The sequence below is a fragment of the Tympanuchus pallidicinctus genome, unplaced genomic scaffold, assembly GCF_026119805.1.
Source record: "Tympanuchus pallidicinctus isolate F22 unplaced genomic scaffold, pur_lepc_1.0 scaffold1, whole genome shotgun sequence".
In the NCBI taxonomy this organism is placed as follows: Eukaryota; Metazoa; Chordata; class Aves; order Galliformes; family Phasianidae; genus Tympanuchus; species Tympanuchus pallidicinctus.
Window position 1 is genome coordinate 18,887,037 of NW_026294618.1, and position 144,179 is coordinate 19,031,215.

General features: G+C 38.5%; 3 protein-coding genes across 4 annotated transcripts; 2 read left to right on the top strand and 1 right to left on the bottom strand.

Moving 5' to 3' along the window:
* The first annotated feature begins 14,567 nt into the window (after positions 1-14,567).
* Positions 14,568-27,463, top strand: ALKAL2 (ALK and LTK ligand 2). Its single transcript, XM_052697949.1, has 7 exons — positions 14,568-14,585; positions 14,791-14,944; positions 15,249-15,567; positions 17,911-17,964; positions 18,076-18,156; positions 20,195-20,260; positions 26,793-27,463. Exons 3-6 carry the CDS (start codon positions 15,309-15,311, stop codon positions 20,257-20,259), a joined length of 459 nt encoding a protein of 152 aa, XP_052553909.1. The 5' UTR covers positions 14,568-14,585; positions 14,791-14,944; positions 15,249-15,308; the 3' UTR covers position 20,260; positions 26,793-27,463.
* A 2,500-nt stretch (positions 27,464-29,963) lies between these two features.
* On the bottom strand, positions 29,964-51,402 carry ACP1 (acid phosphatase 1). Of its 2 annotated transcripts, none has more exons than XM_052697934.1 (6): positions 51,265-51,402; positions 38,507-38,580; positions 38,113-38,226; positions 34,083-34,144; positions 31,729-31,834; positions 29,964-30,876 (listed from the first exon to the last, which is right to left on the bottom strand). In XM_052697934.1, the coding sequence occupies exons 1-6, from the start codon at positions 51,305-51,307 to the stop codon at positions 30,799-30,801; spliced, it is 477 nt and encodes a 158-aa protein (XP_052553894.1). In that variant the 5' UTR covers positions 51,308-51,402; the 3' UTR covers positions 29,964-30,798. The 2 variants fall into 2 exon arrangements, with proteins under 2 accessions (XP_052553894.1, XP_052553889.1); XM_052697929.1 differs by lacking the exon at positions 38,113-38,226 and adding an exon at positions 38,282-38,395.
* Positions 51,403-51,515: 113 nt separating this feature from the next.
* SH3YL1 (SH3 and SYLF domain containing 1) lies at positions 51,516-94,018 on the top strand. The gene is made up of 10 exons (XM_052697690.1): positions 51,516-51,648; positions 61,434-61,544; positions 62,495-62,608; positions 63,051-63,115; positions 66,155-66,267; positions 68,976-69,104; positions 70,054-70,198; positions 70,967-71,036; positions 71,708-71,764; positions 93,469-94,018. Coding segments are annotated over exons 1-10 (1,005 nt in total). The 5' UTR covers positions 51,516-51,647; the 3' UTR covers positions 93,669-94,018.
* Positions 94,019-144,179: the final 50,161 nt, after the last annotated feature.

Consider the following 144,179-nt stretch of genomic DNA (forward strand, 5'->3'; position numbering starts at 1 on the left):
GGGGCCTGGTCTAGTATTAAATGGGGAGGTTGGTGGCCCTGCATGTGGCAGGGGGGTTGGAACTTCATGATCCCTGAGGTCCCTTCCAACCCTGGCCATTCTGTGATTCTGTGATTCTGCGCAGGATACAACCAAGTACACAGCCAGCCACAGGCAAACCTACATTCAGGTAAGTGCTGGAGGAAAGTGCCTGAACTGAAACTCAGCTCCTGAGCTAGATGAGGCCTCCAAACAAGCTTCTCATGGAGCTTTCACAGAGCTCTTTTCACAGCAGTTATTCCAAGTCATGCAGCTGCACTGCATCAGATATGGCCTTCACCACAGGTGGTCGAACACCTTTGAGAGAGAAAGACTGCATAGCCTGTTGGTGAGCTCAGGGCCCTGACAGCAAGGTGAGGAACACATATCCAATATTTTCACAATAAACTGCTACCACAAGAGCTGACTGATTGTATGGTAACAGGAAAGAGACACCTAAGTAAACAGATCAGCCTCTCTGTTCATTCCCAGTGGGAATTAGTTACCTTTGCAATATCATTTCCCTGTTAACACTGTCATAGCCCACACAAAATACAAACCTCAGGTTAGCCTTCTGGTACTTCAATAAAGACAAAATACATTAAAATTCTTCAATATTCACAAAATATAATTATTACATCAGTTATAACACAGCACATAGTTGGATCTCTATCACACTTTGTAATCAATGCCCTTGAGCTATATTATGGACTATGTAACTCATCAGTGCTGTTAATGTCAATCTTCTGGTATTCTTTTCCTGTATGCTGTAAGATTTCTCTGCTCAGAAGCTGTGCAACCATCTGTATAGAAGTGCTCAAATAAATCCATGTCCTTAACACCAAAACAAACATCTCAAAGTTTTCCAAACAGCTACATATACTCCTCTGATATCCTGAGGACAGTATCTATAGATCTGTTACCATGTCTGAGCCCTGCAAGTAAGGAGTCATTTGAAATTATCAGGATCTTGCAAAATATAATAGATCCAGGCACTGTATATTACAGCCAATCCTCACAACATGTCACAGAATCCCACAAACACCCTTCAACAAATTCACTCATAACTTGCCTTCTCTTAATGAAAAAAAAAGTGGTTTAGGGAGAATTCTTTTCAAATCATCTTCAGCAATACCTAGCAATACCCAGTAACAATATCCATCCTGTTAGTTTTACTGCATGTTAGACCACATTTGGACTTCTGAACTTTTTTTCAATAAACATCCTACAACAGGTCAGGATGTTCTACTCTGTCTTCTACAAACTGGATGGTTTGTCAACTGAATGGTGTCTGGATCTCAGTCAGCCACTTGAAAACTCTAGCAACACTTCTGAGTTGCATTGTCAGGCTGATGATTTGGGGAATCAAGGCTTCTCAGTGAATTTTGAAAGCATTATTCTTGCCCAATATATTAATTTTTCTTTCTAACAAGGTTTATTGAACACATTAACAGTTTTCAGTTGGATTCTTTTGCATTTAATCTTCTTGTAGCTGCAGCTCTTATTGTGCCACTCTTGCACCTGTTCTCAACTTGCTCTTGAAGCTTCCTCTAGGACTGCTGCCTCCGTCTTTTTAGCTGTGCCTATAGGTGCATTTTCTGCAATTGTTGCTGATGGCTTGCAGCTAACCTTATGTTGTTTTTTGGGTTTTTGTTTTTTGTTTTTTGTTTTTTGTTTTTTTTTTCTGAGGAATTCTGAATCTGTATTTTCTTTTGTCATCATCCTTGTAGTACATTCTCCATCACAGGTGAACTGACTTTGCCTACAGCCATCACAGGACTTCTGGTTTCAGTCCACTAGCCAACTCTTGATCAGTTTCAAAATAAAGTTAATGCAGCAGTTCCACCCAGGACAACAACTACAAAACCTTCTTCTTCAGGTAAAGAAGTTTTTTCAGTTATTGTAAAAGAATCAGAACATATACAATGACAGCCCTAAATTTTCAAAATCCACACATACTTGAAAAATTTATATGCAAGCTTTTGTGCTCCTTCCAGTCTGGACCTTAATTCACTGAGGTAGGAATTAGCCTCCTGGGCTTATTGCAAGCATGTATCATTTTATTACAGAGCAAAATCAGTCGATTTGCTAGATTCAAAAAATACACATGAACCATATTTGAAGGAGCTAACAAAATTAGTTCTTGTGAGTCATCTCTGCAATGCTGGTAAAGTGAAATTATTCGGAACAGGAAGAATAGATATTTTAGTTTTAAACTTGAAGCCTGCAAAGCTGACATGGCTAGGATAAAACAAGTAACCAGAAGGAACATAACGACTTTTTAAAATTATTTTCTGGCAAGTTTTGACAGCTAGTTTATAAAGGTAACAGAGTTAAGGATCATAGCATACTAGTCCATAGGTTTATAATGAAGGTCAGAGATAACAACAGTTAGAGCTCTTTGGCCTACATTAGAATTAATTCTCCAAACAAGTCTTCTGCACATAAACTGATGAGAAAAAAAAAAAAAAAATGTATTTTTACTTTTCTTCAGATTTTGTAGGATCTTCAGGAATGGTTGGAGGTCTGGAATCGTCACACTGACATTGATAGCAGAAGCAGGCAGGATCACATCATATAAGAATATAGTTGGCTTTTAGCAAATGGGGTTATAAAGTATGTGATGGCAACCATTAAACAAATTGTTTGGTCTGGAGATGGGCTATCGCTCAGGACATGCAAAGAACAAGGAAAGGCACAATTCTAGCGAGAGTCCTTTGAAAGATAAACATTAGAATACTAGTCAGTGGAGAAAGAGCAGTCACTGAGGGTAGAGAAAAGGAAACAACAAAAAAAAAAAAGATGAAAAGAACTTATGTGTATACATGTTACATATATGTATATATGTAAACATTTGTTTATTTATTTGTTTATTTATTTAGTGGTGAACACTTTGAACTCAAAGGACCTGAATTTGCATGGACCTCCAAAAGATCTCTTCTTCATTTACCAGGGAGTGTCCTCAAACATCCGGCACATCAATCACAAACACATCTTGTCAATGAAGGCTAATGATCACTGCCAGTATTTCTGCAGCAAATACCTGCTGGAGAACAAATTATGTAACATCCATTGCTGACCAGTCAGCTGCCCTCTATTCACATCAATCACTTTCACAGATCTTTTCCTTCGTAGGCTTGTAACTAAGATTTACATGAGAGGTAGAATTATGATGACAGTTTAGGGCAGTGCTAGTGAGAAACTAAACCCCAACATCCAGGAAGTTTGTTGGTGCTGGTAGGTGCAAAATTATTTTGACTGCAGGTTCCCCTGCTATCACTGAAATGAGGGCTGCACAGGTATTCCAGGTAATGTCAGGGCACTCAAAGACATGCTGGTTTAAAGAGAGGACTGGGTGAAGGGAAACAGTAGGGAAAAGCTGGTTCACTCAATTTTATGAGATTTAACACTGGTGATATTACAATTAAACATGACTAGGTTTTAGATAACATTTCAGTTGGGAAAAATAAGAACTGAAGATGTTTATTCATTGCTGTTTTATGGTATCCTCAGGGCTAGGAGAAAAGTTAGAGCCAGTGAAGAAGTTTGTAGTTGATTTTGAGGTAACTGAAGGTAAGCAGGCTCTAGACAGGCTTAAAATATAGCAGCAATCTACTGTCAAAAATGCAAAACGCAATTTGGACTGCAGATCTGGACTGCAATGTATTTTACATTTTCTGTTTCAAATTAAATTCTATTGCTTTAAGTTTCTTATTACCATATGCTGTATTACTTGCTCTCCCCCATAGCATTCCTTAAGAATGATCATACCTGTTGAAAGCAACATTGCATCTACACCAATATGAAGAGTCTGACAGAAGACTCATAGGAAAAGCCTCATCGTTTCATAGACCTCTATTGTGTACAGATACACCCCTTTTGTCATATAATTTTCATGTTCAGGATTCATTATCTACTTAGCTGTTCCCCGCAAAGAAGCTATTTCAAGGTACATGGTCACCTCTTCACAACTTTTCTGAACCTTCTTCAGTTCATTTTTGCAATGAAGAGGGAGGATGCAACACAGCTGCAGGCAGATCAACATCTCCATGGACAGGGAAGGAATAGTTTCCATTTTGTTGTTTGCTCTTTTTATCAAATATTTCTTAATATTTTGACTTGGAGCACTGGGATGACATTTTTGACAGAACTATTACAATTCCAAGATGTCATTCCATAAGAATGGTGATCAGCTCAGAGATCAATCTACTTTCTGTAAAATTTAGATCCATTTCCCCACATTTTTTACTTAACTCTGGATGTACCCATACTGAGATTAATCTGCATTCCAGTGACCACAGATTTGATCTCATAGAGTTTCTCTTCCTGATTTTTCACAGTCAGGTTTTCCTAAATACCTTAATGTCAGTAAACACTGTCACATTTTCCAAAGAACATCTCATTAATGAATACCCTGAAAACAATCACTCATAGCTCAGTTCCTTAAAAGTCTCTACTGGTAAACTTCTTGCATCGCAAAAAATGACCTCCATTTGAAACTTGATTTTATTTTTTGTATTCTAGACACTTATTAACCTATGCAAAGACTTAGGTTCTTATTCCACGGACATTTTAACTATGTAGGAGCACTCTGAAAGACTCTTTTGACAGTATCCATCAGATTTCCCTAAAACATGTTGATTCCTCCATAAAAAGCACAATAGATTTTAAAGGCATGACTTCTCATTAAGAAACTTATGCTAATAATATTGAAACAAAATGGTAGGCAGCTAAAACCACCTGAGCTATAGGAAAGCTGATAACAGTGGAAAAAAATCTATTTGTGGCGCAGATAAAATAAGGAATTCTAATGCACTGTAAAAGAGATTGAATCATAGCAATGAAACGAGCCTTTTAACTAGACATGAATTGTTAAATTATTAATAGTGCAGAAAAGGAACATTTATTCAATTAATACTTCTGTCTTTAGAAGGAAGCTGGAGAAGATACAGGGATCACATAGAAATAAAAGGAAAGATTCTTACTTCACTAGTAACTGAAAAAGATGTTAGACAACCTCAAAAACTGATAAACATCCAACAGGCTCATAAGATGTTTCCAGTAACACTTAATTGTTGCTGAGGAAATATCTGGTCTCCTGATTTAATTTTATTTATTTGTTACTGTGGCAATGAAACTGTAGGAGATTGAAAATACCTCTTTTTTTTTACCCCTTTTTTTTTTTTTGGTCACCATTCAGGATGAGGAAATGGAGTGATATGGATGATAATTGATTAGCTTGATTCCAGTCAGAGGTAAATTAATAGAAAACGATTTAAAAGTCAATATTTAAAGAATTAAAAGATGGAATTCTGCTTCATCACAGTCAGTGTGGGTTTTATAAGAAAACAGATTTTATCAAAGAAGATGAGATGGATTTTTTTCAGACAATAGATTTTGTTGACAAAAAGCCACACAGATATCATATTGTTTAATGTGCTAAATATGTGTTACTATGAGAACCTGTAGCAAAACGATAAGAATGAATTGGCACTTCAGTATATGAGAAAGACATAAAGATGCACTGTAAGTCCATGCACAGTATCAGTGTGACTGTTGGCGACATGCTATGAACTCTTCAGATTTTTCCTATTCCAAAAGAATTTGGAAAAAATAAAGTGGAAGAACCACAGAAAAGAATATAAAAATAATTTAAGGGCTGTATAAATTGTCAAAGGAAATAACTGAATACAAACTGAAACAAGACTGGTAGTCAGATGTTCTTGCCTTGAATAATATGAAAATATATTAAAATGGGCAAGTAAAAACAATAATTTATCTGCTTTATCTTCCATTAAGCTATGATTGATCCACTGCTATCTGAGTAGTTAATTGGGGCTGGCTTCAGTAAGACCCTTCTATAACGAACATAGATATTTCATCAACTGAGAGAAGTAGAACCTTCAAGGTTAATGTGGTTCCACTGAGTTAAAAATCATCTAAATTTGATCTTCTGTATGCATTTCCTTGGGATAACAACAGAAAGAAATGTGCCGTTTCCCTTTCATGACACGACAAATATACTTGTTTTCCCTGTCACCTAGAGTAACTAATCAGACTGTCCATTTGTACTGGATGCATACATGATCAATACTGGAATAACGTTTCTTTTCCAAAGTATGCTATAGAAATCTACCATTTGCTTTTCACCTGGGAAAAGGATCCTGCTGGCAGATAACTATTCTGCTATCACCATCTTACCTTTAATACAGACTAAAAAGGATAAAATGAAAATGCTTCTTTTTGCCACAAGCACACAAATGTTCCACAATGAGCCCCAATGGCTGTTAAGCAAATGCTCACGTATGCTAGCACTAACTTGTAAAACATAGCGTGTTTTACCTTCTCTATCAAGAAAACAAAGCAAAACAAACAGTAAAAAAGTAGTAACATTTTGTGCTTTTCTACTATGAAGTACCCTAGATAGACTGCACTCGTTTAATTTCTACTCCTTCATCCAATTTCTGACTGAGAACTTCCTGATACATGAAGAAAACTAGTGAGACATTTTCAAACATGGCAATATTTCATTAGCATACCCTTCCTTTGTTAAAAACAAAGTTCTGCTGAAATATTTTACTTTCTGTCAACTTCTGACAAATTGCAAACACAGCTTCCTAGTAGGTCACACCAAACAGATTGCCTCAGTCAGGCAACTGGGGATTTAACAGCCAATCTCAGGATCAAGTTTCTTGGCACAGTCAGGAGTTGTAGAACATCATGAAGCCAAGAACATAGTAGTAGCCTTGGGAAATCTAGTTAGACCCCAGCTTTAAAGACCCTGGAAGGCCTTTCAAGATTTGATTCATTAAACATCCTGTTCTACGTGTTCCTTGTGCTAGTCATCATTCCGGGGAACTCCCAAGACTGCTCCCACTTCTTAATTAGCAGGGTGCCTCAATTAACTTTAGAATAAATCATAGGATATGCTGTGATTTCCTGAAATTCTTTTAATAATTACTTTCTACCGTCAATATTTTTGAAGGCTTTTGTTTATGAGACGGTCTTCAAATAAAAAGAAATATAATTTGAAATGTTGAACTTTTCCAGACAATGAAAATTCTAGGTTTCATCTAGCTTCTAATTACAAATACTACCATCAAAAGCCTTTTTGTTTAGGTACTATCCTCTTGCTCCTGTAACATACAGAGCAAGAAACCAACAAAGAAAAGGAGACAAATATCTCCATCTGATTTTTGGTTTTGTTTTTCACTTCAGATCATGTGTTTCCAAAAAGAATAATTGCAAAGATCACAGCTGCATTGGTAAAAGCCGACCAAGGAGCACTCTCATTCTTTAACAGCCCCCAATAGTATGACAGCCCTAATAGAAACATCTGGCTACAATTTCTGACTTAACCGAAAATACCAAAGTGGTATTTCCACTGAATTTGCACGGCAAAACAAGTAAGAAGAAAGTGTAAACATTTATATATGCAATACCTGATGGCACTGATAGAAGTCTATCTGCATTTCTTTCATTACAAAGCCAAATTCTTTGGTATACCAGAAAAAAATACAAAATTCACATACAAGAGAAATAATCTCTGCATTCAATGTTTTAATTGGAAATTAACATTTTAAGACAAATGCCTTTCCCTTGAGCTATCGTTTTTCCTCTTATTCATTATAAAAATGCATAAAGACTTCCCCAGATAAGAGTGCCAACTGGAAAATGTGAAAACGGTTGCTTTTACTATCTAGGCTGAGCCCCATGTAAAACCTGAATGAATAATGTAAACACTGGATCATCAATTAGATTTTTATTTTTGATGACAGCAAACTAACTAACTAAGTACTAATTCAGCAATGAAAAGTCTTTTCACAGTTACATGGCTGTTTTGTGGTGTATTTTTTTTTTCCTTCATCTAGCTGTGCTTCCAGAATAGTGATAATTTAAAAAATTAGACTCAAGATGGTAGAAAAGATCTTTATGACATGATTTTTGGAACAAAGAAATTTAACACCAGCAAAAACAAACAAACAAACAAACAAAAAAGAAACAAACAAAAAAACAGAGAAGATTTTCTCCACTTTGTAATGAATGTTAAATACAGACAAATTTCAGTTTTGGAACCACTTAGCATGGTTCTAAGTTTCTGGAGGGAAATGAGATGAAAGAGGCTGAAGAGAGCAGTTGTGTTAGTGAAGAATTCAGTAAGTACAGTATAGATTGTTAAAAATAATGTAATGCGAGGCAAAGTCATTTTCTGTCTTAGTAGAATGACCATCTTGCCAAGATCTTACAATATTGCTTTTTAAATGCTTCTTTTCCCTCAGGCTAAAACTAAAAATATTGGCAGTTTTATTTCATTGCAATATAGGATCTACTCAAAAGAAAATGTACACGAGAGAAAAAAAAGATATTTTTAGGCCCTTTTTATTCCAATTTGCTGCTAATATGATTTCAGTGTGAATCTTCCTGATTTACATAGAGCCTTTGCTGCCTCCAGTGGAGGCTTTGTACAGCTGCCTGACAGTAAAGACACAATTATTTTCGAAGCTGCTTATGAATTCTCAGATTTTGGTGTTTGTTTTACTCCAGTTTAGGCCATGATGCAAAAAAGGCCCTGTAAGTTCTTCCAACTGGTAACAGTCCTCAAACGATGTTGGTAATCACTGAAGTACAGGCAGAACTTACAGGCTGCGCCTCCACGAGAACACAAAACTGAATGCTGCTAGGGAGGGTTCCTGGCACTGGAATCCAGCCATGTGCACTGTTAAATTGCAATAGCAAACCCTGACACGTGGTTGTGACAACTCTCCCCATTGATTCTGTGGTACTGTTGGGAAGTTAGGAAGCACAGGAAGTAATTAGTAGTTCGCGTAAGGATGTCCTCTCACAGGGAATAAGAAAGATGGACAGAATGGATGAGACCCATCCTGTGCCAGCTGGCTTAAGTAACACAGTCTTTAGCAATGGTCTTGAGCACATTACATTTACTCCTAGAAACGTAGCCTGTGTGTGCCAGGTCCTGGATTTCCCGCAGTTTGGCTGACTCAAGATGTTTTCTCTCCTCTAAAGAATGGCAGTCTTCCATACAAGAAGAGACAATAATCACAAGCCTGGATTAGTGGAAAACTTCCAGTGGACTTGAAGTGATTCTGCACAAGAAAGGCTAGAAGTCAATGTCTTCAATCTCTAGGCTGCTCCTTATGGTCTTGAACTACTGCTGAATAAACTTCATGCCTTCTTGTAGAAAGCAGCTTTTCTTACTACGAAGCTGGTCATGAAGAGGCTGCAGTGTACAGTCAGGACTGCAATGCTGCTTTCTGGAAGGACAGAACCAGTGATTATTTTGCAGGCCTGTGGTCTTTCAAAAAGTAAGCTTGTCTACAAGCAGTTTCTGGATGATGATCTTGCTGTTAGGTGTGCTCTAGACCTGAAGTGTAAAAAGTCAGCCAGTTGCCACCCAACAGTCACAGAGCCTGCTCAATAGATGAGCAGTATGTCTGCCTACGGATCCACATAAGGAAAACATTTCACTGCTTTTCAAGTTTTAGATGTTTGTGCTTATCATTCAGATGCTGTTAACAAGGCATATGTGAGATATCCTTATGTTGCCTGAGATGACTTTTGTTTTTTAGCATAAATCTTTAAAGAAATGGTGCAAACACACAGTGAGTTTAGGCTGTACAATCAAAATACGTCATTTGTCAGCAATGGCTCTACAAAACACATGTGATTCGCTTGTCTCCTCAAGTTAAGAACCATTGCTGGGAAGGAAAGAGGAAGCTACCCTGCTTCTACTAAGTTCTTAGGTACGCTGAAGCAATCCTCTTTCCCTTTGGACAGATATCAGAGCAAGCGAGCAAACATAATGCATTCTATCAGCTAATGAGATATCAGCTTCTACTCATTTACTTTGATATGGCAAGGCAGTCTCTTGCAACTGCAGCTATATGACTATAAGTGAACAAATAAGAATCAACAGTGAAAACACATATAGTAGGCTTACTGCTATACAGTAGCTGTAGAACTTCCTATGGCCTGTAAGTTTCTTAAAGTGGAATCAACCTCCTCAGCTGCTTAAAAGTTAAGGTTTATGTTAGCATCTTCCTGAGGTCAACTGTCAATAGAGGTTTGACTTAGTTCTCTGAGGCATATATCCTTACTCTGAAAAACCATATAGAGAATAGCTCAAAGTGGTGGTCTCTGGACCTTGAGATTTCAGGGAATACTTTGAACACAACGCAAGGTAGCTAAAAAAAGGTGAGACAACTCTCAGAACATTTACATTTCCTTTTACTGCTTGTTCAGGACAACTTCCACAGCAGCTTTGCATGGATACAGCACTGTAAAACTGATAGGGGATAATTTTGAAACTGCTCAATGACTGATTGTTGGTCAGTACAGAGCTGCCTTTAAATTTACAAGTACAGAAAAGCTGTAGCCAGAAATCTGTTCTGTGGTATTTTTTAAACTTTCTACCAAACATCATGCTGGCCCTGATCTTAATACCAATAAAATATTTAGGAACTATATCAAAGTTCTTCACTTTTGGTTGCAGTGATGATTGATGGAATTTTAATCTTGTGGCATTTGCATCAGGTAGGAAGTCGGGGAAAGCCCTTAAAATGCTCAATTGGCTTTAATAACCCTAACATCTGTTGAAGTTTTTGTTCAAGTTGTATATATTCTCTGGCTGATTTCAGTGCTACAGGAATTCTTAATGCCTCATCATTACTCTCCCCAGCAGCTGTCATTGGGCATTGCCTCTGAGAGCTGGAGGCTCACAGAGCTGACTGAGCCAGGTGCATAAATATTATTTTATAGCGATGTACAATGCATTATACTGAAAACATGTTACTCATTTTCATAACTTGGAGGAGAGATTTTGGAAAGCATTGTCTGTTGGATGCAATATGTATCTTTTCTGTACAGATTTTTAAAAATAGCTATTATACTTTTAATTCCAAAGTAATGCTTACTTACATGTTATATTGACTGAACAGTACTACAAGTACACTGGCCAGAAAAAGAAACCAGCTTACCACCTGCCTGTGCAATTATTCTTTAAACATCAGGTGGGATAAAAGCTCCTCAATAGAAATTCCTAACTTCTATTGGGATAAGAAGCTTAAATTATAAAAGTATCCATGGCTATCAAATCCTTATTTTTATAACAGACTTCAAATATTTTGGAAGTCCAGCTACCATGTTAACAAGCCAATACCCACTCAATTCAGAATTACCAGACCCAACTTATTCCATCAGATTTATCAAGAGAAATGAAAAGTTTGTTTTAACCAAATGATGTAGCTTCTGTTTTTAACATTACTGTAAGCAGTTGTGATGTTTAAGGGAAAAAAAATGCATTTTGAAATATTATTTTGAGGTTCAGAGGTCAATAAAGAGCAACACAAGGAGCATTTTTACTGTCAAGTCATAAGAACATTCATCAGAATTTTCTCCTAAGCATACACTGTATTGGTTATGAGACTGGTTTAGTCAATCAGCTCTGCTCTGCAATCACTGAAGAAAATGTTGCACTTACTTCTATTAAATATAGATAGGAACCTTTATGTCTGTTATAATCAGCCGAAACAAGAGAATGCTTGAAACCGTAGGGCTCTTAGCATGAAAATTTCACCACTCTTAGACGACAGAACCAAAGAGTACATACTTTCTTGTTTTCATGTACACCACGTAAGTAAAAAAAGTCCAGACATCTTTCCTTTTACTATCTTAACAAGGCGTAATAGAGTGGAACTGGTAAAAACAGTGAGTAATGTGTGTTATTTAACAAAGCTAAGATTCTGCTTGGCTTTTGCTTCACGTTCCAAATGTAGTGCCCCTGTTTCGTAACACACCAAGGGAACGTGGGAAAAGTACAGTGGTTAAATCTATCCACCACATACAGCATGTGGTCCTTTAATGCAAACGTGCTCACTCATTTCAAGGATTACAATGAGTATTTTAATGATAAGTCATTCAGTAACATTGTAGGTTGATCTATTCATAGATTTTGATTGCAGGGGAGCTCACTCACTTTACATCCTGTAAAAATAAGCCAATGGATTCAAACCAGGTATTTTAAAATGAAATCTACCACTGCAGGACAAGCCAAAATGTCCTGCAGTGACACTTGAATAGTGATCTGGTCTTCCTGGTTCAGGTTGCACTTTCAGATTTGGATTTCCTATCTCCTCAACCTTCTTTCATGGAAAACAAGCTGTTTTTTGTTCTGGCTGTGAAGCTGTGTTCATCTTTCATTTCTACCTGAAGAGATTAAAGCTCACATGTTGTAAATCCTGGAAGAATGCTTTCTGCAGCAGCCTGGCTGCTTGGTGTTGACATGAGTCAGGTGCTTCCTAGTATCCAAGGAAGAAATCCAAGATCTTTAATGGCAAACAGTGCATCTACTCACTTCAGAAGCCTCAGGAGTCAGACTGAGGGTGGGTGGAAGTCCTGGGGGTCAGTTTTGGTGGTGTATAGGCTGGAGAACAGTTGGCAGCATTTAAGTAGCTAGCATTTAGGTAGCTGGCTTAGATTAAACCCTAAGAAAATGTAACCTGGTGGAACATTTTCATTCCAAATCAATCAATGTAAATTTCACTTAACTGCACCAAAGCCATGGGAGCTCTACACAATTTGTGTAATTTAGCATAAACAAATCAGAACAGACCCTTGCCTCAATTTCTGTGTGCATAAAAAGACAGTAGAGTTACTTACCTGCTTGATATCCCAGTTAGTATTTCCATAGTACTTTGAATTTATACAAATAAATTAAAAAGGAGTATTCCTGAGCACTGAAATTATCTATGATGTTAATTTGTCCTAGGCATGTTTTTGGATCATGCCAGATACCTTTCTATGAAGTTACCTCATGGAAGGAATTAATGCACAGTTTTTGATATGTTGTGTCTTAACCAGAGGAAGAAAGCAATACAGGTCATTCCACGGCAGCTGGTCTCCATGCCAGACTTGCTTTGGTACATATGGATTGCTAACTTGTGGCTAACTTGTGAGCTGAATGGTGTAGTGCTGCCTGGTGTACACTTAGCACAGGCTGCTTAGGGCATGGGGACCAAGTCTTTCAATATCTTTTCAGTAAGAAAGAAGGGGACAGGTTCTTCAGTGTAGTCTGTTGGGATAGGACAAGGGGAAATGGTTTCAAACTAGAAGAAAGAAAATTTAGAGTGGATATAAGGAAGAAGTTTTTTACAGTAAAGGTGGTGAGCCACTGGAGCAAGTTGCCCAGAGAGCTGGTGGATGCCCTGTCTCTGGAGACACCCACAGTCAGGCTGGATGTGGCCGTGAGCACCTGATCCGGCTGTAGGTGTCCCTGTTCATTGCAGGGGCGTTGGACTGGATGGCTTTTAAGGGTCCCCTCCAACTCAAACGATTCTGTGATCCTATGAACATCAGGCTGTACCTACTTGGTTCTCCATCTTGCCCATGTCTATTAGTTGACCCCAGCACATAGCCAGAGTGTCAATATTTGGCGTGTCTAACATGTAAATACACCATATCAAGTTATGTCATGCCGAGTGCCATGCTTTGTCGCTGCTGAGCTACTCTTCCAATTAATTCCTTCCCCTGAGCCTCGGGGTGGCAGGTAAGGCCAAAGAGAAGGTGGGATTCAGGACTTCAGACAAAGCCCTTCAGGCTCAGTCACGTCCCCGAAAGTCTCTCCCAGCCACGGTACCCGCGAGGTCGCGCCCGCTCCGCTCCTACGGGCGGCGGGCAGACCCGGCACTCCTTACAGCGCCGCGCGCTCCGCCGTTCCCGCCGCCTGGAGGGGCCGCCTTGCGGCGCAGCGGCCGCTGCGGGTCACTGTTGGCCGCCGCCTCACCTGCCCCGCGGCCGCTGTGAGGTCGGTTCCCCCCCTCCCCGGTCTACTTTGGAAAAAGCTCCCGCCACGCGGTCCAACTTTGTATTTGCCAGTTGTTTTTTTTTTTTTTTTTCGTCTGCCAAGGGAGAGGTTTATACACACAATCAAAGTAAATAGAAAAGTTCAGCCGGATCGGGTTTCATCCGCGTTTCCCTCCAGCTCCACACGTTCCGAGGGGCTCAACCGTGCGCAGCCCCGCCGAGGCTCGCGGTGACACCGCCCGGCGGAGCGGCAGAGCGCACACGGGACGCTGCGCTGCCCGCAGCCCGTGCCGAGCCTTCGTCCAGTCTCCATCCCCGTCCCCGAGCTTCCAGGCAGCGCCGACCCAGGAAGCCGCCCCGCCGCCCGGCGCTGCCCGCGCCAAGAATACAGCCAAACCCCGCTCCGCCACCTCTGCGCGGGTTTCCCGGCCGGCTGGAGCAGAAATGTTTCCTTTTCCCCGGCGGCGCCCCGCCACCTCCCCTTCCCCGAGCCCGAAGTTCCTGGTAAACACGCGGCTTCCCCGCCCGCCCCCGCCGCGCGGCCCCCGGCGGGTGACGGCGGGCAGCGGCCTCGCGGTCGGGGAGCGCCGGGCGGGAGCCGCGCCAGGGCCATGAATATTGCAGAGGCCGCTCCGCGCGTTTCTAATTAAAGTCCGGGGCGAGGCGCTCCCCCCCCTCCTCACCTCCCCGCCGCCGCCCCCTCGCACCGCACACGCCCGCTGGGGACCGTCTCCTTACGTCGGAGAGCGGTGACTGAGCCCTGCCCGAGCGCCGAGGCGGGGGAGGGACGGGGGGACCGGGCGGGAGCGGCGAGGGCAGGGCTGAAGGGGGGTTGGGGGGGGTGGGGGGGGGAATAGAGCGGCGGCGACGTTCCCGAGGTTGCCAAGTGGACTTTTATTGTTTTCCACCCACTTCCAAGTCGATACTATCTGCCGTCTCATGGCCATCCTATAGCCTATATAAGCGGTGCGCCGGGGCTGGCGGCGATGGAGTAAGGTGTTGGATGCGGAGGGAGCAGAGGGTCGAGAAGGGGGCGGCGAGCAGCCGGCAACCAGGACTCCCCGCCGCTGCCCGGGGGCACGCAGCTCGCCTAGGAGCGGACACGCAGGTAACGCGGCGCGGGGCGGCCGCCCACCTTTCCCCATCCCGCTCCTGCCGCTGCTGGCTGACAGCCGCCACGGAGCCGCCCGACGGGCAGCGCACACGCGGCCGGAGCGAACGCCGGCGGCGCGGGGCAGCAGCCACGGGCGGGCTGCGGGCAGGTGCTGCCGGGCCCCGCGCGGCTCAGCCGGCTGCCCACTTGTGAAAGTTGGGCTTCCCCCCGTTATGCGACCTGCGGAGCGGTCTCCCCGCTCCCCCCGATATTCCCCGTTTCCCGCCTCCGACCCGCTCCCGCTGTTGTTCTCTCGCAGTGAAACAGGAAAGCTCCCGTTCCGTTCCGCCGGCGCGCTCAGCCCGCAGGACAGCCGGCGATGAGCGGACTGAGGTCTCCTGGGCTGCTGGGGCTGATGCTCTTGGTGCTCTCGGCGGGATACTGCAAAGAGAAAACCGACGCCGGGGATTTGAAGGACAGGCAAAGTCTCTTAAATCTCATCATGGAGATCATTCAGGAATTGAAGAGGTACCGCCTGGAGAAGGACAGTGGGGTGCAGTACTTCTCCAAGCACGACTACGGCTTGGATCGCAGGGAAGTGGCTGACTACGGAGGATACCAGGATGAGCAGAGAGTTGGTAAGTCCCAACCCGTGGCTTAGGTCTCTGTTGTTTCGCAGGGCACAGGGGAATCAGACATCAGGTTACCAATTTTAGACCGAGGATTCACCACCCAGAATACCTGTAGCCTCACTTTGGTATCAGGAAGTGATGCAGGAGGCACACTTGGAATAGAAAAACTCCATTCACATCTGAGTCTCATACCCTCTGGACAATGTACTCATCTGAGTCTGACTTCCTGTGTGTGGGCTTTGAACAAAACCTGCTAACGAGGGAAAAGACTGAAATGTGTGAGATCAAAGAAGCTACGAAAATGTTCTTTCTCTTGTTAGTTTACATTTTTTAAAACATGCCCAGTTTAAGTGGAAACCACTCTAGTAGTGATTCCCCTGCAGGATTCTATGCCCATGCAGTGATAGATACCAGAAACTCTGTCATTTCATTTAACTTTTTGCCCAGCTTTAATCAGTCCCATTTGTACTCTGGAAGTAACACATTTGATAGGTGGTAGGGAACTGCAGCAGAGTACTCCTCTGTCACCATGCAAGCTCTGAACGCTTTGAGTCACTCCTTCAGTCAGTTCTGCTCAGCTGAGTGGCTCCTCTGTGACCTGCATGAGGTTCCATTTGTCCATAAGCCCATCCAGGGCTGGATGTCCGCAGCAGCCCGGAAGCAGTGATACCAAACCCAAAGGGGTGGGTGGAAGTCCACAGCTCGGTTTCATGGTGTGCTTCTGTGCATCCAGCTGCAAGCTGATGTAGCTTCTGCTGCCAAGTCTCATTTATTGCTCACTTCCAAACCCCTGGAGCATTGCTGCTTATCTTACCCCTCCTATTGAAAGTGACTTTCTGAATACTTACCAGCAGATGTCTACTCACCTTTTTCCAATCTGTCTTTTATTTTGCTAGTATGTTACTTTGCCTTTATTGATCTCATAGAGCTCTATTTCCTTTACTCACTCATATTCAAATATCCTCATGATTTGCATTTGTTGGCGATTGTCATGAAAATGTTATTTCCAATTTTGTTCCACTTAAGAACAGAGCAGTGAGAACATGTTGTTTTATAAATGTTGAAAAGTTACACCAGGCTGAGCAGTGAACCCTAATGTGTGCAACTCAACTACTCAACCACATCAGCATATCAGTGCAAAACATTTGGCTTGTACCGATCAGTTATCTGTGTAGATGGAAAACCAAAACAGAACAGAAGCATTGGTACCAGTGTCACTGACTCCTCAGGAGAAGCTTTCATCCTGTCATAACAGAGTTATTCCCAGCAACCTGGAACTACTGCTTAAGAGTTCTTCATTTCAGTTTTGGCATCACTTTCCCAGTGAGTCTGTCCCCCGGGAAATTTCTGAGCAAAGCACGTGTGGTTTTTATGCTTTTCATGACATAATTAGGTCAAATACGATAAGGTCAATTTTACTTACACTGACTAAAGTTAGAAGTAAATGAAGAATGACTTTCGAGAAGTGTCTAACCTCAGAAACGAATCAGATCTAGATGGAAATGTTCTCTGCTTTATATCTGATAAGAGGTGGCAGGGGAATGAAAAAGGCTGCTCAAGCATTTATGGTCAGATAAATAAAGCACCACGTAGGGTATCATACACAAGCAGCACTCTGCTCTCAGCACTGAGTTTGTAACGGAAAGCAATCAAAGATAGCTGTAAATCAGGAAGACACAGGGAAGGGTTAGGGCTAAAATGGATTTCAGTAAACCAGTTTCATTTTGCCATCTGCTGAACACAATATGCAAGGTGGTAAACCACAAATACAGAGAGCCAGAAGAGAGCGATTTGCTTAGAATCATTTCCTGTGAATTTTATTTACAGCTTGAGGGAGGAAAAAAAAAAAAAATTCCTGTAAGTAGATCAATCCAGTTTCATGATTACAGCAGGACAGTGCTCATACAAACACACCTCCAACAAAAGAATAGATGTTGTTTGCGTAACAAAATTGGAAGACGAGGCATGGAACCAAACCTGAATTTACCTTTGGATCCTTACCAGTATTAGAATAATCCATTTCTCAGTCACTGTGAATCAAAATTTTGTAGAGGTTTTTAAGTAGGTAAATGGGAAAATGCAATTTATGGAGAGCTAAACTCTGATTGTTAGTTATCTGTCAACACCACTGATGACTGCACACCTAATAGACATCACCTGTTTCATATCGCAGTGTTTCACAGTGGCTTTGAAGGTAAAACAAGTGTTTGGCATTTGGCCTACTGTGTGCAAATGAGTTTGACTTTTGTGCATCTGTCAAGAGGTGCTGGTCAGAATTCATTCCTTTTTCCCATACTTGCCAAGAACTGTCCCTACAGCAGTGACTATTTTTTTTTTTCTTTCCATCAGAAATAGTTCCCAGAGATCTGAGGATGAAAGACAAGTTTTTAAAGCACTTAACAGGTATGTTTTAATTTTGCATTGCTATCCATTTTTTTGCATACGTATCATAAGCTGTGCTGTTTCTCCTGCAAGCTATGGTGATTCTTAAGTTAGTTTTCCCTTCTCTTTCAGGTCCACTCTACTTCAGCCCAAAATGCAGTAAACACTTTCATCGGCTTTACCACAATACAAGGGACTGCACCATCCCAGCCTGTAAGTGCTAAAAACAAAGGCTAATTTTCATAAAACAACAGAGAACTCTAAAGTGGAGTAACTCCATGGAATACCAGTTGTAACACAGTGTGAGAGTACTGGTCTAGTATTAAATGGGGAGGTTGGTGGCCCCGCATGTGGCAGGGGGCTTGGAGATTCATGATTCTTGAGGTCCCTTCCAACCCTGACCATTCTGTGATTCTGTGAAAGTGTATTTCTTGCAGTGCTCTTCAGCATTAATATTACAGTGAGGGGAAATGGCAAGACAACTTTTTAGCTGTGAATAGACTGTGCAGAATGACTGCAAACCCTGCTTCCTCAGCTATTTATGCATACCTTTTTTGTTCAAAATCAAAGGCGTGTTTTTCATAGAACACACGATTTGTCTCCTAAACCTGTCCCATTTAACTTCTAGTGCTGCAAATTCAAAATAGCAACAGCAGAATTAATAATTCATTAATTATCTATGTAGAACACATAATGGCAGTGCCACAGGTTGCCCAGAGGGTGCAGGATCTCCTCCATGGAGACCTTCAAAAGCCACTGGGATGTGGTGCTGGGTACCCTGCTCTGAGTGTCTCTGCTTGAGCAGGGGTGGGGCCAGATGAACCCAGAGAGCCCTGCCAACCTCAGCTGCTATGTGATTCTATAACATGCTTTAAAGGCATCACATATTTTCTAAGTTCAGTCACCAGTCTATCAGTCATGTTGACTTTGCAACCTTTCTCTTCAGTAAATTACAAAAATAAAACTTTGTAAGGCTTAATGAAAAAAAGTTTAAAAAAATCAGCTGATGGGTACAAAGAAGCAAATTCACATTATGATATTTCATCAGTGTTGGCAGCACAGAGAATTTAAAATAAATCAGAAACCAACATTTATCACTTTGTAGGCATGACTCCAGATTCATACCAAGATGGACCTATCGAATAAGACGCTGTTTTAGCACAGCCTTTTCAGAATGGAAGCACACTTTATTTTACTTGTCTGAGGTCAACCAGTTGGGTCAGTTGCAGAGCTGGGAATAGAAATAGGAGTTCCTGATTCCAAGTTTCAAGTATTAATAAATATTTCAGCTAAATATATTTTAAAGACATATTGGTTAAGACCTGCAAGCTTTCTCCCTATTCATAAGGCCTCATATTAAGATTTCCTTGGAAACAGAGAGATTTACAGTTAATGTAATGGTTTACATTGATGGAGATGGAGTTGTTCATAACTAATGTGCTTTAAATAAGGAAATGGTCATATTACCTTTTTCATAAGGATAACATTGCAAATATCATTTGACTCTGTATTAACAAATACTTCAAGCTGTGAAGCTAGAAACTAGTAGGCTTTTATGTCTGAATTAGCCTTTTCCTTCTGACAGGTGATACACCTGCCAACATAGCGTCTGGATAACGGCGGATAATTTGTACAAATTGGATAGTGTATCTATGCTGTGAGATAAAAAACTGTTAACATAGCATCTCTAGGATTGTAGGATGCAATTAGCAGTTAATGAAAATAATGCTGAATGGAAATTAACATCACTCACTGGACTGGACTGACCAGCATCTTCTTAAAGTAACTGTCTTCTACAGACCTGAAATAAACAACTTTAGTGCTTCACACGCAGTGTGACATTACTTTCTGATAATATCTGATAATATTCTGATTTCAGGTTAAGCTTACTGTTCACTCTATGTTATTATTTTGCATTTGAAAGACAAATTAAAAGCATCTATGATGCTGCAACAAGGTGGGAGCCAGCACTAAACTATTTTGTTGTCATAACTTTTAGTATTTTGGGTAACTTAGTAGCATTAACAACTAAGAGATACTTTATTCTGCTGTTGTGATCAACTTTCAGTTACAAAGTTTTTACACACTAGCTTTTGAAGTCCAAGGAACAGATTCCTATACTGTTTCAAACTAAGTTGTTCATTAAACTTAATTACAGCAGTAATCTGCACACCTTTATTGACTTTGATTTTTAAAAGCAAAATCGGTTACTTTAGTAATGTCTGTATTTATGCTCTTTTTTTCATGACAGACTACAAAAGATGTGCCAGGCTTCTTACTCGGTTGGCAGTAAGCCCAATGTGCATGGAGGGATAAGGTAAGCTTCTCTAAGAGCAGTAATGACATTCTACTGAACAGCATAGCTGTGGATTTTGTTTCATACATGAAAAGTCATAATACCTTTCTTTGGATAAGATATTCCTCTTTCAGAATATCTGGAGTAACTAGCTTAATCTGGCAAACGGTGGCAGTAAATAAAGGCTACCCCCTACTGGAAGTCATTATATAATAAGTCCACGTGCATCAGCTGTGAATTATTTATAGCATTATACAGTTAGCAAATAGTGAATTTGTTGTTATAGAACAGAAGACAGCTGTAACATTTTTCAAGAGTTAATTCAGCATACAATCATTCATATTGGCAGCAGCAACCCTTTTATGAGTGCAGCTGTAGATCTACGGGGTACATTTTAGCATAAGCTAATATATAAGTAGCTACACACAAGACAGCTTTATAAATGCAGATAGGCTGCAGGTGCTTTTACGGTACTTAAAATGTATTAGTAGCATTGATAAACTAACATTAAGCTGCCCAGATTTCTTGGGATTTTCATGCCTATGGTTATTCTCTCCCTTTTTGCTTAGCTGTACCACTAATTCCTAGAAGTACTTTGAGGGATCTCAGCATGCTCCAAAAAACAGTTCTTCCAAATGATCTGTACTTCTAGAAGACTGACACGAAACTGATACAAAAGGACAAATTTAAATTCCGCCCTCAGTCTTTGCTTGAGACAGAAATATGACCTTTGACAAAGGGATAAGTAATATATGGATTTGGCAGTAACAAATGTTATCAGATACATTATGAGAAGATACATATCTTACAGAGTCACTGAAAAAAGCAATAATGCTTAAGGATTTTAATTTCTTTTTTTGAAACACAGAAACTGTTTGGCATGGCATTCTCAGAAGCCAGTGAGGAAGATGTTATTTAAAAAAAAAAAGGAAAAATGGTTGGAAAACCATTCACATTATTAGTGCTGCAGTGTCAAACTGGAAGACTGTACTGAACAGGGTCACACAGCTACACTGTAGATATGTCATTGATCAGCATTTTCATTATTTTTTTTGTAGGAGAAGTTAGTATACTTATTGATGACAGCAGAGTAACAGACACAACCAGCAAAGAATACTGAAATTGAAAATAATCTTGAAAAATTAGCTGAATAGTTTAGAACAAGGATAAAATACGAGGGAAAACAGAATTAAGAAGTCAAGGAGCAGAAGTCAACTGCAGAAATATACGGCAAGTTATGAATTACTAGACAGATAGTTCTGTAGAAAGTGTAGGGATTATGGTGGGTCATAAACTAAGCACGAGTCAACTGTGTCACACATGAAAACAAGGCAAAGGACAAGATGAAATTTATAAATGGAGACGTTTATCAAACACCTGAAATAATCACTGTGAATACTGCATCTAATTGAGGACCCAACATTTGAAGGCATACAGGTGCCTCTTGGTCAGAGTCTGAAAAAGAGCAACATGCATGATCAAAGAAAACAGAATTTACAAGAACAGCTAAAAGGAATTGGGAAGAAAAGAGGAGTATGAGGAAACATAATTGAGCTATTCAGTTTCATAAAAGGCTTCATAAGCCATTCTCTTCACCCAGTGTGGTTAAATAAGATGTAATTTGCTTAAATTTTCAAGAGAGGGTTCCAAGTAGATTTTAAAACATACTCCTCTAATGGCAAGAGCAGAGATAATATATTAAATAATTAGACGTAATTCAGCATTTTGACTTCAGGCTAACCTTAACATTCCTGTTAGTATTTTCTGCCTGACTTCCTAAAGCAGCCCAGCTTCAAAGTAGAAGGTTTCTAAACCCTAATGACTGTTAGGTGACTTGATGTCACTGAAACACGCAGCCATAGAAAAGAAACTTTTCACCCTCACACCGTGTGTTCAGGAATGGAATTGTAGAAACAACTGCATATAGCAGTAAGACAAATAAAAGCTAGCAGATCAATAAATCTCTTGACCTAACTAGAATTTATTCGAGGGATTCAACCTTTCATTTCAAGGAAAGCAAGGAACAAATTGGCTATTATATAATAATATTCATTGTGAATATTATTATATAATATAGGCAGGGTGAAAGGCAGGTGACTAGTATTATTACCAAGACTAGCAAGCAGATACATTGGAGCAGAGATTTTTTTTCTTCCCTTCTTTTGGAAGTTCCATCTGTATCATTACATCCTACTCTGAAAGCACAAACTAGTAACTAAAACTGTTCTCACTTAACATGAAAATCTTTTAGAAAAAACTGCATCCATCTTATTTTGCCAAGCAACTCCTCTGCTCAGCTGACTTACACGTTTGAAAGTCTCAACAAGGCTTCTCTCCTGTATTCCTCCACAAAGATACACAAACAATAGTACCCTTACACAGCATTTATTAGTGGAGAGAAATGCTATTCTTTATCACACGTGCCTAGTGATCCACACTGGTGTCCCCATAAAATGAAGCATCTTTTCTACACAAATATTTTCCACTGAATCAGTTCATTTTTGTGTGGGTAACACATCCACTTTCACAGGCAAGTGCAAAGCAGGCTTTGTTTTAATCATTTCATGGACTGAGATGTAGAAAAAGGTAGGGGTTGGGTTTGGTTTGTATTTGTCCAAATAACAATCAATCATTTATCTCCACAGAGGGTTTTCAAGTAGTTTTGAAGTTTTGAACATAGCAAGACAAGACTTCAAAACTATTCTTGCTTAAGATGGCTCTCTAGTTTAAGAGGGTTTTTTAATAGTCTGGAAATGTACATTTTTTGTTTCTGCCATAAAGCTACTGGTTAGTATCAATTCTAAATCTCATACTAATTCCTAAGTAGTAGAGAACACGTTCTTCATCTCATTTATCCCACATATATGTAGCTAAGCTTCCTTTCCTGTCTACTTTTTAGACTATGCTTTCAAAGTTCGCTTGTCCCATATATCTGAGCAATGCACAGTCCCAATAGATCTCTTTTACTTGTTCAGAGAGCATCACTCAATCCAGAGCAGCATGTCTACACTAACACATCACTCAGTAATCCCTTTTCTGATAAGTAACCCAGACCGTACTCCTTGTTTGTCACTAGTTTCACCTCTAACTTTTATTTATTTTTATTTTTTAGTTTTATTTTACTACATTTGTTTGAAAACTACAAGGTGCTTGTGGTTGGCACTCTCCCATTTCCATGGCCAGGTGTTTTCTAGGACCAATGGTGATCTCATGATACATTCTTAACACCTCCTGGTCCCATAAGGACTAAGGACTGCAACTGAATGTATGATTACATATTTCTGTTCTAAGTGCTTGCACATAAGTGCTTATGTATTAGCTTTTTTTTTCCCTTAAGTTTCTTCAGTTGCTAATAATGAATAAGATAAAACTCGCTATACAGCTTTAAGTTACTAAATACAAGACCAAAGGGTGACAAAGGGAACTATAATACAAAAAGTACACGAGAAATCTACCGGTTATTTATTCCCCATAAAAGCAGATACAACTAGCAATATTTTAAATAAAAGCAATAAAGACAATATTGCTTGCTTAATAATGCACATTACAGAGCAAGAATAAATTTATACATAAGAAGGTCGAAGACTCTTTATAAAAATCCTAGTAAGATAAAGCATACCGATAACTAAAAATTTCTTTGGAAATTAAAAAACTGTGAACTTCTTAAGATGCATTAACCATACTCATAATGTATGCTAAGGAAATTGAAAGTACGAGAGAAATTCGGAAACTTTAAATACATAAAGAGAAAACAAATACCATACTGGACATCCCAATCCTGAACATCATATTGTATAAGCATTACTTCAAATGATCTTTAAGCAAAAATACTGGGTTGTTACTTAAGTTTTGCTTCAAGTGTTTTCTAACAGTAGAACAGCAGTCTTTAATTGCTTTCTTACAGTTTCTTATTCAGACTAAGACCAAGTGCACTGAAGAAACATCACAGATACTTTCATTTCTTAAAGAAAGTGAAGTTGGATTTCAGATGTGAGTTCTGCATATCATACAGTAAAAACAACCCCTTTTTTTTTTTTCTAGAAAGCATATGTTGATCTGTCACATACAATTTCTCATGACATATTAAATCACTTCTGCTTGGTGACAGGAAATCATTCCCAAGGAAACTAATTTAAGACTTTATCAGAACCACTGCTTTGAACTAAGTAGGTAGCTCGCATACTTGGTTACCACTGTGGTATTGTTCAACTTTGTTAATAAGCAATTTTGAATTTTCATTAGTAGGGGATATCTGTGGCTAGCACCAGATGTAACACTAACAGCTTGATCTTTGCTGTATGGATTTCTGTGACCTGATGCTCCCACTAGAGCCACCTTCCACCTGGCGCTGATTGATGGAAAGGAAAAGGAATTTTAGATATTAGCAAATGGAAATTTTGCCACAGAGCCCTACTGATGCAATGTTTTACTATTTATATTGATATTTAAAACATTAACTTCCTCTCTTGTATTGTTCTTTCTCAGAATTAACATCATGCACAGATAATGAATAGGACCAAATGAGAAAAGCAGTAATATGCCTTTACAGCATGTTTATTATTATTTGCATTAGCAAAGGAAAACGAAAAATAAGAGTCAAAGAAAACGGAGTTGTATGCCTATCGCAGTCAAGTACCATTCAGGATCTCCACTAACAATACTACTTGACTATACTAAATTCCATTCTAATTTTTCTAGACTGATGCATGCAACACAGATTATAAGAAACTTTTGAAAGTACAGCAACAGATTGATTAAGGCTAAAACTCCGATTTAGAAAACTAAAACTACAGATTTAGAAGTGTACTGAAATAAGCATCTAACACCCACAGATTTTGATCAGGTATCTGTACAAGAGCAGGTATAGTTCAGGTAAGTTCAGTCAGTTCCTAGTTTTTCCAGCCTTGGTAAGCTGCATATTCTCATTAGTAATGAACAAACTATTTATTAAAATCTGTGTTTAACTTGTCAGTCATATCACACTCTAATCAGACCAAAAACACATTAATTTGTTTTCAGACAACCCTTTTCGCTTTATATAGAGCACAGTATGGACACACATATGGAAAACAGATCAAAATGCAAGATAAAATTTACATCATTTTCCCCTCTAAGGCAGGACATAAAATAAATATTTGTTCTATCTACACAGCCAGAAGAAAGCTAAATTATACTAAGCTTGTCAGTTACATTATTACATTTCCTAATAGTTTCAAAAACATTGCAGAATTAAATATACGCTTAAATAATACTAACAAGTATTTCTGTATGCATCAATAGCTTGCTTTTCAATGGGTTACATCAAGTCTGACTTTGCATTCAAATGATACCATTACAAATTACACTTAAGCAGTAGAAAATGTAGAGAAACTCAAAATATCAGAGTTCACAATGATTGTGACAGAGATAAGTACGTTCAGATACAAAATATGAAAATTACAACTATGAAAAGTGGCATCAGCAGAACTCTAGTATTAGAGGATCCACTCCTGTGTTGTTCTTATTTTCCACATCTGATATCCATATCTTTTTTCTCTAGTTAGGGCATTTTCCTTCAATAATGGCATTAACAAGTGGTCTTAGAAACACATGAAGTTGGGTAGACACTACTTGCAGCATTTTATGGTCACATCACTAGAAAATACAGTTGTGGAAAATGTCAACATAGAAGTTACTGAGATAGATTTCTGGATACGTACATGCAATGACGGTCATACTACATTTTCTCAGCTGGCTTAAAGGACTGGAGAGAGAGTCTATGGTAGGCTTCACTGCACAACTTTTAAATCAATATTTCTACACTAGACAGTACACGTGCATACACAATGTAGAAATCTATAATTTTGTAACAGTGATTTTTAATACTAATGCCAGAGAAATGGCTGTAATTTCATTCCAAGAATCTGTTCTGGGAAAAGTTATTAGAACTGGCAGCAATTGACCTGTTGCAGCTTCTACTCTGCGTTGCCTCACTGTTTGCAGATTCCAGGAGCAATAGCTATATGACTGAATCTCAAGAAATTACTTGTTTCTTATAAATAAGTCCAAATTTCTTCACTAACAGACCCAATGAAGCACCAAATCCTTCCTAAATACTTGAAACCTCACCTTGATGATTTATATTACTAAACATCGTACCAAAAGCTTCCCAATAGCAAGGCATTAACAAATAAATTTGCAGTCTATTAAATGCTATCCTTGTTTATTCACTTTCTGACCTCACCGCTGCAGATGTAGGTACAGGCTAAACTTACCTATAAGCATACTGTCAACTGTTAGAAACGTAGTATTCCAGTCTCTTCTATCTACCTGAAATGAACCAGCACAAAGACAAGAATGATTTCCAGAACTCAGCCTTGAGTAACAAAACAAAACACTTAATTTAGCAGAGCAACACACACTATTAGATCATTGTGAAGATTTATTATTGAATTCTCTGGTATTATTTACTTACTATTCTAGCTATGCTAACAACATTCTCAAACAGTTTTATCTAAATATAAAAATGATGACAGGCAGTTTTTTTCTTCTTTTTTTTTTTTTTATCCACCAGGTACTGTTACCATTACAAGAAACATCAAGAATCAAGAGAAGTGCCTTGGAAACCAACAGGGAAATAGAACTTATTACCTTTATAACATATTCCATTGTGAACAAGAGATTTATTTTTGCAAATTGACTACTTCCCATAATTCTTTTAACACGTATTTTGTATGTTGTCAAGTTTGCAGATTGACATTCTCTTTACAGTAGCATAACTGCCAGTAATACATAATGTTCCATACTTAAAAACACACCACAAATGATGTGTAATGCTGCCAAAAATTACATAAACACAAATATTTCACCAAGAAAATTGATGTTCTATTGCTTAATTCTACAGTTTTAAGGAATGTTTGTTAGTACACTTAGAACTACTAAAGATCTTCTCCACAGTAGTTGTGGTCACTTGATATCCTTCATGCTTATGCAAATTTTTTAAAGTTTGGTTAAAACAAACTTGCATTGGGGTCACATTGTACCCTGGGAGTACTAATTGCATGACAACCAGAAATGTAATTCCAAGTAGAAATATTTTTGGGGACAGTGGAGCATGGATTTTGTACACAAACACAAGCTGCCATTAATTTACTTTATATAATAAAAGTATAAAACATTCCAGCTAATGTGCAATATGTAAATAATGTAAATAACATGCATAAGTAATAAAGTGTTTGGTATTAAGTTGTCCTCCATTTGCTTTCTGTTCACTGAATCTGATAATGGGATGCTATTTTCAGGTAGCTACTATCATTTATCCACACGTAAGTCTCTTTCCAATGATAATTTGCTTCATTAAGAAAGAAAGGAACACCCACCTTGGAGAAGTTCAGTACTTTGGACTGTGGATTTCTGAGAACTGCCAGATCTTTGCATTAAAATCTCACGAAATGCTCAGACCACAAGGCTGCTCCAACTTCATACAGAATTCTGAATTTCTTTTTCATGACAAATGGTTGTTTCAAACAAAATCCCTGCACAGCGCTTCATCGACAGCCGGGTGCTGTAGGACTGTCTATTCACACAATACCCATAACAGGGATTTTAAATTAGTATGATTATTTTGGTTTGCAGTAGGACTGAAATCTGGTTAAATCAGAATTTTCTAGAAAAAAAGCACCATAAAAGGAAAATGGTAATCTATTTAGTGGCTTCATAAATTAAATTCAGTGGAAGTTTTTTTTTCTAGCTTTAGCAGAAATCATTGGCTGTAACAAGATAAAAACCATAGATAGCAGATTTTGTTTATTTAGTCCTGGGTGCAGGTTTATTATGTAAGCTGAAACAGTCCACGGGTTGGAGGAGGAGTCAGTTCTACATTTTTTCACTCAGTATTAAAATATAACATAAAAAAATGTAAATATGTACAATGTTTAATACACAAACTGTGTATCATATGTTCACTGTTTCTCTTGGAAGCTTAATTACGGTACTGTGAGGATGTCCTTCCAGAAGGCAATTCCCATTCTACGTTCTCATGTTCCACAAATGCCTTCACCATAATATGTTGCTCTCCTCCTGTTCCTCCAAAAGAAACCAATGAAGGACTAAATAAATGAATGAACGAGCTTTTATCTCCTAGCATAACTGATGAATTATGTAGCTAAGTGTATGGGCTGAAAACATACCTTGGGTCAAACCTCAAACTTTTATCGAGCTAAATTTGACACAAACAGTTTTGACTTCTTACCATGTTAAAGAAAAGTTCCTAAGCCTAGCAAAGATAAACAACCATATCTTCCTATCTCCTTTCTGTTACCCCAGCAGACCAAAGATACAGAGTTAAGACTTCTAAATCTGAACTTCAATATGTAGAAACTATAGGTTCTATTTCTACTCAGCCACAAATGGGAAAGCAGAACCCATCGGGCTCTTAATTGTCTGAAGTCTATTACAGTCACTGGCATATTTTAAAAGGTCTTTTTGGCAGAAAATAACAATGGTTGTGCCTAAATACTTCCACTTCTGAGGCTGCTGCATAAAAAATTCATTTAGATGTTTTGTCCCCAACTGCCCATCATTTTCCCATATTCAAGTGCTCATAAAATAAATGGAAAATCATATTTTTCAGAGTCCATATTTGACCTATTCTGAAATATTGTTTATATTGTTATTTGTCCCTGAAGCAAAACAGCTATTAATATGCAAAGTCCTAGCAAGTTCATCAAAAAATCAAAATCATTGGTAATCCAGTAATACACACAGATCCTGGTTTCTGTACCCAAGTGTTCCATCTACCACTTCCCTTACTGTGAACTGGTTCTTAAGTTTTATATCCAACTGAAATTTTCACAAAAATCAGAGATCTCATTAACACATATTCTAGCTGCTTTACAGCAAAAAAATCCCAGAAAAGTCCCCAAGCAGATAGACAGTGACAGAACAAGGGGCAACAGCTTTAATTCAGAAGTGGGGAGATGTAGACTGGATGTCAGGAGGAAATTTTTTACTTAAGGTGGTGAGACACTGGCACAGGCTGCCCAGAGAAGCTGTGGATGCCCCATCCCTAGAAGTGCTCATGGCGAGGCTGAACAGGGCCCTGGGCAGCCTGACCAGTGGGTGGCAACCCTGCCACGGCAGGAAGGTTGAACTAGATGATCTTTGAGGTCTTTTCCAAAGTAAGTCATTCTATGATTCTATAGAACATAATCCCAATTGTAAAGGCTGCAGTTAGATGCATGGTGACATTAAGATTCCTTTCAACCCTAAACGCAACAGGCTTCTGTATCCAAATGCATCCCTTTCCCAGAAGGAAAGTAGATGACAATACAGAGCTGTTCTATTGATTTGGAAGGCAAATAGAAGAATAAATGCAAACAGATAAATAAGAAAGCAAATTTTACAGATTATGTAGTAATTCTTGTTCATATCATATCAGCATTACTCAAAATAAGAAAAGATGGCATCAGTCACATTACTAATCTAATTACATTTCACAGTCATGTTTCTGCCTAGGCAAAAATTGAGGATGATGTACAGACAAATAAGAATAGATTTGCATAATGCATTCCATTTTCTTGTGTGTGCAAGAGCACAACTTCTTAGTTACTGACCTTCATATAGCTTCAAATTATATTACACGCAGACTGTCTTCCAGTTGAACTATATTCTTAAAGAACATTTTTGACATGCTATCCATTCTCCTGAGTAAATATAAAAATATCATCTGCCACTCATATAGGAATACGGAATATTTGAATATTTTACTTCTGATATAAAATATACAGTTCACATTTAGACTTTTAAACTGAACTGTTCTATTGTGAAAGCAAGTGCTGTATTACTTTATGTACAGCAGTGTGCTACAAATTGGCCCCAAGACCAAAGGATAATGAAGTCTTAGTACCATCATCAGTGACCATCTCCGAACTGATTTCATTTTAATGAGCATAAAAATCTATCAGCACAAAATGATTTTTTCTTTGATAAATGGAGATTTAAACCTAAATAACAAACCATTTTCACAGGATCCTGATAACAAGTTCTGCTTGCTTGAACTTTGAAATAGTGCTAAGAACAACGCCTGTTTTGGGAAGGTAGTTTCCTTAGTTCACCAGACTCAATATAACAAGCTTCTTTCTGAAAACTGTCTAATGATATTGGGATGACAAGCCTACATTAACATACATGAACTATTATTTCACATACACCTGCAGAAAGTTGGCTTCAACTAACTCACTAATGGCACAATGAGATAACATCTTGTTGACTGTACAGCACATAAAGAAGCAAGACTTTTTTTTTTCAGTGCTTCTGAGAAAGCACTGTAAGAGTTTACAGATTAAATTTATTATTAACAAGTACTTTATTATTACATTGATATGTGAGAAAATGGTTCATCTACAATATCTGTTTTTCCAATGAGATGACAAAATCTACAATAAAAAATTAAACTGAAAAAGTTGTGAATTGTTCTTATAAGGAAGCACAGTTTTACAATTTAAATACATCAATCAAGAAAAGCTTACATATTTCAGGAGAAGCTAATTATTTTCTTTTAGAAATAGAATGATTAAACATTAATGAGGCTTCTCCAAAAATGCTTTACAGCATCTAACACACTGCTCGTAAACAGTTTCAAAGTCCTTTTCATTCCCCTAGAAAAAAAAGAAAAAGAAGAAAAAGAAGGTAAGAATAGTAATATTGGCTCATTTTGCAAATGTTTTTTCTACTGTCAATAATGGCAAATAAAACAACAAAAACAGTACAAAGATACGGTGACAAATTTAATGTATTTCCTCCCTAATTTTAACTAACAGATTTTGTACCCAGCAGTCCTGGATGAACTTTGATTCACCATCGGTTTTCTTATTTGGTGTTGGTTTTTTCATTCAATTTACAAGCCTTTTGGGGGTGTTTCTTTTCCTTTTTTTTTTTTTTTTTTAAACATTCACATTATCCTGTCATGTTATTTCACTATTTAAGAAAGCACTGTGTGGAAACAAACATTCTGTTTTGAATCTACCTCCTATAATCTATTTGACGTTCTCCATTTCTGATATAACGTATAGCAATTCCTGATATTTCCCTGTGATACTAATGTTTTATAGAACCTCACCATATCCTCATCCACTTCTCTTTCCTAAACTGAAGAATGCTAATTTAAGTGATTGCTCTTAGCTGACAGTACTCAAATCCTTTGACCGTTTCCTTGTCTTTGTCTCTATTTTTGTGACTACATTCTTTTTGCATGGAAAATGACACAGAGGATTTCACTGAATATTCAAAATACAGGTGTATTATGAACTTAAATTACTTAAGTAATAATAAATAGAATGAATAAAGACACGTTTTCATTTCCTACTCCGATAATTTATATTGTATATTATCAGATAGATATACACTATACGTATGTACCTCTCACATGTTACATAAGAACTGTGGAATCTGGCAAGATTATGTACTGTATATATACAGGTTTTCATTAAGCGACCAAAATAATTTCTTACGTAGTATGGATCTTCAATAATAAGTTGTTTCTGTGGATCGTATGACCCAAGCAGTTCAATTTTGGCCTTGCAGTCTTTAACCTGGTTGCTTTTCCTTTTCAGATCTCTTGGGGAAGAAAAAAAATACACATTACATATTACAAAAAAAAAAATATATTACAGACAACAAAACAAAACAAACTCCCATCAATTTCTTCAGAATTTTTCAGCATCAGTATTAGATGCTCATGATAGTTTCTAGAGAACACAGACAAACAATAAGTTTCTGGACTCACTCAATTCTGTGAGCTCTGGTGCTCCTTTTCTCATGTGTTGTTACCTGTTTTGTTTTTTAACTGACTGTCAATGGCACACGTAAACTTATTCCAGACTATTAAAAAAGCCAGAACAAAGAGTTTTGGCAGAACTTTGAGACAGCAAATTTACCTTCGTCCTCAGATCATTCACTAAGTATTTTCAATGTCCATCTTTAACTTGAATTAAACAGAAATAATGATGACTATCTACTTTTTTTTTTCTTTTTTTTTCCAGATTTATGAGCTCATGGGCTACAAAACAGCATTTAAATGGGCATGTTGCGGCATCTCTCAGTTATGCCTCTAGCTCATGTGAAGTTCTTCCACATTCAGTTTGCAGAGAATAGTAGATTCTTTAGATCTGTCTTGACTTTGACATATTGCAATATTTTAGCAATTGCCCTATCTTCTACAATGCCTCCCTCTGGTGAGGCATACTGGTTTGGAAACAATATTTTCTTTGTCAACTTGCAAATAGCCATCCAGTATCCCAAATGCAGTTAAAATGTACCTTTAAACACCCTTAGATTAAAAGCTGAGTATTACTGGAATATGTTCAGTATTTTATAATATTAGACCTTTCCATACCAAACCAGAATTCAACTTGTCCAATGCTTACAAAGCTTATAGTGGTTTGCGACTGGTTGTAAGTAGCAGTTTTAAGAAACTAATTTCTAATGAATTATAATTAATGAAGGAGTTAATTTCACATAGTCAAGAAAGACAAAATAGCAGTGAGAACACAATATCATTTCAAGCAAAGAGAGAAGCGTTGACTTTTTTATCAACTAAGAAATTTGTGCCTTAGAGATTTAGAAAAAAAATCTTTTTTAAAACTAACAAAAAGTAGCCCTATGAATGCTGGAAATATTTCAGAGAACTATGTTTGTTTGAAGACTGTCATCCTAAGCGTCCATATGATTATGATGAAGTCCAACCACTTGCTTCAAGGCTTCTAGCATACCAGCTAATGAACAGGAAGGGGCCATCTGGTTCCAATACTACAGAAAAGTGACTTCCCAAATTCTTTTCTGATATGACAGACTGATATGACATTAGTACTTGGAACCAGCTGCAAACAAGCATTCCTAAGACAGCAGTTGAACTGAGTGCACATTCAAGACGCAACTTACAAGTGTGGCCATAGCAAAGCCCTTAATTCTGCTATAGCTGTGATGTTTCTACTACTCTGCAGTTAATAAACAAACGAAAACTTACTTTGGTACTAACAGTTTAAGAATTTGCATGAAACTGTAGATAAGCTAGTCATCTCTTTACCTGACATAAGTGTTATGTATGAATAAAAGTTGTAACAGCAGTCACCTAAAACACTCTAGAAAATTCAACAAATGATACTTCAGATAAGAGATGCTGGTCCTAAAAGTCTTCATATGTTAATAATAATAACAATAGTAAATAAAACCCTGTTATGCTACATGTTACTGTCTTTAAAAACACTGTAAGACCTCCAAGTTATTAAAGCTCACCCTTAATCATATCTACGTAATAAGCAGAAATTTTTCTAATCATATCCAACCTATTATACTAAGCAATTATTTCACTAAGTCTTTCTTAAGCTCAAACCATCTCATAGATACACAATTAAAAACATGGAAAGCAGAAGCGAGGAAGATTTCCCCAGCTAATGACTAGTATTATTTCCATTTTAAAAAAGGACATGTGTGGGAAGCGACACATTTAATTCTTTCCAAGTTTTCAAAAGATCTTTCAGATCCTACACAATCAGAAAACCAGATCACTTCGGTCTAAAAACAGTATTTCCTCATTTGTAGCTGTACAGGCATCAGCCGCACTTGTGTAACACATACTGAGTTTCCTTTTCCTTAATTTAGAGTAGCACATACCACACAAATAAAACATGGAACTCTAACTCATTAAACATGAAAGAAGTGGAGAATCCTTCTATCATTTACACATGTACACACAAACAAAAATGCTGAGACGAGCAATGAAATGCAACTTCTGTCTTCAAAGCGACCCACAAGCTAGCACTAGAGCAATCCATATGAATTTGTTCTAAATTTCTTCATACGTTACCTTAGATTGCTTTCATCCATACAAAGTATATAATCAAAGGTCTGGAAATCATCTTTAGTAACCTAGAATTAAAAACATGTACTTTAGCCCACAATCATTGCTTGATTACCAAAAAAAAACAAAAAAAAAAAAAAGAAAGGGAGAAGGAAAGGGAGAAGGAAAGGGAGAAGGAAAGGGAGAAGGAAAGGGAGAAGGAAAGGGACAAGGAAAGGGACAAGGAAAGGGACAGGGAAAGGGACAAGGAAAGGGACAAGGAAAGGGACAAGGAAAGGGACAAGGAAAGGGACAAGGAAAGGGACAAGGAAAGGGACAAGGAAAGGGACAAGGAAAGGGACAAGGAAAGGGACAAGGAAAGGGACAAGGAAAGGGACAAGGAAAGGGACAAGGAAAGGGACAAGGAAAGGGACAAGGAAAGGGACAAGGAAAGGGACAAGGAAAGGGACAAGGAAAGGGACAAGGAAAGGGACAAGGAAAGGGACAAGGAAAGGGACAAGGAAAGGGACAAGGAAAGGGACAAGGAAAGGGAGGGGACTGTTTTCATGTTTTCTAGTTCTAGTTTCTTAAAAAAAAAAAAAAAAAAAAGGTGGAAAGAAAAACCTGCTCATCTTCTGATTCTTTGATAATCAGAATAAATCAAATAAAACCTATAGTGAGTTCATATTAAATATAAAAGATGAAATTGGTGGCTGGCAACCCTGCCCACAGTAGGGGGGCTGGAACTAGATAATCTTTGAGGTCCCTTCCAACTTAAACCATCCTGCGATTAAATTTGAAAGGCTTCTTCTGCTCTGTCTAACAGGTGTCTTTGGGAATGATGCCCTAGAAAAAAGAGTAAGTAAGAGAAGAGGTGGAAACCAGAGTTCTAACCTCCAAAAATGTACAGCAGAAAAAACACTTTCATAACAGAAAGTAACAAAAAACTTATAGGAATTATCACTAGATTAAGACCATAAAGGAACCATTTCACATAGTGTGAGGGGGATGTAAGAGGGGAAAACTTTTGATAATAAAGAGTTAATGATGAAAACTAATGCAGACTTGTTTATTTTCACTGTAAAAATATTTGCTGTATTCATGCAGTGCCTTTGACCTACAAAAATATTTTTACAGTGGAAATAGCTCTGTTTTCCTGGCAACTCTACCAGAACCTCTATAAGCTTCTCCTGCTTGCTCCTAAGAACTAAACACTGCAAAAATAAGTAGGCATAGATTTCTTTGTTGTGCAGACAGAGAAAACTTAAAAAAACAAAGTGGAAACAAAAAAATGCACCTGCCACATTTCCCACAACCTCTCTGTACGTTGACAATATGACAGTTATTACCTTATGAACCAGCATTAACACAAATCTAAATGCACCCCTAAACACAGGATTACTGGTTAGGCTGTATTCGAGTAGATATCAGATATTACGAAAACTACCATTTCAGGGGAAGAATCTAAAGGACATAAAAATGAATGTGCATTCTGAGGAATAATAAAGAGTTCAAGCAGTCAGCTACACAGAAAAGAGGAATTTTACATTAAAAAAAAGTATATAACCATTATTAAAGACCATCAACAGGGAAACACATAATCATTCCAATTTCTGTTAAGCATTTGCCTTAATTTACAGCAGGGTAGTAATCTCCTTTACTCTATCTAAACCAAGGAGATGCAGCAGTCCTCAAATTTATCCCATTCTGAAGCAATGTTTAATGCAACTTTCCTCTAATCTCAATTTCACATTTAAGGCAAATGCTCGATATGAGTCATACTGAAATCAATTTTGGCCTCAGCACGAACAGAAGTTAAACTGATTAATGCATTTCTGTTCTGTGCATGAAGGCTTAGAGACTTTCAATGCGTGCATAAACATACAGCAAGCTACCAAAAACTAAGACATTAACAAACATTTTTATCTTGACATATATTTTTTTAATGTATTTTATACATATATTTACTCTTCCATTTAAAATTCGCTTGAACAGTCACTGTATATGATTGCAGGATGCAACCAAGTTAACATTCTATCTTCTGAATATTGATTCTTGTAGCACATATGTGAGTTCAGTATAGAAGATGATAATCATAATGATTATCATAATTATGCACAGGAATTGCTTTCCACTGGGTAACAGAAATGAAGAAGATAGCTCCATCAGGTCATCATCTTATGACAGTATTTATAAGACAATGGAAGAAAAATCCCTCCTTTCTATTTCTGCAGCTCCTGGATTAAACCATTCTCAATCTGCTCTGAAGCTACAAAATCATACAGAATCTCTATCCTCGAGTTTGTCCCTACTAGAGAACAAATACACTTCTGCTTCTACTAGCCTGATCATTCTGCAAAGTCATACTGCTCAGTCCCACTCTGGAGGTACTATGAGACCATGTTAGGTCCACCTGTTTTTGCAGCACCTGATACTGTGTTTCAGTATCAGTAGAGACCATTTGACAAAAGTTTGAAAAAATACTGGAATTAGATAGTTAACATCAGTACAACGTGAACAGCTACGTGCAGTTCAAGAACTTCTTTCACTTAAAATAAAATCAAGCTGCTTGTGCTGGGATGATTTTATGTTTTCATCCTATTATTCTTTCAATTTATTGTCTCATTCTTTTTAATTCCCTCTCCCTATGCATTTTAACATTTTAGACTCTTCTCCTTCTACTGAAATCTTTTCATTAGCCAAATGTACGTATTATCAATTATTTTCACTAAGGTGCTTTCATTCTCTCTCAGCTGTTTCAAGGAAAATGACCAGATGCTTTTGGACACTCTGCTTTAGCTTAACTATCCAATTCTCAAGTTTCCAAGGCTCATCTTTAAAAAAAAAACAAACAAGTTATGCGACAGTGACTGAAATAGTCAGTAATTAGCCTGAGTACCATTTAGCTTGCATAATGACAAATAATGCTGTTTGTAAGCACTGATAAACAGCAAATGCAGAACCACCAGAGGATCACAACAACAGACTTTTCCTAGTAATTTTTTTTAATAGTAAAGCCTTAAATATCTGGAGCTGTACTGTGCTCAGTCCTGTTTGCATTGTTATGTAATAGAGATTAGCATCAGGAAAGGTCAGCAGAAAGCAATGGACTAATTGAGGGATTTTTAAAAAAAAAAAAAAGTTAAAACAACATGCAGTTTTTGAAAGTGAAGAAAGTAAATATGACCTTACATAGTCTGGTAAAATTCTGCAGGGATCAGAAACAAAAGACAATGACAAAACTACTTTATCTTTTCATCAGAAGAATCAGTGGCATAATCTCAAGCTAACTAAAGGTCAAGCCCATGAGGAATACCCCACATTCAGAGAGTAGTTAACTGAAGTAAGTTATGTGCATTTATTTTAGTGTCTGAATGATTTACATAGATGCAGACATTTATTTCTGATCCCTCCAGAATCATAGTGGAAATAAACTCTTTTTTTTTTGTTAGGTTTTTTTTTGTTGAAAACTGAGATGAACTTTTATCAAAGTTAAGGATTTCACTAAGAAACCTGTCTCTGACTTAAGAATGTTTCAAGGGTATGTTTAGGTATGTTTATCTCTGCAGATATCACCAACAATATTATTTATTAATCTTGGGTCTGAGTGCCTTAGTCCTGATTCGGGACTCTATGGTTTTTAATTCAAGAACAGAATCTTTTTGTGATGGGAAACAGGTACGCTACATCTTTTTGGGCTTGCTAAACAAAAATGTAACTCCTTGCAGAAAAAAAGCATCACAGATTACTAGATTAAGTCCATTTTAAAAGAGTATTCAACAAATGTTTTGAAAAATGTCCCAAATACTAAACACCTGTAGGTAGGAATTTCAACAGAGGAAGCGTTCCAATGCTTCCCAGTTATACTTCCAATCAAACTTAATAACATGAAATTAATTGGAAGATTTAGGTACCTTTAGAGTTCTTTGAAAAACTGCATACAGCATTTATTATTTGATGCTTATCTATGCACTGGTCAAATTACTTCTGTGAATATAATGGTTAGGGCTAAACACAGCATGGGTATGAACAAGAAAGAAAATATACTCTCTTCTACCTGTCGTGCTTTATGTGCTGTCTCAATGCCATGATTTCTTAGACAGCTTAAAGCCCTTGTATCTGGGGAGCGCCCCACGTTCCAGTCTGAAACAGCAGCACTGTCTGTCATCCACTGCAAGAACAAAACAAATACATACACACATTTAAAGAAAATTAAAGTACAGTACCTGCCTGGCAATATGATTCATGGTAATGCCATGCTTCTTCATGCAAGTCTGTCCTCGATAGTCAGGAGGGTTTCCTATTTCATAGGTAGATGTCGCTGCACTGTCTATCCTCCACTACAGAAAAACAAATTTATGTTTTTATGTTTCCTTTCTCACTTCTTACATTTGTACTAACTGGATAGAATACAGTTGTTTCATGGACAGGAACAGAAATAAACAGCTTACCTTATTTTCAACTTTCTCATCAGTTACAAGTTTTCTAAAAACTGCTTCAGCTATTGGAGAGCGGCATATGTTTCCTACAGAAATAGGAGATCAAAGTTAAAAACAATTTCAGTAATTGTGTGGACTTGCCAGCACAGCTCAGATGAAAGATTTTTGTTTATTCGGATAGAATGTGGATTGCTTATTACAACCCAGAAGATTCTGCAAAAGTGGAAACACAATATCCACCTGTGTCCTGAAATGCATATTATTCACTGAGAATGTACACTTTGCTAAAATAAGTAGGAAGGCAACTCCTCCCATACAAAGGCTCTCTGATCAGAAAAGATCACGAAAAATTACAAATGTTAAATGGGAGCAAATATTCTTCCCACATGCTAGTAAATTTCAGCTAATGCTTTACTCTATAAATATTTGCCTCAAGTATTTACATTATTACCTACCTATTAACAGAAAACTTTTGGACAATTCCAAAACACAAATGCCACTACTATGGAACTAACATAGAGAAAAGGCTGAACAATGTTCATGCATCCTGATCACTGAAGGGAAGTAAGTGCATGCCAAAATGAACCCTTACCAAGAATAGCTTCCAAATACTAACAGCACACCAACTCGCCAACTTCAAAAGAGAACTCAATTACACAGAAGTGAATCACAGAACTGTAGGGGTTGGAAGAGACCTCCAAAAATCATCGAGTTCAACTCCTCTGCCAAAGCAGGCCCCTACAGCAGGCTGCACAGGTTGGTGCCCAGGGAGGTCTTGAACGTCTCCAGAGAGGGGGACTCCACAACCCCCCTGGGCAGCGTATTCCTGTGCTCCGTCACCCTCACAGTGAAGAAGTTCTTTTGCCGTATTGGTGCAGAATTTCCTATGCTTCAGTTTATGGCCATTTCCCCTTGTCCTGTTCCCACAGACCACTGAAAAAAGGTTTGCCATGTCCCTTTGCCTCTCACACTTAAGATATTTACAAATATTAATAAGATCCCTATGTTTATGAACATTCAGGAAAAGTATTCCAGATGTTTGTGGGTTTTGGGGTCCAAAATATGAAAGATTAGTAATGAAAAGTAACTGACAGCAAAGCTGAAGTACCATCAATCAGCCAACAGTCAAGGCTGTTTACTGTATAAATGTAATGAGTCTTGCCTTCAAACAGCCTCAGACTACACTAGCCACTTGATCTGACCTTATTTTCAGCAAGATCTATTTCAACAGAGAAATAGTACCCAATTAAAAACTAGAAATAATAGGTCTGTAGTATTTCTCCTTCACTGCTAAGCCTGTATATAACATGCACTTAAATCTTCTGGACCTGAATGCAAAAATACATTCTCTTTGGGGAAAAAACAAATACCTCAACAGCAAATAAATAAATCTACTGAACTGTCACTCAAACTGTCAGCATCTTTTCATCCCACATCTATTCTCCTTTCACATGAGAAACGAGACATTTATAGGTGACACATTATCCACATGCATAATAAGCCATACAAACCTCCACTTTCCACCAAACAGAATGTATGACTTAATTCACCTCTGATTTTTGAGAAGTATAAGATACCACAAATGGTAGAAGTCAATTCTACATCTTTAAAAAGAAAAATAAATCACCAAGATCACCATTCTGCTACAAATGAAATTCTTTCCAGATTTCAAACAGTAATGAAATGCCCACAAACAGAACTACAGTGCTGGCAGCACGACATTCACAGATCAAGTACTTAGTAAAATATCAAACTGGAGATTTCACTACTGAAGAGGAAGAAGCTGCTATGGTCTGAGCATTTAATAAGTTGCTGTCAATCATGCCAACCACTAAAAAAAAACAAGTGGGAAACGAGCCACTTAGGTATGAGTTTCAGAGAACATCAAATCACTAATTGGGCAAGAGCAACTGGCTAATCAATGGGAAAACAGCTGTGCTGAAACATAAAATGAATTTTGATAGCAGCAGATCTTTTTCCAGGGGAAAACATACAATTTCTTTTACTTGAAACTAGTTTACCCAAAGAAACTAAAAAATAGGTCTTGAAAGAATAAATAAAAGAGAAAAAATATTTTTATTCATGAGACAAGATAATATTTATTATAAAAGATGTTAAAGAACGTAGTAAGTTAAAAATTACTTTTTTAATTCAATGAATTAAATAGTATCATTTTAATAGGAAACAGAATGTGTAACATACATCATAAGTAAGAAAAGAACCTTCAAAGCCAGTGAGTCCAGTCCTCTGATATCACAGGCATTTACAGCATCATTTCTCTTATTAAATCATCAGGCTCTCTTTCAAAAGCATTTCCTATCTTCGAGGATACTCCAGAAACTCATTTTTTGTGAGTAACCAGAAACATTCAAATTCCCACTTAGTATTTATCCATGGAAGTCAATGCTTATCTGATCTTGGTTAACATCATCCTGTAACTTAAAAATCTTCCCTTCCTTCAACAGATACAGAACACTTGTCAAGCACAGTTACGCTAAACTAAACAAACAAAGCTTCTGGTTTCCTCAAGAAATGAATTTAGCCTTACCTAATGACTAGAGTTAAGCCAATTTATTTAAATTCAATAAATTTGAATTTTGAATTCCTGAATACTCACAAATAAAACCAACGAATATATTCCAGGAAAAATTTTACAAAAAAAAGTTCCAAAATTTTTACATAGCTCTTTTGAAAATAACCTAAGATGACTTCCTATCACCATTTATGGCTCCTTCATGAGTATCAAATTTATGATCACAATCTCATACTTCCAACTTGCCCCTCTTTTTTCTCTTTCTTCAAACTACCTTTAAGTCTTGTTTCTGAACTTAAATTCTGTTTCCATTACACCAGCTGTTAAGGCTGTTTACCTCTTGTATTATTCTCTGTGTGAATGACACTACACAACTCTGAATGAACATTGAACTTCATTACTACGCTTAATACTTTATTAATAATAATTAACATAACATTACTAGTCCTAATTAATTAACTAGCTAACTAACTTCAATTGCACAATCACTAGTGGAACCTTTTGTTGAACACCTTCATAGTCACGCTTTCTCACTCATTTTCTAGAAATAAGAGATCTACTTATGGTTATCAAAACCAGTGTTGGGTATGAGTTCTTATTCCAGATCACGCATTAATCTTTGATTTACTCTCCAACAGAAATATAAGTGTCATTTATCTCAACATGAAAGACAACTTGATTGCCTTTCAGCTCATCTCTACATACTGCTGATCTTGTCATCCACTCAGTCTTCCAATCTGTTTTGTATTTTCATTGTTCCTTATTCAGTTCTCTAACTCTTTCACACTCTTTGTCTTCCCAAATGACAACAGATGCTCCTCTCTTCTGTTAGAAACAGCAGAGGGAATAACAAAAGAGAAAGTTTTACTAGCTTTTATTCTCTCACATCTAAGAATGTGCTTTCAACTCCCTGCATGGTCAGTTCACCTAAGTCACTATCATACTGCTTCCTACTGTAATTTGCATCATTCAGTAACTTACCACCTGTCCCCCTCATCAGCAAGCATCTAAAATTTAACTACTCTCTGCCACTACGTACTCAAATTTCTGTCTGAATTTCATGGTTCCCTGTGCCTTATTTGTGCTCACATCTACCTGAAGACACTTTGCGTTCAATTGGATATGTAAATATACAGCTACCCTGTCACATTCCATATGTGGGGAGAGGAGAGTTACTAAGACTGGCAAAAACTCCTCAGTATGGATTAAGGTGAAATAACAGTCAAGAACCATAAGTAAACTTTCATGGGAGATTTCTATGGAACAGTTACTCGGCAGTGGCCTGCTCACAATTACATCTGACTAAGCTGTGCAGTTTTCTGGGCCTGCCATTAGAAACAAAAATCCACACGCCGTATTATAAGATTGGTATTTATGAGCCATCTTCCTCTCCCCATGAGTCCAAAAGATTTCAGCAGCAACGCCATATGCAACCTGGGGCTGGGTCCGCCAAATCAGTCTTTTGCCTGCATTACCTGGAAAAGCTCAAAACCAGTCTGTTCAGTGATTTCCTTCGTTTTCTGATGGGCCTCAGCTATGGTAGAGGTGGCATTGTGAATGGTGATACAACATTCCCTGTCTGTTAAATTCAACACTCCACATACACCATGCTCCTGTAATAGCATGTCTAAGGCTAACTGGTTTTGCAAAGTCACCTTTGATACTTGTCGAACCTGTAAATTAAGCTCTCCAGATGCGCGTTCAGTCCAATTCCTCAGTATGTGAGCCTGCCAAGTTAAATTTTCTGGAACATCTGGTGCCGTTCAATAACTTCACTTGGTGCAAAGGATGCCTCTAGCTGCACTGACCTTTTGTACCCATGCATAATAATCAGGAACACAGACCCCTATAATACATTCCTGAGCATGTGTAGGACTGTTTAGGCTACTTGGTATGATTGATGGGGTGTGTGGTGCCTGGCCTGCTAACAATTTGTATACACCAGTTTGCATCCCAGTATAAATTATATTAGTGTTCAAAATATCCACCCTCATGAGGAGAACCCCACCATGGCACAATGGTGCAAGGAACAGAAGTGGTATTTTCCTGTATTATGGTCAAGTTAACTATCAGTGATGGATAACGCGTTTGATTCTACAAATGATTCCAAGTACAATTGCTTGGGATTTGATACAAGGCTCTTTCACGCTTTACTCAGGTCTTGTTTATCACCCACAGCTGCCCTTCCTTCTGATCAAGAAAAGGGGACTTAACCACTCCCCATGTAGTGTTTCCCTACGTTAAGATTATCCAGTTCTTTTGTTAATATCCCCCCAAAATCTACCCAATTCAGAGTGAATTTAATACCTTCAAACATGGAATCAGAGAGAGCAACACATATCCCTTGATTTGTGTAATTCCAGATACGCATAAATCCTTGTATCAATTCCAAAGCTAGGCTGGGAGGTTCCCCCTCCTATAGCAATCCTATTATTCCAATGCTAACTGAGAAAAAGCAAATTTTCCAATCCATTTTTCCCTAGTAAACTACAAAAAAAAGCCAAATAAAATTAAGCTAACGATAACGATCCATTCCATGACAGAAAATGTAAGTCCTACGACAGGTTTCTAATAACCTGAAAGATATGTAATATATTAAAAGCAAATGGTTTAAAAGATTGAACATGCCTTCAGGTAAGGACCCAATGGTCCTTCTCATGTCCACCAGTGGCCACTCAAGCATAAAGATTATGGGGAGCTCTTACGGTCAGAGGTACTTGTCCTACCGTTGACATATCCATTAGGATGGGCTGTCCTGGGTAGTGTGGAATGACTTCACAATATAATGTTTTCCTTTCCCAGGATGCAGGGATGGGGTTTTAGGGCGGAATGCAATGAGGCACAGGCAGCCATTAATTCCACAATGGCTGTAACCTTTGTTACTGTGTTGGTCACCTGCTGCACCCACATAGGCTCAAGGGATCTTAAAACCAGTTTCAAGAAGCCACTGATACATTCAATAATACCACTGTGTATGCCTGGAGATAGCATGGAGTACAGAAAATTCACTGGATCCCTTCATCCTGTGCCCACTCTCGAACCACTACAGCAGTGAGGATCCTTCTGTTATCCAACTGAATGGACTTAGGTTTAGGCAAATAGCTAAATCACAATTTCAAAATACTAGTAAGCCTTGAGCATTCAGTAACTCTTTCTTATTTTTCATCATGTTCAAAGGGAACACATTGTTCCTTCCCTCCATCAGATACCCAAAAACTTTACTTCTGAAGATAGAAGTAGTACTTTCTGTTGGAATTTGAAGTACTACTTCAGTTTGGGCACCTGAGCAATATATCATCCATACTCGTATACTCAGATTCCCTCTTTTGTGAGTAATTTGTGCAAGTTTTTGCGATAATGCATTGTGAGCCGTGCTTGGCAAATGGCAATAGCCCTGAAGGAAGACATGTAAAAGTAAACTGCATCTTCCCAGGTGAAGGCAAGATGGTCTCTATCTACTTCCCATACGTGGAACAAAAAACGCACACATTTCACACCAATGGTTGCTAGAAGCTGATGAGCTTGCTCCTGTATGGTTACAACCAGTTCGGCTATGCTAAGTACCATGGCAGTTAAGGGGCCTGCATTAGCATTCAGCCTGCATTAATCAATGGCCAGTCTCTATTTCCCATTACATTTAAGGACCAGCCATACCAGGGAACTGTAAGCAGCGTGCACTGAGACAATTACTTCCTTTTCCTTTAATTCTGGTATCATTGGGATGACTTCCTTATGCTTTCAGAGGAAGGGGGTATGGTTGTACATTCACTATCTTAGAGGAGAGCAATTTGGGTGCATTTTGGAGCAGTTGCACAGATGCTGTGGAGAGATCAAATATCCACTGCTTTCCTTCCATTCTAACCACACACACCCCAGGATGTTTGTCAGCAAAGCTCCTAATATCATAATAGTATCAGTTGCGGTTTCATCTCCAGGCAACCAGCACTTAACCTGAGCAGTCAACTGAGGTTCAGAATTCACAAATACATCTGTTTTTTAAGAGCAACTACGCCATTGCAGTTAGCGACATCAATCCTAAATGCTAATACTTGATAATCCCTGCCCACTAGAAACGTTAACTGGGGTTTTAAGGGGACCAAGGGGGAAAGTAATCAGCAAGTCTCCCTCATCACTTTCCATGAGGCTCTATAAGCGAATTGTGAATTCAACAGCTGATCCCCAGCTCACTCACTGGGGACAGCAGACATAGTTTCCCATCCTAAGATAAGTCCTTTTCACATGCAGTAGGTGTCTCAAAGCCAGTTACTGTTACATCATTTAGTCAGGGCTCCTTCCACTTCCCACAAGGGGTTCTGCTCACTGCTAGGGTCCACTGTTGTTTACCTTGCAATACTCAGATAAGACTTTCTAATGCTGCTGTATATGGACATCCATGAAATCTTGAGGGACTCCTTTCTCCATTCTTTCAGCCCATAATATACTACTCCTTGCACCCAGAGGTGCAGGGAAGGGAACAATTTTCCTGCTGTTCTACTCTTCTGACGGCAAGTTTAGACCTAGTAACTCCACCCCTAAGACCCACTCTCCCACCATAATTTATTAACTCTTAGGGTATTTCTTCACATGTCATAGGTTCTCCTCGTTGGGCCCCACCTCCCTCCTCACTGAGCAAACGCATCCCACAAATGGTCTTGTAACTATATTGCATATAATTTCAAATAATCAGGTAGACCTCAATTCAGGGGAGTCATTCCATTGGGATTAACAACTGATAACGTCTGGGAAGGCTGCTGACACACTGAACATCCATCATGCATTAACTGAACACAAGCTGCCTTCTGCAAACTTCTGGTCAAAGTTCATAGTTATAGTTGATCAATACACGCTGGATCCCTCTTTCTAAGCGGTCCAGGCCTCCTGCCCAATAGGCAACTCATTGAGTTGATGACCACAGCTCTGCTGGGTCACCAGTAGTTAAGGAAATTCCAGGTCCCAAGCCTCATCCTCTGCTAGTAAAACTCAATCACTACTGGTCAGTGACACCCTCCACGTCAGTTTCAAGCTAGTGAATTTTTTCCCAGGTTTTCAAAATTCCAGTCACTGTGAATGGCGCCATTCAGGTAATAACTTCCAGGGGTCTCCAACTCTGGCCATTATCAGTAGTCTCCATTTTAATTAATGGCCTCATCACTGCTTCTGCATTCTCAGGATAAAATATCTCCCAACTCATTTTAAACTACTTAATTGGCATACAGGTTTTGAATCCAGCCTCCGTTTGTCAGCTGATTTATCAACGCTTGAAAATTTTTGTTCACTATCTGGAACAGAATCAAGGTCTGTCCTACCTGGAGCTCCTTGTCATCTCCCTTCCTCTAATTTGGACTGAAAAATTTAATCAGTCCAATGTGTATGACAGAGCCACAGGGAGTTGCTGAGTGGTATTAAGTGGTATTACATTCAGCGATTAGTTTGCTCTGCTGGGTTTTTATTTGTTCTTGCAAGGATTTAACATTTTATCAGGTATGTCCCCTTCCAGGCCTTCACTGATGCTGCTCCCAGCGCAGCATACACTATGGCTTTTCCTTTTCCTGGTCTCACTCTTCATTCTTTCACATGTGCTGTAATCCTATGTGCCACAGCATTTGGATCATGTCTAATAATATCACAGAATCATATCATAAAGCCATAGAATGGCCTGGGTTGAAAAGGACCACAATGATCATCTAGTTTGAATCCCTCTGCTACATGCAGAGTCACCAACCACCAGACCAGGCTGCCCACAGCCACATCCAGCCTGACCTTGAATATAAATATGAGCCCATGCTATTCCTACGGAGGTGAGGCAAACGTTATATTACTTAAATTTTTCAAAAACAGGGAGCAGTTAAGCACCACCATTTCCTGGTCAGTCACAGCTTGCCACTGCCTGTACCTTTCCCAGCTTATAGCTGAGAGGCCAATTCCCAGCTCTCTTCACTCACACCTACTGGGCAGAGTGTTTGTGCTAAGTGATACCTTTCAACACTGAGGGGATCCTGTCCGCGACACCAATTAATATATCACGTCCCACCTGTGGGGAGGGAAGACTGACTAAGATTTGTAAATCTGCCCAGGATGGATTAAGGTGAAATAGCACTCAAGGTCCATGCATAAACATCAAGTAGAATGGGAGGTTTCTACAGAACAGTTATCTTGCAGACACTGGCCTTCTCACAGCTACATCTGCCTAAGCTCTGTGGTTGTACGGGAAAACAAAGTAAGCCTTGTCTCAATTAACAACTTCAAAAGAAAAGAGAGAAAGAGAGAGAGATATCACCAGTCTTGGATCCAGGATCGGATCAGTCAAAGGGGTTGTTTGGGGATGAGAGAGTTCATCCCATGAGCCCCTCCTTGCTCCAGTTCCAGGACTGGTTAAGACACCAGGCAAATCAAAGTGACACCAGGCCCCTCCCTATGACTTGAGCATTTCTGGACTCTTCAGCTTCAGAAGTGGTTGAGATACCACTTACGTTAAGTGACTAATATTAGTTTCTTCCCTGTGGCTCAACTGTCTCTTGGGACAGTCACTTAGGACTCATCCCTTACATGCCTGAATGACTTGACTGCCACACATTCCCCTTACTACCAAAACACAGTAGGATTTCTGTCAGAAGTTGAATACCAGCATACAATTGAACAAGTCTAAGTAGAACTCAATTTTAGCTTAGGATACCTGAAAGATGTTTATAGGAGTGCTAGGTCTCAAAGTCCCTAGACAAAAATGGTTTAGCCAGTTTAATCAAGGTCAATAATAATATCACTTGCCAGGATTCATGGTAATCAGGCCATCAGCTAACTAACTGAATGTTCACACTTTAAACATCTTTCCTTGTAGGAAGATTAATTATTCTCAGTTATCACCTACAGGGTCATTATACCTTTCTCAGCAAACTTAAAGCTTCCCATTCTCTTTTTCTCCAAAAATATCTTTAGTTCTTGTTGTCAGATTGCCCCTGTTGTTGTCAGAACCCTTGTTCTGGCAGCTGTTTATGATGAATATGTGACAGAATCACACAATCACCAAGGTTGGAAAAGACCTACAAGATCATCCAGTCCAACCATCCACCTATCACCAACAGTTCTCACTAAACCATGTCCCTCAACAGAATGTCCGAACATTCCTTGAACACCTCCAGGGTCAGAGACTCCACCACCTCCCTGGGCAGCCCATTCCAGTGCCTGACCACTCTTTCAGAGAAGTAGTATTTCCTAACTTCCAGCCTAAATCTCCCCTGGTGCAGCTTGAAGCCATTCCCTCTAGTCCTATCACCAGTTACACAAGAGAAGAGGGCAACCCTCAGCTCACTACAGCTTCCCTTCAGGAAGTTATAGAGAGCAATGAGGTCTCCCCTGAGCCTCCTCTTCTCCAGAACGAACATTCCTAGCTCCCTCAGCCGCTCCTCATAAGCCCTGTGCTCCAGACCCCTCACCAGCTTTGTTGCCCTTCTTTGAACCCATTCCAGGGCCTCAAAGTCTTTCTTGCAGCGAGGGGCCCAAACCTGGACACAGCACTCGAGGTGCAGCTTCACCAGAACTGAGCACAGGGGGACAATCACTGCCCTGCTCCTGCTGGCAACACTGTTTCTGATGCAAGTCAGGATGCCACTGGCCTTCTTGGCCACCCGGGCACACTGCTGGCTCATGTTCAGCTGAGCATCAATCAATACCTAAGGGCCATTTCCTCTACACAGTCTTACAGCCACTCTGACCCCAAGCCTGTGCAAGAGGCTGTCGTAGCCAAAGTGGCATTTGGTCTTGTTAAACCTCATCCCATTGGCTTCAGCCCAGCTATCCAGCCTGTCCAGATCCCTCTATAGGGCCTCGCTACCCCCAGGCAGATCAACACTTCCAGCCAACTTGGTGTCACTTCAATGTTTTACCAAAGCTATTGCTTTCCTATTGGCCACATTTAAAAGCAAATACTGTGGGTTGTGAAAACTGAACCAGAAAGCTCAACTCACTCTAACTATAGCATAGTTTTCTCATAGCCAATACATTCACTGTCATTTTATAATAGATTTTATGCAATCTCTGATGGCAATATTCACACTCTGTAACTCTCAACAAACATAACTTCTCGAGAATGCTACCAAAATCACTTTGTTTAACCGTTTATACAGCAACTGTTCTTCCACACACAGAGATCAGTAAGCCAGCTCCTGGTCTAAGATGTCCATACAGCCTTTTACGTTACAGTGGACAAGACAGGAAAGAGGCTTACTTACATAACATAGCATCATTCTAAATTCATTTCTAGAGCTCAGGCATTAATTAGGTACGTTGCATAAGTGTAAAAACAGTAAAGTGATTTCTGGTTCAACTCCAATTTAAATCATTTCTTTGCCTTAAATGAATGAAAAAATATTTCCTGGTGCCTTTTCATATACTGTAATTAAATATGCTCTTGGATGCTCAGTTTATTTCTTAGTGATAAGGAACTCCTATGATTAATGTAATTATCTACATTAACTAGATTATATTTTATTGTGTAATGAATAGCTGCTTATCTCATTACAAAAAAAAGTCCCAACACAGTAAACAGATACCTCAGTAACAGGCTTCTTTCAAAATAATGCAAAAAGAAAGTGCGTTTCTTCATGAAGGCACGATCTTTTGGGGATCAGTTCTCCCTGAATGTGGGAGAATATCTGAACTAATATGCTTCATTAAAAAGCAAAGAACACTACAAGTAAATGCAGTTCCAGATACCTATTTAGTAGTGCTTTTTTCAGTACCAACAATAGTTATTCTAATCAAAAGTCAGAGGAAAAAAAATCTATTAAGATGTGAGTATCAGTTTCCAAGAATAATTAAAAAATATGAAACAAACTTACAGTGGAAGAAGGTACGGATTTCTTTCAAATCTTAACATACACTTGACCAGAAAAAAGAAGTGCTTTTCATGTTTAGTAGCTCTTGCATCACATGCCATGTACAATTAGGCTTTTTTTTGTTTGTTTTTTAATAACCTGGGAGCATAGAAGAGGAAATTCAAAGATATTTACATTTATTTTAAAAAAATAGTGTCAGAAGCATCAGTCCTTTGTGATTTGTTCATCCTTCCCTCAAATTCAATATCATAGTTCAATCCACATCTAAACTACCTTTCATTAAAAACAGTTTCTCAGCTAGATTAGGAACCTGATACAGTGCAAATCACCATCATGGATGTAAAGACCCATACGTGCATATAAATTGTTTTGTGATGGATACCATTGCCTCCACAGCATACCATTTGGAGAGAAGAATGCACATTAGATGTTTTTACACAGAGATGTTTGTCCAGACCACACACTCCCAAACATACAGCAACTGATCATTTCTTATCTAAAGAACTTCTTCCCCAGGTTATTATTATGGTTGGTTTTACTATAAGGGAAATACTAGAACATATTTCACAAAACTATACTCTTCTTTTGCTATTCGACTCATCTCATGTTCTCTTATTAAAACAGATAAACAGTTTAAAAATATTTAATCAACCAGTGGTTTTGTAACAAAACTGTCAAAACATCAAGGACTAATAGGGATCACCTCTCTCCACGTTAGACTAAAACAACCAGGAAACAGACAACGTTAAAACCGCATGAGTGAGGCACACAGCTTGCCATCCCATCAGAGAGTAGAAGCTTTGAGAATACACCCAACAGAGCACGGCCATGCAGTCAGGTCAGCTATCAGCTGGTTGCGGGGGAGCTTTGGGAAAGCAACCAAACCCTTTCTGATCCCTTCACACTTGTGTTTTCCTATCTTCTCAAGAGGCTCATGTATGATGTATGATTCTCATGTATTCATTTATTTAGTTTAAAAGCCTTTTGCCTTCACTGCTTCACGTGGGCCGCTCCCCAGATGACGGCCAGGACCGCACCGCACAACGTGCCTTCCGCCCTCCCCCGGGCTGCTGCTCTTAGCCGTGCTGCCCACAGCACCACGGACGCTTACACTCCGCTGACTCAGCGCACTCTCAGTCCCCACATCAACTTCACGCTTACCAACACCGCGTTTCACCCGTTATTCCCTACCGACGGCCCCGATCTACACAGCGGCAGCGTTGTGCCGCGGCAAGAAGCGGACGGCACCCGCTCCCTCCGCCCGGCTCCCAGCCCGCTTCAGCGACCGCTGCAGAGCCAGGCCGGGTGAGACACGCGGCTCAGGCCCGGAGCACCCCGCACTCCACCGGCTCCCCGGGCCGCCTCGCCGCACTGCTGCTGCACCCGCGGCCCGGCCCGGCGCTCACCCAGGCACACGAAGAGCACAGACTTCGCTTCCCCCGCCGCCATCTTCGCTCGGGCACGACCGCGCGACGCGGGCCTGGCGCGCAGCCGCACCGCCTGGCTTTACGGCCGTAGGCGGCCGCGGGTTTTGCCTGTTTTGAGAAAAGACAGTCGAGGCGGAAAAAATATATATGAAATAAATCATTTTTATTTTTTTTAAGGAAACCCTGAAAAAAACTACACGGCACGAATACGCGCGCTGGGAGGCGGGCGGGCGAGCGGGCGATCGCTGCGGGCAGGCGGTGGAGGGCCGTCTCAGCCCCGCCCGCCTCACCTGCCGCAGGTGTGCCGCTCGGCGGGGCCGCCCCAGCGCTGAGCAGAGCGGGGCGAGGCCGGGGCCGGCAGCAGTGAGTATCCGCGGGATGGGCGCTGCACCGAACCCTCGTGCCGGGCAGCGAGCCCCCGGGCCGGTTGGAGGGTCGGGGAGTGCCGGGCGGCACCAAGGGCTGCGGCCGTTCGTTGGGTGCTGAGAAGTTTGGGGTTTTTTGCGATTAGAGTGGTGAGGGACTGGAGCGGGCTGCCCTGAGCGGTGCTGCGTGCCCCGGCCCTGCAGACACCCAGGTCAGGCTGGGTGGGACTGTGAGCACCTGATCTGGCTGTAGGTGTCCCTGTTCTTTGCAGGGGCGTTGGACTGGATGGCCTTGAAGGGCCCTTCCAACTCAAACGATTCTGTGATCCCAGATCAGTTATTGCGTTTCCCACGCACCCAGCACCATGTAGGTGTGAAGAATGCTCAGCGTTGGAGCCAGACGGGGCTGTGACACCGCCTGATTATGGGCGCAGCCTCCTGAGACTGCAGGGCGAGTCTAGCTCTGTGTCCTGCTCACATGTGGTTCTGCCATGTAGCATACGCCAAGCAGCACCTTCTGCCTTTATTTCTGCGTTCTTAAAGTGTCCTGAAGTCTCGAATCAGAAATAGTTTTCTGCCTCCTACCTGTGTACTTGTATTGGTTGGGGGAAAGCTGGGATTGTGCATGGAAGTGAGCACTTTGGAGCTGATGGTCTTTGCAGATCCCCTCTGTCTGAACTGTTCCAAAAGGTTTGAGCTATTAGAGAAGTCTCTGGGGAGTCAGAACCACAGCCTTTCAATATATAAAGGGGGGCTGTAAGAAAGAAGGGGACAGGCTCTTTGGCAGATTCTGTTGGGATAGGACAAGAAAAATTGGTTTCAAACTGAAAAAGAGAGATTTATACTGGGTATAAGGAAAAAGTTTTTTACAGTAGGTGTGGTGAGGCACTGGAGGAGTTTGCCCAGTGAGGTGGTGGATGCCCTGTCTCTGGAGACACCCATAGTCAGGCTGGATGGGACTCTGAACAACCTGATGTGGGTGTTGGTGTCCCTGTTCACTGCAGGGGAGTTGGACTAGATGACCTTTATTGGGTCCCTTCCAATGTGAACTATGATTCTATGCTTATAGGGAACAAAGATATATGCAGGAAGGAGAAATGAGAGACAGGATGATCATACGATCATGGAATGGCCTGGGTTGAAAAGGACACAATAATCATATAGTTTCAACCTCCCTGCTATGTGCTAGACCAGGCTGCCCAGAGCCACAACTGTATGATGTCCAGTTTGACTGATAAAAGTGCTTTCTGTAGGAAATATCTGGAATATATATTTTGTTAAGGTACCCAAATATATATTTTTTTTTCTCCTGGGTTACTACAGTAGCATATGAGGCAGCTGTGCAGTGCACAAGGTGAGGGGAGGTGGGGGGCAGCTGTAGGCTACCAGGTGCTTGTTCCCTCTGTTCTGCTGTCCCTGGTGAGATGGTAAATAGGACGGCATTTGGAATTTTGTTCTTAAAAGCTTTCTTAAAACTTTGTCTGAGTTAAACCTTTGTTGTGTAAAGGTTAATGTACTTTCTTAGAACCTTAGATTGCCTTGAAGTTTATTCTTAGTTAATTAAAATAGAGTTAGCAAAACAAAACTGCTATTCAGTTTGGGCTTTTCCTCTCTAGCATAGCATGCTAAGCCTTGTATTTAACGTGAAGGGAGACAGGCAGAACTGAATTCTTAGCTCTGCTTTAGCTTTGGTTATGCTACTTATCTCGCTTGGTGGGCAGCGCCCAACCCCTCTGGTACTGACTGTTGACACATCAAACGTATTACAATAAGTGTGTTTGAAAAACTTGCAAACAGGGCTTCAGTTAGGTGGTTTACTAAGGCTTGGCTGGCATGGTGAATAGGTGCAGTGATGTTTTGCGCAAAAGCCTGCCATTCTTGTTGCACAAATTCTTAGAAGAGTTCACTTTTTAGTCTTGGAGAACCCTCAAGGTAGCTACCTTTGGTGCTTGTTGTAGAGTATTCCACTGTCTCAATATTCTTGAAAATACAGATTTTTTACTGTCTTGGTATAAACTATTGTTTCTTTACCATCTGAAAGTGAGTCTGTTCTTGTCTTTGGCTGTTTTAACTTCATTTGAGGATAGTAGAATTGTTCCATATGTGTGTGACTGACATTTAACACTTTAGATGGAACATAATTCTTTTTCTGGCTTTTTCCAATGCCTGATCCTTCCGGATATCCTAAACTGAAAAGCTTGGTGTTGACTTGGTGTTGTAGTGCTCATACAATGTCTCCAACTTTAGTGGCTAAAATCGATGATAGTTAATGATGCTAAGTTTGAGTGAGTATAATGTGTTCAGTGACACTAAAAAGGATGGGTTTTCTACTGTTGATGGATACTTTATTAGCCTAACATCAATCCTAAACTATTATACTGAGACATACCACTATGGACAGAGGTGATTTATAGAAGATGATAATTTATACAAACTCTGTACTATATACATACTGTGCATTTTCTTTCTATTCCAATTGTATGTATGTCTGGATAGCATTGTCTCATATTTCACATCTAAGCATTTACTCTGCTAAAACCATGTCGTGGAACATAAACTCTCCTAGCAGCATAGCTTTCTCCTGCTCCTGAGATGAGAAATAGGTCTCATTCTTTGTTGTTTTTAAATATCCTGACAAACCTAATTAGCAGCTGTCACGCTGATTTTTGTTTTGTTTTGTTTTTCCTTTCATTTTCCCCCTTGTATTTTCTGTTTGCCTTGAAACATTAAATCTATTTTGTTTTTAAAATGCTGGGTCAAGATCATCACACATATCCAAACTACAAAATTGAAGTAGCATACTGTAATTGGTTATCTTTGTTCCAATTTCCCATTTTTAGGAACACACTGAATACCACTTAGCAACTTAGAGAGCTTTTGTATTGATTATGTTTACTAGAAATAACCTTTTCAAATGTAGTGAGACCTGTATTACTTGCGAGAGAATAGTATGTTGAGTTTATTGGTAGGTGTGTTGATTTCTTCCCCCTGCCCTTTGCATTTATGTTTTCTCCTAGTGCCAAGATTACAACTCAGCTGAAGTTAGGATTTTAGCATCTTTGCCATTTCTAGGGGGGATTTTTGAAGGCTTTAGCTACAGCTGTTCCTTTGCTATGCCTCCCATGCAGGTGACCAACAGAAGAAGTCATCTGACTCACCTGTGCCTCTGGCAGTTAATGACTGTATCCACATACCTCAGTTCCTTAAAGGAACCTTAATCTAATTAAAACATCTTACATATACAGAATAAACACATCTTTCTTTAAAGCGCCTTATTCAGCTATGTCACTATCATCATATTAATCACGTAAATCCCAACTCGCAGCAGGAAGTTCATCCCTTTAGGAGTTGAAAGGAATTAGGAATACTCCGAAGTGACTTCAGTAAAAAACAAACAAAAACAAACAAACAAACAAAAAAACTGCTGGGGACCAAACTCTTCAAATGCTTTTGATAAATACAACTTGCTACACATCTTTTTTTTTTTTTTCCCCCTAAGTTGTTTAACCTCATAGATTTTCCTTTCTCAAGGAAATAATTAATTCAGAGTGAGGTTGAGGGCTGAGAACCCATAAAATTACCAACTGTTACACTTCCTATTTGGATCAGTTAAGTCCTTTTCGCTTTGAGAGTGGTAATCAAAAATATGCACATGGTGAAAGTGAATGTTTTATTTATGTGTATGCGTTTTTCTAGCATTAACAAAGTGAAGATTCCATATGAAAAAGCATTGATCTCCTGTGCTGTTGGAGTACGTACATAATTGATAGCAAAGTCTGAAAAGACTTGTCAATGCTAGCAGGGATTTCTAACTGAAAACCTTGTATTTTGGGCTCCCTATATGACACTACTCACACTGACGTAATTAACACGTATAAATACTTCTACCTATCCAGCATGGGGAGGGGAGAAAGATTATTTACATTAAATTTGATTGTACAAAACCTCTCACAGCTGTGAAGGTGCACATTAGAGTCTTTCAGTCTTAGTCCCATTCAGCTGCTGCTCTGCAAGGCCGCCTGGTTCCTGCTGGCATACTGGTACTCTGCCAGAGCACAAAGCATTTGTACCAAGCTTGGTGAGGTTTCATACAGCGCTGTATGAATCCAAATGGTAAAGAATGGGATGCAAGTGCATGGGATCAATAGAAAGGCTTCATTGTACGTAGAGCCAGTTTTCTCCTCTTCAGCTTTGTTTTCATTGCCTTACATGATGTGTTTTCTGTCATATGTTATCTCCTTTACTGTTCTGTCAGAGGCATCTGGAAAATTCTGCAACATACTCAGTTGGTAAGATCTTCAGTGTCACTGATTGCTACTTTCTCCCTGGGACTGCTTCCTTAGAATCCTTCTGCCATACCAGCAGTGCTTTGCAGTAGGATATGTAAGTTCTCTGGCATTTCTCTCTCATGCACTTTGAAGTCTCATGGAAGCAGTAACTGCCTGTCCTTCTTGGCTCCAAAATAAGAAGCATGGAGCTCAGGTGCTGACAGCTGGAGCACAGTGGGTCCCAGCTGAGGGTGGTAATTATTACCTTTATTGTATTCCATCCTTTTCCTACAGGTTCTTTTTCAGTTTCTACCAACACTTCCTCGAACTTCACAGATTTTTTTTTTGACATCTATCTAATCTTTACTGTCAATTGTTGGCTTTCAGTGCTGGAAGTATTAAATAGAGGAAGACTGGACAGAGATGCACTTTATAATCTGCTGATTAATACTTGCTAATTGGCTGCTGCTCTAAGTCTAACTCACTTCTTCTTGGGTTAGGCAAAATGAATACAGTGCATGTCTTGCATGCTGCTGAAGGATTTCCACTACCAGATGGATCCCACAGGACTGGAGCAGGCTGCCACAGTATCATGATGTTTCATGTTTATGAAACCAAAATTACATCTTTCTAATTGTAACACTGAGTTGAAATCTCTTGTTTAGGCTCTTCTCCAGCACTGGGAAAGGTCACTGGTCTTGATTTTCAGGTTCCTCAATCCCATAAAGTGTTTGTCTTTAACTGTTCTTGATTATGTTAGTTCTCATGTTTATGAATGCTTTCAATCATTCTTTGTTCAGACTTGCTTTTGGAAGTTGATGCTACTGCTGTAACCTTGCTGTATGCAAATTAGCTGTGCTTTAATGTTTTGCTGTTTTTGAACTTCTTAGTGAAGCAAAAGTAAAGACTGAATTGCTGCCCTAGACTTGTGCAAGGTGTTTGCCATTATTTTTTTTCTTGTAATAAAAATGTAAAAACTACTTCTGCAAAAGTACTTCAAAACTCATATATACATACACAATGCATATATGAAATATGCATGCTAGTCTTTGTCTCCATTTTGTCATCAGTCTTCTTTGAAACTGTATTTTTGATGTTCAGGTTCTTATAATACCTCCAAGCTTTATTTCATCTGTTCATATTCAGCAGAATTTTGATTATATCAGAATTAGTTCTAGCTTTTAAGTAAAAAGACTTTATTTATTCCTTATTACACCTTGCTCACATAATTTCACCAAATGTTCAGCCAACACATTATTACTGTTAGTCAGAATGTAAATTAGAGGCTGACGCACTTGTCTCATCAGCTTACAAATTAAGCAGTTAATCAGTTTTGGTGCGATATTCCCCCATGAGGTTTGTGTTGCTGACTCACATATGCTCAGTATCTTCTCCCCTCAACAACAAGCAGCAGTGTAAATGAAGCCTGCTCCCAGCTGAGCATTTGCTGGTCACGGCATTCTGAATCCATCACTCACTGTATCCTCCTGATAGATATTACTGTCTTATTGCTTCTCGTTACCTCTTTCCTGAGCGTTGGGTGAATACAAAGCAGACAATTATGTATGCATCCTTAAAGCCAATAGGGGGGACAGCGGTACAGTATTATTCCTTATGTTACTGTGGGATGAACTGAGCATGCAGCTTCTGCTTGCTTCTAAATATTTATACAGTACTTATAATAAAGAGCAGATATTTCTATAACTTCTGTCTTCCAATGAAGTATTGCAGTGTTCCAATGAAGTATTGCAGTGTTCCAGTGAAGTATTGCAGTGTTCTGTCTTCCAATGAAGTATTGCAGAATTTTACTATTCATATCATAATGTAAGCTTGAGAAGGAAGAGAGCAGCTGAATGAACAGAAATTTTACTAAATTTGATGTCACAGAAATCCCAGTTATGGTTCTGACTGTTTACTCAGCAATTAAAATCAGTGGAATCACGATTTTATTCCTGACTTTCACTGTAGCCTGTAGTCATTGAATTTCAGTTATATTTGGGGGCAAAAGAAGTATTTTATAGTACAAACGTCCACAGACTTTTTAATTAGTAAAGAGCTATCTTTGGATTGCCTTTGTGTGATTTTCCACTTATTTGTTGTGCTGTTGTTTTGGTTTTGTTTTGTTTTTTAATGAGAAACACTTAATGTTCTTTGGCCTTGGACAAATATTAATAAAACTAATAGACTGTAAGAATGAGGCCTCATCTACGCTATATATTTAACCATTAAACATAATGTTTTGTTGGTTAATTGTTGTCCATGCCTGTATTTTATCTTGAATTCTATCAGCAGAATTTTGAGTGTGTCGTAGCCTAAGAGGGAGAACCAGTTCTCCTTCTTCCCCCAGCCTTCTTTGGCTGTGGCACTGCAGCCTGGTATGAGCAACTTTATCAAAACAGGAGTCCAGCCACACTTTGTCAAGCATCATATTATCCATAGTTAAGGTCAGGGTGTGGATTTATTGGTCGTCTTTTTAAAGAAGTCATCATTTCCTTAAGACCCAAGGGTCACTCTAACTAACTCTGGGTTTTAAGCACTGAAAGTGTTTAATCAGCTGGCTTATTGATTAAAACCTTTCTGTGCTTTGCTTCCTTGCCAAAAGAAAAGTCCTTTAAATTTTGTATCTCCCGTTGTCCAAATTAAAGTCTGGATGTAAATCATATCATTTATAGTCCTCCACTGTAAGATCCAGCTCTTCAGCTGACAGCAAGTTCATCCTTTTCCTTTCTTCCTCTCGGACTCTAGTGTGATCTAGGAGTCCCTCAGGCCACTTCTAACAGTGCATTATACTGACTCCATGGGCACAGTTCTGGCTGAATGTTCTTAAACCCTCCTGATATTTCTCTGTCCAGAAAAATAGTTCTGTGTTACTCCAGTCTGTAGCAAGGCAGAAAAAAGCAAAGAATGATGCGTGCTTGAATTGTTGTAGATGCTCAGAGGTTGCAGAAGCAATATTGATGTATGCTACAAATAAAAAGGCGGATAGTGATGGTTCTCTTGTTTTTTGAGAGTGGGAATAAAGTTCATTCTCGGACTTACTGTTACAGGATGTGACTGGATGAATTGACGAGACAGTGAGGTAGTAGCAGTATTACTTTTGCTGGCTCATGAAGTTCAGCTTCAGATAGTCTTCAATTAAATAATAACTAATAGTAACTCCTATATGAACATCAACACTTTTTTCTGGTAACCGTAATATCTCTCTGAAGCAATTCTGAATCTGAAACTGTGTGGAAAACTGGAAGTGATTTTTTTTCTTCTTTTTTAAACTTTCATTTGCAGACTTTTAGATCTGAGGACATCCTGTTTCTTGTCAATGGAGGTGCATGGGGGAGGATTAAAGAGAAATATTTCTCTTCTAATATGTTTGAAATATGAGTGTGTTTGTTTGGTGTTTTTTTTCCCTCATAGAAGTAGCAAGAAACAGACTGGAGATGTTCCTACAAAATCTAAGATTGGCCAGAGAGAAAGTGATGGAGTGAATGTGTATAAAGAACTGTAAATGGAGCAAAGAAGTTATTTTTATTTCCCTACAATCTAAAAGCTAGATATTGCTTGCTTTTGCTTCATCAGGTTTTTCTTTTCCAGATGTCAGTGCACACACGTTAGTGTCATAAAGGCTTGATGACTTTGCTGAGAGTCCTACATGGCCACACATGCAACTGTCCATTTTACCACTGTTAAAATGAAGCATGTCTCCATTTAATTTTTGTGGTTGAATAAGATTAAAATACCATGAAATGTAATGTGTATCTTATGAAGATTAAGTAAAATCAAGATCTCTGAACTTAAAAAAACAATACACCACATGCAGAAGTGTTCACCTGATTATGCAAATGGACATGCACTGTATTGCAACGTTACTTATGAATTATAACTTACAGTATGCAAAAATTGTTATTTTTTATTTCATAGGAGGAATTGTGGTGTAATATGCTTTTCATGACTGACTCAGTGTTTTCTTTCTACAAAATCAAAAATCCTGTTTTTCTCTTACAACATGCTTGTACTATTTCACCTCTGCCCTTGAAATTGTAATGTCAGGTGCAAACAGCAGAAGTAATGGAGACATTTGCTTTAATCTAGTTTGTTGATCTACCAAAAGCAATTATCCTTTTACATTTTGCTGGGGCTGAGCTGCACTCTCTTGCTGTGGTCGGTACAGCCGGTTCCAGCCAGGTGAGCCAGGGAAGACGCAATCGTGCTCAACTCCTGCAAACATAGGCATAGGCTTTCAGTGCCAAAGCATCCTGAGAGAACTGCACGTTCGACTGTTTTTTTATGAAAGTCCTAGGTTCTTAGGGTTTAGACCTGCACTTTGTATCCCTCAGCACATGAAGACTGCACCTTTGTCCTAACTTTCTGAATATAAACAGAAGAGGTTAGAAGACAAGATTTGCATGTCTTCCATCTGCTGTCACAGTGCAGAATGGTCTGTTGCATTCCGTGCATCTGTTTCCCTATATTCCTAGAGAGTGCTATTTTTGCACAGCATTGTGGTGATTTCTGTACCTTAAAACTCTCAATTTTCACCAAAATCAGGTGTTGCTGCAAGGTTTTGCAGAGCAAGTTACTTCAGAATCTCAGCTGTCAAAATCTCTGTCATTGTGAACCAAGGGATGTTTTTTTGTGGTAAAAGAGGGCTTATAAAAGCCTAGGAAAGTGACATGATCAAATTTTTGAGTTGAATGTCTGATTGTAACCCTGTGCATTCCATTTGAAAATTTGCAGGGAATGTATTTATGTAGTTCCATCTGAAAATGGATCTACAGATAGACAAAAACAGTGGATGGTTTTTTTCAGCAATCTCAAAGCCTGTTCTCAAATTGCCCCCACACGGTTAGAACAGTGGAAGCACTATTTAAAAACATATCACAGAACTAAATAAAAACATATTGCAAATAATTTAATTATTATTTTGTTATTGTCATAGTAGATGAGTAGTTTTGTATTCTAGTCAGGAAAGACTGCCAACTTGCCACTGAGTGCTTCACTTAATAGGAGCAGACTTGTTCTCCAGGTTTCACTGACTTAATCTCAAAATGTATTTAGTCTTTTCACCTCCATAGCTTTGAGTGGGAATGTCACCCAGAGTGAGGAGGTGAGTGAATGTTGGGGAATACCAACTGAAACAAACTAGGTCACTGTTGACTGCTAGTTGCTTTTCTACAGAGTTGTTTAATTTTTTTTTTAATGCTTTTTTGAATTGAAGAACAGTTGAATTTTGTTGTGCTATTCTAGCAAGTTCTTTTCAGAGATGAAGCATGACACTAGATGGGTCTTTGGTCCAACATTACATGCATATGTTACTGGAAAACCTTGTTGCTGATAAACTTGCAGGTGGTGGGTATTGATACCTCCAGATGGCAAAACGCTTCAACAGAAATTAGATTACTAGAGGAAGTCTTCTGGTCTGAAGTGGTCCAAATTTCCCATAGAGTTACACTGGTTTATTTTTGTGCTGTCCTGAACTGATTATAGTTTTGTGTGATTATATTTGTTTCGTGTTTTACAGTGAATAACCCTATACCTTCCAACTTGAAGTCAGAAGCTAAAAAGGCAGCTAAAATATTACGAGAATTTACAGAAATAACTTCCAGAAATGGACCTGATAAAATCATACCTCGTGAGTAAAGGAAATGTTATGATTCAACTAAAACCTCCAGTTCTCCCCTCATCTCTTTATTTATGCCCTCTGTATTCACTGAGTGTTAACTCAGAAAGGAGTGGAGAATTGGACTGTTGTAACTTCTCTGAAAATATTTTGCAAGTAAAGCTGTTCAGTTTGCTGGGTTATAGGCAGACATTGCTTACTGAGTGAAATCTTTAGCATGCTTATAGACACAGGAAGGCTATCTGCACAGGAAGGCCTCTCTCTGGGCTGTAATGTCTCTCATTCACCTTGTGAATGTCCATTTGTAAGGAGAACTTTGAATAGTAGTTGTAGATTTTGAATATTTTTTGTTTATTGGAATTACCTAGACAAAATTAAGTTGAATGAAAGAGATCAGGGTACATTTCTACTTTGATAATGGTTAGACACTCTTACATGCTTCTGTCTTCCTTATTTTTGCAATTGTTATTCCCTGTTTTGCCTAGGTATGGTAGCTGTGGCTTTGAATTTATATCTATTATGTTCCAGAAGGTCTGTATTAAGACTTTCAGGATGATGACATTTTACTTGACAAAAGCACTGTCTAATGATATAAACTGATTAGGCTGATGTGTGTCACTGTGATTTAAATTCAGACTTCACTCCTCCAAAAATCAGTAGAGTCACGAATGTCAACTATTTACTGCCTGGTTGTCTTACTAAGGGTCCTCACACACAGTATTCATGGCAATAAGCAAGCTAATTTTGTATGAGCTAACTAGATTAACTGGAACAGTTGTGGAAGTGTAGATCAATGCACCTAGCTTTGTAGTTGACTATGGAGTGGAGATGTCATTATTAGTTCAGTTTTCTTTAAGCTTTTGCTATAATTGTTTGACTTCTATGTGTTCAAATTTGTGAAATGCAGAATTTTATTTTCCCTTTCCTTTGAACCTTTTGAATAAATGATTTTGCTGTTTCAGCCCATGTGATAGCTAAAGCCAAAGGCCTTGCAGTTTTGTCTGTTATCAAAGCTGGATTTTTGGTGACTGCTCGAGGTGGAAGTGGAATTGTATTAGCTCGTCTTCCTAATGGCAGTAAGTAGATGTTTTCCCTTTGTACTTCATGGGAGAATTAAAAGCTTTAAAATATATACACACGCATGTATGCATATGAAAATGTCTGATTAAAAAGCTGTTTTCAGAATTTTATACCTGCTTTTTACTGAATGTTCTCAGTATCTTTGTAGAAAAGGATGAAATATAAAAACTTATAGTTTGAAACTCATGAGGAAAATGAATTATAGCCAGTAATGGACAGTGTATGCCAAATAATTTGTAACATACAGATTTGTTTAAATGAGGATTTGTGTGTCGTGGATTCTTTTTACTGGGATAAACTAGTGTCTTTATATGATTGCATTGTAGTTGTTATGAACACAGTTTTAGGTAATTGCAAGTGATTTGGAACTGTAATAATTAGATGAGCATTTCTTGTAATCTGTGGTAATGCTTTTGTAATTTTTGTTTTGTTTGACAGCCTGGTCTGCTCCTTCTGCAATAGGAATTGCTGGCGTTGGTGGTGGTTTTGAAATTGGAATTGAGGTATAATTTTGCATTTAAAGTACTTGTTGATTTTTTTTTTTTTCTTTTTTTTTCCCCAAGCAATTAAAGATGTAAATGCTGGTGAGAGGGTGAGATTTGTTTTTCAGAGAAGACGAAAGAAAAAAAAACCACTTTTTTAAAGTTCACATATACAATCCAAACAGAATGTGGAGTTTTAATCCTATTAATCTAATTGTTTGGGTAGATTTAAATGAAAATAAGTGATTTAATGGCTGTTTCATTGATTTCTTAGAGAAGACAGAAATCTTCCCTTATGGGGAAAATTCAAGTCAGAGTTCATATGTAAAACAGAATTAACTAAAAGTATACTATATTTAATAGTTTATCAAATGCTTTGTTGAGCACAAGGACTCCATCTAGCAATAAACAGTGAAAGTAACTGAAGGTATAGAATGCCACTATACTTTGTGCATTCCTTATTCAAACTGTGATTCTTGACTTCAACCTTCAGTGTAAGAGCAGCACCAAAACTGATGGTACTTACTCTGGAAGCTCGCTACAGAAAATAAAAGATTTTCCATCCAGGAGAAACAGTTAAATGAGGAATTTTCAGCACATCCAAGGAGGAGCCCTGTTGATTTGAACTGTGATCATCCACTGCTGCTGCTTTTGTCTTACAGCTTGTTCACCATTATTTATTGCCATGTCTTCCTCTTTCCTGCCCTGGTTTCTAGTCCTATTCTTCCATTTTCTTTGTTTAGCTTCTCTTCCACTGATTCCTAAATAAAATCAAATGTAATAGTGTACTGCCAACAAGATCTTTTGCTTTGAGAATTCTGCTCTTCTTCTGAAGAATCCATGCAAAATTGGTCTGGATGTAGACTGAGTGTGTCGTGCAGTTATCCCTCTCCTGTCAACTAGTCATCTGGTACTCATATAATGAGTAACTGAGTATTTTTTTATATCCTCATAGTTCAGTATGTGATCTCAGATATTATTATGGTGCACTTTTTAAAAGATGCTTTGAATACAAAATGAATAATTTTTGCAAGGGTTTTTCTTTGTTTTTCTTGACTACAAATTTGGAACACATTGCAAAATATTATTTGATGTGCCCCAGGAGATTTTTATTTTGTATTATTTTGTATTTATTTTGTATTTTTTCCTCTAGTGACAATGAAACAGACTCGTTAGATGCCTTGATTAACCTGTGAAAGTTTTCCTGTAATTATCTCCATGTGGTGTATTAGATATACCATATATAGATATATAGATAGATAGATAGATAGATAGATAGATATAGATATATATATAGATAGATAGATATAACCATTTACTACTGATTTAAATACACAAGATATTTCCAGGAGAATATGTTTTGCTTTGTTTTTGTTTTTTTTTCTGAGCATTATGCACTTCGTTTGTAGTCACTTGGTTTACAGAATAGTGTTTCCTTACTTTTAAAGCATAAAGTTAGAGGAGAAATTTAGAAGATAAATAGCTGAGCTGCTTAGGAGCCCTGATTCCAATTTCAGCAATGTTTTAGCAGTTTAAAAGCTTAAACCTTGTAGAAATTGCTTGCATTTTATTCATACAGGAGAAACTGTAGTTAACATAGTTGTGTTTATACTTACGGGTGGTTTTTAACAATAAGAAGGAAGTCACAGATTTCTCTAGTTGTGGTATTAGCATAATGGTTTTCCAAGTGAAAATGTTTGGTACTTCAAATTGAAAATCTGTTTTAAAATTTTAAAATGTTTTCCTTAGAGGTCTTTCTCACAATTAATTCATTTAGCTTTTGCTATGAATTCATCATCTTTATGGGTAAAAAGAGATGGCAGCACCCCTGAATTGTGTTCTCTCTACATCACTGGATGGTTAAAAAACTGTTAATGTCAGACCTTTTGTATGGGATGGGGTGGAGGTTATGAGAGGTTAATAACAAAGGCCTCTCTTACACTGTGTTTAATACTCATGGCTAGCACTGTTTTGCAAATGATCTGATATTTCCTCTTGTATTTCCTGCTGTCACTGTTTGGAATTTGGGGTAAGTTGAAAAAAAGTCAACAACATAACAGTCTATTTTATTGAACTCTGAAACACTCTGCTGTACTGGCTTTAACATCAAATTCACCTGTCTTTTTTTTTTTAATACCCGTGTGTTTGACGAGCTTTCAGTTATGATGCCATGATCTTTACAAGAAAAGACTTGACTTTTTTTTCTCTTAAAAGAAATGATAGGATCGTTCTATTGAAACTTATGACGAGAGCTTTAGTTTTACGGTACTGGTGGCAAAAAAAGCATCTACTGGGTTGTAGTTGGAGTTTTTCTGCATTTTGTATCATAATCCAGATGGTATTTAAAAAACACTCGTCTTTTTTTCTTATATTTTGCATTTGTGTCTTTCAAAAATACCTTCTCTCTCCAACTATTTCCCTCAATAGTTTCTGGAAGAAACTGGCTACATCTCATAAGTTGAAGTCTTACAGAATCCCAATTTTCTGTCAAGAAAATACAGTTTTGTCAATTATAGGAAAAGCAGTATCCTTTCTGTTGTTCTGTTGGATTTTTTTGCATTATTCTTTGACAGACAAGCAATTTTTGTTTACTGTTTTTTCTTGCTGTTACCATTAATTGCTATGGATTTTCTTAATCTGATGTCTCTTCAATTCTGAAAATGCCTTCATAATTATTTGCAAAAGCTTTATAAAATTAAAAATTGTTGATTAGGAAATTTTAAATCACAATAGTGTTTCTAATATAACTGTGTTTATTACATTGAGTAAAAAAAACTGTGGAACAGGATTTTTAGCTTCCAAACATCTTGTAGAAAAAGAATTAATTTCATTCAGAAAATTATTCCGAAAGGATTATTTGCAAGAATGGAAGTAATTGTCTGAGAGGATGACAGATTATAGATTGAATTAAAACCTTGACACGTTTGGAGCTAGTTTTTCATATGGGGGAGGAAATTTCTTCGATGCTACTGCCTGCTTGCCCACCAAGCAGATTTTGCTCCCATGCAGTTCAGACTTTCTTCTTAAAAAGCATGGTACTTTTGTTTGATGTTTTTATAGGTTTCAGACTTAGTAATAATATTGAATCATGAGAGAGCAGTAGAAGCTTTTGCCAAAGGAGGGAATCTTACACTTGGAGGTAATCTGACTGTGGCAATTGGACCTCTGGGAAGGTGAGAGTAAAATCTTATTGTAATATGGATGAGATTTAAATATGGAAGATATTTTTTTCTTAAGCTTTATAAACATTTGCGTGAATTTCTCTAATACCTTAGAAAATAATCTTTGCAAACCTGTATGTTGACTGGACCTTATTGTTTCTGTAGTGTTATATAGTGTTACAGTGTTTTAGTTACTTGTTGCTTTGTCTTTTTGTTGTTGTTGTTGTTGTTCCATGATAAAGGCATCTATTGGTGGAAGGAAGGTTTACTCTTGTTTTTTAAAGCATTGCTTGACTGGACTCAATAAAGAGCAAATGTACTATAGCAAACTATTATTTTCACTTATCTATGGGCCTGTGTTTTGTTACCAGAGATCTGCCTGGCAATAAGTAAAAGAAATACACAAAGTAATTACTTTTAAAGCTTAAGTGATTAAGCCACCCTACTTTGAAGGACGAGTTGATATAATCACAGAATAATTTAATTTGGAAGGGACCTCTGGAGATCTCTACTCCAGCCTCCTGCTCAAAGCAAGGTTTGTTATGACTGCAGATCAGGTTGCTCATGCCTTTATTCCAAATGGATCACGAAAACCTCTGCCTAGCCTTCTGGGCAATATATTCCACTACTCAGTGAAAAGTTACATCCCTCCACCATGCACCACTTGAAGAGCCTGGCATCATATTCTTAATTACCTTAATTGGAAGACTGCTGATAGGTCCCCTCCTAAGACTTCTCTTTCCCTGTCTAACCAAGCCCAATTCCTCAGCTTCTTCTCTTGGAATATGTCCCTCCTTATACCTTTGTTTTTATGATGAAAGTTTTGCTGATGTTTTGTCATCTCTTCTAAGAAAAAAAAGGATGATGCTTGTTCCTCTGATGAGATAAATATGTGAACCAAGGGAGGGCAGTGAGTGTTATCTGCATTGCAGGGTATTTGGTATGCTGTCCTGTATACAAAGTGATGGACACAGAGTATACAGAGGAAAGTTACATCAGGAAACCTCATGAAATTAAACAAGAGTCACCTTATGTGAGTGAATCCTCAGCAGTTGTGTAGATGGGGCCTGCCAGACTGACCAGCCAACCTACTTGTATCCTGGTAGACAGTAGGCTAAGCCAGCAGTGCAAGATGTCTAACAGCACGGGGAGCTGCATCAACAGAATTGTAATCAGAAGATAAGGAAAGTGATTACTCCCCTTTAGCTGGTTGTTCGTAGCTTGTGCCTAGAATATCAGTACAAGAAAGATGTCTAACCCTGAGTGCTTCCAATGAAGAGATACTGAGATGGCAACAGACATGGAGAATGTGAACTGTGAGGCTAGGGAAGCTTGGCATATTTAATCTGGAGGAAAGAAGCCTTTGAGACACCTAGCTGCAGCCTTCTAAGAGGCTGTATTACCACCAGGGGAATTATCAAGACCAATTTTCTGCTCTTTACTGAGGTGCCTGGCAGGATAATGAAAGATGGTATTGTCTAATTGAAGCAAGAGAGATTCTAAGTGGATATGAGGGGGGAAAAATATCTGTGAGAGTGATTGAGCACTGAAATAGGTTGCCTGGTGTATATATGGAGTATTTAAAAACTGGCTATGCAAGACCCAGAATAAATTGATCTTAATTTGATGTTATACCTACTTTGAGCGGAAATTTGCACTGTGTGTCTGAAGTGAAATTTGCCTGAAGTGTCTTCAAACCTAAAATGCTCTGTGATTCTGCATCGGTCAGACTTTGTAATCTTACTGTTCTATTGAGGTCTGATAAGACCTTACTTTAAATATTTTGTGCCGCTTTGGGCTCATAAAATTAAGGAAGATAGAGTTCCTGGTTACAGTGCATTCAATTACAACTTTTTAAACATGTGCAATGACTAAAGTATTGGCTAAAGAAGAAAACAGTGAGGTGATTATTTCTGTGAATGCACAAAATGGCCACAAGGAAAAGGAAAGCAACTAAAAAGTTCCTTCTGCCAGTAGTAGAGGAGACAAAAATTAGATTACTGTGGTAAAAAGGATTCCTTTAGAGCTAACAAAAAAAATGTAAGCAGTAGCAAATCTGTCTATTGAAAATTTGGAATTTGCTATTGGAGGAATGTTTCAAAAAAGCAACTAGCATGAGTTTTTTCAGACTTCTGAATGCAAGAAGAGGTCTAGTATATTCTTATGAGAAGATGTTATTCTGTGTTTCAGAGGGAAACCTTATTACCAAAATTAAATACTTTGTACTGGCTTCTGTCTGAAATGAAAACTGAAGGTGAATTTTAAGTTTGACTTAGTTAAGCATATTCAGTAGAGTATTTATGAACAGAAAAAAAATGTGATAGCCTTGCTGATTTTTGATTGAATTAAGATTAAATTCCATTACTGTTCACAGAATCATAGAATGGCCTGGGGTGAAAAGGACCTCAAAGATCATCAAGTTTCAATCCACCTGCTATGTGCAGGGCTGTCAACCACTAGATGAGGCTGCCCAGAGCCACATCCAGCCTGGCTTTGAGTGCCATTAGGGATGGAACATCCATAGCCTCCTTGGGCAGCCTGTTCCAGTGCGTCACCACCCTCTGGGTGAAAAACTTCTTCCTAAGATCTAACCTAAACCTCCTCCATCTTAGTTTGAAAACATTTCCCCTTGTCTGATTACTGTCTACCCATGTAAACAGTCATTATGTTGTGAAGCCATATTGAAGACTGTTAAGTAATTTATTTTTTTTTCTTTCCAGAAATTTAGAAGGGGATGTTGCACTGAGAAGCTCGGCTGCTGTGTATACATATTGCAAATCTCGAGGACTGTTTGCAGGTGTATCTCTGGAAGGAACCTGTTTAATTGAAAGGAAAGAAACCAATCGCAAGTAAGTTCTCTCTGAATCTAGAGGATTCAATAAAGGAACAGTGGTGCAATGAAATGGGATATGTTCAATTGTAAAAACAGAATGTGTTGTGAGAATGTTCCATACTGAATTCAGGGTTTCTTCAATGGCAAGGCTTTCTTCAATTTACATAATAGGTATTGTCTAAGTACATATTTAGAAGCTAAATGTTAAGAGACTCAGTGTTTTAGAATATAGTTGTAGAGATATTTACTGTATAATAAAAAACATCCTTTAAAGTGACTTGAAACAAACCAGCTAAACAAAAAAAAAAAAAAGTATGTTTTAGATATCACTGAATTTGAGAGAACAATTTTTGAAGTGCTACTTCTGATGTGCAGCTTATTAAATTTAAAGTACTTAAGGTGCATATGAGTAGGAGGAAATATTTGTAATGATTTTACTATGCTGCAGATCCTAAAATGTCAACCAAATAATTTCAAGAGTTAAAATACAGTAACTGTGAGATGTCTATTGTATTGTATGTTCTATATTTATAAAAACTTTAGTTCTGCTAATATGTGCAAAACTACTATGATTTTTAATGACAGCATATCAGCTACTTCCAGATATCTCCTGTCATAAAATTGCCATTCCAATGCATCATTAAGCAATCTGTTAAAACATTTTGTTGAATTAATGTGTATTTCTTTAGTCTATTGTGTGATTGGTTTTCAAATGGTCTGGCTGATGCATGCAGTGTGACCAGTAACAAAATATAACTGGTGAATGACACTTTCAAATAAAGTGGTGGTAGGCATCCAAGTTGGTTGCAGTTATTCATCATTCAAAATTTATCACTAGTTATGCTACTTTAAAATAGCTGGTCAGTAGGAGAAGTCTGGAGAAGAAACACTTTCAGAAGCTGGACTTATCTAGACACTGAAATACAATGGTGATCAAATCCCTGACATCTTTTCTTTGATACCAGGTTCTATGGGCAAGATATACGTGCTAGTGCCATCCTGTTGGGTGATGTTCCTTTTCCTGCTCAAGCAGAAGATCTTTATGAAACTCTAGCATCCTTCACTGAAGTGTATGAAAATGAAGAGCAGAGAAATAATCCAGGAAAAGCTGTAAGGGAAGAAGGAAGGTTTTGTGCAACTCCTTCTCACAGATTTTTTTCTTTTTGTAAACTGTTTACAGTCAAGGGTAATGGCAATCTTGGTGTTGTGGCATTCACAAGATCTCTGTTGGGTGCTTGTGAATGTAACACATAACCAGCAATTCACAGAATCATCACAGAATCATAGAATGCTTTGGGTAGAAAGGGACTTTAAAGACCATCTGGTTGCAACTAGCCTGATATGGGCAGGGACACCTTTCTGTGTAATGTGTCCATTCAAATACACTTTTCTGTGTTCTACTGGTGAGCTTTTGTGGACAAGATTGTTGTTGATTTGGCTTTGTATCATCTAGAAGAACAATATATATGTGCCTTTTTAGAACAGTACATGATCAAATCTGAAGATGATGTTAAAGTTTCTTCAAGCTATTCATAATCAAATAAATAATGGGCATACTAGGTTTGATGTGATAATCTTCATGTTTTTCTACTTTTGTCTTCCATTCAGTCACATTTAAAATAATACTGAGAACTATGGAAGATTATTTATTCAGCTGTTATATTGATATGTAATCATTTAGTTTCATCTTTTTAAAACCCACAGTGAATTTCTCTGTAGTTATGTGTATTCACTAGTTCTATAGTGTACTGTATGTAGTGTTAATACAATTTCAGTGGAGATGCAAATTTTCAGTATAACTTCAGTGCAGTTGTGGACTATGAAGTTAAAATTATTTCCGGTTTGATGAAACTTGTTTTAAAAATGTGTACATCTTAGGTAAATGACCCACCTGGTCGACCATCAAGACCCGAACCGCATAAACCTTCTGTTAGGCCAACACCACCAGGTTAGAGAATATTTTGATAACTATTAACTTATCTCTTTCTAGAAGTAGAAAGTTAAGACTAATTAAAGTTATGAAGTTATTGCAATAGTAAATGTCTATATAATAATGTTTTTTATGTTCATTCCGAGTGCCATGAGCAATGAAGAGTAAAGAGTTTTTTGTTTCTTTGTGTTATATTAACAAATTTTTTTCTGTGACATATTTTCTATAGAAGTAATATTTGTTTAGTTACAAAAGCAAATAATCGTTCAAAGCATGCTTATTTATTAGATGGATAGAAGGCCCTTGGCTCAGTGATGTTTCTTAAGTAAAAAGTCCTGGTTCTTGAAACTACTGGTTTCTGAAATATTAGTTCTCCTTTAGGTTGTCATGTCTTTAAGTAAGCAGTTCTTACAGTTGAGTGGGGAAAGTTTTGACTCTGTTAACAATTTGTCTATCTTTATATTCACACTGAATACAAGTGAGTATGCAGTTTCTCTTGCCAACTTGATTTATTCCAGTGGATGTAAGACAGGATTTAAGATGGAGCCCTTATTTCTTTCTCCTATACTGCTCCTTACTTAACTGCAGTCATTTTGGAACTATTGAACATGTATTAGAAAACAAGTGTATGAAGTACAACAATGTATGTTGATATATTGTATAAGTTGCTGCTTAAATTTATCTTTCAGCTAAAAAGAACTCAAACAAGCTTTATCCTGAACTTCCAAGTGATTATGCCTCTCTGAGTAAGTACTGAGCTTACATATTAGTGCAGTATGAAAGTATTGAAAGTAGTTTGGAAGACGTTATCAACATTTGCCCATTTCTTTATTCTCCGTGAGTTTAAATGATATTTCATTGTATATGCGCTCCTGAAAATATTTCATTAATGTGTATCTCATTCCTTGGCTTTATGTTCCAACAAAAATAAGTCTTACAGCAAAAGCTATTTTGTTTTTCTCAATGACCTTGAAAAATGCACTGAAAACAGCAAAGCTATTTTACATTGCCACCTAACTGAACTGAAGAAGAAAGCTGATCTAACAAGCTTGTGCCCAAACTCTTATGCAAGGTAGTATAACTCCAGTTTTAATTAAGCATTTCCACAGATCATATCTGATTATGCTTGCATAAACATAATTTCTCTTGCAGTTATAGTCCTTGAGGTTTTTGTGAGATATCTCTGCATTATACCAAAGATCTATTAGTTGTTCCTGTCATGGTTTAGCCTTCTTAACTGTAAAGTAGGAGCAATCTGAGCTCTAACAGAGAATCTTACTCTGTAGTATTTGCTGTGTAACTCTTGTGGGGCCCATCAACTGGAAACTTGTGATTCATTAGGGAAAATGTTATGATTGAGCTGGTAATGTTCATGTAGCTGCCATAGTGGTCTCTCCCATCAAAAATCCCATCTTTCACAGAGCAAAGACTGCTATTTGAGAGTCAGTGAGGCAAATGACTTGATACAATATATTGTCCTGTTAATAAATAAATGTTCTTGTGGTTTTGGCTGGGATAAAAACCAAGGCCAAGACATTCTATATTACATGTATGTGTGTGTATGGATATGTAGACGTCTTCACATATTTCATACACCAATAGAAAATAAAGTGAAACGATTTCCTTTTTACTTAATCAAACTTGGTAACTGATCACAGAAGAGTCTAATTCAGGTAGACTGTTGTCATTTAACACAGTACTTATCCTGTCCTGTGTGAATGCCAAAATCTTAATTGTATTTTTAATCTCTCAATTCATGTAATTACAGATTTTCACTAAAAATGAGGTCAGTTATGTGTTATTGTCTTCGTAACCTTCCCTGTTATCTTTTCGCCATACATGCTGTTGGGGTATGTGTATGTGCTGATGGGACCAACAAAGCAGGAACTTAGGCTGAGCCATTGATTTATTTCTGCAAATCCCCAAAGTCCTTCTGAGAAGAAAAATTTTCTGTCGTGCTGTAAAGCTTTTCCTGGGAAAAAAAAAAATGATGTTTTTCCTAGGAAAGAAATACTCAGCAGCTATCATCCAGAAAGAAAAAAAAAAATTGGTCTTCTGGCCAACTAAAATTTGCAAGTTTTCATAAAACCCTGACCAACTGAGAAGTTTCTTCAGCAACACGGAAAAAGGTCAAACTTACATTTGCTACATTAAAAAGAGTGTTCTATTCAACCCGAGTGAGAAAGTAAAAATCTTCCATAGCTCATAGTTGATGAGTTTACAGATGACTTGAAATCAAAATGTAGACTGACTCAGTTTGTTACCAAGGATTCCTAAGGATTTCTAAAAATTCACAAAGCTATCTCTAAATAGCACAAGAAGAAGTGGAATTTTCTGTAGAAAGTACTTTCTTCAAGAAATGTCTTATGGTAAATTTCATTTTTTTTACAAGCTAGATGTGGCATATTTTGCATTGCATTGCAGTTTCTAATTTCTTTGGTAAAAGTTCAAGTGGTGTCTGAATCTACAATTTTTATATTATATATGTTTCTATAGGCTATAAAGGATTGTTCTTATTCCAGGGGTAAAACGAGGAAGAAGTCAGTTCTCCTCTGTCTGTTAATACAAAAGCCTTAAATGCATAGAATTATAGAATGATTTGGGTTGGAAGGGACCCTAAGGTCATCAAGTTCCAATGCCTTGCCACAGGCAGGGCCACCAGTCTCCAGATCTGGTACAAATGCACGTTGATGGGAGTCTGGAAAAGAGTTGCAGTCCCTTTCCCTACAGAAATACAGGGTGTGTTTATGCTGAGTGATGGGGTAAAAACCTCCTTAAAGCCATGGCTCCTGTCAGTAATCTATTTCTTCCTGTTTGTAGTCCAGATGATTTTAATAATGCTGCCTAGCAGATCTAACTTTTACTATGCAGACTTCATTGGAGGATCAGTGGCTGCAATGGATGTTCCACAGTGATCTGGAAAAACACTTAGCATTTCTTGCATCTTTGTAATTACATTAAAAAAAATGATGCACTTGTTAGATGGCTAATGGAAGAGTGCATGGGACTAATCTTTAAGAAGCTTCATTGTAGGTATAATGGCTAGTTCAGGGTTAGGTTTTGATAATGAGCAACAAACTTTTCTGTGTTGTAACATACTAAGGGTAGTGCCTTTTCACTTCTCTTTTTTTGGGGTTAGGGAAAAGGGTGGTAGGAAGAGTGTGCTGGTTAGAAGTTTTGTCTTTTCAACAGTTATGAAAGTAGAAGAAAGGCTGAAACATTCACCCATCTCATTAAATGAAAGGGGAGCTAGACTTACAGATGAGACATTTTTAATTATATTTTATGTAGTTCTGAATTATCTAAAAAGGTTGTATTACATTGCTTATTTCAAACACAAGAACAATGCTAGATGGGAAAACATGTTTTTTCTAAACTGATAGTGTGATACTTGACTGAGATTCAAGTACAGTGTTTTCATGTAACTCAATAATACTTAATGCATTTAGCTGGAAAATAAGATTCAGAAACACTTTAAAATTTTCCATGCACTCGGAAATATCACACATTTTATTTAAAGAGGAATAATGATTTGCAGAAACCTCTTGCAATTCTGGAAAAAAACATGGCTGAGATTGTGATTCAGTGGAGTAAAGTTTTTACAGTAGTTGAAGAATAGAGGTGTGGTTTTATTTTGTTTTTATTGTTTGCAGTTTTGTTTTGTTTTAAAACTGTTCAGCTAAATTAAATTTGCTTATGTCTATGAAAGTTCTTTGCTCCTACCTTCTACAATAAGGGACTTGTAGCTTTATGTTTCTGCTTGTCCCATGTATGTTACATACAAATAATAAAAGAGCCGACTGGTCCTTCCAAGTTTTATAAGCAAAATGTAGCTTAGGTTATCTGGATAGAAGGTTTCTGTAGAGTTCTGTACCAGGTCTGTAATCTAAGTGACTCATGGCTCTTCGAAGGACTACTTGAGCATTGCAGAATCAGGATACAAATTAATTTTACTATTACTTTTTTTTTTTAAAGAAACTTAAAGTTGTTAGCTTGTCACACTTGAATGATACCTACTCCTAGATGTTAGATTCTTTTTAGAGAGTATTGTTTTCTCATTATTTCTATTTGGCTTTATGCTACAGAACAGCAGGCAGTCAAAACTGTAAATGAATGGTTTTTTACTTTATCTGGCTGTTATCCAGATTGCTGAATACTGTACAATTCTGAGAACAGTGCAGCCATTTTTCAACTGAACTGGTAGAAGCAGGAAATTTTGGTGAGAACTAAATAATAACAGGAAATTTGTTCAGGATCAGAAGTCAATATTTTTGTCACTTTTTCTTCATCTCAGCTAATCTGAAACAAAGACTGGTTCACATGTATGGAAGAAAATCACTTAAATTGGCCAAGATGCTGAAACTATCAGGAGACAGAATTGAGACAGGACTTGGGATGAGTGTATTAATTCATTTTCCTTAAGACAACAACAGAAGTTTTCTAAACATTGTTCCTTCACTGTTCATTTGCAGTCGTCGTAAGTTTGTATGAAACAGTTCATACCCAAGTTCTGACCTTCTGAATGCATACTTGCTTAGCATCTCATTCTGCCTCTGCTCAATAATGTGTTCCCTTTCAGGAATGTTTATGAACAGTGGGTTTATTGTTGCAATGCTTTAAGAATATATATTTTTTCTACTAACAAAAGTGCTTCCATTTGTAACAGAATAATTACTTTATCATAATCAGGAAACAGCAATTATACTGTGTACATCTTCATGACAGTTGTATGATTTGCTTAAGAAAGTCATGAAAACTTGTGCTCATATATCCTAAGTGTTTGAGATTTGGTTAACTGGTGGTTTTGTTTGTTTGGTTTGGTTGGTTGTATTTTTGTTGCTGCTCTTTAACATTTATCTCAGACACATGGGCTTTCTTCCCTTTCGTAAGTACTTGAACCAAATATTTTTAATTTTAACTTTATCTTTGGGAAAATGCGCCCTCTTCTTTTGATTTTTGAGCTGAATAAATGTCTATCTATGATGCTTATTGTGGCTGTATTCACTAGAGCTCTTTCCTGCCCAGAGAGTTTACCTTTCAGACAAATTCTGCTCTAACCAAATCACCTCTTGATCTTTCTTGATCTTTCTTCTGATTGCTAAACAGATTGATGAGCTAAGTCATGTTCTTTTTTCATCTCAAATCTTAAATAGTACTACAAATAGCAAATTCTGAGATGTAAACTCACTGAGATCAGTAGGATTTTGACTTCTAAAGAGCATAATGAATTTAAGCCAAACTCTACCCCTTACCTTTTATTAATTTATTTACATCTTTTTGTTTACTGCTAATCCATGTTAAAACAGTTGAGGCTGTATCAATCCTTTCTGAGTAGGTGGTACCATGAAGTTGTGGCAAACTCAGTTTGTATTTACTAAATCCCTCTCAGAGGTGCTGCTTTTCATTCTTACAGTTCTCCAGAAATCAGGCCTGCTGCAATTCTCTGTAATTTTCAGGGTAATCTCAATGTATATTTTAATAATCTCTGAATTCCAGCTGGTTGAGTCCATCTATGAAAATTTGATTGGTGTGACAATTCTAAAAAAGACTTTCATGCCTCCTTAAGCATATTTTGACAAGGAAATTTTAGGGTCTGTATACAAATTTATTTGTTTTGTTTGCATATTATGGCCTTTTCTGTGGCCAGTTACACGTATGTTAATTAAGCCAAAAAAAAAAATTAAATGAGTTAAGAATTAAGAGATTGCTTCTGAGATACAAAGTTTCCAAAATCTGTTCTGCAGCTCTCTGAACACCATATCATTTTTTTTTCTTGACCTCCTGTTTTACCTACTGTACTTGGATGCCTGCTCTACACTTCAGTTTCTATTGCGCTTAAAATCTTGCCATTTTGTGTGCATCCTACTCTGTAGGATGATATCATTAAAATGCAGAAAGAAGATAAAGCAGTGGAACTGTGACAACATTCTAGATGTGTCTACATTAGTATCTCTAATTATGCGTATTGCTGAGCCCTGCATAGTGTAGAGAAACAATTTAGAGCTTCTGAAAAAGAGCATCACTGTCAGTGCGCTTGCAACTTCAAAACAGGCTTACTTTGCTGAATGTGTATTGAAGCAATCACTTTTTTTTTTTAATGTGATAGTCTTCTCTTTGATTTAACAAAACTAGTACCAGCTCAAATTTAACTGGAAATCTATCATGTGACTATTTACATCAGTTATATAGTTCCACATTTAGAAATCCACAGATTTAAAAACAGACAAAAAACCTGACAGTTACACCACAAGAAAAATCTAAGTGTATTCAAATCCTTTGACTTAGGCGTTTTTATTGTAAGACTAAATACCTCAAAGTAAAAATATTATCTCCAGTTTTGGCGATAATAAAATTCAAATATCTCTCTTGTCACCAATTCATTTTTCTGTGTGTAATATCTGAATTTTTGGTGTTTCTGTTGGAAGAGCTCAGACTAAAAGATATTTGTTTCAGAACTCTTTTGCATAGTGGAATATATGATGTCTGTCATTAGCTCATGTTTACTAGGTCAGTAGACAATGTCATGAAGGCCTATCCTGGAAATTATCTATGGTAATTTTTTTTTCTCTTAAGACTTTTAGCTAAACCTGGTCTATTTTTCTGTTTTCTTCATGACAAGGCTTGTGGCATGTTTATATTTAGTTACTGAAATAATAAAACATCCATCTGGTGGTCCCCAAAGTATTAACTTCCTTGCTATTACAAGCTCTTTCTTAATACTTACCAAACCCAGGAAATCCCAGGAAATTATTTTTTAGACTATTTTTATCTCTGAATCACTTTTCTAGGATCATACTATTGTGAATGAAGTAAGTCAGATGATCAGCTGCTTATGGCTTATGTTGTGGCAAGCTGAGAGGAAAACGTAGTACGCAGGAATTTTCTGGTTATGCTGAAGTAAATAACTCACTGTGTATTATCAACTAACTCAAAATACAGCAGAGCACAAGAGATTGAGGTCATATGTGTTGGGATGAAATTGGTGTCTTCCTGATGTGTGTGCATGCGTTGGTGGAGAACTATAATGCTAAGTACGGAATAGGGAGCAGTATTTTTTCATGGCATTTATTTAATGAATAGAAATAAAAATTACAGCAAAAATTACAAGAAAATCTCAGTGTAGCTTATGCTAATATTTTTTTTAAGCAGCAAGCAGCATTAGGGTAATCGTTCTGATGCAGTTAAAATGCATAGTTGTTCATGTGAACTTAAAGATATTAAGTGGTATAGTTTAAAGTCTTTTGTCTGAGGCCCTACTAAAACAGGCTGATGTTTTAGCATGCTTATGATATATATGCTTAATTTTTGTTCTGTTGTAGTAGTAGGATAAACAGCCTTAAATTACTATTCTATCTATTTTTCTATGAAAAGCTTTTGGGAGTACGGGAGCTTCTGCTTCATTAGTTGTAATGGAAGCCAAGCAGGAATTGATAGCAGCAGAGTCTTGCAAAACTAAACTAAAAAAAAAAAAAAAAAGTCAGATTAGAAAAAAAGTCAGTATTTTGAAGATACCACCATAGAATCTGTGTAGAAACTGCATAGAATGAGATTAGGCTTGCTGTTGGTTTTATTTGTTTTCAGGCTGTGAGTTGTTTTCCAGAGTTAGGTTGAAGATAATTTTTATATCAGGTGAACCAGTGCACATGTTAATAACTCAGTGGCAGAACTTTTGAATCTAACAATATAGAGATTTAATAAGCAAAATGAAGAGACATTGTATTCAGGTTGAGATGTTAACATTCAGTATGTGTAGCAGAAATGTGGGAAATATTGTCAACAAAATAAAAAATGTGCATATCATTCCTAAACAGTCAGACTCACCTGAATAAAACATTGATCAGTTCTCTTTACTTATTCTGCTTTTCAGTATGTGAATGTTATGCTTAGCATTGCATCTCATCACATAACTGTTTATAAATAGCTGTAGTGTGGGAGTCAAGTCAATGGGAGCAGACTCTTTCGAGTGGCAAGCAACAGTAGAACAAGGGGCATTGGGTGGAAACTGGAACACAGGAAGTTCCATACTAATACAAGGAAGAACTTCTTTACTGTCACATTGGCAGGGCACCTGAACAGGCAGGCTGGAAGGGTAGTGAAGTTTCTTTGGAGATATTCAGGACCCATCTGTACACTTTCCTGTGTGACCTACTGTGATTCTGTGATGCTCTATAATTTCAGAAAAGACGTTATTTGCATTAACGTAATCTTGACCATAGTAAAAGCCCTTGACATCGATTCAGTTTATTTGACCATTTCAGTTTGAATGAAAATTTAAATGTTTTTTGGAAAGGGCAGAAAAAATCTAAGAAGTAATCAGCAAAAATGGAATTGACTCTTAGAAGGAGGGGATTTTTTTTTATATCCTAAATATCAAATATATCCACAGATGCTTGACAAAAAAGGCACTTCTTTAATGCAAAAGCTGAGTGTGCTGAAACAAAGATAGAAACATTCCATCAGCAGAGGAAGATGATGAGCCAGCATGTTCCCTAGCAGGCCAGAAACTCAAAAACAGTGAACAGTGTTTTGTACTGAATGAGCTAAATTTGCATAGTAACTTAAACTTTAAATATATTCAGGTCTTCTTCAACCACCAATGAAACCATTGATTTTATTTGTTAGATGTGGCACAAACTGGCGATATTACAGAAGCTGCTGCTTTGAGATAGTCTGTTTCCAGCTGATTGTGGAAGAGATCAAAGTGTTTGAGTGCTTTTTTGAGGGTTTTAGGGGGTTGTTGGAGTATAATATATCAATTCCATGTGTACAGATTTTCATCTCTTGCTGAATTTCTATTAAGAAATAGAAATTGAGTCCCTGGAGCAAAACTGAGAATGGCGTACCTTGTAGGCTGTGTCGATGTCTGTGTCTAGATTTGCTTTGTACTGTCTGTAACATGCAATATTAAACCTGGATGATTTTTTCCATCACCATTTTTTGTTGTTGTGTTGATGGAGATCATTTAAGTATTTAAATTATTCTCAAAATCAACTAGAGGGCTTTGTAACCAGAAGGAATACCAGAAAGCAAAAACTTGGGCAAAGTACCTACTTGAACAAATAGATAATGTCTAGCTCTAAATAAAATTTGCACAGACAAGTCTTGTGAAAGTGGACGAGGGCTTCAGGCTTAGTTTTGCCATCTTTTCCAGGACTGGAGAGTACTTTTACTCATGAGAAATACTAAAGAAATTCTCCTTGCTATTATCTAAGCTTGAACTTCTTGAAATTGCCTTAAATCTACAGATGCTGTAATAAAATAGACATCGAGTCTTCTGAATAAGAGTCATTTCTTTGTCTACAAGTACTAGGATGAAGCAGAGAAGCTGTGGCCTGCCTTCCCCCTTCGGAAAGTGTTTGTGTAACTGGTGGCACAAATAAATGCTTCTGTGGACATCAGAGGTTTTCTGATTTCAGTGTTGAATTAAAATACTTTGAGAATCTTAAGTTTTTTTATCAAAGCATAGAGAAAGGCGACTATTTTTGTTTACTTAAAGGAGGCCATAGTTTGAGGTAAAACAACAGCTCAGACAAGAGAATATTTGTTTCTGAGAGTGATTTGCTGAATATCATGTTTCCTGACCTTTCGTCAGATGAACATTGCTGGAGATTAATTGGATCAGTGGTGGCATATGACATACTTCAAGCATCTGTATGGGAAAACTTATGCTTATATCTGATTATAGCGGCTTAGTACCTGTAGATATAAAATGTCAATTCTACCGTGCATATTTAGGCCCTCTCGCATCTGTTCAGTTGAGATCTGAGGTTCTTGTTTTTGTGCATGCTGAGGGTTTTTGAGGTGACTCTACATTTAGGAAAATTTTAAAAAATAAACGAATTAAAAATCCAGAACAAAAGAACTTCAATGTAGATAGGACACTTGAGATTTCATTTGTAAGATTCCTGACTTCCAGCATTTAGCTCCTATCTATGTCCTGAACAAACACTGGATTATAATTTGTCAAGAAACAACTAATTTTTTCTTGTGTTTGTTTTGCTCTGGAGCCTCAGCTAAAACCTTTTCTTTTCATGTTAAAGGCTTAGAGAGGTAGTCTAAATGCAGAAAATTGCAATAAGTTGAAAAAGGAACTAATGTGTGTACTGGTATGCTTCAAGAACTGAAATAATTGTTTTCTTGACTTGTAGCATTTAATATACAGTTGAGCTACTGTTTTGCTTTGTGAATGAGTGCTTTAAAGAGACTCTTTTGTAAGCGGACATATGGAATGCTTTGTTGCCAGACAGAATCTGAAAAGTTAATTTCTTCAGAGAATCGCAGTGTACAACATACTGCAGTATGTTTTTCACCGAGAGGACAGTGACAAACTGGAGCAGGTTGCCCAGAGAGGTTGTGGATGTCCCATCCCTGGAGGCATTCCAGGCGAGGCTGGATCAGGCTCTGATCTGGTAGTTGGCGATCCTGCACATAGCAGGGGGGTTGAAACTAGATGATCACAAGCCATTCTAAGATCCTGTGATTCTATGCTTCTGCTTTACTCTCTTTTGCTGCCCCTCCGTTTGATATTTCATTTTGTCTTGAAGAAAGCCATGACGTCTAGTTGTCATGGCTCCAAAGTCAGGACAAAAGAGCCCCAAAGGGCCTGTTTAGCTCTGTGCAGCAACTTGTTTCACTTCCTTTTATCTCCCCTTTCAGTATATATTACTTCGCTTCTGTCTTATCTTTAAACATAGATGAATTCTCACATTCAACCTATCACTCACAATGCTTGGTATTAAATCCAGAGAATTACCCTATAGTGAGTTTTAACATTATAAAGTGCTTTCTTTCTTCTAAACATGATATTCTAACTTAGCTAACGCAGGAAGCTGTCTTAGGTTTTGTGCTACCTAGCTGTGAACATAAACCAAACATCACCTATAGATCTAAGCCAAAGTTGACATTATTTAAACAGTAGTTATTATGAATAGCAAAGCCTTGGAGTTCTAATATTATCAAAGGATGGACTATTAACTTCACTAAACTTCTACATCCATAAAATATTATGAAGCATACACATCCAGTCAACTATACTTGAAAATTTCTTAATTCAAGATGACACTTTTCCAAAAGTCATGTGAAATAATATACTGTATCTGTCATGTTTTTATTATTGCATATGATCATAAAGTAAATATTTTGAGGCAGTGGTGCTTCAGTATTCTGTAACCACACTATAGCAATATTTTATTTGTCTTTGTTTACATTCTAGCAACCAAATGAGCCAATCCTTTTTCTTTATTTCTCTTTTTTAAAATAGGAATTATGAAAGATCTTTTTAAGTATGAGGTAATATTCAAACTGATAGTCATGTCAACTCTAAAGTATCCATTTTTTGTTTCCATAAAAGAATACCGTTTTCTGTTGCAGTTTTCATTGTTTTGATTGTTTTTATAAACTCCGAGTGGAAAAATCCACTGTAACAACAGGCTTTTGTCTGCACAGTGATAAACATACAATTACACACTTCTGTAGCTTTGCTTCTTTGCACCCTAGACTTTCTTCTTTGTTTTCAGAAATATTCTGTGCATTTTTTATTATTGTCCTAGAATGAACAAATCATTTCCACTGTTTTGTTTCTAGGGGAGACACATGCAGAATATGCATGCATGCATTTTAGGCAATCAAACTACTTCTAAGACCATCTTTTCTAGTGACATCTAAGTTTGTATTTAATCATTTCTTTCTTCTAATACATTAGAATATGAATCTTTACAACTTGAATTTAAAACTTGTACTCATTGTTTTGAATCTCTGACTTAACAGCAATTCCAAAATTCAGTACTGATGTAGAGCATGTGCTTCATAAAATGAGATGATTAGACAGCTTGCAGGAAACTGGCATGTAGGAATACTTAATGGTTCCTTCAGAATCCAACGCTAAGCCTTATTTCATTCTTACACATGCTCTCCGATCCCTTACAATGCTTCTTAGACTTTCCCTGGCACTTTTCGCCAAAATCACTACAGGGCATAACTTTGTTCGTAAAGTTTTCAGGGGTGCTGTTTTACTTAGTACCAAGACTAAAGATCTGCAAAAAGCTTAATGTGAGCCAGCAGTGTTTGCTTGCAGCCTGAAAGGCCAACCATACCCTGGGCTTCATCAAAAGACAGGTCGCCAGCTGGTCACCTTCTACTCTGTCTTGTAAGGCCCCGCTTTTAGTATTGCATCCAGGCCTAGGGCCCCCAGCACAAAAACTATGTGGAGCTGTTGGAATGGGTGCAGAGAAGAGCCACAAAGATGATCAGAGGGTTGAAATATCTCTCCTACAAAGAAAGGCTGAGGGAGCTGAGCTTGTTCAGCCTGAAGAAGACGAACTTCTGGGGACACATCTTGGTAGGCTTCCAGTAGTTAAAGGGAGCTTATGAGCAAGAAGGAGACCAACATTTTACACACGTAGATATTGAGTGATAGGACAAGGGGGAATGGTTTTAAACTAAAAGAGGAAAGATTTAGATTAGATGCTGGGAGGAAATTCTTTACAAAAGGGATGATGAGGCACTGGAACAGATTTCCCAGAGAAGCTGTGGATGCCCCCATCCCTGGATGTTCAAGGTCAGGTTGGATGGGGCTCTGGTCAATGTGCTCTGATGGGTGGTAACAATCCAAAGCACAGAGGGGCTGAAACTAGAAGATATTTAAGGTCCCTTCCAATGTTAGCCATTCTGTTATAATCGTGTATAACCAAAGGCTCAGATTTTCCTTCTGGTCCTGAAAAAGTGCATTATTACTATACCTAGTTTCAGATTCATAACTCTTTGGAGAAAAGAGGGATGAAGAGATAGCATTTTATCATACAGTGGGCATTCCTGTGTCTCTGTCCATATTGGCGGTCCAGCATAATTAATTCTTTGGTTTCCTGATTAATACTGCTTTTAATTATTTTCTAATTTAATATCAACAAGTTACTTTTAAGCCTATTTCCTTTCTCTCCTTGGAATAGCTTCACCATTTAATTACCATGCTGGTATTTCTTCTCATGGTTGGAGGGCAGATAAAAAAGCCCTCATTGCAGATAGTTTTTCCTTTCTATTGTTAATCTTGCATCTTCCCAGCCTTAGGGTTGTTATCTTCCTTTTTTTTTTTTTTTTTTTTCTCTTTGGTAACCTTGGAACAGGTCTCATTATTGTGCATAGACACTCCTCTTTTGAAACTTACTGTCAATATAGTGTATGGAACTGAGGACTTTTTTGGATTAATGACCATTGAACTAATAAGTTAATTTCTTGTGTTCAACATTGTATTATGTTATATGGCTCTAATTTCAGAGATCTGGTATGTGGAATATGCTACTGACATTCAGAATCTATAGCTGTATATTGAAGTTTGTTTAAACTATGTCATGTCCTTTTTCTTATGATTTCTCTCAGTCTTCATTGTTAGCTATGTAATACCATTGTCATTCTTTCAAAAACATTTGGTCCCTTAGCTCTGTGTTGTGCTATTTATCTGTATTATTCTGTAGCCTTCACTCAACTCAGCCTTCCCAGTCTTTCTTTGTTGCTAATGCTTCTCTCATTCTCGTTTCAGCGGTTTGTGGCATCCAGTTTCTCCAGTGCTCTCTGCTGTCCATGCTTTTCCTCTTTTTGCTTTGCTGATTTGTTCATTCATAACTTTATATCCTCATCAGAAGATCTGTTCTGACAGACTTCTGTGCTGATTCATCTCAGGTGTTTTTTTTTTAACTTTCACATTCAAAAATAAATCCATGATCTCCACAAAATCTGCACTGTGTTCATTCAGTTCTGCTCATTCTTGTGCTCTTAATAGTAGAACAGTCAGTTACCTACAAGCATGTTACTGTGAAAGTAGGGAAGTGATGTTTGGAATTCACTTTATCTGAAGTATTCTGTTTACTTATTGATACTGTATTGTACAGTATTCTGATACTCATTGAAGTCAGTGATATAAGGTTGCTAAGTTATTTTTACTGTAACAATTTGGAGATATGGAAAAAAATATGACTAAAAAAGCATGAGGGTAAATAAGAAGAAAAAAAAACTTTTAGCCAAAATCTATTGTTGGCAAAAAGAAGAATTTAACCAGTAGTGAATTATTTGAAGCTGTGTTATTTGATGCCCCCTCCTACTGGTGGAGTAGGGCTCTGAAATAGTTTCTCTGAGGAGTTACTGGGGGCAAAAAGAGGGGCCAAAAGGAGATTTAATGTCTGGCAGCACTAGCCTATGCTTCAGAAACTGGGAACATGCAGATAAATTAATCTTGTCTCTTGGTAGGTTATCTTACATCTAATAAAATCCATTGCTGACTATATTACACACCTGAAGGCTGTGCTGCTGTTCAGCGAGACCTGGATAGTCTGGAGAGCTGGGCAGTAAGAAGCCAAATGAGGATCAGCAAAAGCAAGTGTAGAGTACTGAACGTAGGGAGGAATAATTGCATGCACTGGTACAGGCTGGGGGTTGACCTGCTGGAGAGGAGCTCTGCAGAGAGGGGCCTGGGTATCCTGGTGAACGACAGGTGGACGACATAAGCCAGCAGTGTGCCCTTGTGGCCAAAAAAGCCAGTGAGTGGTGATCCTCCCCCTCTACTCTGCCCTGGTGAGGCCTCATCTGGAGTCCTGTGTCCAGTTCTGGGCTCCCCAGTACAAAAAAGACAGGGATCTCTTGGAAAGAGTCCAGCGGAGGGCCACAAAGATGGTGAAGGGCCTGGAGCATCTCCCCTATGAGGAAAGGCTGAGCGAACTGGGTCTGTTCAGCCTTGAGAAGAGAAGACTGAGAGGGGACCTGATCCAGGTCTATAAGTATCTAAGGTGTGGGGGGCAGAATGGCGAGGCCAGACTGTTTTCAGCAGTGTGTGGAGACAGGACAAGGGGTAATGGCCGGAAACTGCAGCATAGGAAGTTCCTCACAAATGTGTGCAAGAACTTCTTTACGGTGAGATGATGGAGCACTGGAACAGGCTGCCCAGGGAGGTGGTGGAGTCTCCTTCTCTGGAGATGTTCAAGACCTGCCTGGATGCCTACTTGTGTGACCTGCTGTAGGGAACCTGCTTTGGCAGGGGGGTTGGACTCGATGATCTCTGGAGGTCCCTTCCAACACCTACGATATTGTTGTTACCTAATCTTACTTTATGTTTCTATTTGAAATTCTTCTGTATTATGTTGGACCCTCTTTAAAGCAGTTTCTCTTGCACCCAGCTGAAACTACTGACTCCAGCTGTGCTGATAAACATTTCTAGGGAGTGTGCTTTTTGCACTGAAATCCAATCACTTCTACTGCATTGTTAGTAGGTCCCTAGTATGATTTTGACCTGGAAAAGGTAATGGGTGCCAAGTGATTCCTTAGTATTTTAAAAGTATTTGTTACTGTCCATTCTGTAATGTAAATATAACTGCTACTTACAAGATTTCAGTGACCACTTTATAAGCATGTATTACACATCACATTGCATCCTGCCTTAACCTGATAGAACATGATCGCATGTTTTCTTTGTAATGTTGGTGCTCTTTATATTCCACTGTATGACTGTGTCTATAACTGCCTTTACATCTGTTGTTCCAGTGTCTCTGAGAGATCATCCTTATCAATCCTCCATTTTTTGTTACAACTTCCCAACCAGTTACCTACTCTCTGTCCCTTTTCAGTTATTAGATACTATTTTGTGCAAAATCCTCATAACAATCTTTTCCAGATCTTTTTACCTTAATGTGTCACTTACTTGAATTCAAGCCAAAATTTTTAAAATTGAATTTGAAATGTTGTCTGTTGCTAGTTGATACAGAGCAAGTGATTTCCAAATCACTTTCCAAATTTTCTTCAGCAGTTCTCACCTTCCTATATGTTGACCTTTGAGTACCGTTTCAAAGATGCAGCCTTTTCTTTCCATTTCTACTTTTGTCCAGAATTTTGTCCTGTTATGATTCAATTGTTGCAATATCCTTCTCTCTGACCTTTGCAAATTCAATATTCCTTTACTCTCATCTAGGCTAAGTTCTTACTTCAAAGTTAATTTCCTTCCCTGTCACTTTTCCTGTATCATCTTCCTTTAAGTTAAGAATGTCTTTGAGCTCAAACAGAAGTGAAAGAACGCCCCTGTCAGATCCAGCTTTGATCTTGTTCTTGTGAATACTACAGATTGAACTTAGTGGTTCACCTGCTAATTCAAACTTAAGTCATTTATCTGTCTATCTTCCAGCCCCATCATAGCCCAGTGTTGCTGCATTCCTGAAGTCAAAATGTTAGGTCTTTAGTTTCTACTGACCTGAGACCTAACTCTAATTTAAAAGTTATCCCTGTCATTAGCAGTACTGTGATTCCTCAGAATTTTCTATGGGATATTGCTTTTTCTGTATTGTGCTGTCTGCATTCTAAAGGAATGTGATGGATCCAACAGAAAATGTGTCTCAGTTTGTGGTTCCTAACGTCTATCTAAAATATTGCTTAGTATGCCTTAATTCTCAAAATACTCAAAATTCTCAAAATTCTCATCACTGTAAGAACTAAATCTATTAAACCCTTGTTAGCAATTAATGTGAAAGTATAACTGTTGCTAACCAGCTCCTGTAACTAAATTCAAGTTCCATCTTTATAGCTTTGACAGTGATGCTGTAACATATTTAACTCAGAATGATCCCTAATTAATTTGTTGCTCCTACTCTCTATTTATGCAAGAATCCAAATCTTGCTCTGAGCATTGTGAGCACATCAAAACCAGAAATACAGTGCCTCATCTCATTCTTGATATTGTTGATCCACTAGTGCACCCTTACTTTATTGGCCCTTACTTTATTAAACTCTGACCTACCAGTAGCTCAGTCACCGTTTCAGTCTTAGGTAAAGAAAGAATAAGCCTCCTGGCTTTTCATGGGACTGTTAGTGAACTTAGCTATTCAATTAGAATTACACTCTCATCCTAGCTTTATTACCACAGTGCATACTTGTCCACCTTACTAGTCCAGCAGTTAAATCAAGCTCTTTAATTAAAGTTATTTGTTAAAACTCAGCAATGGCCATGAGGCACTTAATTTGAACATTAGTCTTCACTGTGAGCGCAGACACATGCAAGAACTGTCACAGAGCACGACTGCTCAATTAATACAGCTTAAATCACAACCACGATCAGAGAAGTTTATTAATTCATTAATGAGAGATTGCTGGTAATACATGATCAGTGTTAGCATTACAGCAAGTGAACTACAATATTAGACAACTGCAACATATTAATGAATACCTCAAAGTCCTAAATGCGCTTTTATGATTAACCGTTCAAATTCTTAATTGCGTTTACAGGCGTTCATGTACATAAAGTACACAAGTGCATGTTTTCCTACACCTCCTGTTGGAGATGTGGGTATTCCAATTGTGTGTGTATTTGTGCAGACCCCTACTACCTACTGATATGTAAGTTGTCAAGAAAGCCCCACCATAAGGCCAGGTGTGCACAAAGTGATACACTTGTGCCCTCACCCCCATAGATGAGTGCAGAACAGTCACAGTATCGATGACAAGGCTGCTCAGTCTGGCCTGAACAGAGTTGATGCCAACAAGGTGGCTTCAGGTAGAATCAAGCTGGATTTTGAATACTGCAGTTTCCAGTCCAAACTCTCTCCCTGCTATTGCAAATTTTCTTGCTGCTTTTATACTTCTTAATCACAGAATCACAGAGTGGCCAGGGTTGGAAGGGACATCAAGGATCATGAATCTCCAACCCGCCTGCCACATGCAAGGCCACCAACCTCCACATTTAATAGTAGACCAGGCTGCCCAGGGCCCCATCCTGTCTGGCCTTGAACACCTCCATGGCTGGGGCATCCACAACCTCTCTGGGTAGCCTGTTCGAGCACCTCACCACTCTCTCTGTAAAGAACTTCCCCCTGACATCCAACCTCCATCTTCCCTCCCTTAAGGTGACTTCTTTGTTTCAAAACTCTTTGTGAAGATTTTCTGTTGCTGTTGAATCAAATTAATGATCATCTTACTGTTTAGCATGTCCTTTTGGGAATGGGTGATAGTCTTCCTTTTTAATATGGTAGTTTGGGGCAAGCATCATTCAAGCAGTTTGTTGTGTTCAATCTATGTATACACACGCTATCTAATTTTAAAATTGTGTGTTAGCAGATGTTGTTCTCCAAGTTGTTTGCTAAAGATGACCACTAAAAGCAATTAAATCTTCATTGCTGCTGGCATCAGTTTTAATTTTTTACTCAAACATTTGCAGGACAAAAAATTAACTTAGTTCTTCAGCCTACTTTGTATTTTTTCATGAACTTTTATTATAAACACAACAATAATCCTTTCTAATAAAAGCCCTATGTGTTCCATAATAGGTGAACCATTAAAATTTGCATCTGTTCACTGTTACAGCTTTCATTCTAAGTTCACGAGCAATAACTGAGGCTTTCAGTCCCTGTGAACACTATATACTAGCGTTATCAAATATTTGTGACACTTGATATACTTGTTTTTCAAAGCATAGATGTTTGCATCTGCCTAGATCCTTTGTTTTCCATCATTTTGTCTGTTGTTTTTTGTTTGTTTTTTTTTTAATTTCTACAGAACAAGCAGAGATCATATGGTTGCTTAATCATCTAGGTGTCCATTTAACCAACAAGAACTCTGTTTGAGCTTCTCTGTAAGATGATACTTTTTGGCAGAGCTTTTATGCCAGCAGCATACAACTTCTGTCATCTCTAATGCTGGAAATTCATCCAACTTCAGCATTTTGTGTGGCAGTTCCAGTCACTTCTCCCTATTTCTTTACATAGCGTAAAGGAAGTAGAAGTTAGTATGTTGAATGTGATATTCATTCGGTTTGATTTTAAGTGACAAAATCTTTAGCTATGCATTATCCAAGTTGTACAGAAATTCTGAGTGAGGTAGAAAGATTACTCGCTTTCAAGGAAAAATCATAGAATCTTAGAATTCTCAGGTTGGAAAAGACCTTAAAGATCATGGAGTCCAACCACAGCCTAACCATAATATCCTAAATGACAAATCTCCGCTAAATCATGTCCCTGAGCACCACATTCAAACAGTTTTTGAACACATCCAGGGATGGTGACTCAACCACCTCCCTGGGGAGCCTATTCCAGTGCTTAACAACCCTTTCTGTAAAGAAGTGTTTCCTGATATCCAACCTAAACTTACCTTGGCACAACTTGAGGCCATTTCCCCTCATCCTATCAACTGTCACCAGTGAGAAGAGACCAACCCCGCTCTCACTGTAAGCAGCTTTCAGATGTTGGAAGAGAGCAATAAGGTCTCCCCTCAGCCTCCTTTTCCCCAAACTAAACAGCTCCAGTTAGTAGTAAAACTGCCCCCTAGGTAGTAAAACTACCTAGACTTTTGGGCGTTCATACAGTATGTTGCCTACCAATGAAAACCATTCTACATTGTTTCAGCTTCAAAAAAAAACAGTCCCACGTTTCATTTATCAAAGCAGAGACTTTATCATAGAGTCATAGAGTGGCTTGGATTGTAAGGAACCTTAAAGATCATCTAGTTTCAACTCCCAAAAGGAAAATGCATAATAGGTGGACAATCACTGATTATCTTATTCAGTACTCTCTCAGTCATCAATGTCCTTGGTCAGTTGACTGATCTGGAATGACAGTTGAATCATAGGGCTATTATTTTGCAAGCTCCCTTACTATGGTTTAGGTGAATTCAAAACCAGCAGAAGTAGTTTGTGTTAATTCACTTATAGGTTTTATTGTACAGACGCACACAAGACCCACGAAGATCCTGCTAGCTGTGTAATTGCTAACAATTAGCTAATTTTTCAAGGTAGATGTCTAGCAAACTCACCATTAACCTCAAACACATGAAAATTATTTCAGTTTTATTACTGTGTCAGTGGCCAAAAGCAGCATTTTACGTTTTTAGTATAATTCTGCAAATTATTCACCATCAGACATTCAGGCACATGTGATATCATATAAATTAGAATGTGGAATTAATATCTGTACCTAGTAGTAAATTAAGCAGTGTTGGTCCAAGCACTATAACTCAGTTACCAATATGGTTACGTTCTTTGAAAGTTCTTTCACATTATTCTCACCTAGCACTTTCCAAGAGAATTAATGGATGCCATTGAGGAGTTACTTTAGTGTAGAAGACTGTAGATTGGATGTGGCTCTAGCACTTACTATTAGGTGTGTGTCTGGTCTCTGCTAGCTGGCCTCAATGTCAAAGGCTCTTGCACTCTTTAGCTAATTAGTATAAATGTAACCAGTGTCGCTGTCCTACAAAAAGTGACATCTGTGCATCTTCAGTAACAGGTCTTCAACCAAAATTTCTGCATTTCTGTTTTGACCACTGTGCTTGTAGAAGGTTGCTGTGTGTATTCAGATTCCTTAATTAAGGAATTTCCAGTGTAGTCCAGTATGCATACTCATAAATCGCAATGATTTTAGTATCATGCTCTGTGTGTAGCACTGTAGCACCATCTTGTGTGAGCTGCAAATGTGATTTCAGTATTTGTACTCAGGAACCTTCAAGTGTATCTGTAACAATTTAATTTAAAACAATTTAGATTTTGACAGTATGCTCTAAAAATCAATTATAGTGGAGTTTGAAAAAGTCACATTTTCTCATGCATAGACTATAGCATCTATTGTAATACAGTATACTAAGTATCCACCAGAGATTATGTAAAGCTTCAGTGTGGAGACGAGAACATGAAACAGCTCCCCCTTATAACACATGGCAGATTTTCATAATGCTGCATTCATTGAAGGTACTCCTTTGTTTGAATGCCCCATATAAATATGAGGTAGAAGATGCCACAATCTGAAGACAGTAAGTATGTATTATATGTGGTTTACACTATTAACATGCATAAATAAAGCACAGAGATTAAAATCTTGAGAAAAATGACAAAGGGCTTCTAGGAAACATTATAAAATAGCTAACAGTAATAAACAGTAATAAAGCTTTTAAATGATAGTAGGTAGCAAATGGGGCAAGGACTTGAAAATCAATTTTCATAAAGAGTTGTGGTGCTTTCAGGTTTCTGCATGTATGGAAAGATGCACATGTAGAGGCATTACTTTTAAAGCAGCTCTTGCATATCAGCAAAATGGAAAAAATAGCTATGCTCTTTGCATATACATTTGTAATCATCATCTTCTCCTTTCATTCTTTTTTGAGTGAGGATTGTATTTGGGATGGGGGTTTTTCCTTTATCTTTTGAATTGATAAAAGCAACCAGAAAAAGAATTCTGGGGCTATTGATTGTTGAGGGCAGACTGACCAAACAACATTTAGTGATACATCTCTCGTAATCTGTTCCAGCTCTGCACTTGAAATTTGTAGACTAAGAGGAGCATGGGTTTCTGCTTTTGCAGCAGAGTTTAGCCCACAAACATTACTTGCAGCTGCAGCTAATGCTGAATACCTTTAATTTTGCACGTTTGACCATTTATGCAGCCACCATGTCCGTATAAAATATAAACATTGTGTCCTGAATTATTTCCACATAGCTGTGTAGAGGTCTTCATTATTTCCTCTTAACTAGTCTTCCATTGCACCCCTAGGGTACTTATTTTCACTTTGGGATATGATAAGGCCAGGGGCTAAAGTAAGTCAATATTAAACCAATGTGACTGCCTCCTACAGTTCATGCAGTTAAAGGAATTGAGAGTAAACAATTATTACCAAATTGAAGATGTTCACTTATACTACAGGTTCAATAGTATGAAATGTTGAGAAATTGCCTAAAAATTTTAAAATAAATGGAGAGTGGATAGATGATAGATGACTTCCAAACTAGATCAGAAGTTTCATGACATGATTCCAGCACCAAGAACTGAAGGAGTTACAGGACAATAAAAAACATTTGTATAACTGGTCTAAAATACCCCTGTGCAAGCCAAGTCACTTCCAGGACATCAAGCAATAATCCATTTCTGCAAGCATATTTTGTGGGTTTTTTACAACATGCTAGTTATATTAAAATCCTAAATACTGTAAACCCAGTGGAAGGAGAAGAGATGTGCTGTGAATATTTTGAATTTTACTATTCTGTATCCTGAATATTGATTAAAAAATTAAAATCCCTGCTTTAAGTTTGCACTTTTTGCCAAGAAACTGTCACAGGGAACACATACTAAAACTAAACAAAAACCTAAAGTTGTTTCAGGAATTGTTTGAACTTTCTCCAACACAACACTTTTGTTCCCAATCTCTCTTTTCTCTGTATGAATCATACAGAGAAAACTGCTGATCTTTATTTAGTGCATAGTGATATTTTATGGACAAAGTTGTGCTGATAGGCTGGAATCCAATTTTCCCTTATTAGGAAAAGGGGTAACCCTTTTTTTTTCACTTGCAGTTTATGTATTTTAGATAAATTATGTTATACATTTTAGATAAATTATTCTGATATCTTTGTTACCGTTTTGTACTGCCTTTTATGAGTATTTTATTCAAGGATTTACTGTCCATGCAATTTAGTAATTTTTATTTGATTTGGTTTCTTTCACTGCAGGTAACTCCACAAGCCATCCAGTAGAAGTAACAGCACTTTATTCATTTGAAGGACAACAGCCAGGTGACTTGACTTTCAAAGCTGGAGACAAAATCATAGTCACAACCAAAACAGGCTCACAGTTTGATTGGTGGGAAGGAAGAATAGGAGGACAAACTGGCATCTTTCCAGCCAATTATGTTGCCATAAGTAATGACTAAATCGATAGAGAAAATGTTGAAGCAACAATAAATTTACACTGAAACATGTATTTTAACTCTTCACATTTTAGCTAAATGAGGTTCTTGGTCAAGACCATTCCAGCGTAACATTGAAATACATTTAATGGCCTTAGCTTTCCCTTAAGCTTATTTCTTAAGTAAATATTAGGTGATGGTCAATTTATGGTGAAGTTTCACTTTTGAGTCATGTTGCTGTATGAAAAGTACTCCCATTTGTTTCTAGTTTCAATTCTGTCATGCTGTATACTTTCATTTTTCAAATGAGGGAAAAGTTACAAACATTTTAAAACTAGATATGTCTTTTTCTGTAATAAATATTCTGAAATCTGCATCGAGTTATCTGAGTTGTAATTTTTCACTTTTGCTAAACATGCAGATACTTTTTGCAGGTATGGCATAGGAATTTACCTTTACTTGGTATTAAAAGTACTTCCAGCATTGCAGTTTTTCTTAGTAACTACTTCATGTGTAGTCCCCAGTGTTTGTCATTGTTAAACGTGCAATTATCTTTCTTTCAAACAGCTCAGTATCAACTAAGCAGTTCAACTTCTCTAATAACTTCTCCTATATTGCCCTCATCTTTGAAGAATTTAAGCGCTTCTAGAAGTTTGTTAAATAAAATGCATGAATAGTACCTGCCAGAAAAAGATACAGCCTTATGATGTCCGTTGATTCCTATAGGAATTTGTTTTGCAGATGGGAAATGCAACGAAGAACACCCTTCTGGCTCACAAATGATCTTATATAATTCTTCCTGCTTCTTCTCATTTAAGGTTGTTTGGTTTTTTTATATTTGATATTTGATCTTGTTGTCTTTAAGGAAGCAGTAAGGTGGGGTAAATTATGAATAAATTATTGGTAAGAAGATATTTTTGTAGAATATATGTAGTAGCAATGTATGTAGCACTATGTATGGCGACTAAGATGATCAGGGGGCTGGAGCACCTCCCCTATCACGACAGGCTGAGGGAGTTGGGCTTGTTCAGCCTGGAGAAGAGAAGGCTGCGGGGTGACCTCATTGCAGCCTATCAATACCTGAAGGGAACCTACACCCAGGAGGGGAGTAAACTCTTCAGAAGGGCTGACAACAGCAGGACTAGGGGAAATGGATCAAAGTTGAAGGAGGGAAGATTTAGGTTGGATGTTAGGGGGAAGTTCTTCACAAGGAGAGTGGTTAGGCTCTGGAACGGGCTGCCCAGGGAGGTTGTGGATGCCCCGTCCTTGGACGTGTTCAAGGCCAGGTTGGACGGGGTCCTGGGCAACCTGATCTGAATATGTATGTTTGGTGGCCCTGCTAGGCAGGGGGGTTGGAACTACATGATCCTTGAGGTCCCTTCCAACCCGGGTGATTCTGTGATTCTGTGATTCTGTAGCACTGTAGCTCTCAGATTTCAAGTTCTGAGTACAGGCCCCAGAGCTAGATATTCCATATGGAAAAAATCACACTTCAGTTATCCAGTATAAGCTGAAGCATCCAGTAGCAGAATTGTGCTGTAGTACTTCAGTAGTTATTGTAGAATGCTAGCTGTTTTTTCAGCCAGCATATTGCCTTTGTATAGGATTGTTACAGTTTGTTAGCTCAAGTGTCTGCTTCCATGAAACTCAGAATTTATGAACTTGCACATAAAAAGATTTTATGTGTATATTTTAGATATAAAATCTTATTGTTGTTTATGTAAATTCAGTTTCCTGGACTGACTGCTTCAGGAAAAATGAGGATTGTGTAATCTAAATGCTTGTGATAGTCTGTAGACTCTGGAGTATTGCACTAATTAATTACTAAATCCAATGTGAAAGGAAAATATTAAATGAGGAGTGTCTCTTATACTTCGATTTTTTTTTTTTTGTTCCTATAAATGCAATATAGGAGAGAATACTCAGTGATTAGCCTAATGCAAGGAATTATATTTGTTGTCAAAAAGAAAACTCGAAGCAATACGAAACTGTATGGCCTGATTCTATATGCCTTTGACATAAACTATATCAACCTGTGTCAGTGGGCTACAATTTAATGCCAAAAGTGCTTATGGTTACAGGCTTTACAGTAAAAAGTCTTGCGTCATTTTCTAAACTAAGACATCTATAATGGACAAGTTGGTATATAGCAGGTTTTCTGCAGCAGGTTTTCTACAGTAGGGGATACTTAATAATGAGTGCAGAGATTATGGCGGTGTGTCTGCTGTGGTGTTGAGCAGGTCCAGTTCATCATCTTGTAACGTGTAAAGCAATGACTCTTATTGCTCAAGCACTGTTAATCAGACAGCAGAAATTTCTCTGTAATACAGGTACCTTCCATGTTCCAGACAATCAGTCCAACTGAATCAGTCATCCTCAGTGATTTTCTCTTCTACTTCCCTTAATGTTGTGGGGGTCAGATGGCAGGTATTCTTACCATCAGGAATCCTGAAGAAAATCATCAGTATTGAGTACTAACATCTTGAAAAACGAGTTACTTTATCTTTTAAAAGCTCTGTAAATTTCACAGTAGGTCTAACCTTGCTTATACAAATTCTGAAACCAGATTTTCACCAATTATATCAAACTTTACAGTCTTAAAACCATATTGCGTACATTTCTACCAATTCCATAAACAGCTTATGTCTATCTAATCATAAGGAGGAGGAAAAAAAAAGATGTATGTAGCCTCAGCAGTAAACCTGTAACAGGATTGTCTGATCTAAAGGGAACTGAAGTATATCTTCCTATGTTGATTTGTTGCAGATACGTAGATCCACAGAACTTCTGAAATGTAGAACTACAGAATTTTCTTCAGTGTTTTCTGGATAGAGACAAAGCATCCATTTTTAAAACTTGGTCAGAACAATTTGAAGTCTTTTTTTTTTTTTTCAGTAATCTAAATTTATCCAACACTTCAGTCCAAAAGTTCATGGGAAACCATTTGCGAGTTTTTAATTGGTTCTTGCTCTCAATTGAGTTAGAAATATTGCAAATTAAAATTCTTGGGTTTTTCCCATGCCATAAGAAATGTAAGAAAATAAATAGCAAGCTGCAGTCTTCGGAAAGGGTTTTAGTTCATTTCACCCAAAATTAAGTGCAAATACTTGCCTAAATGTCAGAAGTGTATGAATTAGTGCATGCTAACTTTAATGCTGAATTCATATCCAAGTGTTCTTTTATATCTGCAATCCTTACTGTAATTCTTTCACTAGGTTTTATTTTTAACAGTAGCAATAATAATTTCTGTAGCTGTAAACTTCAGAGGAGTTCTGCCATCTGCCTCACTAAGATGAGTCTTGGAATCTGCCTTATAAAAACCTACTGACTTTGATTTCTTGTCAATGATTTTTGAACCTTGGCAAAATTAACCTTATGGAAAAGCCAAATTCTCTTTGCAGACTTTCTAGCCTTCATCTTGAGAATTTGTCTTATGCAAAAAATCTGCAAGAGCTTGAGAAAGAGTGCCAGGCACTGTCTAGATGAGATAAACACAGCTATCTACAACATGGAAGATCTACCTGCCTGAAGAACCAGGAATTAAGCCTAACCTTCCCATGACTTGCCTCTAAATGTTTGAGTAAAGCTAAAGAGTTAATTAGGTGGGGAGGAGGATGAGAAAAGAAAGACACAGATAGCTGGCTTTGGCAGTCTTCATTCTCACATCATTCTTGAAAATGAATGTTATTCTGTAACATCAGGCATAGGCTCCTATAACAAACATGATTCGAATTCTGAGTTTCTGAACATACTGATTTCACAGTATTTGCAAATATTTTTATGCCTTTGCCCATTTTTATTTTATTTTCCAAATGAAAATACTAGTCAGTTTTCCTCGAGAGTTTTATATCATTTTATACTTTTTTTTTTTCTATTTAACATGTTATCTCTCCTAATAAATTCAGATGATGCCATTGAGGGAGAGAAATAAAGCACCTGGATGCAAAGTTATTGTCACAAATTGACAGTTCCAGCTGTTTCAGGACATCTTTAATGAATTCATTATCAAATCTTTTCAGTAGATGCTATTCCTTAAGATTTTATGTCATACAGATATTTTGGGGCAAAATCAACTTTTCTTAAACAGAGACTCTGGCTGTTAAAATACTGTTTTTAGTTTGAGGTTTATATTCTGTGGTGGTCCTTTTTTCTGGAAACTCGTTCTGTCCCATTACCTTTTGAAACCTGTCTCAGGCTCTTACTTCCTCTGAGCTTGGTATTTACTTTAATGCGACTCTTGTATTTTCATGTTCCCAATTTTCTTCTTCCATATTTGATGTCAAAACTTAGGGCACAGCTAAGCCAGAAATTTGGAACACCTGTTGTTTATTCCAGGTTGGGTTTTTTTGTCAATCATTAGATTCTTACAGTGTGAACCAAGACAATCTGTTCTAAGATTTCTCAGTCTAAATTGTACTTACAGTATCTTTTTGCATATCTGATTACATGCTTTTCAGGCTAAACCTTTGTCCCCTTGTGGTAGTGCTGAAAATACTTGGGCATGTGCCAGCAGATTTGAAATCATTTGGATTCTTCTGATAGCTTGAACTAGTCTTTAAACGTTAAACAGTGCTGCATTCTCCTAAAATCTCTGTTACTTTGCCGACTTTGCTGGGAGCCAGGCTGCTACTCAAATTACAGTGTAGTACAGATATTATTGATGTATTTATATGCTTCTGAGTACCATCCAAACAATATTTTCTCCATTTCCATCATGCACACAAGCCTGTGTCTTAATTTACCTTTCCATTAACTCACACTAGAAGAAAGCAGACCTATTTTGCATCAGTCCATGCTAATTATTTTCATCTATGTTATCATCTATGTCTTCTTCTGTTTAGTTAATGTTGTCATTTGAAAAGCTGTCTCAAACATCTCACATGTTCTAAGCCCATGTTCCAAGTTCTGAAGCGGTCCTGACTTTTGCAGATTTCTCTGTGATGTCCAGCATCTCTTCCTCTGTAGGCAGCTTGATGTATGGTCATGAATGAGACAGCTGAAGGAGACAGACTTCTCTTTTTGAAGACATCTAGTCACAATTGCTCTTTAGATAATGTTAAAATAATTTTCTAAATAAAACATAAAACCCTAAAGCTTTTCCTTTGTTATGTCCTCTCAGTGTTTGTAACATTATCTTGACTTGAGTAAAAGTCTATCATGATGTCAAGAATTTTGCTCTTGTAGAAAGGCAGTAAATTTCCAGGGAAAATGCTTCTGTGGAAAAGCATCCATTGCCACACTGCTGATAAATATTAAAAATGAATGTGTAGAGGAAGAGTATTCAGCACCAACCAACAGATCAGCTAGAGAGTATTTTTATTTTGGAAAATAGACCTAGGTTTGTGCCACCTACTTTCCTGTAGGCTTAGGAATGCTTCCTAGACAGATCTCTGTTTTTCCAAAGCAATCAGTCAAGAAAGAGAAGTTACATGAAAAGCCTTCTAAAGTGAATTCTGGAGCCTGCAGTAGAGAAGACTGACTTGTTCCTTGAAACTATTATCCTTACATCACTTCCTCGCAAGTCTTCCAAATGATCTCTATGCATGAATGTTCTCATCTTGCATTTCAGTAGTATGTTTTTTTCTCCATGACCTACTAAATTGAGCAAGAAGACAAAATTTCAAATCCTATTAGTGAGATTTTCCAAACTGGAAGATGAACTGAAACTGTGGATCACTGCCACTAAGAATCAAGAATGGAAAATCTAAGAAAGATGTGATTAAAAGCAACATCAGTTCATATCTACATCAAATACAGGAATTAACATGAGATATTAGTATTTGTTGCTAGTTTTGACAAATCCAAGATATCTTATTTCATCTTTGCCTTTTTTGGTACTAACATAAGTGCCAGATGTATGTATCCAACCGATGACTCTCCATAGGGACCATTGTGTCCAAACCTTTCTTTTGGATTAAAAGACACCATTTGGGTTATCCTTTCTATCAGTTCAGAAATATCAAAATATATATAATGTATATATTATATATATAAATATCAAAAATCAGTTGGCAAGAGAACTGCCTGAACTGAAGAAAATACAGATCTCATGAAAAGATGTTTTTTCTTAAAATTATTCAAATCATAAGTTGCTATATGGACCATCTTAGTCTAGGGCTCTTAATTTAATACCTAACAACAGTGGACATACCAAGACTGAGGAACTCAGCCTGGAATTTCTTTCTTTTACATCTTATAGTATTAAAAACTATATTTATATTCCTCTCTCGAGGGTGATGTTGGAATAAAAAGCCTAAATAGCATTCACTTACATTTTTAAAAAGCCAGTTTTTTAAACATGAAGAGGTTTCTGTTAACAATTGGGCTTTTAAAACCAAATGAACAAAATGTATAACATGAAACTCAGCAGTTTTGCATTAATGGAACCTGGCTGACAGTATGAAACTTGGACATTATTGATTACAGTTCCAGTGAGATGTACTAACTTTAATACAGTATGCAAGCAACACGTGCAGGCAAGCCAGATGCAAAACTGAAACATTATCTAAACAGAGTTGATTTCAAATGTTTCAAATGTAAATAGCCCACTGGGTGGTCTTTGAGACTGTCAGCAGTCATTATTTTCTGTAGCATAAACAGGGCTGTCAAATAGGATTTCTGTCACACAGATAAAGACTCATTCTTCCCTAGTAAAGCCCGGGCTGTTGTTCTTAAAGAAAGTCATGCACCTCCATCAGAGACAGAGTTCCTTGCTGGATTATAATGAAAGGTCATCTAGTCCAACTCCTCTACAATATCCTGTAAAATCTACAGGACCACTGCCATCAAAGTTTATATTAGATGAAGACTTCCAATTGATTTTCTGGAGGGAAATAAAATGTTCAGGTTCTCCTTAAGGCACCTTTCAGATTTCCTTCTGGAAATGGATTTTTAGTAGTCTGTATCTCTCTTCTGCAATTGTCCTGTACTCTAGTGAACTGCAAAGATGTGTTCTTCCTATACAGGTATTTTCCTTGTGCCTAAAGAACTGAATATAGATTGCAGATTCCATTAAAGAGTAATTCTTTTTGATCTGTATTTATGCCTATTTACATGGTGCAGTGAAAGACAATTATTACCAAAAGAAAGCATTAATTATGTGATGAATTCCTCCTGGTGCCTTGGCTCTGAAGTAGTATTATGTCCCTTAGTCATTTTCTGAATGAGGAAGGAAAAGGGAATTCTTCCTCTGGAGCGTGACCTGAAACCTGAAAGCCTAAAGAAAGAATGTGCATTTCAGTGAGATAAATGAAAATAGTGGGAAGCATTTGTCGATGCTCCAGAGTAAGCCTGCTCTCTCATCCTTCTGTAACTGAGAATATCATCACAGTTTCTTTAATCTTAAACTGTGCCCATGGTTGCACTTTATTTCCAGATGGAAAGACAAGATAAACAAAGCTCAGTTTGACACTGCAGAAAATACCTCTTCATCCAAAGACCTATGACCAGTGATTCAGAATTACTTTTCTTCAGAGTCTCTTGCTGATTTACAGAAAGGTTAAAAAGACATGAAATCTTTATTCATCTCTCTTTGTCCTCTGCTTACATGTTCTGTATATTTGGTGTAGTATTGTCTTTGTGCTTGTCAGAGTGCCTGGCTGCATGTTTTCTTTTTCCTTTTCTCCTCTCTTTCAATATCCTCTCCAGCAGCCAGAAATTAACTACAAAGCATCTATTGCAAGATGTTGCTCTGGAACAAGGTGACCTCAAGTGATGTTCCACACACTGCAGTAGACAGTAGAGGACTGCAAGGGTGTCTATGCTTTGTGAAACAAGTGGATGTATGTTAGTGAAACGCTTATGGAATTCCTCTACTTATGTGGGGAAGGTGTGTGTGTTAATGTTTATTCATATCTACTTTTTCCACCTTGTGAATTTCAGTTCTATCAGATTAAGTATTACAAATATCACATGTGGTACGCACTTACATTAGCCATTTGCAGGTATTTTTTCCTTGCATCATATTTTCACTTGAGCCCTCTCCCACACTTACAGCTATGTGCATACCATGGGCAGACCTAAATAATGAAACAATGATAGCAAGGGATGTGCCCTGGGACAAGTATTAAGAAGTATATGGAGGCCAGCATCCCAACTCCTGGGTCCTGAAAGGGCAATTTTCTCATTTCTTAGTATGTGTTCTTTTCTGATTCTTTGAATAACATCTGTTGGTTTTGGTTTTGACAAAACGAAATTTTTCAGCAGAATGGAACTTTCCATGAAATACTCCTTTTTACAGGAATTGCCCGTTTTTTAAACTCTTAAAAAGAGAAAGAGATTTGATTTTTATTTTTTTATGTGGGTTTTTTTAAGTGTGGGAAAAAAGGCTGAAAGATAATTAAAATAAATTGAAGTAAAACATTCTTCAAATGCATATCATGTGGTTGAGCTCCTTGAGTCCTTTACTATTCAGCAGCATTTACAGCTTAACTTCTCACCTATGAAGTTGTTCTGTCATCCTAGTATTTCAATAATAGCAGCCTGGTAATTGCTTATAGTCAAGAAAATGCAGACTTTCCCTATACTCTACTGTTCTGATGTGTCAGGCTTGAATGTTAAAGAAAATGTTAGAGTGAAGTAGGCTGAAACTGTTGTTGCTAAGAAGGAAGACTCTTTCAAATCCTGTTCTGTGGTATCTTTATTATAAGTATTAATTGAATTATTAAATTATTGCCAGGAGGCTTTACTGCATATACTGTGTAAGCAGGCAATAAAGTGGAGGTACTGGATAGCTAAGGGTACATTCTGTATAAAACTCTGTAGCAGTTTTTATTAATGCCTCCGTGTGTGTGTGTATTTACATGCAGTTTGTAGCAAAGAGAGAATGCTCAACTGAACCTCTTCAAACTATACAGCATCTTGTCCTTCCCATCATTACATTATTAGTTGATGTTTATTTTTGTAACTGTGCTTTCGCTACATCTGTTAAAAAGAAGGAGCCTGCTTTGAAGTTCAGGATTTCGTTATGCTGAAAATATTGCTCAGAAATTGGCTGAAGTATAGCAACAGAGGGAAGGGCTTGAGCATGGGAATTCAAAGCCATAGATACTCTGAAGCCCTGGTCCCGTGATCTTTAATAACGCAGCTTTTCTTCTTTTCCACTCCACAACCATGATTTACTTGCATGAATAAGATTTAAATGATCAAAACTCTAACTTGATGCTGTTGGACGTATTGGCATAATTTGTTTTTCTCTGCTCTAAGATCTAATTTTCCTCTGATGTAAAAAAGAAAAATTATAAGACCAAACTCCCTACATAGTCACTGGAGAGAGGTAGGTGCTTCCAGGGGGGCCACTTAGGCAGTGTAAGTAAAATGGCTAAAGCAGACAGGGTAGATAATGTGCTTGTGAAATATAACCATGACAAGGGGTTCTTGGAAACTTAACCAGAGACTTAGGTGCATGTTAAGATTACTCAGAGAAAGATAAACTCATGGTGGAGTTCTTGCTACTTTCATTTGGAATGTTAATAGCCCAAATTAAACAGTGTTGAGTACTCCAAATACCAGAGCAATGAAAAAGTTTACAGCAATGATATCAACATTCGGGATATCCATACTTTTTCAAGGTCTGTTCATTTCCCATGACTTTCAAAATACTTGAACACTGCCAGATAAAACTCAGGGTGCAGATATGACTTTAATTTGAGTGCCTGGGTAATTCCTTCTAGGAATTATAAGACCTAAACAAAGTAGTTTTATATAAAAAAGTAGGCTTTTCTAGTCTTATAGGTTTTTCAGCATTGATTGCAATGTGGGGGAAGAAAGAAAAAAAAGGTGCTTGAAGAGAAATGGGGGAGAACAGACAAAATGGCAAAATTTAAAAGAACAGAACAAGCATTCATCAGATACTTCCCGTTTCACTGGTGTTACCCCGTGAGTTCAAAACAGAACTGAAAAATGTAAGTTGCCTGCAATCCTAAAAAGGGTTGTATATATTCATAAATTAAACAAACTTCCAGGTTACTGTATTCAGCAAGAAAGCCAAAGAATGAGCTGGAACAGAAAAACTCTCCTTTTGAGAACAAAGAGATACAGTGATATCAGTGTAAAAATGTGAGTAGCCCCTGTTAACCTTGTATCTTCTCTGAGCAAATGGAATGTTTGTTCTCAGAGATTGGCAACCTGTCTTTCTGTACTACTCAATTCAGGTTTTACATTCAGCACTCACACCAGAGGGAGTGGCAGGAGATGAAGTGTAATCTCTTTATTTTCTGATTGCACCTTTTACACAAACAGAAGTGAATGAGAACCAGAAAGCCAGGGCTGAGAAAATGGCAAAGCATTGGGCAGAGAGACCAAAGCTGAGAATCTGTCTGATTCATGAATCAGCCACATGTTGGAGACAAGCCCTTGCTTGAGCCAGCCTCGCTGCTTACTCTTCCCCACAGTGTGAGGAACTTGCTGCGTTTCAAAGAATTCAAAGACTAATCCATGAAAGAAATTGAGTTTAAGCTCTTCTGACTGATAGAAATCTATTTCTGCAACACTTGTTACATTCCTTGTATTAGTAAGTTGGCAGTAATGGTTGACTTACTGCTCGTGTGCAGTGATTTCACAGGTGTCTCTGGGCTAGCAACTTAATGCACAGCACAGTAACATGTGAGTTCCCTGTGGTCTCAGTGGTGTTGTCAAAAGTGAAAATAAATTTGTATCTTTTAAGCTTTCCTCTGCAGTCAGCTTCTGGAAATAACTTCAACACTGATGTTAAAAACTGCAAGGACATATACTGAATGTGGAGCAGGAATACCTCCCATACTGCTGTAGAGCACATACTTGTAGACCACAATTTCACAGGAAGTTGATGTCAAAGTTGCAAAAGATGTAATGTTACTCTGCACCCACAGACTAATTGGAGCCGTATCCTTGAGAAGATTTGCCATCTTGAGTAAACCCCAGCTGTCCTAGGCATTCATTATTCTAAAAAGCAACCCTTTGGCCCCTTTATATTTTTTTATAATTAAATGAATATTACCAAAAAGAAACAAGGACATGAGAAAGAGGGGAAAAAAGTTTAAAATAAGCATGAGAACTGTGGGAACATGGTGGGGGAAGAGTAGTGAAGGCAGGAGCTCTTCCCTCTAGTAGAATGAAGTCCTGTGCAAAGCTCTGCCATGTATGTGATGATTTTCTTTGGAAAGTCATTACCTGGCTTATGTGAAAGATGACAGGAGCTGTGAAAATATGTCATGGATACTCTAAAAATGACCAGAGTTTAGTGCCTACTGGGTCTAAGGACAACAGGGCACCAAGTTGAGCAAACACACGTTATAGTTGGCCAAGTTTGGGTGCTAGCTGTTAGCTAGAGGGAGCAATTTTGCACACATGCTACATGAAAGTATCCTATCTTTGGTTCTAGAGAGATCTAACCTGAAACATCTGTGAAAGTGGCTGCAGCACATGTATGTGCACCCTAGATAGGGACTTCTCATCACAAAAAAGAAAAAAAGAAAAAGAAAAAGAAAATACTTTTTTTTGCTCTCTTTCCATGGTTGTCCTTTGAAATAAATGATGAAATGCTGAAATGCAAGATAAGAGAAAACTAGATTGGAATGTTTCATATGCTGAAAAGGTTTGATCCAATTGCTCTTGAAATCAAACAAAGGAATTTGTTAACTTCATACTGAATGCCTAATGATGTTCTTCTTTTAGTAAATGAGCTGCTTCACTGAATGCATCTGAAGAGTTTATGGTGAAGAGTATTTAATTTACTGAGCTGTTGGCTAATGTGTTAACACCCATAGAGTTAGAATAATCACAGCTCCAGGCAAACCACAGATGAAATGATACCATCAAAGTCAGCAAGAACAACTGTGCGTTCTGTTAAGTCAGGAGTGTAGGTTGTGCCCATGTTTACCATTCTCTTCTGTTTTGTTTTGTTTTCTAATTCTTTAAATGTTCTGAATTACATTCATATCACTGGGGCAATATGAGAAGCCAATCAGGACACTACTTCCCAGAATACCAGTATCCTGATGCACATCAGGTAGGAGTCCAAAACTGTGTGGGACAAAGGGAAAGGGCACTACTGGAAGAAGATCTTGTGAATCCAGATAAATAGAGAAGATAAATAAGTCTGTGAGTAGCTAACACAGTGTTATTAGTCTGCTTCAGTAAAAAGGAGCAGCTGTGTCACTATCAGGTAATGCTGGAATGTGTGAGAAAATACGGAGTTGGACCAGACAGGAAGGGATAAATTTGGGAAGCAAACATAGAACAGAGGGTGTGAAAAGGATTGTATCAGAAGGCTTCTACCAAAATTTACTTTTTTCTAATGTTTGCATTTGGTGTGTTAACCACATTTTATTTTGAGTGTTATTTAGGAGGAAGATAATAAAAGAACTGAACAGTCCGCTTACTCCCATAAACTAAGGATAAACTGGAAGATAAATCTGTTGTTCTGTAGAGTTCCTAGTGATATTAAACATTATCTTATTTCTCCCCATCCTTTTCCCTTAAAGCCAAAAGGATATATACTAAAATTGGTTCAACTCAGAGGTTAGCAAGGCCCCTGCGCAAGTATTGCTAGAAATCTGTGAAGTGTTCTGTCAAGCCAGAAATCCAGTTACAGCTTGGAAGCTTTCTCAAGAAAAATGACACTTAAGTGAGAGTGTTTGTAATTTTTGATAGCAAAATTATCCCTTTTGTAGATTATTAATGGGTGCCCAAATTGTGGTTAGAGCGAGGCTAGGGTGGAAATGGAACAAACAGCAAGTAGAGAGTGGTCAGGTGTGAGAAAGCATAAGCAACAGACAGGACAAATGTAAATGAATCTGTTCTCCTTTTGGCCTTCATGCATCTGTCCTTAATGAGTGTGTTTTCCAGGCTCTGTCAGAACTAAATAAAAAACTGGTTTCTTCATGTTTATTGTCTTGGAATATTTTTTCCCTTGCTTTTGATACACTAGCTTTCTTCCTTGCAGAATCCAAAAAAATGGGGCTTTTAAACTCATAATGCATGAGAAAGAAAGAGACTGTTAATGTCACTTCTCTTATGAGATAGTTCTGCAGCAAAGGACAACTCTGATTAGAAGAGTCATTCCTCAATAAGCAGGTATTTGTTGGAAGGAGAAGCACAAATAATCTTGACATCACAGGTGATTTTTTAGCCATAGAAAGTCGACACAAATCATTTCAAAGCATGGCCTGATAGTTCTTTTGGCAGATGCAGTGATGTCAAAATGGTAAGGTTAGCCTGAACTTCATAGATTTTAATGTGTTTTTAAATTTTGATATTTACCTGGTCATTAACCCAATGTGGGCTTCACATTATGGAATAAAATTTACAAAGGAAATAATGTAGCAAAAGAATAAAGTCTTCATAAAAGAAGCAAATCTTTGAGTATCCATTGAGTATAGTTTGGCTGCTGTTCAAAAATGCAGAATTCAGATGGGTTGATTAATGTTAGTAGAACTTTTGTTCTCAAACAATCTAAACTTTGTGATCAGTGGCAGCCAGCAGAGCAATAGCTAACTCATCTTTTGATAGATAGAGCTTCTTGTTAGCCAGTTGAGTTAATAAACAGTTTTGAAGGGAATTTTTTATCCCCTGTTATATTGACAGAACTTGCAGTCATTGGAAAGTTTGAATTAGAAAGTAATTTTACATCTTCATGACAGCATTCATAGATTGCATTTAGGACAGAGCATTTTGTTTTAAATTCCTTTCACTTTCTTTGAACAAACGTATAATTTTACTTTATTTTTTAACATACCATTTATAAATTGTATTTTTAAGAAGGCTAATAATTGTTGAGCTGTTGCTTTTTTTCCCAAAAGCAAATAGGTGCCAATAAGAAGGGTTTACAAGTCAATGACCTCTTGGTCTTTGGATTATGTCATGAGTTCTAACAGCTAACATCTGCCACAGAGAGAAAAAGCTAAACAAGTGTCAAAAGAACTGACTTGATATTAGGAGAACCTGAACACTGCTGAACACTGACAGTGTCAATCAAAAACACACAGTCTGGTTACTTGTAGGTAAAAGATATATATCATGTACCATTTCTCGTTACAAGTATATTTAATGAGTGCTTAAGTCATACTGGACTTCAACAAATTATTTTAACATGTAGTTCAGTTTCTTCATTGAACTGGGGCCTAAACAAAAGAGTTTTATAAAGAAAAAGACTTTCTTAGTCTTGCGGTTTTCTCAGCCCTAATTGCATATTAGGGCGGAGAGGAATACTTTTAAAAGAAACAGGGAGAACAGAGAAGAAACAAAATGGCGCTCAGAACAAGAAATAGTAACCCATCTCCCATTCATTCTTCTATTTTTTTTAAAAGTAACACCACAGATTTTGAAAACAAGATGGATGAAAAAAAAAATCAAGTCTACATAGGGATTAAAAGCAAAGAAGCTTCTAAAAACTACTGAACTTGTGCCAGTCCTTCAGGGGGACAAAGCGGTAAAGTTAGGTTACTAAATGGAGGAGAGTGTTGTTCATGCAAAGACATTGAAGGTGGGGCCAAGAAAGTCTTCAGCCTTTATGTCAGACTTCTCCCTTCCATTACAGTATGGACCTAAAGAAAGTGCTGGTTACCCTCACATTAATTTTTATAAATGATGTTTTTTCTACAGGTGGAATAATTTCGACTTAATCATACGTAGTGTTTACGGATGGAAATGGTTGCAAGGAGAAAAGACAATTTCAGCAGGTTACTTTTCATAGAGTTTTTTTCTGCAGATCTACCAGGAACTGGTAGGTGCTTGGCACTGCTGAGAGATTTAGGGTGAAATCGTGGCCAATGGGAATTTTGCCATCGGCTTCAAAAGAGTAAGATTTTATCCTAGATCTTATTTAACTAGTTAGAAAGAGCTTATTTTTCCATTCTTTTTCTGTGCACAAACTGTCAAGATTGCATGAAACAAACCATCCTGATTTGCAGAGGGCCTTTCAAAAGCCAAGTGATTGCCAAAATTGCAAATCCAATTTATTCACAGATTGACCAGTGTGTGATCATTCCAATTATATTTGGCACATGTCAAGAGGAAGAATCAAACCTCCCTCTTTTTGGATCACTTATAAACACTTCAAAAAATAAACTCCCGATATAATTAGCTGCTGAAATGCTTGGCAGGTTGCCCTCAAAAAATTCCCTACCAGAAGAAAACACGTCCCGTTGATTCCTCCTGGGCACGTTCTTCAATAAGTTACTCAGACCTTATCCCCTGCACCTGCACTGATTAGCGTAAGCCTCCTGACTGCCTGTGGGTACCCCAAAAAATGACTTTTCCCACAAGTGAGGTACAGGAGCTGTTTCACAAGACCTGGACAATGTGGCAAAATCATTCCCCCTCCCCTGCCCAAGCTGCTTCTGAAGCCCAGCTGCAAGCTGGAGGGATCCAACAACGCTCATTGGCACCCTTATCTTTCAGTAACCCTTTATCTGAGGATGCTGAGGTTTTTGGACATCAGTGAAAGTGTGTCTGAAACCTTGCATAGAAGCTATCTTTTCTGACAAATGTCTGCCTTTTACCTCCTAAAAAATCCTTCACTTCTGCCTTTTGCATGCTCCTGCCACAGGGAAAAGGTAAAGCTGGTAGGTGGGCAGGTTACTCATTTCTGCTGCTATCTTACACACATTGTCGATTTCCTTCCAAGTCATTGTCAAGACAATGCTCAGAAGCTGAGAAACAGAAAAATACGCTGCTGCAAATGGAAAGTAGAAGAGCTGGTAGATGTGTCATGAAAAGCAAGCTTATTTAGGCTAACCGCATTTCTGAGAACAGTTTGGCAAGAAAGACGTGCCTTTGGATTTTTTTGAATTGTTTTTTATCTTGTCGTCAAAACTTGTGGACCTTCCTCCTTTGTGGAGACCTTTCACTGCTTAAAAGAGATCAGTTCTGAAAGTAATCCACAGACCCCCAGTGCTCCAGCTTCCACTCTGTGCTGTTAACTCTCTCCCTGTTTCTTTAAATCGGATCTCAAGGATCACCCAGATCTTGACCCTGCTCTCACAGCACTTGTAATGCTTCTCAGTGTTGTGCTTTATTAGCAAAGTTCATAAGTACCTATTCTGCATGCCAAGACCATCAATAAAAAACATTTAATCAGACCTATCTCATGACCAGTCTGCCAAAAAGCCCTTTTCAGCTCCATAGATATCCTCTCTGAGAAACGCAACACATTCTCCCTGTTAGGTATTTTCTTCTGATTATCGCTTTCCATTTCCTCATATTCTCTGTCCCAGTTTAGTTTTCATGTAGGAAATGATCAAAGGCTACAACAAGTGTTCTAGACAAGTCCAGATAGACTCCCTCTGCTTCATACCCTTCCCCAGAAATAGCTATCACAAAAGCAGACAAATAAGTCTTGTATAATCCTTATTTGGTAAATACTATTGCACTTCTTTCCACATCTTTGCTTGTGTTTTTCTTCAGAACTGTTTTAAAATCATGAATGCTGACAAATGTGTTGGTTGCTGCCAGGTTCATGTTTTTCTTTCATAAAATATGGTGTGTTAGTTTATTATTTTATTACTAGTTTATTATTCTCTGGTTAAAAGCTACCACAGTCAATGTGATGGATATATTTAACAGTTTCAGCTTCATGTGCCAGTTTTCTAACTGTTCTGGGATCATGTGATCCCTTCCTGTTTTCTCTACAGTCTTCCCATTGAAAACTGGTGAGCCACTTCATTTCAGAAGCATCTCAACAAAGAAAAAAAATAAATTAGATTTTCAGCTTAAGTTACTATCATTAAATTTTATGAGATTGTTACACAAGGACTACTTAGAGAAGAATAATTACACCTGTAAGGATATGTAAACTCTGCCACCAGTTTTATGAAAATAGCTTTAAGCTTTGTACCTAGTAACACAGGATCTCCCTCATTCCTGTTCATTTTAAAAACTGCTTTAAAGATAGCAGACTAAAAACTCATTAGGAATCTCCTCCAGAAGGCTTAGATTTTTTTATTTTTCTGCTTTCCAAGGCAAAGTAGCAATCTCTACTTGTGTGAATGGCATTGAGACACTGTTCCTCCTTTACAAACCTGTATTTCTGGATATCTGTACATCAGCCCATCAGCCCTCGTTCCAGGCAGAAACCTGGCTTCAGTGCTCTCAGTGCAGATGGGAAGGGTTTTCTTCTCTTCCTCCACCTGACAGAAGTAGATTTGATACCATACAAGCCCCACCACTGGAATGCAGTAAATAAATAAGCATTTCAATGAGATATTAGCAGCCTCAGTTAGTTTGTTTACTTAGTTTTAACTCAAATGATCTCAGATTAAGGCACAGTGCAGTTATTTTGCTGTGCCTGAGTTCCTGTGTTCATCCTGTCACCTAGGATAAGGAATGTGAACAAGGAGCTTTGTAACATTCAGGAGAAGGCAGGGACAACAGAGAAGCACCAAAGCATCAGGATTATGCATGAGAACTTGTAGTACGTGCTTGAATCCCACATATTTCTGGGATTCTTAAACCAATAGCTCCTGAGAGCACTGGTACCATAAGCACTGCATATGCCTACCCAGAGTGTGAGATTCTGGGCAAGAAGACACAGATCTCCCCATTCCAGAAGGTAAGCCACCGCTGTGCCATTTTCGGATCATTTCCATAAGTTTAGGGAAATGCAAGACACAGAGAAAAACCTAATATTCCAGAATTTCCCAATCATTCTCTCCTTTCAGAAGGCAAAGGCATCAACACTGGATTTCCTGCCCTAAAGTTCTCTGATTGCCATATCCCAGCTGCAGGGTGTATCTCCTGTCCAAGTCCCTCCGGGGTCAGAGCTATGAATATCCCCTCCAGCAGAGCAAGCTGAGGCAGGCAGAGCCGCAGCTGGCATTTGGCTTGGAGAACATCAAGTTACATGAACATTCGCAATTCGCTTTCGCAATCTGATTCACAGCCTGGGAAAAGGCTGCAAGTTTTCAGGGTGATATGCAAACAGTTTCAATGGCAAATTGCAGCCCTACTAGTTATTTTATTTAATCTGAAGAGATTCAAGTTACAGCAAACACAAAAAGCCTTAAGAATCCCCTTTACACTTAAATTTCATCCCTTCCTCCCTACCCACTGTTTGTTTTTTTTTTCCAGAAGGGAGTCCAACTTTTAGAAAGATGGTGAAAGAAGGATAAATATTTGCCTGTCTGTTGTATATTTGTGGCCCTTTGAAATTAATTACTTTAATTGTGGAAGGACAATGCTTTTTGCCACAAACTACAGAGGTAATCAGGAGTCCCAAAGGAAAGGTTTTGTTGTAAAAGAAGGTTAAAAATACCCAACTTCTATCCTTTCTCCCTCTCCAACTTTAAGGCTAAGCCAGAGCCATCCAGCTTTGCTTGGGCTTGTGCTGAGGCACCCAAGTACTCTCTACGGCCACACGAGGAGATGGACACCTCTAGAGGGCAGCTCTAGCAGCCTCATGGCATCTCAAAAGCCATCGTCTTTTTAGTTCAGCTGATGGTCCAGGATGAATTTAGAGCACGGTTTAAAGGAATTTACTCAAAAATCCACATAGTAAAGGCATAAGTAATTTAGGAAAGTAATTTGGTAAGCAAAACCACCACTCTGATGTAGACAGCAAAGAGGGTTCTCAGAAGGTCAGGGAAAGGATCGATAAGCAGTTTTTCCCCACTGGATCACACCTAGAGCATCTTTCTGAGCTTTAAGGACCACCAGTGTGGCAGCCTCTTTGAGTGAGCTCCCAAGCTGTGCTGCCTCTTTTGATAGCAATGATAACAGTGCACAGAGAGAGTCTGCAAGTGCATTTTAAGCTGAAAAGCAAGCCAGAAAGCTCCCACAGTTCCACACAACTATGGCAAAGGCTGAAGAAGTCTGAATAAAAATGGAATCAATTCACTGTGCCTCTGCTAAGCAGAAGAATTGAAAGTTTCCAGTTTTATCTTCAAAATACAACACTAAATATCTTCTTTTTTTCCTTGTATTGTTACAGCCCTAGTAGTCTGATGATACAGGAAATGCAAGATCTGTAGGAAAAGATGGCAGATTTTTATATGCCAAACAACATCTGAAAGTGCTAAAACCAGCACACATCACTGCAGTCATCACAGTCTGCACCCCTTGCCAACAGAGCTGGATAACTCCCTCTACTGTTTACTGGTGCTTTTCTGAATACAGCGCAGTTCATCCGGATATCAAACTGTGGCTGGCGCTATGAGGACAAAACTCGCTGAAGCGTATGCACCACGGTGAACACACCTTCACAAATGCACATAAGAATCAGGTTACCCGTAGGAGAATGTTTTTCATCAGACAGACAACGGGACTATGAGTTCTCAGTGCTGTTCCCCTTCAAAAGGTGACTCGAAATTAAAATTCATAATTCTATCTGTGTTACAGATTATAGAAGACTTGTTCCTTGTAAGTTCTCTCTTCCACAAATGTTAAACTCGTGTCTCTCTCCTGTCACTCCACTGGGACTAATGTCATTACCAGCTTTCTTCTTTGAAAATCTCCAACTCTTCATTCTGTCTTTCCAATTGTTTAATTCATTAAAATAATTAAACTTAACCCAGATCAATTATTGCGTTCTCAGCCTTTCTCTATCTTTTCTTGACCTATCTTAACTGTTTGCTACTTTTACTTCAGACCCCAAGAAGAGTTAATTGTTCCAAGATCTTCTTGTTTCACTTGCATAGAGATTTGCAAAGTGCCACAAAGCAAAGACCGTTATATTTTTTGTTGAACGTCATTATTTTAATGACATATGTTAAACAGACCTAAATTGTAAGAAAATATAATTAACGATATTAGCTCCTACAATACACTTCTTAAAAAAAAAAAAAAAAAAATGAAATTCTGTAAAATAGTGGGGAGAAAATTGGAATAATCTTGTAAACAGAACTGCCATGAAGTAGAAAAAGTGATGTTTTATGCTTATCTTATTCATAAGACTGCCTCGTTAAGGCAATGAAAGATTTTGCACCTCTTGTCACTGATGTTCAAAATCTGACTGCAGGATACATTATGTGCAAAAAATTGATCACCACCTTTTTCCAGAGGAGCACTTGTCCTCTGTCTCCAATGTGCTGCTCTCATGATATTTGGAGAAGTTGTTATCCCAGGACTTGAATGCACATACTTCTATGCATATTCAGCCCCATATCCTTAGTTCTTCTGTTGCTTATCTTCAGTACCTTTTAAAAGAAACAAAAAATAGTTGTTTGATTTAAGCTTCGTTAGCACAAGACTCCCTAAGCTTGTTAATACAGATATTTTTCCTCAATTTTTGTCCTTGCTTAGTTTTGCACTTGTCCTTTTTCATCATGTTTTTCTGTAATAACCATCTAGTTAAGACATTCGTTTCTCATGATTTACTCTCCCTAAAAACTTCATAATGAAGCCCTCTTCATTTTTCTTTCTTTAAATTCTAATTACTTTGCCACTATTTTAGAACCTAAGAATTATGTCTATGTGCATAATTCATAACTTGGTTCAGTGGCTGACCTCTAAAATATGGGCTGGTGAAAGTTTATGGCCAGCCTAAAGGGATTATTGGAAATGTTGGCATACTTCTGAAATAACACTCTTGCTCAAACTAAGCATTAGTCCAATCCAAAGCAATTTAATTTGTTTCAAGCTATCCAGGTTTTATCATAATCACATTTTCATTTGCAGTCAAATTTTAATTCATCAAAGTGCACCGAGCTGGTATTCTAGGTGTCATCTTACTGGAGCAATGCTGTAAAGATAACGTATTTTTTTTAAAGACAGGGATTTGTGCTGCCATCTGAGCAGGATGTCACAGGACTGATGCTGTTAGCTGAGCAGGCAGCCAAGGGCAGGAGCTGCACCTCCTGTCCTGGGGCAACAGAAATGGCTACTTCTGCCATGTGGCATTTTCCATCTGATTTGTAACTGAAGATTTTACCTACCATTCAAGTGGGTTGAATAGAGTTCATAAGGAATGAGATCACTCACTTCCATACCCTAGGAATCACCGTGATAAGGGTATATTTACAGGAGCTAGGAAGAAATACAGAGTGTCTTTACAAGACAGACTAAAACTCCAGTATGTGGTATTATAGCTCTGGGTTCTGTGTGTCAAAGAGATTCATAGGTGTAATCAGGCATCCTGTGTTTTAGCAGTTCATGCTGTTCTGATACCAAAAATATTTCATTGAACACAAAATCTCTGTCACAATTGTTAACATTTCTGAAACAACATGAACTGCAGGCAGGATTTTCAAAAGCATTTGCTATTTGTTTGACCGTGACTTGGGAAATTAAATTTATTCCCTACTACCAATGGTGATTTCAGTGAATCTGCTTTTAAACATTCCTTTATTTTTTCAGGATACTGGCATTATTCCATGCACCTGAAGTTAAAATTATGCTCACATTATTTTACCAGACAGAAACCAGTCTAAGCATTTTTTGAAATCAAAGATTTTCCTGTCCTTTCCACATACTAAGTGGTTCTGTTTTCTCTTAACTTCTCCATAAATCTTTAGATACTGTCAGAATGCAACATGATTTATATTCACTGTGCTTCATAGATGTTCCCCAGAGGTGCCAAAACACTAAACCATGGATAACAGATAAGTTATTGCTGATAACTCAACCAAGAAATATATGACAACTGTGATAGCACTATATGTTCACAGCAATTATTTGTATTCTCTGAGAGACAGAATCTATTCCAGAGCTTGGGAGCTCAAAGCTTCTAATCCAGCTGTTAGGAACAGAAGATACAGCCAGACTGAGAGATTGCTCATCTCCTTGTCATCACGTGGAAGAACAAGCAATTATTTCTGTTGAGCCTGGGCACAGGTTTCTCTCTGAAGGAACTTCAGACTGGTAGCACTTAATTTCTCCAGGGAGAAACATAATCTGTCTTATTCATAAGCAAATAAGGTTAGCAATTAGCATGAGAAAAGCCTGTATGAAGCAGATGGTGGAAGGCAGAAGAGTGGGAACCTCCAGTGGCTACCAAAAAACATGGGGAGGGCAGGTGGGAGGATGAGAGTGCCTTCTGCCCTGGCTGCCTCTGGTCAAGGCCAAGCGGGTAGAAGAGCTTCACCAGGGAGAAGTGGGGAGCCCAGGCATGGTGCAGCCATTCTTAGACAATGGTCCACAGTGCAACTGAACACTGGAATTTGGAGAAACTCTGTGAAGATTTGTGATATCATAGGATCATAGCATGGCTTGGTTTGCAAGGGACCTTAAAGATCATCCAGTTTCAGCCCCCCTGCAGTGGGCAGGGTTGCCATCAACTAAATTACACACTAGATCAGACTGCCCAAGGGCCTCATTAAACCTGGCCTCGAACACCTCCAATATAATATGAAATTAAAAATGGAACACAAGTATTTTATCAGTAATATATTTGTAGCATGAGTGGATTTCATATCATAATCACATGCAATAAATGCTCTCTGGAGACCAGCAAATAATCACGGACCTGAAAATCTCATGGAATGAAAGGCACTCTGTTCCCTCCCAGCAGCATAGCATTACAGGCAACATTCAGAAAACATGAGTGAGTTTAAAAATAAAACAAATAAAGAAGTGAGCACATCAGCCTCTACCACTCCCCAGCACAGAATCTCTTCCTGAAAAAATGAGCCGGCAGCAAAGCTGGTTCCTCTGACTGCCACTCCTGAGATATACGGCAAATTTCATGCTTTTTTTTTTTCTTGTGTGTGTACATGTAGACTGAGATGCCAGGGCTACACTGCATCTCAACTGAGTTCCTTGGATAGTCAGAAGAAAAGCTGGTCACCAAGCATCCAAACATTCAAATTGTGTTCTGGAGGAGACTCTTCAACATCTGAAGTAAAATCATTGCATCTTTTGAGAAGGGACCTTTCAAGGTCATCTGGCCCAACTCCCCTACAATGAACAGGGACACCTACAATTAGATCTGGGTTCTCAGAGCCCCATCCAGCCTGACCTTGGGTGTCTCAAAGGCAAGGGTATCCACCACACCTCTGGGCAACCTGTTACAGTGCTTCTTCCCCCTCACTGTAAAAAATTTTTTCCTTATATTCAGTCTATGCAGTCTCCCCTCTTTTAGCTTGAAGCCATTTCCCTTGTGCTATCACCACAGACCCTGCTAAAGACTCTCTCCCCTTCTTTCTTATAGCCTCCCTTTAAATACTGAAAAGTCACTCTCAGGTCTCTCCAGAGCCTTCTCTTCTTCAAAAGTAGCTGACAATCTCTGAAATGCTCTGAACTCACCAATAAATTTGGAAAGGGGATAGATACAAGCTCTATTACTTAGATAGTAAGGTTCTTTTATGCCTCTTGTTGTCCTTTCTAATTAACTTGTAAACTTCCTAGCAGGAGCAGGCTCTTGCATAACTGCCAGGGATCAAAGATGCTGGCAATACAGCGGGCAATTACTTTGACAGTGCAAGGTCCCACCATGCCACCTCAGCTTCTACTGATACTTAATCCCCTCCTTGTCTTCCTCCTTACAAGCAGGAAACAGGACCAGCCTCTGAGTATGGGCACGTTTACAGTTGCTGCAAGCCAGCTTTTTAGACAGGTTGATTTTGAAGGAACCTCATCAGTCTGCAGCCAGAGCTGCTGACGGGGAACAGCTGGAAGTTTTATTCTGCTCTGTGCTTCACTCAGCTGGTGCTGGTTCATTGACACCAGGGTCAATATGGGCAGCATAAGACAAAAACACTTGATATGGACATACAGCAAAATCACTGATAGTGCCAAGGTTAGATCTGAGAGTTACTGACCTTTGTTTGGTCAACAGAAACAGACTGCTACTCTTCAAAGCATTGTATTGTTTGATTATTATTTTTTTTTTTAAGAAGATATCAGCACTGACTGAATGAGATTGAATGATGAATAATTACAATCTTCTACCAGCAGAGTCTGTAGAGAAAGGATATCCCAATTTCTAACCTATAGTTTGTATTGTGAGATTGTAATTATTATTACTCCAGGAATCAATGGAAATGTAATTTCTGTATAAAAGTGAGGTGTCTGTGGTAGTGGCTGTCTGGATGCACCACATGCAGACACTGGGTTATTTGCAGCCCGGCAGCAGGCACGTGCAGAGCCAAATCCTTCCTGTAGCTGTGTTAGCTGTAGAGGAAATAAATCCATTAGCCACGCAATTTTGGCTAGAAGCAGTTTATTTTCACATTCCGTGCAGCTCCCCATGGCAGTCCCTAGGTGTCACTGAACACCGCGGCTGGCTGAGCGCGGGCAGAGCCGTTCTGTGCCACGCTTGTACTCTGAAGATAGGATGTATTTTTACCAGCTGGAAAGTTATAGCTTGCATATTTCAATACGTGCTCACACCTTGCGTTTCAGTAGTGAAATAACTGAAAGTTATTACGAGACAGACAGGCCTGCTGCAGGCTGCCAGGATGCCACTGCCTCACATCTTCTGGGGGCTCAGTCCTGCTGCTTCCCACCCAGCAGGAAAAACTGCTGTTTGGGCATGGTCGTGCTCTCTCAAGTTCCTCTGAACATCATCAAAAAGCAAATGGTATCCTGCGCTCCATCAGAAGAGGGGTGGCCAGCAGGGACAGGGAGGTGATTGTCCCCCTCTGCTCTCGTGAGACCCCATCTGGAGTACTGTGACCAGGTCTAGAGCTCCCAGTACAAGAATGACAGGGAGCTGTTGGAGAGGGCCAGAGGAGAGCCATGAGGATGATTAGGGGACTGGAGCACCTCCCCTATGAGGACAGGCTGAAGGAGCTGGGCTTGTTCAGCCTGGAGAAAAGAAGGCTACGGGGTGACCTCATTGCAGCCTTTCAATACCTAAAGGGAGCCTACAAACAGGAGGGGAATCAACTCTTTGAAGGGGTAGATAACAGCAGGGCAAGGGGAAATGGTTTTAAGTTGAGGGATTGAGGTTGGATGTCAGGGGGAAATTCTTTACAGAGAGAGTGGTGAGGTGCTGGAACACGCTGCGCAGAGAGGTTGTGGATGCTCCATCCCTAGAGATGTTCAAGACCACATTGGATGGGGCCCTAGGCAGCCTGGTCTACTATTAAATGTGGAGGTTGGTGGCCCTGCCTGTGGCAGGGGGGTTGGAGATTCATGATCCTTGAGGTCCCTTCCAACCCTGGCTGTTCTGTGATTCTGTGATCTTTCTTTTTTCCTTTACAGAATAGCTTTCCCCCCACATCCTGCCCACACTTTGCATGCTGCTCCTCCTCTGCTACTGTCAGAGCCCCCACTCTCTGTCATAGAATCACTAAGGTTGAAAAAGACCTCTGAGATCATCTAGTCTAACTGTTGTCCCATTACCACCATGCCCACTGAACCATGTCACTCAATTGTGACGGGTTGCATTTGTCTGCCTTTACATTGCAATACAGTGAGCTGTGTGATACAGGCGTGTAGTCTGCACTGAGGGATGTCCAGCATTTCCCTGGATTCCCAATGCAGCCCATAAAGGAGTGATCTTACAGCATGAAACCTATAGTTCAAATGGTACCTTTCCCTTACAAAAATGAAAAATACTTGCAAACAGTAAAAACACTCTCAAGGAAAAAAAGACTCTGCTAAAAGTGGGGGAAAGTGGTTCTCTTTGAAACTGAAAGAGAAAAGGTATTACATCTGAAGTGAGAAAGAAAGGCAACACGTGGTTTGTGCTTGCAGAACAGAGGCTGTAAAGCAGAAACATACTCCAGCAGCAGGTCCAGACAGGGGTTGCTGCTGCAAATAACACCAGACAAATAGCACTGCCTTGGACAGGAAAAGCACCCAATTCTGGGGATTTATTCTCTTGGTCAGAACATCTGGCAACTTTCTGTATGGTGCATTAAATTGTACCCAAAGTTATGCTATCTTGAATTCTTAAGTGCTCTGTTCAGTATACTGGGATGGCACAAGTTTAGCTCTACTTAGACTTTGCTTCTTCATCCTTCATCAGTATTTCAGTTCTCTTATTGTGCTTATTTGGCACAACTGAAATAAAGCCTTTAGTTTTTCTGTTAACTCTGGATCTAGGTGAATCAAATCAGAGCAATTTAATGTAGTTCTCGTATTATTTCCGTATCAACTGGAAAGGCAATAAAACAAATCACTGGAAGAAGCAGGTATCTGTTGTACCATAGGAAATCAACGCTACTAACATACATAGCTGTGGATTTGTTGTAAACATCAACAATTTAATAGTATATACAAAGTATGACCCTGCTCAACAGCTCTCAGGCCCTCACTCCTTGGCACACACTCTTATTAATAACACTATTCATGATTTGTACTGTACTTGTACCTAAGAACCAAGTCACAAAACCAGACTCGGCTGTTCCACGCTCTGCAAAGATTTGACAAAAAGCCAGTCTGACCCAATGAGCTTCAAGGCCTTCCCAGAGGAGAGGAGAAGGGCAGGTGAACAGGCCAGGAGACACCACTGAGCACCTTATGTCTCAGCACTGCAGCTGCTTATTAACACTAACAGCACATTGCTGTCAACTGCTTGGCCTTGGAACAGTGCTCAGTAGGCATCACAGGAGCAGCATCTGAGGACAAATGTGAGGGTGCTCATAAAGAATCATGATAAGGTGGGATGGTGGCATCACAGGAGACACTGAGTTGGTGTTTGCTTTGAAAGTATTAAAATTAGGTATAAATTTTTGTCTGAGTAGAAAGGCATTGCAAGAGCCGGTGGATCAGAGATGAGGTTGTTGCAGTAACAGATACAGTAGGCAGGAATCTGAATGAAAATCTTATCTGAGTGCATGGACAAAAAACACATATCTTATGGATGTGGAGTCAGAAAACTTCAGGGAGAAGCTCAGTATATGCATGCAGATGCGAAGAGTGGAAAGAAAACTTTCGTGGGCACGGATGGTTGGGAAGATGAGATGGTTCTGAAGGACTGAGGGGGATGGAGGAAGGCATGCATAGGGATCTTATGGGATGGGATGCACCAATTTTGACACGTCTATGTTACCAGCAGAACTGAGAAGATCTGAGTTTTGAGTTTGAGCAGCCAAGAAAAGCTCCAGAGCAGGGAAGTGAAATCCTGATCTCAGCAAGAAAAAAAATTACAATTATGTTAATGTTTATGAAAAAAAAAATACCCACCTTTTTTGTTTGCATACCTTTGAAAAATGAAATTCTTTGAGAAACCTAAGGTGCATTTCCTGGTGAACACTGCAAAATCCTGGGGAGTGACATGAAAAGACCCCCAGGCACTTGTAGCAGTCATGCTGACATATGTGTACCTGTTCTCTTACAATAGCCAGTAACCTCCTCTTGCCCAGAACTCTGAGCTCAGTTTTCTAGTTCTAAAAAATATTCTTACTTATTTTTTAACACTGAACAAGTTTAACCCTTGTTCTTTTATTCTGTCTCTTTCTGTTATCATTTGCATGTAACTCAAGATGTAAAAATTCAAGAAATGTGTACCAAAATGTATTTTTCTATCAGATAATACATAAAAATAATTGTATTTCATATTTTAAATATGTTACAATGGCAAAATAAGCAACAATGCAATATAGTTATGGTACATAACATGTACAGAATATAATTATAAAAATATGTAGTCAATTACTGTATTATTTAGTGAATGCAAGTGGAAGGGTAAGAGGAAAGATGATTTTTAAAAAGTTAAAGGTTACTTTAATTAAGTGCTATTAGGACAGACAATCTTGCCTCACTTAGGTAACTTTATGGCTTTATAGCATCTACAGATGGGAATAAGTATATGAACAGAGCTGCAAAGTCAGCAGTGGAGCTTCTTTTTACTGTCTTGTGGGATAATATAAAATTATCTTAATCTATGTAATGTAAGTGGATGTGATAATGAAGTTGCAAATTAGTCCAAAGGAGGAAGAATTGCTTGGCTCTTTAACAGTCAACTTGTTTTACTGACTTGTTGCTCATGAAAGGCTTTAGCTCATTTCTGCCTCTGACTTACAGAGTTCCCAGGGCACCTCACTTCCTATCCACCCAGCTAAAGCTAAGAGTGGTTGCCATAGTAGCTAAAGTACTGCTCAAATTGTTACCTTATTTTAGCACTAATACGGTTTCCTCTGTTACCATAGGCAAATCTGAAGATAAGGTCATGAGCTGATGCAGAAGTTCCCAGCTCCACAAATACAGGTGTAGTAGCATGTTGCTATGTAGCAGTCATGCAACTGCGAAAACATTGCAGAGTTTTTAACAGCTCACAGACCCAAGGTAGTGGTGCATTGCCATTGTAGGAAGAGCAAGATCCTGCTTGGACAGAAGTCTCCAGAAGACTCCTCACTTGGAATACTGTGTTGAAAGTTTGACTGTGGCACTTGGGGATATCCCCTCCTTGGAGATGATCCAGAGGAAGACAGCAAGAGTGACGATAAGCTTAGAAACCTATGCCCTGTGAAAAAAAGATGGGCTGTTTGGGAGGAGAAGATACAGAAAACTGATGAAGAAGTGAAGAATCTTCTCTCCACACTAGCAGTGAGCAGTGCACTACCACTGCCAGCATCTTACACCATCATGGCTTTATTTAGGTTCATAAGAAGTGAGATGCTATGAGAACTCTGCGACAAAGAAAAGGGGATATGGGACTTTCCATGAGCAAACATGCTAATAATAGACTAGCTGCAGCAAGAAATAATCAAGAATATCGTTAGGATTTTTTTCCTCATTATCACAGTAGCAAAGCACAGATTGCTGAGGAAATTTATGGAGCCTGCAGATTAGAGATGGGTTGTCACAGACATCCATGAGGAGTCAAGTCTACACTACAGTCCCTTTCTGTGATTCCATGATTTAATGAATTCAAAGAATTGGAAGTTAATAATGTGTAATACTTCAAATCTCTTAACAACTTGATACACCACCTACACATTCAAAAAGAAAAGTTCTATCCAAAGAAAATCCATCTTCGCTAAAGTTTGCTTCCATCTTAAGTGGCTGCTTTTCATTTCAGTTTGAAATCTATAACACTAAAATATTATTAGTTCATCACTTTACAGCACTGCTCAAAACCTTGAATTCAATATAGAATCATGGAATCGTGGAATGGTTTGGGTTAGGAGGGACCTTTAAGATCATCTAGTTCCAACCCCCTGCTATTGACAGGAACACCTCCCTCTAAGCCAGGTTGCTCAAAGCCCCATCCAGCCTGGCCTTGAACGCCATCAGGGAGAGGGTATCCCCAACCTCACTGGGCAACCTGTTCCAGTTCTCACCACCCTCACAGTAAAGAATTTTGTCCTAATATCTACTCTAAACTTACCCTCTTCCAGTTTAAAACCATTCCCCCTCATCCTGTTGCTACATGCCCTTATTAAAAGTCCCTCCCCAGCTTTCCTGTAGGTCCCCTAAGGTCCCTTCATTAAAAAAAAAAAAAAAATCCCCTCAAAACAACAACAAAAACCAGCTAATAATATCCAACTCCACACCCTATCCTTTTCAAGTATTATCTTTTCTCTCTTTCTCCAACCTGCCACTCTCAGTGCAGTACCTTCTGTACGTATAATGCTGCACTCCAACTCCTCAAATCACAACTGTCTTTCTATGGGCAAGATCAACCGTGCCACTTTAAGCCTGCTGATGCTCTGGGATCAAAGGCACAGCAATGTGCTGCCTTTACACCTGATTGCTAGAGCAACAAATCAGATTTGCCTTTCAGTCCCAAATTCACCATGCAAAGCGCACCGACATAATAAAAATTTCATTAAGCAGCTTTATTTTTTCCACATAACAGACTTCAAAGGAAATGAGAACTTGGAGGAAATGTGTATGATATGAGGAAAAATACAACTCCAAATAAAGGATACTGTGGAGAATTGGGAGGTTCCTTTGCAGAAGCGTTAGCTGCTTGCAGCTGAATATCACTCCAAAGCAATGAAAATCAGGCCAATGTTTTTTAACCAAGCTGAGCCATTTTCCACGTATTATTTATCTACACTAATCTGTACTAACCTTACCAAACTGTAACTAAGTGCAGAGTTTGGCTTTAAATATTCCTTTGCAAAAAATTTGCCTTCTTTTTGTGGAGAGCGTATGTTTTTCTTCATGATATAAATGTCAGGAATCAGTGAGTCCTAGAAAGACTGAATGATAGTGCAGATTAATTTGAAAGGAGACTGCCTTGGAGCACTGCCAAGAATGACTGAATTTTTCTTTTTCCCCTTCGAGGAGATGCTAGCACCCTTTAGTTTCCCATTAGCACATTGAGTAGAGTGGAGGCATCCTAAGAATCGCTCAGCATTCATCAGGCCCTCCAGAGGAAAGCAGCTCAGTCCCTGTGGCCGTATAGGCAGAATATTTACACCAATATCTGCAATCCTCTTAACTCATGTAATGGAAGACTGATTGCAGAAAGTAATTAGATATCAGCATATTCCAAAATGACAAAGGGCTCAAAATTGGAAATGCTTTTTAATTCCATAGCTATAGCACATACTTTGTGTTCCAGAGATTTTATTTTGCTTCATTTTATTTTTTTTCTCATATGCCACGCTCACTTATTCTTGATCACTGACATACAAAGTAAATCATAGCTTGCACACTTCGCTATTTGCAGTTTAAGAGATGTATTTTTTGCATTTCAGGAACGTGCAATGATTTGTTCTTCACATAATTTCCAGTGTATTTCATGCATATTGAACAATGCAAAGCCTGCCTTGTTAAAAGGAAAAAGAAGAAAACAAAACTAAGATGAAAAAAAAAATGCAAGGTCAAAAAGAAAACAAAGAAACAAAACAAAACAAACCCCAGGCAATATTAATAAGCGTCCTCTTAAAGTGAGTGGTGGCTAGTGAATATTGGTACATAAAATTACCTAAATCCCATGTTTCTTGTCTAAATTGGCTTCTAGAAAAAAAAAATAGACTTCATTTAGCTGTTCTGTGTTCTTATACTTTCAAAGCAAGAGTGATAAATCTGTACAGAAAGTTTCATTTACATTTTTTCACTTCACTGTTATTGTCTATACTTTTTACAAGTCCATAGAGTACGCATGTAAGGTTCATAACCATTGATTTTGCATCAAACTTGTGGCATTTTAATTTCTGATTTCCATCTGCTAAAACACACATCTGATACAAAATAAAAACATATATATGACACAGAAAAACCTTTCATGTTGGGGCCTGAATCCAATCCATGCCTTCATTTCACAATACATGTGACTACATGCTTCTTTCGTATTCTTATTGGATAAACAATTATGTTTAATGTTTGTCTAAAAACAGGTTTGAAAGGCGTAGTCAATAATTGTCAAGGACAAGTTTTCCCACCCTGAATATATTATTTTTGACGAATACCTTATTTTGTATTTAGAAATCACAGTAAAAAAAATTTAAATGGAGTTTGTGTATCAACCAGAAGCTATCCAAAAAAATACATCTGATCACGAGATGGAAGAGGCAGAATCCTAGAGCCAAGGGCTGAACTAGAGTCATATCTGTTTGCACAGCATCTTGAGATAGTATTCATATTGCCCTAGCCAGTGCAAGAGCTCTCTGCAGTGAAATCACCATGCCCTGTTCACATTTAAAGTTGGCACTTTGGACGTAAATCTTCTTTTATACTTATAAAATAGAAGTCATGTATTGCATATAATATAGATGGATTGTAGTAGTTAGTGTTCCTGGTTAACCTAAATCACCTCTATAGTGATTATATGGGTTTCAAGAATTTTGACCAAAGATGAATATTATTCATTCAACTTATTTTAAACATTGTAAATAGTAGTTTATGCATTCAAATAGTATGGAGAGATTTGCATCACTTCAGCCATGAGATGGTGATACTTAAATTAATTTTGGCCCAACTGCTATTAGGAAACCTGATGTTCATTCAGTAGCTTTTCCCTAAGCATTACTCTGACATGTGTAATACATTTTCTGTCACCCAATTCACGCATCCAGTACAAGATAAAGAATTAGTTTTACACAAATTGGTTCTGTTCCAGTGAAAGTCAATCAGGCAATTGACTGGCAATTCTGCCAGTCAATCAGGTAAGCTTGTTTTTTGTTCAGATGTTATTCTTTTGGACAGTTGCCAGCCCCAAAGCTTCAAATGTAAAGCCATGTACCAAAAATAATATGATCAGTTCAACTAGGAGACTTTTGTCAAGCGAAAGGTTATGGATTTGGGTTAGAGTTTTGTTGTTTTTATGTTTCCGCTATTTTTAGAGGTCATTTTCCTTTTTTCTTGCTTTTCTTGCCTTACTTTCTTGCTTTTCTCGTAAGCCATGTCAAACATTTCTGGGTTTAATGAATGTTGCTTTTTCATAATAACTTCTGGAATTCAGGGTTAAGAAAGCTATCATGTATCAGGAAACCTAAGATAAAATTACAGGGGTTGTTACCACTTCAACTGCATGTACAAAGGAGTCATGCTTGGATGATTGACTTCCCGGTCATTCTAAAAACATATTCCAGATTGACTCTATGTTTTACCCTTGAAACTTTTTCAAAGGAGTTATTTAGTATGGTCAATTACCTGTAAGAACCATGCTTGTTATGGGAGCAATTAGTAGACCATCCATGTTATCCTGAGATTGGCAAGAGGAAAGAGTAATCTGGAATTCTTCTTTTACGGATACTTTTATATTATTTCACCTGTATGGGTTTCTTGGTTCAAGTTTTCCCTGAACCATGCCTGTCACTATTTCGTTTTAGACAGTTCACTTCTCTCTGTACAGTTACTGCTGACCATTGACTTTCTGTATCTTTAAAGTCCTTCAAAGTTTCCGGTGTTGTTCTTTGGTTGTTCGTTGGTTGGTTACTGTTGATGTTGGTAATTGTTTGGAGTTGGTTTTTTCTTAAGTTTTGGAAGTTCTTAAGGCTATTTTGCAATTATTACTGACACTTTACTGTATAGGCTGGAATTCACTTGACTTTAGTATCAGAAATGATATGACTGCCAAAACTAAATTTAAGGAAGAAAAAAACTAGGAATTATACTGTCCTTTTCATGTAGATTGCTTCTATTACAGATATGCTTATGTTAACATTTCATTGTAGGGCAATCCTTGTACCCAACAAAAATTGCCTTGCTTCTTGGCTTTGAAGAGATTTATGGAGGAATGGTACCCTTCTTGCCTTCAGAGGAAGGAGAAATGTGCTGAGCTTGGGAGAGGTCATTGGTGCTAAGAGGAGGAGAGATCCCTTTTCGCTGAGAGGACTGCGGCCACCGGGATCTCAGTGCTGCATTGTGCTGAAGTCATTTCAAAGGCATGCTGTCACTGCTGTGGCCAGCCTCAAGTCATTTGCATTCTTCAGAGAGAGATTTATGACTGCAAGACAGTTAAATTACCTCACTACTAAATGAGTGGCAAAGGGTGGCAAAGAAAGCAGAACAGATGCCTTTGGCCAGAGCAAAAAATATTTTGAAAAACAAAGGACTTCTACACAACTATCCTTTGTCCTAACCAGCAGAGCAACCAATTCATCTAAGCAGTACAAACCTCACTGCTTACCTTTAGTGCTAGAAGCCCTGATAGCTCAATACATAATAAGGAAATCTGTTCTTGCTGTTAATACAACTTCCCAAAACCTGTGTGAACTTTCCTCTTCAAGCTTTTTCTGCTTCACACTTTCTGATTACTCTGTAACATAAACAAGCATTCCAATTTTACCACAGCTGAGAGACAAGGTGGGATGGCTTCCCCTCCTCTAGTCCAGGCAGTGATGAAGGGACTAATTTCTGTCTGCATGAGAGAAGCAGAAACTTCTCAAATATTGAGACATTTTTAATGTTCACAACAAATGAATGATGAGGTGCATCAAGAAGGTAGACCAGTCTGATTCTGCCATATTTTTCCTGGAATGGCATGGTAAGAGATTTGTGAAAAATTCAAGATGGAAAGTGACATGATTAAGTTTACTGTTTTATTTTTTTCTAACAATGTCTAATATGCAATGTGCCCTTGCAATCACAGCTAAGCAGTGAGGGAGATAGTTCCAAAACTTCCTTTTCTGAGCAGTAGCAGTTCATTCAGAATACATCACTCTGCAGGTCTATTTACTGATAGTTTTCCCCATGTGAATTCTTTTGCATTTTTTCATATTTAATTTCATCTGTCATTTTGTCATATAAGATTGGGAGCCTCTTCAGTAACATTCTGCATTCAGCTTTTATTTTGAATCCTCTGAATAATTTTGTGTGCAGTGCAAAGATTCACCTACCTAGCACTGTTTTTATTCCAGGCTAATTCTGAATGTGTTGAACGGTATAAAATCCAACAGTGATCCTCATAAAATTCTTCTCAGAGTTGTGATCATGAACATTTATTCTTATCCTTAGTTAGTCCAAACCTGATCTTCTCTCTAAGCTAGTAAGAGCCTGCTATTTCAAATAGTAAATTGAAATACCATCAAAAGGCTTTGAAAGTTAAATGACACCATAAGGATCAGTTTATCCCTTTTCTCAGGACATTTATCCATTTAAGCTTTTAAAAATAGAACTTCCATATGTAAGACATTCAAAAAAAACCCCAAAACAACAACAAAGGATGGGAATAGAGACAGGAGAGAGAAACGTTTTGGTAATTTTATCTTTGCTCAACATTGGTATTCCTTGCTAGGGATATCTTTCACCATGGAGACTTAAACTCTTCTATTGTACAGCATCCCTTGTTCCCTCCCCACTCTGGTAAGACCTTCTTACTTTATCCTAAATCCCAGAATCATAGCCCAAAAGCACCCAGTTCCCCAGTCCTCTTGTCAGGATTTATCATCTCTTTGCTCCCCAGTCTCTCCCACCAAAGAACATCTCTTCCTTACTTAGAGGGCAGCTTCTTCACTGCAGGTATAGCTTCATGAAAGATGTTGGGCATCATTTGGTGTTGAAGAATAAAGCTCTATGTCTTGGGTGTGGTGGCACAAATCCCACAGCACTTTGCCACCATCAGCTCCTTCAAGCATAGCCAGAACCAGAGGCTGCTGGTCCTCCAGCAGCCTCGAGACTCAGTGAAGCCAGAATTACTTTAACTGCCCACCTTACTACCTAACTACTACTTTGGAGAAAATTTACTCTTCAGTGCTGTTGTAGTAGTAACATCTGCAGTGCACACACCTTGAGCCACCTACTAGTGATCTTCAATGAGAAGCTGAGGAAACTGATTAAGCCAGCAATCATTTTTTTATTTACAACATCTTGTGCCATTATTCTAGCACACTCTATTTACTAGCACATGGTGAAGTATCTATTCTGCTTCATAAATGTGCAGTTTCAATGTTTTTAATCCCAAACCTCAGTGTAATTATTTCTTAGAAAACCATGATTTTGCTTTTGGGGCAGGAAAATGTTTTTTAAGAGCTGATTAAGTGTTATTAACAGTAATTAGCATAGTTTAGTAATTTGGAATTTTGTAGAACTGAAGTTTTAGTCTCTCCATTTTTTTTTTCACTACAAATGGATAGAGAGTTGCCTGCTAATCTTTCCCCAACACATGACTATACTTTTCTGAGATTTTAGGGGCAAAAAAAGAACAGTTATGATTCTTCTTTATGCTGCTGGCCAGTTTTTCCAATGCTCATCGTTTTGGTCAGCCTACAGAAACATCTCTCATTTGCTTGATGTGATGAAGTGGGAAGACAAATTGGGGGCTGTTAAAAGGATTTCAAATCCCAATCTACTTTTATTAAGAGACAAATAGCAATTTCTAGATATATACTTCATAACATTTTTTCGTGAAAATCTCAGCCAGACTAAAAATAGATTGTATAGATTTGTGATTAGCATAACTGATATATGTATTTAATTCTTATGGTAATTATAAGAACAAGTCCACATATAAACAACCTAAACCTAATCTGAAGAGGCTGAAAAATGCTGCTGCAAAAGTATGTCTTTTAGAAAGACTGCTAAAGCTTAGGAAGTCCCTGTGTAGGTCATGACCATCAAAGACAAGCTTTTATAAGTATAGGCTTCTGATTTCATTTTTCTTTTAAAATTTGAAAACAGAGAGACTAAAAGTTATGTTCAGCTCAATAGCATCGTGTTCTGAGTAGGCATGAAGATGTTCTAAACATTTTCTGCTGGTTCTCATGTTAGGTATTTGTAGATGTCTTTGCTATATGGTTATGTTCTACATTATGGTAGGAGAGCCTTCTTTGCAATGCCGTTTCTTCCTGGTTTAATTTTGTCACTCTCAAAAATCCTAAAGTATCATTAAGAAAAAATAATTGTCCTTGGGTTGAGAAGTTGTGTATCAAGTTTGACCCCATAGTATATTCTTGCTGCTACATTTTTAAAAATAGACTCATGCTGGTGCTGATAGAACTTCCACTTTTGCAGCGATAGAGAAGGCTGTTATGAGATAATACATACACCATCTTCATCAGATAAATAAAAGATTAACTTATCTATGGGAGATCTGTAGAATACAGATATATGAACTAATAAGAAAGAACTGAATCTGAAATACATTTTTATTCCTCCAAGTTGTCTGATACAAGAAAAACACTAAGGATCAAAAGATTAGTATGATTAGTTTTAAGAATTCTGCAGTGTGTTTTTGATAATCCTCCCAAAGAAATCACTACTTTTTCACTCCTTTTCTACTAAACTTTTCCTCCCACTTAGTTCCATTATCTCTGCTGATCCAATACTGCTTGCCTTACTTGCAGGTGTACTCTAAACAGCCCTTTCAAATGATGCCCCAATGGATTATCTGAACAATTTCCCACTGAAGGCAGTGAGTAACCACTGAGTGAAGTAATGTAATTTCAATGAATCAGTTCTATCTGAAATGTCAGATAATGGCCAAACTAGATAATGGAAAATGGAATCCAGCCATATCCTTTGTGAAACACCAGTTTAATGTGAAATAAAAGCCATTCATCCTTCCCACTCCTTGAATCACATCAGTTGAAACAAAGCAGAAATTTGTCAATGCTGAAATTGAAGTGAAGGCATAGATTCAAGGAAGGACATGAGTAACAGCAAGTTGAGGGTGTGATACTAGAAACCTGAAGGGAATATAAATTGCCTTTTTTCTAGACATAGAGTGTGGACACTGTTCAGCAGTCTGAAAGAGATTGGCCACCCTACTTAGATATTGGTTTAATGGCTGAAACCATAACCAGTGACTAAAATATTCAGTTTCTTCCCTCCCCTTTTTACTGAGTGGAGGTCAAATTAGTGGTGTCAAACTCTTATCTCTGAACTCCAAAGGGATTTCCATAAATATCCAGTTCCAGTGTAGGATGTAATGTTGAAGATGCTTTCTCTCCTCTTCCTGACAACAACTGCTGTCATTCTCTAATGAAGAGCACAAATTGCACAGGGTGTGAGAGAGAGTTAGCAGAAGACTCTTTAACATGGAGCTGTGGTTAGGGCACAGATCAGGAGCTGATAGAAGCTGAAATGAGCCATCTCAGGTGTTGGAAAACAGTATTCATCCCCATCCGCTATCTCCAAGGCAAGCAATTGGGTCATAAACTGCAACTGGACATGAAGGAGTTTGTGGCAGAAAAGTTTGCTAAGAGGATGCTAAGGTTATGCTTCAAGAGGATACGTCCACTTTCCCCATCATCCAATGTGATGAAACAGTTCTGCTGCTGAGGGGTCTCCCAAAGAAATAATGCATGAGAATGTCTGCTTTGGAGAGTGTGCCAAAGAGAGCTGAGAACCCCTTGAGATGGGACAATTCAGGGTGTTTGCAGAACTTAAAAAGAATAATGAGTACTGTGGTCATCTTAAATGTCTTCAGGAGTAGGGGATTTGAGTAGAGGCAAAGGATAGCTAGAAAAGGAGATTTGTGGTTCACACTTAAGAGATCTGAAAACTACCCAAATGCTGGATCTGAAAGCTGCCTAAGTGCTGGTTTGGCTCCCAGCTCAAGCTATGCTCTGAATAACAATCAGGTCAGAAAGCTTGACACAGAACATCGAGATCCCCGAGATGGCGAGAAATTAGTCCTGTGGAGGCTGGAGGCCAGAGCAGCGTTTCAAGGCAAGAGTGTTAGAGGTGCCAAGAATGAAGATTTTGATGGTACTCAGGAGGCATGAACTATAAGGAAGAGGTTGTGTTGTTCAAGCTGAGAGATCCATTTTGGCAGTAGGTATAAATGAAAAGAAATAGTTTTCAACCTGATATTGGAAAAACATTAACAGTGTTTTGTAAAAGATTTACTCTGGTAGGGAAGAAGAGAGAACTGACTCGTAACAGTGATAACATCATTTTTAGCTAATACGATCTGTTTGCTATGAATGCAGAACATGTTGGAAAAAACACAGACAAGAAATACAGCCACCATTTCCTAAGAGCCATTAAAACCTACTCAGGTAAAAGAAAGAAAAATTATTTTAATTAGATTTAAAAAAAAATATGCCATTATATTTCATTAAAATGAAAATGCATTCAATTATCTTCGCATGTGGGTAAGACGTGGAAAGATTCAGTCTTGCAAGCTGATCTTGCCTGGAAAACAACTTGATGACTCAGATGATATTGTGGATAATAGTACAAAGTGGGCAAGGGACCAGTGAGGGGTTAAGTGGTAAACTCAGAGACACTAACCCTCTGCCCTCAACACGTCTTAAGCATACAGAAACCCCGTTTGACCAACTCACTGCATGACTACAGACCTTTGTACCATCTTACAGCCGACTGATTGAGCTGAGATGCCGCATGTCCACTGCAGCAGCATTAGCTGTAGGAGCCTAAGGGATTCAATCAGTGCTGACATTATTGACTGGAAGACAAACACAAATATGTGGGTTAGATTGGAACAGCAAACCGGGCATTTCAATATGCACAGAATGAAACTGCTCCCTCTGCAATAGCCCTGCAAAGAAGGCTTCAGCAGAACAGAAGAAATTTCTGAAGCAGAATACACAGGTGGAAGGAAGGTTCCTACAGCATATGCTAAATTCCACTCCAATGCTTTATCTTTGCACTGTGGTGCAGAGGCTAATTCTGTGTCAGATCCTGCAGCTTGAGGTAAACAGGTACATAACTAGAGTTAGAGTCTTGAAATCAGTGTTAAAAAGATTATAGAGTGTGATGAATGAGAGCAGCATTTGATTCTACATCAGAGCTTTGTGCACACTGCTCTTTAATACTTGTTTATTCTTAGCAAACTAATTGTTATTAGCTGAGAAAGCAGGAAGTTCAGAAAATGAGAAGACTAATCACAACAAATTGATTTTAAAGCATCTAAAAATAAAAGGCACAGTAGTGCACTCAGGCATAGCATCAGAGATGCTGATTCATTACACTTCATATAAAGTTAAAATTCTGAATTAACTCTTAATTGACGGAGTTAGGGAGGGACAGAATGAGCACAGCCATCTCCACTTCAGGATGGCTAAGATAACTTACTGCACTGAAGTTCTGCAGTAAGCTGTGCTCTGTCTGTTGCTGAAATATTTTGTTGAAATTTCTACCTTTGTATTCCCCCTACATGGAGAAATAATCAAGCAATTTCACTTTTCCTTTCTGATAAAGGAGAGAAAAAGAGGTATCGAGTTTATTGCATCCTTAATTTCTATGACATTCAATTACTTAATAATATTACTAAAGGATTCTCAGAAACCTTGCTGGCTCAAAGTACCAATGAAACAATAAAAAGGTCTTACTCATTCAATGCTGTCTGCTCTTGTTCTCCTGCTAAAATCTCACATGCCGGCACGTTAATTCTCATAAGTCACTCAGAACAATCAAGAATTACGTTTTGCAAAAAATATATGAAAATTCTTACGATGTCAAGTTAATCACTCAATAATTAATAGATTCCAGATTTAAGATTATCTGAGTAACTTTATGCAATATGACACAATCTCCAGGAATATGACTGTTTCCTTCCTTTCCCCTGTCTCAGAAGAATTCTTCTACATTTGGAATGTAAATTAAAAAATAGATTTATAGAAAAAAATTTGGAGTGGACCTCTGGATGTCATCTCCCATCCTCTAATCAAGGCAGGTTTGACTTCAAAGTTCAGTGAGACTGCTCAGGGACTTGAGTTTTGAAAGGTTTTGGAAATCAGTAGACACTATTTCTTCCCCCAGACCTTCAGAATTGAAGGGATCTTTGTAGCACTGAAGTCAGACTTGATAGAATTTCTTGAGATATTCCAAAAGAATGGAAGATCACCACTGCAGGTGAAGCCACAGAATAAGTCATTTTGGAGTCTATCAACACAAAAAATATAATTCAGGGTATTTGGAATGGCTTTGCAGAAGGTAAATCCAATGAAAGAGTCCTACCTTTTATTGGTTCTGCAGGCTGTTAAGGAGAAGACAACTCATTTTCACAATGTAACTATTTCTACAGCACAGTATTTTAACCAAAAACTTGCATTATGTGCAATTCACAACACACACATCACATAAATGTAGAGTGTGCTTGGTGACAGACCTCAGAAAATAAACTGATGGAGATGTTAGCCAGATAGATACTAACAGGATATCAATTCTCTATCTAAAACTGTTTATGTGACTGAGATGATATAAAATCATTGCTGGTGTGCTTGCAAATAACACAAAAATTGGCAAGGTAGTAAATAATAAGAAAAATATATATGTTATATAGTGGTTAGAACTGTAGAGAAAAATATTTCAAATTCCACAAAATGCTTCTCAGTTCAGTTATATGCAAGGTAATGTCAAGAATATCTACAATTTGGAAGAGAGATTCAGAAAGTATTGTTTCAGAAAACGATTGGATGTCATCTCAGATAACTGGTCAGGGACAGAAGCAATCTTGCCTCACACACAGTAAAGATATTCCTAGAATATTTCTTCCTCATTTTGTTTCCGTGCTTTATGGAGGGAGTGGAAATAATAGAAGGATTTCAAAAGAAACCTTTAAAATGATTCAGGGGTACAAAAACTGAGGGGAAGAAAAACACGGTACCTTTATCAGGAAGAAAAGATCTGAAATGTGACTTTTAATGGTCAGGAGCACAAATACAAAATATCGGGAAGAGATTTTATATCTGAAAAGCAGATATAAATGAGCGTGATATAAATGAGCAACATGGTCTAGAGGGAGGTGTCCCTGCCTATAGCAGGGGATTGGAACTAGTTTATCTTAAAGGTCCGTTGTGACTCAAACCATTCTATGATCCAGTCCTATGATTCTATGTGTTAATGTGTTCTTCTTACTAGGAACGTGGGGATGTTGTTCTGAAAATGCTCTGTATCTAGACAAAGCAAAAGTGACTTCTTCTCCCTGAAGAAGGTTGTGCTCTTGCATGTGGCAGAGAGATAACAGAGCAACCCTTCCCCCCTACCCCCAGCTTGCTTCCTTCGTGTGGTAGCAGAATGTCATGATCCTGGTGGACATGCTGGTCTCCCCTGTCCTTTCTGTCTCCTCCTCCTCTGAACTGAAGACACTGTGTGTGCACTTACTAAACACCAAGACAGCCCCCTCTGCTACTGCTGCTTCCATCTCTTTTTATAAGAGACTACTGGAGCACTACTGTCTCTGGTTTCTTTCTGAAATCACAGGGTTTCTCACAACCCATTCCTTTCCCCAAGCATCTTCTGCTCTCTGTCCTTGCTACATTTTGGGAGACCCTAGCATAAAGACAGGACAATCCTTCATAGAAGAATCAACTGAAACAGCAATCTTGATGTTCTCAAAACAGCTTTGAGCCTACTCTGATTGCTCCTGGTCTGTGTTGTAGTTATACTTGCCCTTTGGGTTCTGTCTGTGACAGCCATATAAAACTAACCAGGGTTTAATGCTGGCTTAAAAATATAAGAAGGATATAACACTATTAGAGAGTGTCCAAAGGAGGGCTACAGAGATGAGGAAGGGTCTGGAGAAGGAGACATATGAGGAACAGCTGAGGTCCATGGGTTTGTTCAGCCCAGAGCAGAGCAGGCTGAGGGGAGATCTCGTGGTGTCTGCAGCTCCTCACGGGGAGCGGAGGGGCAGCGCTGAGCTCTGCTCTCTGTGACAGTAATGGGGCCAGATGAAATAGCATGGAGCTGTGTCAGGGGAGAATGGATGCTGGAATAGGCTACTCAGGGCAGTGGTCATGGCCTCATGCTGTTGGAGTTCAAGAAGTGTTTGGACAACGCTCTCTGACATAGGGTTTGAATTTAAGTGGCCCTGTGTGCAGCCAGGAGCTGGACTTGATGTTCCTTGTGGGTCACTTCCAATTGGGGTCATTCTATGATTCTGTGGTTATCCATTAGCTGATGAATGTGAAAGAAACTGAGAAAGACGCAGAATGGAAACTTCTAGAGTACAATCTTGGTGAACTAAAACTGATCCTTAATTTTGTAGCATTTTTCAAATTATTCCAATTCAGGACAAAATTCTGTGTTATCAAGTGTGCATTATTTGTGGATGCCCAGATAGAATACCGGGCTTTGCTATTTGTATGCCTTACTGCATCCTTGCAAAATAAATTAAACTAATTAAAATAAACAAAAACTCGAATACTTTTGGCTCAACATTGCCATCTCCATTTTGCAAAGATGAGTGAATTCCATGACAGTTGTGACCTCAAGGTCCAATTTTATCAGGTGCATCAAATTCCATAGACAGAAAAACTTGTGTTTCTTTACCCTTATCTCTGGTAACATGTGTCTTCAGAGTCGTACCCTAAGTTCCTATGACTGAAAACCTCACATCATATGCCAGTGGTACATAAAGTGGTACAGTTAGAAGTTACTGCAGGTGAAATCCTGATAGCAGTGAAGTCCCGATCACTTTAGACATGTTGATAAAAACAGATCAAAATTCAATATCAAAACTCAATTTTCTGGTTTGACAATTTTCTGAATGGTTAGGTTCCCAACATGCCTAAATGTATGTGTTTAGGTGAAAAAAAATGCAGTACTTAGCTGCCTACCAGATGCCCATGGCATCAGAGCACTCATCTGAGATGCTGAGGGTCTGCATTTGGAAAAAGAAAACAGAGGTAACCTATTTGTGTTTTGTTGGAATTTATCCTGCCCATTGATAAGTCTCTTGCATTTTTTTTTTTACTTATGGAACGCATGGAATGCCATCATCTATTTCCCTTCATTTTGACAATTATCTTCTTCAGTATCTAAGAAAAGTAAATTGTAATAAATTATAGTTTGAAGTGTATTCCAGTAGCTATAGTCTCATTATTTTTCAGTTAAAATCTGTTCTTTCCCATGGCCTCCCTCTGTTCTTGTTCCTGCAAAAGAATATCAGATCTTAATTTTAAATAAAGTGGGATCTGAATAGCCCATATCCAGAAGTTTGATTGTACTGTACTGATGATTATTTCATATTTTGACCCCTTGCTCCAGAGCACTTATTCATATTCAGGGAAATATTTCAAACCAAGCAGCTGTTCATATTTGCTACATAGGAAACGAAAGCCCTTCACTTTCTCTCACCATCCTGCTGGCTAATACTTTGCTAGTGATAATAGTATGAGAAAATGCAGGTGTATTTTTTTAACTTCAGTTTCATACACAGCAGGTTTAATGTCCTATCCACAGATCAATTTTGATTTATTCTAAGCATCCATGGTATGAGATGAATGGCTTCCACCTCAGTACCACAAGTTTAAATAAGCCATAAATCACTTTTTGTTGGGGTTCAGATACACGACAGGTCAAGCTGTCTTAATGTTTGTGTCAGTCTGTCGTAAAAGCACTTGCAGAAATCTGGAATACCCATTCTCCCCATCCAAAATCTGTATTTACTCAGTAATCTTTTGTTCTTCTATTTGTTAGTGATTGTTGAGACAAAACATACGCAACTTCTGTTTTTAGTTCAGCCTTTGACAGAGCACAATTTAAATCTGAAATGTTTAAAGTGAGTCATGATGTCTGTAGAAAGTCTTAAATGCAAAGTGAATCTAAGGGACTTTTAGAATTGAGCAGTGTAATAATTATCTGAACTTTTATACTATCAAGCAGTGTGAAGCCATATTGGTTTAGTCCATTGAAATGCAAATATACTTGTTCCAGAATTATGTTGCCTTATGATCTTTTGGAGATTTACTGGATTAGGTACCTGTGTAGTAAAAATAACTGCATGGAATCAGTGGTTTTTATTTTACTGTGAAACATTTTCAACTGTATTCAACTTCACCTTCAAACTGTTAAGAGTTTGGTAGTTGATTTTTCTTGATTGATTAATATAAACATTTATTGCTTTGTTCCAGGGCTGCAGTATGTAGCCCTCATTCACAAAAACTCTTTTTGACCTCAACTGCATTTCTCTTTGCCAGAGAATGGCCCTTAGGCATATTTTTAGGATCAGGTGGTTGCAAAACAACCCAATAACTTCTGTCAATATTTCCCTTTTTGGCTAAATAAAAATAAATAAATGAACAAATAAATAATAATAAAAGTTGACATTTCTACGGTTTAAAAAAAAAAAACACCTGGATTTTATTTTGTAAATGGTATGTGACTGACTTGATTCCAATGCATTTTAAGAACTGAAACTGGGGCACGCTGGGTCACAGTGCTGTTATCACCTTCAATTTATAGGCAGCTGGTAGCCCTTTGCAGGCTGTCTGTATGAGCCTGCATCTGGATGTAAGGAGCAGGCACTGTGCTGAGCCACTTCCCTTTGGTTGTGGTGGAAGATAACTGTGAAGATCAATGTGGGAAGATGGACTGATCCTTCCAGGAGCTGAGGGAAAAAGATTGCATCTGTCCATTCCCCACCAGCTCATGGGTGCTCTGAATGTGAACAGATACACTTAACAAGACAATGAAAGGGAGAAAAAAAAGATGGAGGAACTATGGGAAAAAAAACAAACATAATACATAAACTTCAGTAAACTTCCAATCAGTAGACACATCCTTTTTGCATAACTTGTTGAATTTGCAGTAAGTGCTATATCTAAAAAGTCTACGTGTTTCTGATCCTGTTAGGTACAGGGTTGTCTGAGTTCATTTTTCAGGGAGCGCCCAACCCCGTGGATGGCTCTGAGGCATAATGCACAAAAAAGATGAGTCAATTTTTCTCAAACCAGTTTTCTCACTGGGAAAATATTCCTCCAGGCCACCCATCAGCGAGTACTTATTTGCCCAGTAAATGCTATGGCGGTAAGATTTATGACCAAGTCGTTAATAACACTGATTGACAAAGAACTTCCTCAGAACTCTTTGATCTCCAGGCAAACATGATACCTGTGTAACATAGTACATTATACATTTACAGCCAGACGTGTGCATTTGGGTCAGGGTTGCTGTTTTTTTAATCCCTGTGATCAGTATTTGGGGCTGACCCACGCTCGCTTTGAATGGTGGCTTCTTCTTATCTCTTACAGGACAGAACAGAAAGGCACTCCTCTTTAGAAAGCTAGAGTGACTCTCTAAGCTAGAATTTGCTAAAGGTAAATCCATTATTTTGTCTATACTGAACAGATTAGATCAGAGTTCTGACTGCCTTTCCTTAAGGATCATCTTCATCATTTTCCATGTTGTCTGAAGGCATCCGCTCCACAGCTGCCCTGAAGGAACTGTATGGGGGAGAGGGTGGGAGGCCTCGGCAGGCATAAATGCAGTGCTTCGATGTTCCTTTTTATTGAGGCTATTTTGTATTTCATGACTCACTGCTGTTTGTGCCTTGCAGCAGCTGTAGGAGTTTATATTTACTGGAGCCCACTACAATTAGTCTTCTTTTTAATAAAACAGTTTTCAGTTATAAAATGAACTTGTGTCCAAGGAGAGAATTTTCCCAGTTAATTCGAAAAAAAAATCTAAAGAAAAGATGGCCTAATAAACCTATTTATTCCTTCTTTGGTCATCTACATTTTTTTTATTATTATCATTTTATATTATAAGTAGGTATCCCTTCCACCATATTTCATGTTACATATTTCTGACATCAGTGAAATATTAACAGACAAAATACTGTCAAATGACAGATAACTTTCATTCTGAGAAGACATCTCTTCTAAGTTCTGAAAAACATGGTTTATAGCTTACATTTTGTGGCTATCTTTCATCCCAGATTCTGTTACCATTGTCTGCAGCTGCTGCATCTAATAGATATTTGCAGAGAGAGAGGAAATCTCTCTTATGGGACCAACTCCAGAGGCATTCAGAAACACTGGTCTTTCTCAATTGCTTATGCAGGGAATTTATTTATTTATTTATTTTTCTGTAGAGGGGAATTGCTTCATTAGGCATGAACAGTTTAGGTACAAAATGAATTAAACAGTCAAGTCTCTGCTGGTGACTGCAGTGAAAACCTCGAAAACACGTTCTGAACGTGCAGAAGAAAGAAGGAGGAAGGCAGAATCAGCTTCAGAAACAAATCCCAGGGCTGTGCCAACTTCGTGACTTGGAGAGTCTGGCTCCTGCTGTTTGAATGCATGCACTTGATGATGCAGCAATCAGCCTCGCGTTTGCTTCTTCCTGTCTATCTGGATTTCCTTCAGTTTTGCTTTTAGCAAACCCAGCCTTCCACAGCTGCAAATACACCAGGGAAGCTCTTGACAAAGAACAACATTCAGCACACTGCAGATCTTGCTGAGGTCCAATAGGAGAAGCTACATGCAACTCTGCTTGGCGGACTGGTTGCCCATCCCACAGGCCAGTGGTGGAGCACAGTAGCACAAGGGGCTCACGTGGGGACCTGTGCACTACAGGTGTACTCTTCATCTGGAAGAACAATTTTTCACACTGTTCTCATGCTGGAGGGTTTGCAGATGATTGGGGTGATGCTGGTGTATGGGAAGAGGTAAAGTCTAATAGTGATGTGACAAGGAGGAATGGATCTAAACTAAAAGAGGGAAAATATAGGCTGGTTGTTAGGGAGAAATTCTTCACTCAGAGGGTTCTGAGGCACTGGAATAGGTTGCCCAGAGAGACAGCGAGTGCCCCATCCCTGGGAATGCTCAGGATCAGGCTGGAAGAAGCACTGAGCATCCTGGTCTGGTGGGCGACAAACCTGCCCACGGCACGGGGGTTGGAACTGGGTGATTTTAAAGGTCCATTCTAACCTAAGCCATTCCATGAAAGCCCCGGAAGGTCAGACAGTGCCTGGAGAAGGGAGGTGGAGGAGGAAGGTGGGATGGGGAACAGAGCTGCGAGGAAGGCGTGTGGCGGCAGTGCGGCGGCAGGCCGCTAGGGGGAGCTGCCGCGCCGAGCTGCGGGCGGAGCGGGGAGCCCACATGTCCTCCTGGCGCCGGAAGGGGGCAGTGCTGCTGAGCGGGAACCGAAGCCCTCCAGGATCATCCCGACGTAAGTTTCGCGGCGAGAACAGCGAGCGACGCGCTGGCTGGGGTCTTCTAATAATGTCTTACTCTTGGCTCTGCCGCGTTACAACTGAAATGCCACCGCTCTGCCTTCCAAACATCACTGCAAAGCCCCTGTGCTCCGTGCGGTGTGGTCACAGAGGTCCATTCATCGGCTCGCCAGGGCACGTAGTGCCGCAGGAGGTATTGCTGTGCTCCTGGGGGAGAGCACAGTATGCAGAAATAAATGATAGATAAGTAATGGCTCCGTCCTAAGATAACGAGGCTCTTCTCCTGAATGCAGATGAGGAATTCATCAAAACGAGAAGGCTAATGTAAACTCCTAAGTGTTTAAATCATCTAAACGGTGCGTGAGAAGGGCTGCCCGGCTGCGTGCTGCCTCAGGCAGTAGGTCAGAGCGTAGCTAACATCAATCCACGGAGCAGCAGCAGTGTGCACCCGCTGCCACGGTCGGGGAAAATGCCCCGTGGACAAAGCACTCTGCTTACAGAGGGCTGGGGATGAGGAGTAAAAGGGCATTGCCCCAGGGCTTGTGGCAGCCTGGTGCACTCTGTCAAGGGAGGCACTCGCTATTCATATTCTCCATTTATTTTCCAGCGTGTTATGAAGTTAGTGGAGCAGGTTTACCCTGCAGCACTCTCCCAGCATCTGAAAAGCAGCAGAAAAGAATGTCCAGAGGGGGATAAAAAAATAAAGTCATTGGCCAGCTGTAATGTATTACAGATAAGAGAGGGAACAATAGCGAGGCTGCCTGCAGGCTGCGGCGTGCTTGGGAGAAATGGAGTGTTTGGAGAGGCAGAGAGTGAAGAAAATTGGTAATTTTCAAAGAAAGACAAATGTCAGATCCAACAGATAACAAAGAAGCATCAAACTAAAATACAATTTAAGTAGAACCTGGTAAATAACTACTGAAAGACATTGTGCAGTTTCCTTGTTCCTAATAATAACCAGAGTGACATGAGCATCTGCCAGCTAGATCCCACCCAGAAGCAGGTCTGAGCACTGCCCACGGATTACCTGCAGTGTTTAACCCACTGCCAGGCACAGCTTTGGCATGTGCTAGACAAGCTCCCCAGTCCTGCCCAGGCCAGTTCCCAGCAGGTAGCACGAATGAGACTGCATTGGTCTGGCTCCCTGCACTCCGTCCTCCAATTGGTGCTGAGGCTTTGCACCATAAACACCTCCACTCTGGATTGTGGGTCTTGCAAAACCTACCACCACCCTCTTACCATAGGGAAAAAAAGAAATAGTTGACCAAACCCACACAATTTTCAGACACTGCTTAGCTAAAAATGTCCTCCCACAGAATAATCCTGATGGCACAGGACACTAAATGAGATGCTGAGGGTATGCAGGCCAAGTGCTGTGTATAGTGCATGAGTTGCCCATGAATCTCCATGGCAAGGATTGGTTTCCAAATCCATTTCAATTTTAATATGCACTGTAAGCAGAGCCTCAGATCTCCATGAAGGCATGTATTGCTGCTCTGTAAGTGCTTTGAGGGAACTAAAACAGTGCACGTGAGTAAACTGAGCTCTGTGTCACAAAGCTTATGAAAGAGTGAGAGGTTCAGTAGGGTAGGAGAGGTCACCATGTCTTGGGATGGGGTTAACAACACAAGCAGCAGCTGCCTGGCTGCAGTTATTCATGGGATGGAAACTCTTCCTGCAGCCTTGGCTGAAGCTCTGCATGAAGAAGGGCGATGGTTGGCTGGGAGGAATGAAAGGCAACAGCCAGTTGGCTTTTTCTCATTAGGTGATTCTGGCAGGAATGACTTCTTCAACCAAAACTTCAAACAAAACTCTTTCCAAGACAATAATAACATTTTTCCTGACTTGTGAAAGCAATTAAATGCTTGCTTTTCATCTAACAGATTGACATACCACTACCAAAATAGGTGCTAACATGTTTATATGCTGAATTCTCAGTTTCTGATAGACTGATGCAAAAAGACATTAAGAAATACTATGACAACATCTTCCCAAAAAAGCTCAAAAGTAATAACTGTGATTAATGACAAGAGAAATCAGAGAACATAACTCATGTTGAAAAGTTTGGAATTTTAACACTTCTAACTGCAGCTCTGATTTTTGACCAGCTCTCAGAGCTGCTCTCAGGAGTTGTCCACATGCTCGGTGATTGCTGCTTTCTTCAGAGATTATAATCTCCTTCAAGCAGAGACTCATCTTCTTGCACAACTTTGAATACCACTGAAGTCAGAAACTGCACAGCCATCAACACCGAGATAATGCAGAAGATATGATGGAAAAAGAATCTGCCTTTGAACTGAATGTGAGTGAAAATACATTTTTCCAAAATCTGACATGACCCAGAGCCCTGCTGTGGTGCTCACACTGCTGGGGCTCAGTAGTTCCAAGTCATAACATTGCCTGTGGTTTATTCCCGCAACAAAATAAAGGCTGTTGTGCTGTGACTCACTTAGCAGGGTTTTGACCTGTGTGTGAACTTCATGAGGTGGCTGAGGGAAGGACATTCACAGGCACAAAACCTACATTTGTGACATTTCCAAGGTCATCTCTGCCTTTCCCAAAATGTTTGGGGGATCTAAAATGAGAAAGATGAGAAGCACCCATAGCAGGGCACACATGAATGGCTCAGTGCTGTCAAGGTCAAGGTGCCAAAGATGCTCTGATACTGTTAATGTCACATTTGCACTAACTCATCCAGCACTGCATAGAGGCTGGAAGCCACTCAGGGTACTCTGTATCTGCAATAACCCACCAGGTAGCCATACACATAGGGAAGGGCTGAGGGAAGGAAGAAGAGTGGTTTATTTGGGACTGGAAAAAGACCTGTGACACCACCAGTTTCCTAAATGTCATCCTCATGACCCATGCACACCCTGAGCCTGTGTGCAGCATGCAGAGAAAGGACGGGTCAGCAAAGCACCCAGCACAGGTGGGGAATAGATGGAAATCTGCCCCACAAATTAAACAGTGGATACTAGAAAGCAATGTCCATACTTTGGTGATGGTCTGCTCACTGATCTGAACTTCTTCACAAACATTGTATTCAACGTGACCTCTTAAATATGATGATGAATATGTAGGACAACACAATTTTCTTCCTTTTGCTAATGTGATCCAGCACATGCAGATCTGGGAAAAACAAAACAAAACAAAAACAAGAAACAAAAAAACACTATACTTCCAGGTCATGTCAGATATCATAGAATCTTAGAATTGTCTGAGTTGAAAGGGACTTCCAAAGGTCAACTAGTCCAACCCCTCTGCAATGAAAAGGGACACCTACAGCTAGATCACATTGCTCACAGTTCTGCCCAGAGTCATCTTCAGCGTTTCTGAAGATGGGGCATCTACCACCTCTCTGGGCAACCTGTTCCAGTGCCTCACCACTCTTATTACAAAGAACTTTTCCTTATATCCAGTCTAAATCTCCCCTCTTAGTTTGAAACCATTTCCCCTTGTCCTATGTCTTTTCTGTACTGAGAGCAAAAAAGACATAAATGTAGTTACAGCTTTCCTTACTCTCCAGG

Bases quoted from the DNA above. Each gene is read 5' to 3' on its own strand.
- ALKAL2 (XM_052697949.1), top strand. From the start codon at position 15,309: ATGAGCGGACTGAGGTCTCCTGGGCTGCTGGGGCTGATGCTCTTGGTG. The intron at 17,965-18,075 runs GTATGTTTTAAT...CTTCTCTTTCAG, and splicing joins GTTTTTAAAGCACTTAACAG to GTCCACTCTACTTCAGCCCA. The intron at 18,157-20,194 runs GTAAGTGCTAAA...TTTTCATGACAG, and splicing joins GGACTGCACCATCCCAGCCT to ACTACAAAAGATGTGCCAGG.
- ACP1 (XM_052697934.1), bottom strand. From the start codon at position 51,307: ATGGCGGCGGGGGAAGCGAAGTCTGTGCTCTTCGTGTGCCTGG. The intron at 34,145-38,112 runs GTAGAAGAGAGT...TTTTAATTCTAG, and splicing joins CAGCACATAAAGCACGACAG to GTTACTAAAGATGATTTCCA. The intron at 30,877-31,728 runs GTAAGAAATTAT...TTTTTTTTCTAG, and splicing joins TTATTGAAGATCCATACTAC to GGGAATGAAAAGGACTTTGA.
- SH3YL1 (XM_052697690.1), top strand. The intron at 61,545-62,494 runs GTGAGTAAAGGA...TTGCTGTTTCAG, and splicing joins ACCTGATAAAATCATACCTC to CCCATGTGATAGCTAAAGCC. The intron at 71,765-93,468 runs GTAAGTACTGAG...CTTTCACTGCAG, and splicing joins AAGTGATTATGCCTCTCTGA to GTAACTCCACAAGCCATCCA.